Raw genomic sequence first — 117731 nt, forward strand, 5'->3', positions numbered from 1 at the left:
CTCTGACCTTGATTAGGCAAACCCCAAGCCCCTCCAGTACCTTCATTCTCCCCTCTCCCTCTCCAGGCCCCTTAATCCAACAAAGCTGTCCTTTTGTGCATTCTTAGCTGGCTGACTATCTGTGTTTGTGCCTCATCACTCAAAGAACTTCTAGTAACATCCAGATAGTATGTAAAGGAAACTTTACCAAAATGGATTTTTATAAAAGAAAGCAGAATGTACAGGAGGTATTCAGGAGACTTAGTGGTTTGGGGGTAAGGTTAGAATATAGGTTCAGTTTAGCCCCAGACAGAGGCCGTACAAAGATGTAGTGTAAGGCCTAAAACTAAGAGTTGTTGATGTACATGTAGCAGGCCATACCAGTCATAAATCAGACTCCTCTCTCTTTAGCCAGCAGATAACCCAATGCTAGTTTATTGTCAAAGACCATTTGAGCTAGAGAGCTATGCTGTTGCTGCATGAGGCCCAGAGTCTGGTATACCAGTGGCTGAAAACTGTTGATTGGCTTAGAGGATATCTACTTGCTGCTGTAGGGATGTAACTTCCAGGGTAGTTCCATTAACCCTACTGAGGATTCTCAGTACTGATAGTATGGGGGCCAGAATGCCCCATTTGTGCTGGAAGGCTTCCTCCAAAGGTGCTGGCTGTATTATCTTATGAAGAGCCAGGGTCTTGAGTCTGCAAACACTGGGCCAGTCTCCACCTGTCAGAGAGAGCAAAAAGAATAGGAAATATTGACCATCTAGATCTGGACCACAGTAAAAGCCAATCAATGCATCCCTCAGAGTATGGATCTCTTGAAGGGCTATGTGGAAATAGTTTTGGTTGTGTGGCCAGTCAGTGACATGCACGGAAAAATTGTCAGTAGGTAAACAGTCCTAAGAGGTTGTGTCAGGTGTCATGAGGAGAAGGGTGGGAAGGTAGAGATGTCAATATGGAGCTGGGGGTTCCCATGATACCGTATGTGGGGAGCTCCTCAGTTGGGACAATGGGACAAGAAATTCTCCACATTTACACGCACAGGAAGAGGAGGTCAGGGAGGTGGTCTCCAGGTAAACATGAGTCATCATGCCAACATTTACGTGGATATTGCTTAACTAACCAGTTAAGTAGGGGGTTGCTAATCTCAGGAGAGTTGACAATTGTGGAGGGGTGGCTTACACTTTTGCAGGCTTTAAGGTACTACATGCGCTTGCTGGGCAGGCAGTTTGCAATCTCTGTGGGGTATCATTCCAAGTATGAGTCCCAGGACTGCAAACAGAGCTGTAGGTCTTGTACTCCAGCTCCTGTGGTGAATTTGACCTGAGGCAAAGTCCTCTCTGGCAATGAGGTCATGGGCTGGGGCGATGTTATTTAAGGCAAGGTCATCTCGAAAGGCAAACTCTAAGGCTGGGGTGATGCCATCTGAGGCAAAGTGTTTGCCAGGGTCCAACCCAGGGGTGGAGAGGGTATCCCTCTCAAGTAACAATCCATAAAGAATGGGAAATTTTGCCATGGGATTTTTTTTAACTTTTTTAAAATTGTGAAATATGACACATATACAAAAAAGCAATAAAAATCTAAGTACTTTTTTTTTTTTTAATCTTTTTTTACATGGGCAGGCACTAGGAATCGAACCTGGGTCCTCGGGCATGGCAGGCAAGCACTCTTACCTGCTGAGCCACCATGGCCCACCCTTCTAAGTACATTTTAACAAGTACTTATAGAACAGATTTTAAAGTTTGGTATGGTTATAGTTCCACGATTTTTCATTCTTTTTTCTAGCTGCTCCAAGACACTGGAAACCAACAGACATATCAAATATAATAATTCAAGAGTCATATTCATTTGTTAAATCCTAACTTCTCTGTTATACTCCTCCTTCTCTTTAAATAACATATATACATAAAAGCAATAAATTTCAAAGCACATCACAGCAATTAGTTGTAGAACAGATTTCAGAGTTTGGTATGAGTTACAATTCCATAATTTTAGGTTTTTCTTTCTAACCGCTCTAAGGTACTGGAAGCTAAAAGAAATATCACTGTGATTCAGCACTCATAGTTATTTGTTAAACCCGACCTTTTCTGTATAACTCAACCATCACCTTTCATCTTTCTCCCACTCTTTAGGGGTATTTGGCCTATGGCCATTCTAACTTTTTCATGTTGGAAGGGGCTGTCGATAATATGGGATGGGGGATGGAACTAGTTGCTGTTCTGAAGAGGCTGGCCCCTCTGCATTTCAGAATTTATCTGGTCCAGGGACCCATCTGGAGGTTGTAGGTTTTGGAGAGTTACCCAAGTGCATGGAACCCTTGTAGAATCTTATATAATGCCCTATGTATTCTTTAGGATTGGCAGGAATGGTTTTGGTTGGGGGTTGGCAAGTTATGATAGGTAGCAAGGTCTAACTGAAGCATAGGTAAGAGTGACCTCTAAAGAGTCGTGGGATTTTAAAAATCATTGGCCATCTCTAGTTTGTGATGTCTCTACAGGCTTTTGTAAAATGATTGTTATCACAGAGCTCCATGACTTTTAGGGGGTCAGTTGGCAAAGGCTTTGGCTGCATGTTCCCACACAGCCCCCTGAACTTCCCTTCACAGGGAGAATATGTTTTGTACACACCTGTATTCCAGTTGGGTGTTAATTGTTTGTAGGTCCTCTTTGTAATCTAAACTCTTATTTTAGACTAGTATGTCCTGCAGGCTGGGGTAGAGGACAATTAGCCACACAGGTTTTATATTATTATACTTGTGAGGCCATTGATGCTGTATGAAAATCTTATTTAGGTTAAGTCTAGATCAAGAATCATTTATGCATTGGCACCAGTGGACCCATTTGATATATAGGTTGGACAGCTTTGAATCCCCACCCAGCAGTCTCCTCTGTCCCATCCCTGGACATAATTTTTGGATTAACCAAATATTGTTTGAAAATTCCTAGGCCTGTATGGTGAAGCCTTGTGAGTCAATAAGTAAGCCTATGACCCTTGCAGCCAGCAAAGATACTAAAACCCAGAGCCAGGGTGAACATTGATTGACATTTTAACAGTTGGTGAGGATTGGCTTCTGGGGCTGCTATTTTTAGCATGAGAGCCAGACTGGTGTTGTTTCTCCCTTGCTGAGAGATTGCATGATGCTTTCTCTCAGAGCTTCCTCTATGTCTGGTGTTAGCTAGCCTGGGTGTTGTGCCTCGTATCAGTAATAGGCACTTATGGTAGGATAAAAGGAGGTTATTTTTTTATGTGACTGGCATTCACCAGACATAGCTTTCCTTCACCTCTAAAGGTAACCCAGACAGTTTTACTGTTTAGTTCAGGAGTGATAATCTCTGCTTCCTGGTGGCTTTGAAAGTGATGGGAAGTGGTCCTATGTTATTGATATGTCAATGGGAGAAAAATTTAACCCTGCTCTGTGGAATGCAACCCCATCTATAGGAGACCAACATTTGATTGGGACAGAAATCACAACCGTTAGTAACTGTTTTAGCCAGTGATGGGCCTAGAAGCAACCCCTTTCTAAGTGTCCACTCCACCAGAGCAGAGGAGCCCCTGTAGCCTGAGGTGCTATGGGCACAGACCGCCAATTGGTAGGGGAAGTTTGGAGGGCTTGAGTTGGCAGTCTCCAAGGGACCTGCCAAATATACAGTGTAGGAATGCATTTAGGTAGTTTCCTTGAACAATGGTTCCAATGTGGTGAGTTGAGCATGTGTGGAAAAGAGTGGGGCTGCAAGCTATTTCCAAATGCAGATCCCCCTACAAAGGCCTTCCTTACATGAGAAAATTAGTTTGTTTCCATTGGCCTGGCCTTCCTGCCAACATTTTGGCCATGGCAACTGGTGGCTCAAGTATCCTAGAAAGCTAACTAGATTGCTTTCAGCTCTGTAAGGACCCCAAACAGCCATCCTGGGTAAGTGGGGTATTTGAGGCCAGATGATATGCCAGGGCCCTCCAGAGATCTGCATTATGTACAACAATAGTATTTGCCATCTGAAATATACCAACTCCCTTTCCATGTCAGACAGTTGGCCTCAAGGCCTACTCCAGAGGAGGGGCCAGTGGGGGCACCATTGCCAGTGTCTCAAGATTCGTGGGCAAGGAGCTGAGCAAGGTGGAAGCCACATCTTCCTGTAATTTGGAAAGGCCCTGTTTGACAGGTTTACCCCTCTCCTGTGGGTACCATTTCCATTTAACCAGCAAAACTTCAGTGGCTGTGCTGTGCTCCTGCTGGAATTATCTCTTACCCACGGCATTATGGAAATCTGTGTGCACTAGGGTCACCATTTGTGACCTTTTAAACACTTTTGTTTTTTAGAAGAGCCCAATAAGCAGTCGGGACTTGCCATTGCTTAGTCTAAGGAATCCCAGAAGCATGTTAGCAGGTAGCCAAGGCCTCTAATCTAAAATCTGTTCTTGGTAGAACAAGGATATGGTGTGAGAAATGACTCATTTTGCCAATTCTAAGGCACATTGTTGGGGCTCTCCCCCAGTGGAAAGCAGCAGGTGTCCATGTGATTTTGTTTATGGGCTGTAATGAGAAAAATGTGGGATGTATTACTTCCAGGACATGAATAAGCATCAAAGTGTTGTGAGATGTCTTAGTGGCCTAGGTGGTCTTGTGTTTGCAGATGGTGGTGAGAAGCTATCTGTCCTTAGGGAACCAAATGATGCCCAGCAATGTGATAGAGTTTGATGGCCCTTGTATTTAATGGGGTGCTATTGCCCAGTCTCATTTCTGTAAATAATATGTGAATATGGGTAGGTCTTCTCAGAGGCGCTCTTTAGAGTCACCCCTTAATCAGATGTCAGCTATATAGTGCCAGTATCAAGCAGTTAAAAAAAAAAATTGTTAAGGTCCTGGCAGCAGCAGTTAGAATTTTTTTTTTTTTTTAAGATATTGGCACTGAGTAAAACTGGACAGGTCAGTCACAACAGAGCACTTTCTCATGCTCCTGTGTTATATCTTTTATTAATTATATTATGTGAGTAATAGGAGCTTCTGATGAGCAGAACTTGGCAATAAAGTTGGTGTAGTTCATGGTTAATCACCCTTCATTAGTGGAGGCTTTAGGAACAAGCTCAATAGAGTATTTGTACGGAAAGATGGTAGGTACAATGAATGACTCCCTCTTTGAGGAGATTTTGGATTACAGACCAGAGTCCCACAGTCCCTTGTTTCAGGTAATACTGACGCTTTTATCACCTTGACTGGCAAGGGTCCCATTTGGCAAGGCCCACCAAGGGAGCCAAAGACTTGATCTGATTCCCCGCCACATGTTTAAGGCATCAATACCTAGAGCAGGGAAAGTAAAAGCCAAAAGGTGCGACCACTAGGGGTAGCTGTTTAATAAGAATTGTTCCAATAGTCACAACTCCTAGGGGGATGGGGACTGGGCCTTTGATATAAAGGAGGAGGAGGCCAGGATCTGTGACTCCGATTTGAATCTCCCTCCAGTCCGGCCAGTAGTTCCACCCTACCCACGGCCTCAGGATATTATGAGCCTTCCCAAAAGGGCTGAGCAAGACTGCCCAGTAATTTGGGGGGGAAGGGCCTCCTTTTAAGGAAATTTTCCATGACTCAATGTCAAAGTGTCGGGGAGGCCGGCCTTAGAGTTAGAGAGGATCACTTTTGTCTGAATGCTCAAAAAAATGCTATGCCCATTGCATCATCTCAATCTTTTTAAATAACTATGGGGTCTCATCAATTCTTTGCAAGTGCGCCTCTGCCTTAGGGTAAATACCTCCTGGGGACCAGTGTCTTTTTTTTTTTTAGTCACTAAGGAAGGGGCTTGGAGTCTGATGTAATTTGGAGTCCTTGGTAATGCCTGTTAATTGTCTCATCTCCTGGGGGTTACTAGTGATTCCAACCTGGTGTTGAATACCCTTAGCAACCAATCAGTCAGCTGTCATTTCTCCCTCCTGCTGAGAAAAATCCTTAAAGATGGTTTGAATTTCTAGTCTGGTAAAATTTCTAGTTTTGGTTTCAATATCCTCCCTCATTCAGGGTTTATTTGACCTTGTGGGCCATTCTTGGAAAAATTGGGGGGTACTTTTGCCCTGTCTCATATTCTGCTGTCTCTCTCTCCAGGGTGTCTCAATTGCCCTCAGAGGGGTTAGGGTCTGCAGCTAGTCAGGGCAGCCAGGTCATTGGGCAAGGCTCCGAGACCCCATGCTCCTAAGGCTAGTGCTTTAGCTGGCTGATATGATGTGGCCCTCAACAAAGCCCAGACATACTGCATGGGTGTCTAAAGTTTCTTCAGTAGAGAGGAATCCTTACTGGGGATTTTAGATGGAGCTGGCACATGGTGCTTGTTTCCTTTTCATTTCTCCATGAGATCCCTGGCTGCCACATACCAAGGATTGGGCCCTCTATAACCCATGGGGTCCAGGAATGAAGAGTGATGGGAGGAAAGGCAGCAGCTACATAAGGGTGGCAGACCCTTGCATCCTTTTGGCCAGCAGGGTGCCATGTTAACCCAGTCAGGAGTACTTCTTCTTCTTATGTGCTCTGGCATAAACGTGGGGACATTATACCATCCTTGGACAAGGTTTACAGCTCAAACAGGACAAAATGGAGGCTCCTATCTCAATATAATGCTATCCTCGGGCCTATGGGTGATTTGGCAGATACAGCGAACAGCAGGCCATGAGTCCTTAGCTCTGGGTCAGCCTAAGACATAGACCTAGGTACGGCCCTCCTGTATTTGATGTGGGCCTCTTATGTCTTCACAGTACAACAGTTGATTAATTTATACCAAATTTGCATTGGTTTTACCTATTCCTATGTTCCTTTTGGGGGGGGGGGAGTGATAGGGATCCTTATTCCTCTCTTGCCAAATTAAGCGGTCTCCAGGAAGCTAGCTGTATTTCTCTGCCTTTAATAGATCCGTAATTTGGTGTGGGTGACCTAAGCAACACCCAACAGGCACAAAAGATAGCCATGCAAAGCAGCACCAATGTTAAAAGGCCATGGATTCTTTTGCCCCACGAGCTCAATAAACAATTCCTGAGACACCAGGGTTTAAATGAGAGAAGGAGTTTATTATTATGTAGCAGAGAAATTAGAGTTTAAGGGATGATTTTGATTACTGAATCATATTCTTTTTTTGCTTTCTGGGATATTGGAGTAGACAGGGGAATACCTGAAATCCCTAAACTGTAATTCAGCTGCCCTGATATCTGAAATGAGTGTAAAAGCTCTTATCTTATGCCTTTGTGACTGTAAGAGCTGTTACTCCATTTATCTGGTCGTTTTTTTGTAGGGCAAAGACCCTAATGCTGATGAAGTCAGCCATTAACTACCCTTAGCCATTGACATTTGTAAATCACATCAGCTAGATTCTGCTATTGAAAGATAACCTGTCTCCCTTCCTTAGGACTTACACCGTTAGTACTGAAATCATAGCTCTTCCTCCCCTCCTTTCACCTTATGTTCTCCTATTAAAATGATAATGATAACACTGTCTCCTTTTCTGCTTTGAACTTGCTATTCCAAATGACCTCATCTTCCCTTGCTAAAATCCTTAAAAACCTTGAGCCCCCTAAACTCAGGGAGACAGATTTTGGGCTGCTAGGCCATCTGCTGTCCTACTATGTGTGTCGTAATAAACTCTTTCTCTCTTTGAAACTCCGGTATCTCAGGAATTGGTTATTGAGCATGTTGGGCAGAAGAATCCATGGCCTTTGTCTGGTAACAATTAGGTGCTGTATGGGTTTGAATCTGTTGTGTACCTCAGAAAAGCTATGTCCTTTAATCCTCACTCAATATTGCTGGGTGGGAGCAATATTCATTATCCTTGGGGATATGGCCCACCCAATTGTGGGTGGTAGCTTTTGATTGGATGGTTTCCGTGGGGATGTGTCTCTGCCCATTTTTGGGGGGGGGGGGGTTGCTTGCTAGAGTCCTTTGGGGAGGTTGCCATTTTGGAAAAGCTTGGGAGCCCACACAGCCAGAGACCTTTAGAGATGAAGAAGGAAAATGTCCCTGGGGAAGCTTATGAAACAAGAAGCCTGAAAAGAAAGCTAGCAGATATCGCCAAGTTCACCATGTGCCTTTCTAGTTGAGGAGAAACCCTGAACATCATCAGCCTTCTTGAACCAAAGTATCTTTCCCTGGATGCCTTAGATTGGACATTTTCATAGCCTTGCCTTAATTTGGACATTTTCATAGCCTTAGAACATGTAGACTTGCAACTTAATAAATTCTTCTTGTTAAAAGTTGTTTCATTTCTGGTATATTGCATTCCAGCAGCTTGCAAACTAGAACAGGCATGTAGTAGGAGAGCAGATGACCCAGCAGCCCAAAATCTGTCTCCCTGAACTGCAGTAATTCAGATAGTTTTATTAGAGAAAAGATGGGCAGGGTTTAGGATAATGAGCACAGTGGCCCCAGATGATGTAATTAAGGTGATCTGATTATTGAGTATGTGCAGATTGATTACATGCTTAGTCACAGAACATATGTAAGAAAATGGTGGAATGAGGTATAGATGACTTGCAGGTCAAAGTCTAAGCTACTGCACATGTCAGGTGGGCCCACTTTGGTTAGATCCAATCTCGGTCATCAAGATAACTTTGGACCAGGGATGGGTTAGTTCTGGGCGAGCCCAAGATCTTTCATTAATCAACATTAGGGGCTGTCTTTAATGATTACAAGATTCTGAAGTTGAAAAACTGGATAACTGGATACAAATGAAGGTTAGTCACAAGGGTTTTACAATCACAGGGACAAAAGACAAGGGCTATACAATCATTATCAGAGATCGAGGTGGCTGGGTTACAATTTAGAGATTTCAGGAATTTCCCTGTCTACTCCAATATACCAGAAAGCAAAAAGGAATATTTATATAATGATTCAGTAATCAAAATCATCCCTTAAATCCTGATTTCTTGGTTACAAGGCCATTTTGAATAGCAAGTTCAAAGCAGAAAAGAAGACAGTGTTATCATTATCATTTTAATAGGAGAGCATAAGCTAAAAAGAGGGAGGCAGAGCTATCACTTCCATACTAAAAGTATAAAATGAAAGGAAGGGAGACAAGTTATCTTTCAATAGCAAAATCTAGCTGATTTACAAATGTCTGGGACTAAAACTAGTTAATGGCTGACTTCAAATTCTTCATTAGCTTAGGGCCTTTGCCCTACAAGAAAATGACCAGATAAAGGGCGTATCAGTCACAAAGGCACAAGATAAGGGCTTTTACAATCATTTTGGATATCAGAGCAGCTGAATTATAGTTTAGGGGTTTCAGGAATTCCCCTCTGTCTATTCCAATATCTCAGGAAGCAAAAAAGAATGTGATTCAGTAATCAAAATCATTCCTTAAATCCTAATTTGGTTACACCAGTGAGTGCCAGCAAGCAGTGGAGCCTTCCCAAATAGTTCCAACTTTAGAAGGGGCACCTCCAAAGCTAGGTTCACAGCAGCTTTATTAGCAGTGGCCAGTAAAAGCCACACCAAATGGGTCTGAGGAGGAAAAAGAGGTTTATTTACACCAGCGGGAGAACAGGTGAATTTTCCCAAATTGTTTCTCGGACGTGACTTTCAATTGGCTTTACGTGACTTTCAATTGGCTTTTATACTGGGAGACAGAGAGATAATCATCTTTTAACAGGTAACAGAGTTCTGGAGAAATTTCAATTACTTCTGATTTCTGTTAGGATTTATATCCTTTGTGCTGGAAAAAGTGCCTCCCAGTCTAGGGAAGTAGATGAAAGACTTAGTCATATCTGGGAGGCCTGGGTGCAGACTTTACATTTACATATTGCTGCAGACTTTGTATTTACATTTTGCTCCTTTGGGAGACTAAGCTCCCATTAACAGCCTGCTTCCAGCTTTGAAGGGTACATTTAAAGGCCACTATTACAATTTTCAACTTGGGTACAGTTTTAAGATTACTTTTTTTTGTATGCTCTATGGCAGGGGTCACATTTCATTCCATGTGAGTATCCCATTATTGCAACACCATTTTTAAAATTTTTCTTTGTTTGGCTTTTTGTTTGCTTGCTTGCTTGTTTGGTTGGTTTTTTGGAAAGTGCATGGGCCAGGAATCGAACCCAGGTCTCCCACATGGCAGGTGAGAATTCTACTACTGAACAACCCTAGCGCCCCCTTAAGATTACATTTTAAATGTTACCATTACACAGTCACTTGGGACAGCACTTTAGTAAGCCAAGAGCAGCCAAAAGGCATTCCCACTTGTTACCAGTAATCAGAATCAAATCACCCTGCCTTCTGCCCTAATTGTTCACTCAGAACAGTTGGAGCTATAGCAGACAGGGGGAGCTGAGCACAAGAATTGTAAACCCCAAGCATCTACTCTGCTCCCTGGCACCAATTGTTCAGCATGTAACTTGGAAATACTTTGGGTGATGAGGCACAAACACAGATAAACAGCCATCTATGAATGCATGAAAGGACAGCTTTGTTGGATTAGAGGGCCTGAAGGGGAAGAGGGGAGAATGAGGGTGATGGAGGGGCTTGGGGCTTACCTAATCTAGGTTCCCATGCAGGTCAGTAAGGATCAGGGGTGAAGTATGTGTCCCTGGCTCTTGTCTTTATTGTGACCCAGAGGTTTTCCCACAGATGCTGGGGATTAACAGCTTTAAACTATGTGGCATGAAGGACAGAAATCAAGGACCAAACCACATGAAGAAACATTTCTTGCAGGTTGCAGTTATACCCAGGGTCAGGCTGACAGGGTGGTCACTCAAAAGGGGAATTTATGACTAGGTCAAGCAAGAGGCCAAGGTGCCCAGTGTATTTTATTTTATGCCATTACACATACAATCAAATGAACCTATTTTAAGTATACATTTTGGTGAGTTTTGACAAATATATACACATATGTAACCACTATCACAAGCAAGGTATAGAATATTTCTAGTACACCAAAAAGTTCCCTTGTGCCTCTTCTCAATCCCTTCCTACCCTCATCCCTAGGCAACCACTACTCTGTTTTCTGTCACTATAGATTAGATATGTTTTTTCTACAGTTGCATATAAATGGAATCATACAATATGTACACTTTTGTGTCTTTTTTTTTTTGCTAAGCATGTATTTTGAGATTCATCCCTATTGTTGCCTGTGTCAACAGTTCACTCCTTTTTATTGATGAGTAATATTCCACTGTATAGATATACTACAATTTGTTTATCTGTTCACCTGTTGATGGATATTTGTGCTGTTTTCATTTTTGGTTATTATGAATAAAGCTGCTATGAACATTTGCATACAAGCCTTTGAAAGAGTATGTTTCCATTTCCCCTGGTTAAATATCTAAGAGTAAAATGGCTGGGTCATATGATAATTTTATATTTAAATTTATAAAGAAATGCCAACCTGTTTTTCCAGAGTTGCTCTACCATTTATATTCCCACCTGCAATGTATGAGTATTTCAGTTGCTTTGTACTATATCCTTGCCAATAATTGGCATTCTCAATATTTTTAGTTTTAGCAGTTCTCGTTGGTGTGTAATGGCATTGTTTTCTTTTAAATATTTTAACTTTTTTATTATTAAATATTTTAAGTATTCAAAATATTATACAAAATAATACAACAAATACCCATGCAGCCAGAATCTAGCCTTATCAGATGTTAACATTTTGCCAAAATTGCTTCAGATGTCTTTTGTTTTGTTTTGTTTTCCTAAGAATACATTGAAAGTTCCAGGTGCTGCACAATTGCATTTCTACATCTTACATTGAGGAGAAAATTTGATTTTGACTTAGAAATAATTTTAAGTCAAATAATGCCAATTTGATAAATTTTAGTAAACATTTAATATTTTAAAGAACTGTTATGATATCTTGATTAACATTTTCCAAATGAGCACATTTTTTTCCAAATGTAATTTTATTGAGATATATTCATATACCGTACCATCCATCCAAAGTATAAATCAACGGTTCACAGTATCATCACATGGCTGGGCATTCAACACCATGATCAATCTTAGAATATTTGCATTACTCCAGAAAATGAAATAAAAAGGAAAAAGAAAACCCCAAACATCCGACACCCTTATTCCCCACCCCCACCCCCTTATTGACCACTAGTATTGCATTCAACACAATTTAAAGCCCTACAATAAAGGTACATTAAAGACAGTGTAGAATTGTCAGCAATAGAGGTACAAACATGGGCAACCAACTTTTTTTCTTTTATTTATTTATTTATTTATTTATTGCTATATAGCTATACAATTATTATCAAAGATCCAGAGATCCAAGATACTGGATTATAGCTCAATGATTTCTGGTATTTTCTTTCAGCTATTCTAATATAGAGAAACTGAAAAGAAATATCTGTATAATGAGTTAGTCATCATAATAATTTGTTAAATCCAAATTCTCTGTTACACATCCTCCCTCTCATTTAATCATTCTAGCACTCCTCAGAGGTAACTGGGCAGTGACCATTTTAACTTCTTCATGCTGGATAGGAGTGTTGACCTTATGGGATAGAAGTATGACACTGATTGATGTTCTTTGGAGAGACTGGTACCTCTGGGTTTCAGGGCTTGTCTGACGTAGAAACAACCTGGAGGCCTTAAGTTTCTGAAAAAATAAACTTACTAGGTAAAACATTTATAAAGACTTCAAGTCCAGGGTATTCTTTAGGGTCTCCAATAATGTTGTTGTTGGGGACTTGGCATACTATGGTAATTTATAATATCTGGCTGAAGCTTGCATAAGAGCAACCTTCAGAATGACCTCTCAATGCTATTTGAAATCTCTTAGCCACTGAAATTTTATTTTGTTCTATTTCTTTTCACCTTTTAGGTCAAGAAACCATTCTCAATACCATGAATCCAGGGCCAGGCCCATCCCTAGGAGTCATGTCCCACAATGCCAGGGAGACTTCCATTCTTGGGAGTCATGCCCCATGTAGGGGGCAGGGTAATGATTTTATTTGCAGAATTGGCTTAGAGAGAGAGAGACCACATCTGAGCAACAAAAGAGGTTATCTGAGGGTGACTCTTAGTCATAGTCATAAGTAGATATAGCTTCATCATTGCTGAGATAAGTATGAGAGCAAGCCTCAAGATTGAGGTCATAGCTTATTAAATTGGGAATCCCTAATGCTTGTGAGAATATCAGAAATTCCTCAGGTGGAGAAGATGAATAGTTCCACATTTTTCCCCAGTCCCTCAAGTGTTCTTTGCAAATACTTTAATTTTTGCCCAAAAATACTCTGGAATGCATCAGGGTGTTCCTTTTTTTTTTTTCATTTAATTCACAAAATATTTATTGTGTCTTCCTCTCCACTCCCCCATTTTCAGGGTATTATCTAACCTGTACAAAATAACAAGATCTCATTCCCTATTCTAGGTTCCATGTAATTAGGTTTCTTAGGTAAACTGAACTGACAAGTGAAATTAGATAGTGTGCCACAGAATAATTAGGTTTCAAACAAAATAAATTTTACTTCCTTTGGTCTCACACAGAAATCAAAGTTTTGAAATACAGACAATATCATCCTTTAGCCTGTATTCTGATATACCTTAGTCCTAACCAGATCCATTTCATTCATATCTCTAATTGAAGTCTGATCTCTTTTTCAGCTTCTTTAGCAGTTGCTGTATGGAGTAAGGCTGACTTTCAGAGCTGCAAAACTCTAACACTGAGCCTCAGGTGCCATACAGATACTCAAAGTTCCAGGAAACTACCAGGTTATACACAAAAAGCACAAGCATCTCAGATTTTAGAAATAACAGTTAAAACTCAGTAATAGATGTGACTGCGGTAAGAGTTTACAATCCAGGAACCTTTACAATGAGCCTTATTGAACATTCCATATGCCTTAATCATTGATTTCCCAGTCTCTGCCCACTTTCTATCCCCTGCTAATCTATGATCTTGAATACAATTGTCAGAGTTTGCTCATTATAGTGAGCTTATATCAGTGAAACCATATATTTGCCCCTTTGTTTCTAGCTTATTTTACTCAACATAATGTCCTCAAGGATTATTCACCTAGTTGCATGCCACACAACTTTATTCCTTCCTGCAGCCACTGAATATTCCAAATATGTATACACCACCGTCCACCCTGCTATCCATCAGTCAGTGTACCATTAAGCCTTCTCTATCCATTGCAAGTCGTGAATAATGCCTCCATAAACACCAATGACAAATGAGCATGTTTTAAAAATTAGACAATTCAGTATAAAGTATGAAGTACTTTTTTTAACAGATTCATAGAGCAATAATTAACTTCTCATACAGTTCACTCATTTAAAGTGTACATTTCAATGGTTTTTAGTATATTCACAAATAAGCGCAGTCATCACCTCAATTTTATAATGTTTCCATCACCCATACCCTTTAGCTATCATATCCCTTTCCTCCATCCCTAGCCCTTAGCAAACACTAATCCACTTTCTGTCCTTATAGATTTGCCTATTATAGACATTTCATATAATAGGAATAATATAATATATGGTCTTTTGTGATTGTCTTCACTTAGCAAAATGTTTTCAAGATTCATCTATATTGTAGCTTTTATCAGTACTTCATTCCCTTTTATGGCTGAATAATATTCCACTGTATGCATATAATAAGTTGTGTTTATCCATTTACCAATTAATGGACATTTTGGTGATTTCCTCCTTTTGGCTATTAGCTACTAATGCATTGCTTTTAGCTATGAAGCGTGTCATCAGTTAAGGGGACAGCCGGACAAAAGAAAAATAGAAGCATGTTCTATAAACACTCATATACAAGTTTTTGCTTGGACATATTTTTTGTTTCTCTTGAGTATATGCCCAGAAGTGGAATTGCTGAGTCATACAGTAACTATATGAGAAACTGTCAGAATGTTTTCCAAAGTAGCTGCATCATTTTACGCCAGCAGTGGATGAGGGTTCTGACTTCTCCACCTCCTCATCAGTGCTTGTTATCTGACATTTTTATTTTGTTCATTATAGTGGTTGTAAAGTGGTTTCTCATTGTGGTTTTGAATTGAATTTCCCTGATTATTAATGATGTTGAACATCTTTTCATGTGTTCATTGGTCATTTGTATTTCTTCTTTTGAGAAATATCTATTCAGCTCCTTTGCCCATTTTTAACTAGATTATTTGACTTTTTATATTGAGTTGTAGGAGCTCTTTATATGTTCTATATAAATATCCCCATCAGATATAATATTTGTAAATATTTTCTCCCATTTTGTGAGTTGTCATTTCACTTCTTTGATAGTGTCCTTTGAAGTACAAGCTTCCAATTTTGATGAAGTTCAATTTATCTATTGTTCCTTTTGTTGCTTATGCTTTCTTTGTTGTTGTTATATCAAAGAATTCATTGCCAAATATGAGGTCATGAAGATATACTCATATATTTCCTTCTAAGAGTTTTACAGTTTTAACTCTTACTTTTAGGTCTTTGATCCATTTTGAGTTAAGTTTTGTACATGTTGTTAGATAAAGATCCAAATTCATTCTTTTGCATGTGGCTATCCAGTTTCCTCAGCACCTTTTGTTGAAGAGACTGTTCTTTCCCCAATTGAATTGTCTTGGCACCTTGTTGACAATCAATGAACTATAAACATACTGATTTCTTTATGGACTTTTATTTCTATTCCATTGATCTACATGTCTGCCCTTATATCAGTATCACATAAGTCTTAATTAATGTAGCTTTGTTATAAGTTTTGAAACTAGGAAGTGTGAGTCCTCCAACTTTTTTCTTTTTTTCAAGATTGTATTGGTTATGCCAGATCCCTTTCATTTCCATATGAATTTTGGGATCTGCTTGTCAATTTCTGGGAAAATAAAGGGCAGCTGGGATTTTGATAGGGATTGCATTGAATCTGTAGATCAACTTGGGGAGTATTGCCATCTCCCACCAAAGATTATATTAAGTCTTTCATTTGTGGAAAGTTTTTTTGTGTGATTAATTTTAACTTGCAAACACATTATATGCACCAAACCAAAAAAAAAACAAAAACTCCCCTTCCTCCCTCTATTTCTATTTCCTGGTAACCTTTAGTTTACTTTCTGCCTCTGCAAATTTTACTAATTCTAGAGATCTCATATAAGTGACATCATACAATATTTGTCCTTTTGTGCCTTGCGTATCACTGGGCATAATGTTTTCAAGGTTCATCCATGTTACAGCATGTCTTAGAAGTTCATTCCTTATTATAGCCAAATAATATTCCATTGTGTTTATGTGCCACATTTTCTTTATCCATTCATTTGTTGGTGACAGTTGGGTAATTTCCACCTTTTGTCTATTGTGAATAATGCTGCTATGAATATCTGTTTGAGATACTGTTTTTACTTTCTTTGAGTATATACCTAGGAGTAGAATTGCCAAGTCATATGGCAAATTTTAAATTTAATATTTTGAGGAACTTCCATATTGCTTTCCACAGTGGCTGCATTATTTTATATTTCTACCAACAATGTATTAGAGTTTCAATTCCTCTGCATCTTCTCCAAGATTTTTTACTTCTTAAAATAATAGACATCCTTGTGGATGTGAAGTGTTATCTCGTTGTGAGTGGGAAGTTTTTCTTATTAGTAATTCAATCAGTTTACATCTTATAGGTCAATTCAGATTTTCAATTTCATATATATATATTGAATACTCAATGTTTATTGAGTACCTGCTATCCACCAGGTAGAAGGAACAAAAACAAGTTGTTCCTCCAGAGTTACTTTAAACTGTTTCAAGCAATGTCCAAGTCTCATCATAAAAAATACATTCTGGCAGGGTCCGGGTCAAGATGGCAGCTTAACAACGTGCGCGTTTTAGTTCGTCCTCCAGAACAACTGCTAAATAACCAGAAACAGTACAGAACAGCTCCTGGGGCCACGTCAGTGACCAGACACACAGCGTACCCCAGTCTGGACCAGCTGGACTGGCTGCGAGCACCCCCCAAAACCATGAGTTCCCAAAGCTGCGGCGGCCAGCGCCCCTCCCCCACAGGCCCCTTCCCAGAGGAGAAAGGAAAGGACTTTACCAGCAGCAGTGACTGGGCACAATCAAATGCCAATTGTGGAACTAATTAACAAATTCTGACTACTAAAAATAGGCCCCCATAAAGGACAAATACTGTATGGTCCCACGGATGTGAACGGACATTCGAGAATAAATTTGGAATATGTCATTGGTAACAGAGTCCAGCAGGAGGTAGAAACAGGGTAAGATGATGGGCAATTGGAGCTGAAGGGATACAGACTATGCAACAGGACTAGATACAAAAACTCAAAAATGGACAGCACGATAATACCTAATTGTAAAGTAATCATGTTAAAACACTGAATGAAGCTGCATCTGAGCTATAGGTTTTTGTTTTGTTTTGTTTTGTTTTGTTTTTACTATTATTACTTTTATTTTTTTCTCTATATTAACATTCTATATCTTTTTCAGTTGTGTTGCTAGTTCTTCTAAACTGATGCAAATGTACTAAGAAACGATGATCATGCATCTATGTGATGATGTTAAGAATTACTGATTGCATATGTAGAATGGTATGATTTCTAAATGTTGGGTTAATTTCTTTTTTTCCATTAATTAAAAAAAAAAAGAGAAGGGGTAATTGGAGCTGAAGGGATACAGACTGTGCAACAGGACTGGATATAAAAACTCAGAAATGGACAGCACAATACTACCTAATTGTAATGCAATTATGTTAAAACATTGAATGAAGCTGCATGTGAGGTATAGGTTTTTTTTCTCTCTATTATCATTTTAATTCTTATTCTGTTGTCTTTTTATTTCTTTTTCTAAATCGATGCAAATGTACTAAGAAATGATGAATATGCAACTATATGATGATATTAAGAATTACTGATTGTACATGTAGAACGGAATGATTTCTAAATGTTTTGTTAATTTTTTTTAATTAATTAAAAAAAAAGAAGATAAAAAAAAATAGGCCCCCAACTTAGGTGAACCTGATCAAAGCGGAGGTTGCTCATTTTTGCCCCGGCACCAAGGGGGCAGGACTGACAGAAAAAGGGGGGAAAAAAAAGAAGGAAACAGGTTTTTGTGGCTGTGTATCTATAAAGGCTTGACTGCCTCTGGATACAGCGGCAGGACTTTTCAGGCTGCAACTGCCCCAGGCATAGGCAGAAGTGAGCTCTTTTGGGGGCTTATCTGGAGTCTGTGCCTTCCCCAGGGGAGGGGTGAAGGCCCACCCAGGTGGAATCCCTCTATCAAGGAATTCAGACACCAGGGCTTGGTAATTTGAAGCCATTAAAACCAGCCTACAACCTCTCCTCTGTCTCCAACAAACCCCCAGCCAAAGTTAAAGGTACTGCATCATCTTATGCTGGTGGGACCTGCAGTCAGACAAGCGCCACATACTGGGCAGGATAAGAAAAACAGAGTCCAGAGACTTCACAGGAAAGTCTTTCAACCTGCTGGGTCTCATGCTCAGGGAAAACCGACGCAGGTGACTCTTTCCTCCTGATAGGAGGCCAGTTTGGTCTGGGAAAATCTGGCTGGGGTCTATAATATCTAAGCAGACCCTCCTAAGTGAGTGTGGGGGAAAGGTACCACACAAGCAGGGCAAGAAACAAGAAAACAAGAACTGAAAAATTCTCCTCTGTTAAACAAAACTTAAGCTAAAGGTTCAGATAAAGCTGAACAGAATGTCAAAGAACAGATAGACAACAAATTCATCCAGCAAGAAAACCCTAGATAAAAGAAGTGAAAGCAATCTCCAGAATAAACTAATTAAGGTAATTAAATGCCTAGACGCCAGCAAAAAATAATAAATCACACTAAGGAAATTGAAGATATGGCCCAGTCAAAGGAACAAACCAACAATTCAAATGACATGCAGGAGCTGAAACAACTAATTCAGAATATATGAACAGACATGGAAAACCTCATCAAAAACCAAATCAATGAATTGGGGGAGGATATAAAAAAGGCAAGGAAGGAACAAAAAGAAGAAACTGAAAGTCTGAAAAATCAAATCACAGAACTTATGGGAATGAAAGACACAGTAGAAGAGATGAAAAAAACAATGGGAACCTACAATGGTAGATTTCGAGAGGCAGAACATAGGATTAATGAACCAGAGGACAGAACATCTGAAATCCAACAAGAAATGGAAACTATAGGAAAAAAAATGGAAAAATATGAGCAGGGACTCAGGGAATTGAAAGACAATATGAAGCGCATGAATATACGTGTTGTGGGTGTCCCAGAAGGAGAAGAGAATGGAAAAGGAGGAGAAAAACTAATGGAGGAAATTATCACTGAAAATTTCCCAACTCTTATGAAAGACTTAAAATTACAGATCCAAGAAGTGCAGCGTACCCCAAAGAGAACAGATCCAAATAGACATACTCCAAGACATTTAATAATCAGAATGTCCAAGGTCAAAGAGAAAGAGAGGATCTTGAAAGCAGCAAGAGAAAAGAAATCCATCACATACAAGGGAAGCCCAATAAGACTATGTGCAGATCTCTCAGCAGAAACCATGGAGGTGAGAAGACAGTGGGATAATATATTTAAATTATTAAAAGAGAAAAACTGCCAACCAAGAATTCTATATCCAGCAAAATTGTCCTTCAAAAATGAGGGAGAAATGAAAACATTTTCAGACAAAAAATCACTGAGAGAATTTGTGACCAAGAGACCAGCTCTGCAAGAAATACTAAAGGGAACACTAGAGACAGATACGAAGACAGAAGAGAGAGGTGTGGAGAAGAGTGTAGAAAGGAAGACTATGAGTAAAGGTAAAAGGAAGGAAAATTAGATATGACATATAAAATCCAGAAGGCAAAATAGTAGAAGAAAGTACTACCCATACAGTAATAACACTGAATGTTAATGGATTAAACTCTCCAATCAAAAGACATAGTCTGGTAGAATGGTTTAAAAAACAGGACCCATGTATATGCTGTCTCTACTCAAAGGTCATGAGGCCAAGGACACAAATAGACATTTACATGTTTATAGCAGCATTATTAACAATTACCAAGTGATGGAAACAGTCAAAATGTCCATCAACAGACAGTTGACTAAACAAACTGTGACATTTACATAAGATGGAATATTATGCATCTGTAAGACAGAATAAAGTTATGAAGTATGTAACAACATGAATGGACCTTAAGGACATTATGCTGAGTGTGATTAGCCAGAAACAAAAGGACAAATACTGTATGGTCTCACTGACATGAACTGACATTAGTGAATAAACTTAGAATATTTCCTTGGTAACAGAGACCATCAGGAGATAGAAATAGGGTGAGATATTGGGTGATTGGAGCTGAAGGGATACAGACTGTGCAACAGGACTGAATATAAAATCTCAGATATGGACAGCACAATACTACCTAACAGTAATGCAATTATGTTAAAACACTGAATGAACCTGCATGTGAGAATGATAGAGGGAGGAGGACTGGGGACATAAATGAAATCAGAAAGAAAGATAGATGGTAAAGATCAAGATGGTATAATCTAGGAATGCCTAGGGTGTATAATAATAGTGAAATGTACCATGTACAAATTTAAGAAATGTTTTTGCCTGAGGAAGAACAAAGGAATGTCATTATTATAGGGTGTTGAAAATAGATGATAATTAATACTTTAAAATGTCACCTTATGTGTGAGACTAAAGCAAAAAATGTTTATTTGTTACAAAATTTATATTTTGACTAGAGCATTTCCTAATATAACTCATGTAGATAGTTTGATTGAATGTCATAAGTACTTGGAATCTCAGGTAGCACATGAGATTTTGTTGGTTTGTCCAGAGTGATGCCCCGATGAATCCCAGAGTGATTTGATCAGTGACTGGAAAAGTATTTGCAAGCCCCCTTTGGGGAATGGTGAGAGTGGGGAGAAATTCAACTTCCCCAAGTTGAATTCTTGATATTCTCACAAGCAGTGTGGACAACCAAAGCTATAGGCTGAGCCCCTAGTCTTGGGGTTTGTTCATATGAAACTTAACCCCACAAAGGATAGGTCAAGTCTACTTAAAATTTAGGCCTAAGAGTCACCCCCAGGAGAGCCTCTTTTGTTGCTCAGATGTGGCCGCTCTCTCCAGCCAATACAACGAGCAGTCTCACCACCCTCCCCCTCTCTGCGTGGGACATGACTCCCAGGGGTGTGGACCTTCCTGGCAACGTGGGACAGAGATCCTGGAATGAGCTGAGACTCAGCATCAAGGGATTGAGAAAAACCCTAGAATGAGCTGAGAATTAACATCAGGGGATTGAGAGAACCTTTTCGACCAAAGGGGGAAGAGTGAAATGAGACTAAGTGTCAATGGCTGAGAGATTCCAAACAGAGTTGAGAAGTCATCCTGGAGGTTATTCTTATGCATTAAGTAGATATCACCTTGTTGTTCAAGATGTAGTGGAGAGGCTGGAGGGAACTGCCTGAAAATGTAGAGCTGTGTTCCAGTAGCCATGTTTCTTGATGATGATTGAACAATGATATAGCTTTCACAATGAGACTCTGTGAAAACCTTATGTCTGATGCTCCTTTTAGCTACTATATCAGCAGAAGAGTAGAACATATGGAATAAAAATAAATAATAGGGGGAACAAATGTTAAAATAAATTTAGTTTGAAATGCTAGTGGTAAATGAAAGCGAGGGGTAAGGGGTATGGTATGTATAATCTTTTTTTTCTCTGTTATCGTTTTATTTCTTTTTCTGTTGTCTTTTTATTTCTTTTTCTAAATTGATGCAAATGTTCTAAGAAATGATGAATATGCAACTATGTGATGATATTAAGAATTACCGATTGTATATGTAGAATGGAATGATCTCTTAATGTTTTGTTGTTAATTTTTTTAATTAATAAAAAAAGTTTTAAAAAAATACATTCTGCTGATTTAGTCTCCATTCATTGTTTGGTTAATCTTGATGTATAGTTTTCTCAAGTGTACTTTCAAACAGTGCATAATGTTGCAAACCATTAAGTATTCCAATGATGGTCTGAAAGACTGGAGAAATCACCATTGCTGTCATGTCTGTTTGACAAAACAGTAGCCAATGGAGCAAAATACTCCCTTTTTGTGGCAGTGGAACAGAATGAATTTGTGAGAGCAACTCCATTTTTCCCTGAAGAACTTGTTGCTCTTCTCTGTAAGTCAGATGGTGCTGTGGGAACTGCTGCCACTGAATTTGGATTATTAAACACAATGGAGATGATCAGATCCCAGGTGGTCAGGAGCCAAGTGGCCACATTTTATAACCAAAGACAAGGTAGGTGTGGCTACCATAATGGATGGCAGATTCAAAGCAGTAATCAGAATACTTTGACTTGAAGAGAACTATGGCATTGGCTGGTTGATCATGGGATACTTAGAAGTGAAATAGTTGGGCATTCTACTAAATTCTTACTTGATCTGTGTTTTAGTTTGCTAAAGTCACTGACCTGCAATATGCCAGAAATGGGTTAACTTTTACAATGGAATTTATTAACTTACAAGTTTACAGTTCTGAAGCCATGAAAATATCCAAATCAAACCAGCTACTGGTGATCTGGGACTCCTGTCACAGGACAAGTCACATGGCCTGTGTTCTAATTTCTTAGCTGCTAAAATGCAATGTGCCAGAAACAGATTGGCTTTTTAAAAGGGAAAGTTAATAACTTGTAAGGTTTACAGTTCTAAGGCTGAGAAAATGTCCCAATTAGAGCAAGTCTATAGAAATGTCCACACTAAGGCATCCAGGGAAAGATACCTTGATTCAAGAAGGCTGATGAAGTTCAGGGTATCTCTCTCATCTGGAAGGGCATGTGGCAAACACAGCATCATCTGCTAGCTTTCTCTCCTGACTTCCCATTTAATGAAGCTCCCTGGGAGGCATTTTCCTTCTTCATCTCCAAAGGTCGCTGGCTGGTGGACTCTGTGCTTCTTGTGGCTATGTCATTCTGCAAGGTTCTGTCATCCTTCTCTGCTCTCTCCAAATCTCTATCTTTCTCCAAAATATTTCCTCTTTTATGGGATTCCAGTAAAGTAATTAAGACCTACCTGGAATGGGTGGAGACACATCTCCACCTAATAGGTTTAATAGCCACACTGATTGAGTCACATCTCCATGGAGATAAGCTAATTAAAGTTTCCAACATACAGTACTGAATAGGGATTAGAAGAAATGGCTGCCTTTATAAAATGGGATTAGGATTGTTCTAGTTTGCTAACTGCCAGAATGCAATATACCAGAAAACAGAATGGCTTTTAAAAAGGGGAATTTAATAACTTGCTAGTTTGCAGTTCTAAGGCCAAGAAAATGTCCCAATTAAAACAAGTCTATAGAAATGTCCAATCAAAGGCATCCAGGGAAAAATACCTTCGTTCAAGAAGGCCGATGAAGTTCAGGGTTTCTCTCTCAAGTGAGAAAGCACATGCTGAACAGAGTCACAGTTTTTCTCTTGGCTGGAAGGGAACATGGCAAGCACGTCATCATCTGCTAGCTTTCTCTCCTGGCTTTTTATTTCATGAAGCTCCCCAGGAGGTGTTTTCCTTTTTCATCTCCAAAGCGCTGACTGGTGGACACTGCTTCGTGGTGCTGCAGCATTCTCTGCTCCCTCTGAATCTCCCTTTCTCCAAAATGTTTCCTCTTTTATAGGATTTCAGTAAAGTAATCAAGACCCACTCAAATGGGTGGAGACATGTCATCACCTAATCCATTTTAACAGCCACTCTTGGTTATATCACATCTCCAGGGAGATGATCTAATTACAATTTCAAACATACAATACTGAATAGTGATTAGAAGAAATGGCTGCCTTTACAAAATGGGATTCAGATTAAAACATGACTTTTCTAGGGTACATAAATCCTTTCAAACCAGCACAGCCTGCATCTGCTGGTTCTTCTCTCCCAGGTTTTGTTGTTTTCAGCTTCTGGCTGCTTCTCTCTGTTTCTCTTAGTTATCTATGTGTACTTCTCTCTCAGTTTCTCTGTGTCTCTCTGAATTTGTGTATCTCTCTTATAAAGAACTCCAATAAGAGGATTAAGACCTATATGGAGCATGCCTCAACTGAAATAGCCTAACCAAAAGTCTGACCTACAATAGATCTACACCTATAGGAATGGATTATCTTTAAGAACATTATCTGTTCTGAGGTACATACAGCTACAAATCATCACAATCTGTATAAACAAAAGAGTTTCAGGTCAAGTGTACAAAAGTCTAAGTTGAATCACAAAAGCAGAATCATGGCCCCTCAATCAATTCCCAGACTTGAGATAGTTTACAAACCCAAGCCCCTTGAATGAAAGGAAAGCTTGGGGAAGGGCCCTATTACAATGACAAAAATTTATGCTGTTAATATTCCTCCCAGCCTTTCCCAAAGGGTTCTCAGCCTTTTACCAGGGTGACTGTGCATTGAAGAAAAGGAAATGATCAAACATTTCAGGGATTATTAGATGTTGACTTGGAACTGACATTAAATACAGGAGACACAAAATATCACTGTGGTCCACCAGACAGAATAGGGGCTAGGGAGGTTATATAATGAGTGGAGATTTAGCTCCGGTCCATCTCATGGTGGGTCCAGTGTGTTCCCCAACCCATTGTGTGATTATTTCTCCAGTTGTGTAATGCATAATTTGAATAGACATACTCAAAAACTGGCAGACTCTCCACATCATATTCCTTCTAAATTGAATCATAAACTGTTACATCTGACCTATCCTACAACCAAAAAAGAGGCCTCTTTGGATTTTGGATGCGTATTCCTCATTTGAGTATGCTACTCTGGACAATTTACCAAGTGACCAAAAAGCTGCTAATTTTGTCTGGGGACCAGGACAAGATGACGTTCTGCAGCACATTCAGGATGTTGTACAAGCTGCTCTGCCACTTGGGCCATATGATCCAGCAGATCTAATTGTGCTGGAAGTGTCAGTGGCAAATGGAGATGCTGCCTGGAGCCTTTGGCAGGCCCCTATGGGAGAATCACAATGCAGATCCTTAGGATTTTTGAGCAAAGCCCTGCCATCCTCTGCAGGTAACTACTCTCCTTTTGAGAAACAGCTTTTGGACTGCTTCTGGGTCTTAGGTAGAAGACCAAATTCTTAACAGTGGGCCATCAAGTTACCATGAGACCCAAGTTTCCATCATGAATTGGAAATTGCCTGAACCACCAAGACATAAAGTTGGACATGCACAGCAGCACTCCATCATCAAATGGAAGTGATATATATGAGATGGGCTTGAGAAGGCCCAGAAGGCACAAGTAAGTTAAATGAAGAATTGACTCAAATGCCTATTGTCCCCTTTCTGCCACATTACCTTTTCTTTCCCAGCTCACAGCTATGGCCTCTTGGGGAGTCTTATATGATCAGTTGACTAATGAAGAGAAAGCTCAGGCTGGGTTTACCAATGATTCTGAACTATATAAAGGTACCACCAAAAGGTGGGCAGCTGCAGCACTATAGCCCCTTTCTGGGACATCCCTGAAGGATAGTGGTGAAGGGGAGTCCTCCCAATCGGACGAACCGCAATTAGTGCACCTGGTTATTAATTTTACTTGGAAGGCGATATGCCAGAAGTGCATTCATATACTGATTCTTGGACTGTGGCCAACTATTTAGCTAGATGGTCAGAAACTTGGAAGGAACATGAGTGAAAAATTGGTGACAAGGAGGTCTGAGGGAGAGGTATGTGGGCAGACCTTTCTAACTGGGTGGAACACATGAAGATATTTGTTTACCATATGAGTGTTCACTAGAGGATGACTTCAGTAGAAGAGGATTTTAGTAATCATGGTTAGAATATCTGTTCTGCAGTTACCTGTCAGAATCTTTCCCTAGCTTCTTCTGTCATTGCCCAATGAGCTCAAGAACAAAGTGTCCATGATAGCAGAAATGAAGGTTATGCACAGACTCAGCAACATGTACTTACACTCACCATGGCTGACATGGCTACAGCCACTGAGGAGCGCCCAATCTGCCTCAAGCAGAGACCAAACACTCAGTCCTGGATATAGCACCATTCCCCAAGGTGATCAACCTGCTGTTTGGTGGTTCCATCATAAAAGGGGCAGTGGTTTGTTTGAACTGGAATAGACACATACTCCAGATATGGGTTTGCCTTCCTTGAATGCAATGCTTCCATGAAAACTACCATCCATGGACTTAGAAAATTTCTTATCCATCATCATAATATTCCATACAGCATTGTTTCTTTTTTAAAAACATTTTTATTGTGATATCTTCACACACCATACAGTTCATCCAAAGTATACAATCAGTGGCTCACAATATCATCAAATATTGTGTATTCATCACCATGATCATCTTTAGAACATTTGTATCACCCCAGAAAAAGAAATAAAGAGAAAAAAGGAAAAAAAAGCATACATCTCATACCCCTTACCTCTCCCTCTCATTGACCAAAAGTATTGTAATCTATCCAATATTTTTTACCCCTTATCTCACACCCATTATACTTTTTATCCTTATTTTTTTACTCATATGTCCATAGCCTGGATAAAAGGAGCATCAGAAACAAGGTTTTCATAATCACATGGCCACATTGTAAAAGCTATATAGCTATACAATTGTCTTCAAGAATCAAGACTACTGGAATATAGTTCAACAGTTTCAGGTACTTCCCTCTAACCACTCCAGTACACTATAAACTAAAAAGAGATATCTATATAATGCATAAGAATAACCTCCAGGATAAACTCTTGACTCTGTTTGAAATCTCTCAGCCACTGAAATCTTATTTTGTCTCATTTCTCTCTTCTCCTTTTTGGTTAAGAAGGCTTTCTCAATCCCATGATGCCAGTTCCTGGCTCATCCCTGGGAGTCAGGTCCCACATTGCCAGGGAGATTTACATCCCTGGGAGTCATTTCTCATGTAGGGGAGAGGACAGTAAGTTCACCTGCTGAGTTGGCTTGGAGAGAGAGGCCACATTGAGAAACAAAAGTGGTTCTCTGGGGGTGACTCTTCAGCATAGTTATAAGTAGGTTTAGCTTCTCCTTTGCAGGAATAATTTTCACAGGAGCAAGCCCCAAGATTGAGGGCTCAGCTTATTAAATTGGCTGTCCCTAATGTTTGTGAGAATATCAGGAATTCCCCACATGAGGAAGTTTAATATTTCCTTCTTTCTCTTCATTCCCTCCATGGAGCTTTGCAAATACTTTTTTATTCTTTGCCCAAATTACTATGGGATGTATCAGGGCATCACACTGACCACAGCATTGCTTCTGATCAAGGAACCCACCTCAGAGTTAACGAAGTGCAGGAATGGGCTCATGGAATTCACTGGTCTTACCATGTTCCTCATCATCTTGCAGAAGCTGGATTGATAGAATCATGGAATGGACTCATTTAGGATGCCAAGTAGGTGGCAATACTTTACAGCACTGGGGAAAGGTTCTCCAGGAGGTTATATATGCTCTAAATCAGCATCCCCTGTATGCTGATATTTCTGCCATAGCCGGGATTCAGAGGTCCAGGAATCAAGGGGTGGAAATAGCAGGTTGGTCACCTTGGGGAATTGTGCTATTACCCCTAGTGATCCACTAGGAAGATGTCCCCATAACGTTAGGCTCTCCTGGTCTACAGGTTTTAGTTCTAAAAGAAGGCAAGGAATCATCATACTGACTAGGGTGATTTGTCCTAACTATCAGGAAGAAATAGGACTGCAATTACATAATGGAGGTAAAGAAGAGTTTGCATTGAATACAGGAGATCCCTTAGGGTATCTCAGTACTCCCATGCTCTATGATTAAAGTCAATGGAAAACTGCAACAACCCAGTCCAGGAAGGACTACTAATGGTCCAGGCCCTTCAGGAATAAAAGTTTGGGTCACCCTGTGTTCTAGTTTGCTAGCTGCCAGAATGCAATATACCGGAAATAGAATGGCTTTTAAAAGGGGAATTTAAAGAGTTGCTAGTTTACAGTTCTAAGGCTGAGAAAATGTCCCAGTTAAAACAAGTCTATAGAAATGTCCAATCAAAGGCACCCAGGGAAAGATACCTAGGTTCAAGAAGGCCGATGAAGTTCAGGGTTTCGCTCTCAAGTGAGAAGGCACATGGCGAACAAAGTCAGGGCTTCTCTCAGCTGGAAGGGCACATGGTGAACACAGCGTCATCTGCTAGCTTTCTCTCCTGGCTTCTGGTTTCATGAAGCTCCGCAGTAGGTGTTTTCCTTTTTCATCTCAAAAGGTCACTGGTTCCTGGACTCTCTGCTTTGAGGTGCTGCAGCATTCTCTGCTCTCTACAAATCTCTTATTTCCAAAATGTTTCCTCTTTTATAGGACTTCAGAAACTAATCGAGACCCACCTGAATGGGTGTGGAGACACGCCTCCACCCAATCCAGCTTAACAACCACTCCTGATTAAATTACATCTCCAGGGAGATGATCTGATTACAGTTTCAAACATATGATGCTGAATAGGGATTAGAAGAAGTGGTTGCCTTTACAAAATGGGATTAGGATTAAAACTTGGCTTTTCTAGGGGGCACACATCCTTTCAAACCAGCACACCCCATCAGGCAAAAAACCAAGAGCAGGGAATATGAAATGGGTAGTGGAAGGAAGTTGTTATAAATACAAGTTACAGCCATAAGACCACTTGCAGAAATAAAGACTGCAATGGTTTGTTCATTTGTTTATTTATTTGGGTGAATGGACTAGGAATCAAACCCATGTCTCACACATGGCAAGTGAGCATTCTACCACTGAACTACCTGTGCACCCCTACTATAATGGTTTTTGAGTATTTCTTCCTAATTTTGTTATGAACATGTTTATATTTATACATAAAGCAAACATCTTCATTTTTCTTCCCTATCTTATCCCCTTATCGTATAACATAAGTTGTGTTAACATTATGTCATGGTATTTAAGTTACAAGATATCAAATTTAAGAGTGAATATTACCCAAAGACTTGAATCCTTTTCTGGGGGAAGAATTAGTGCATTTCCTGTTCTATACAGGACAGTTAAATTTTGTTAAAAGAAATTATGTTATTGTTTTAGATTAAGTATGTTTTCAAAAATATTTACTTGGAAACAAACCAAATGCCCATCAATAGAAAAGTGGATCAACAAAATCTATTATATACATATGATGGAATATTATGCAGCAGTAAGACAAAATGACGTCCTTAAAGCACATGACAAGATGGATGAGCCTTGAGGACATAATGCTGAGTGAAATTTGCCAGACACAAAAAGATAGATACTCTATGATTCCACTTTTATGACCATAAAATATATAATCAGAGGGTTATAAAATAAGAATATGGGGGACTTAGAGATACACAGAAGCTAGAGATGGGTGAACCATTAGCTAATGAGGTGGAATTAAAATATAAGGGAATAGATAGGAATGAAGGTGATTTCTCTAGTGAGTCATAAGTAATATTACCATACTGAAGAGGAACAAGATTGAAAGCGGTTGTATAGACCTACATGTCCCACTGATTCACAGTAGAGATATGAATTAGTTCCCACAGGAATTTCTTCAAAGACATGATTCTTGTGTAAAGAGCGTGTTTAATTCCAGGGTACAGGGGTAAAACTGCTATTGCATGCTATGAGCTATGTTCAAAAAGAAGCCATCAGCACTACCACAGCAACAGCAGAGGTAAATGATGGGGGGAGGGACAAGAGTTAAGAGGAGTGTTCTAGATTGCTAGCTGCCAGAATGCAATATACCAGAATCAGAATGGCTTTTAAAGAGGGGAATTTAATAAGTTGCTAGTTTACAGTTCTAAGGCTGAGAAAATGTCCCAATTAAGTCTATAGAAATGTCCAATCTAAGGTATCCAGGAAAAGATACCTTGGTTCAATAAGGCCAATGAAGTTCAGGGTTTCTCTTTCAAGTGGAAGGGTACATGGCAAACACAGTAAGAGTTTCTCTCTCGTCTGGAAAAGCATATGGTGAACATGGTCAGAGTTCCTCTCTCATCTGGAAGGGCATATGGCGAACATGGCATCATCTGCTAGCTTCTCCTCTTGACTTCCTGTTTCATGAAGCTCCCCAGGAGACATTTTCCTTCTTCATCTCCAAAGGTCGCTGGCTTGTGGGCTTTTGGCTTCTCGTGGCTATGTTGTTCTTCTCTGCTCTCTCTGAATCTCTTTCATTCTCCAAAATGTTTCCTCTTTTATAGGACTCCAGAAACTTATTAAGACCCACCCAAATGGGTGGAGACATGTCATCACCTAATCCAGTTTAACAAACACTCTTGATTAAATCACATCTCCAGGAAGATGATCTGATCACAACTTCAAACATACAGTATTGAATAGGGATATTCTGCCTTTACGAAATGGGACCCTGATCAAAACATGGCTTTTCTAGGGGACATACATCCTTTCAAACCAGCACAAGGAGGTTTAGATTTCCTTTTTTGGTGAGGGTGTGTTTATTGGTTTTCTTTCTCTCGGGAACAATGAAATTATCTACAATTGAGAATGTTGATGGATTGTGGACTTTGGGCCCTATACATGATGCCTGATGAATGCAGGTGGCTGAAGTATGCACTGACAGAGAAGTAGATTGGTGAACAATGGTGTATGCTTATGAATGAAGGTTGTGCTGCTACAAAAAGGAACAAAGTCATGAGGCATGCAATGATGTGAATAAACATGTGGCACATTTGGTGAGACAAAATAAACCAGAAATAAAAGAACAACAATGGTATGGTCACCTTTGGAAAATGCTTATAAGAAAACAGGGGCCTAGATTGTAAGCTTTTAGAGCAGATTAAGTCTGGAGTGGTGATTATTATTTCTGGATTTTGAGAGGCTGTTTTATATATATAACCTGATATTTAGAGATAGAATGAAGCTGAACAGGTTGGGATTAAAGTAATTCAGAATATAGGGGTAAGGAAGACAGTGTCTATATTTTAGAACCACACATACCCTTTGAGACCAATGGAAGAAAGGTTTATTTGATCTGGAACTGAAATTTTCTGTAGTGCATAATCTAATTCAACCTATCTGTATACTCATTTGAACAACTGGAACACAGGAAGCACAGAATAAGAAAGAGGTCCTTTAATCCTGTATACATTATTATAATGCCTGGAAACATCCTAGAGTACATTAAGCAGATAATCAAAAAGTATTGACAAGGTCCCCTGAGGGAGGGGAGAAAGAATATGGAACTATTAAACCTTACCATCAGGGAATCCCCTGATACTATGTCAAACTTTAGGCACACCCAAATCAATAGGCCATGCCCTCAATCATAAGGCTTACTCTTGTGAAGCTTATGTAGGTAGCGGAGAAGCTTAGACTACCTATAGGCATGCCTAAGAGTTACTTCTGGAGGACCTCTTTTGTTGCTCAGATGTGGCCTCAGTCTGCTCATGAGACTATCAGAAATTCTTCAAATGGGAAAGTTGAATATTTCCCCCTTTCGCCGCATCCCCCAAGGAGATTTTGCAATTACTTCTTTATTCATTATCCAAATTACTCTGGGATTTATTGGGGCATCACACTAACCTGTACAAACTAACAAAATATCATGTCCTATTCAAGATTCCATGTGTTAGTCAGTGTTCAGTTAAACTGACCATACAAGTTAAATTAGGAAATGCACAACCTAAAAAATAAATTTTGCACCAAATAAACATCTCTCCCTTTAGTCTCACATGGAAGTTGAAGTTTTAAAAGATGGATGATATCACCAGTCTTCTGATATACCTTGGTCCTATCCAAATCAGCTTCATTCATGTCTCTACTCAATGTCTGATCACTTTTTCAACTTTTTAAACAGTTCCTGTATGGGGTACTGATGACTTTTATAACTTCAGAGCTCTAACTCTGAGTCTCGGGTGTCATATAAATACCCGAAGTTTCTGGGGAAAGACCATGTTGTATACAAACAGCTCAGTGTCTGAGAATTTAGAATTAACTGTTACACATCCAGAATATATATGACTGCTGTTAGAGCTTACAATGCAGGACCTCTACAATATGCCCCTACCTAATATCCCATGCTCTCAACTTTAGTTTACCAAATTTTTGTATTATAATTAGTCCATATGATTGAAGCATGATAATGTTTTTCTTTTTCCTTCTGACATTTCATTCAACATACAGCTCTTATGGTTCATTCATCTAGTTGCATACCTCATAACTTTATTCCTTCTGGTTGCTGCTCAGCATTCCATTGTATGTACACACCATAGTTCCACCTTCCATTCCTCAGTCGTTGTACCCTTAGACCACCTCCATTCATTTGCCACTACTTTTAATTATCTGCCCTACATACTCTGGAATGTATCCAGGTACTATATTAAGCTATACAGAATTGCAAGAACTTGTTACCAATTTTAGGTCCCACGTATTCAGGTTATTTAACTGAACTGGCAAGACAGGTTAAGTTAGATTGTGTGCTACAGAATTTTTAGGTGTTGGGCAATATAAACCTCTCCTCCTCTGGTCTCATACAGTAGGTCAAGTTCTAAAATACAAAAAAATATCATCCTTTACCCTGTATCCTGATTTACCTTAGCCCCAACCATATCGGCTTTGTTCTTATCTCCAATCAAAGCCTGATCTCTTTTTTGGCTTCTCTAACAGTTACTGTGTGTAGGAATGCTGACTTTCAGAGCTGCAGAACTCCTACTCTGGGTCTTAGGTGTCACACAGGTACCCAAAGTTCCAGGAAAATACCAGGTTATACAGATATAGCACAGCATCTCAGAATTTAGAAATAACACTTAAAGCTCAAGAATAAATGTGATCAATGTAAAAGTTTACAATCTAGGCTCCAATTTTCTTATAATTATTTTCTAAAAGAGACCATGCAATATTTTCCTTTTGTTTCTCACTTATTTTGCTCAACAAAATGTCATCATGGTTCATTCACCTCATTGCATGCTTCATGGCTTTGTTTCTTTCTCTAGCCACACAATATTCCATCATATGTATACACCACACTTCACTCTTCTGTTTCTCAATCAACGTACCCTTTTGCCACCTCCATCCATTGGGTATCATGAATATTGTCGCCATAAACACCACTGTGCAAATATCTATTGGAGTCCTGCTTTCAGTTTTTTCATGTATATTCCCAGTAATGGGATTGCCTAATCATATGGTGACCCTATATTTAGCCTCCTGGGTCCACTACATTATCCTCTGGAGGGGTTACCCTATTCTGCTTCCTTACCAACTTTGAATATACCTCTCTCTCCAAATTTTCTCTAGCACTCGAATCTTTCTGTTTATTTTTAAATTTTGAATCTGCTGATTTTGTTGAGATATATTCATATAGCCTATATTCTATGCAAAATAAACAATCAATGTTTCACAGTTGCCTCACTTAGTTGTACAAGCATCATCACTCTCAAGTTTAGACAATTTTCATTTCTCCAAAGAGAAAAAACACAAACACCTACACCAAAGAGAAAATCCAAATCTCCACTTAACTCTTGTCGTCCCCACCCTAATTATTTACCTCCAGTATTGTTGTGGTAGTAGTGATGTATTCGTGTTAAGTATAAACCAAAGTATGTAACAATTACTTTTTCCATATACCTCTCTATTATTAACTCTTTTCACAAGTATTATACTTTTGAAATAGTTCATGCAGAACTTATTTATATTTGCAGTGCTAATTGATGAGGTACATGGCTCTAAACAACCCCTTTCAATCTTATTCACCTTGAATATGGCATTATTATTTATAAAAACACTAATGAACTACCATCACCTCTATCCAGTCCCATACTTTAAAGTTCAATTTCATTAATAGTCTGGGCATATTAGGTAACCATTCCCCCTTCTCTAGCTTCTGTGTATTTCTAGGTCCCCTATATTCTACATTTCAAGACTCTGAATTTATCTTTTCCAGGGGGTTCATATCAATGAAATCATACCACATCTATCCTTTTGTGTCTTGCTCATTTTGCTCAGCATTATGTCCTCAAGGCTCATCTATCTTATCATGTGTTTCAGGACCTTATTTCTTCTTACTGCTGCATAATAATCCATCATATGTGTATACCACATTTTGTTTATCCACTCATCTGTTGATGGGCACATGGGTTGTTTCCATATTTTGGCAAGTATGAATAATGCCACTGTGAACATTGGTGTGCAAATGTCTGTCTGTGACACTGATATCAGCTCTTCCGGGTACATAGTGAGTATTGGTATTGCCAGGCCATACAGGACTAGATATTTAGTTTTCTGGGGAACCACCAAACTGTCATCCACAGCCGCTGCACCATTATATATTCCCACCAGCAATAAATAAGTGTTCCAAATTTTCCTCATCCTCTCCAACATTTTTAGTTTCCTTTTTTAAATTTTTATTAATAAAACCGATCAACATTCAATATGAACATTCTTTTTTATCATAGTTGTATATTCATCTTCATGATCATTTCGTAGAATATTTACATCAGTTCAGAAAACAGAAAACAGAAAAAAAATCATACATACCATACCCTTTACCCTCCTTTTCATTGATCACTAGCATTTCAATCTACTAAATTTAACATTTGTTCCCCCATTATTTATTTATTTTTCACGTATTATTTTATTAATTGACAAACTAAAACAACATGCAAACATGAACATTCTCAACATAAAAACATTCCATTCATTATATACAATCAGTGGCTCACAATATCATTACATAGTAGTATATACATCACCATGGTCATTTAATTTAGAACATTTGCATCACTCCAGAAAAAGTAATAAAAAGGAAAAAGAAAAAACTCATACATACAATACCCCTTACCCCTCCCTCTCATTGACCACTAGTATTTCAATCTACTCAATTTGATTTAACATTTGTTCCCCCATTATTTATTTTTTATTTATAAATTATTTATTAATAAAAGCAATCAATATACAATAGGAACATTCTTTTTCATTCAACACATAGTTGTGTATTCATCATCATGATCATTTCTTAGAACATTTGCATCAATTCAGAAAAAGAAATAAAAAGAAAACAGAAAAAAAATTCATACATACCATACCCCTTACCCCGCCCATTTATTGATCACTAGCATTTCAATCTACTAAATTTATTTTGACATTTGGTCCCCCTATTATTTATTTATTTAAAATCCATATGTTTTACTCATTGGTCCATAAGGTAGATAAAAGAAGCATCAGACACAAGATTTTCACAATCAAACAAACACATTGTGAAAGCTACATCATACAATCATCTTCAAGAAACATGCCTGCTGGTACACAGCTCTGCATTTTCAGGCAGTTCCCTCCAGCCTCTCTGTTATGCCTTAACTAAAAAGGTGATATCTATTTATGTGTAAGAATAACCTCCAGGATAACCTCTTGACTTTATTTGGAATCTCTCAGCCATTGACACTTTATTTTGTCTCATTTCTCTCTTCCCCCTTTCAGTTGAGAAGGTTTTATCAATCCCTTGATGCTGAGTCCCAGATCATTATAGGATTTCTGTCCCACATTACCAGAAAGGTCCACACCCCTGGGAGTCATGTCCCACATAGAGAGGGGAAGGGCAGCAAGCGTGGTTGTCATGTTGGCTGAGAGAGAGAGGCCACATCTGAGCAACAAAAGAGGTTCTCTTGGGGGTGACTCTTAGGCCTAATTTTAAGTAGGCTTAGCCTATCCATTGTGGGGTTAAGTTTCATATGAACAAACCCCAAGATTGGGAGCTCACCCTATTGCTTTGGTTGTCCCCACTGCTTGTGAGCATATCAAGAATCTTCCACATGGGGAAGTTGAATTTTCCCTCTTTCTCACCATTCCCTCAAGGGGACTTTGTAAATACTTTTTTATTCACTGTTCAAATCCTTCTAGTTTTATCAAGACATCACTCTGGACAAACCTACAAAATCTCATGACATACTCAAGGTTTCACGTACTTATGGTGTTCAATTAAGCTGTCCACATAAGTTATTTTAGGAAATGCACTAGTCAAAATATAAATTTTGTAGCAGATAAATATTTTTTGCTTTAGTCTCACACATAAGTTAAAGTTTTTAAAATATTAATAACCATCTATTTTCAACACCCTACATTATTGACATTCCTTTGTTCTTCCTCATGCAAAACATTTTTAAATTTGTACATTTAGTCATTATCATTATACACTCTAGGTATTCCTAGATTATACTATTTCAGCCTTTATCATATATCTTTCCTTCTGATTTCATTTGTGCCCCCAGGCCTCCTCCCTTTATCATTCTCACATTCAGCTTCATTCAGTGTTCTAACATAATTGTATTACAGTTAGGTAGTATTATGTTATCCATTTCTGAATTTTTACAATCAGTCCCATTGTACAATCTGTATCCCTTCAGTTCCAATTACCCAATATCTACTCTATTTCTATCTCCTGAAGACCTCTGTTCTTAACTGCAATGATCCAAGTTCATTCCTTAACGTTAGTTGATATCAGTGAGACCATACTGTATTTGTCCTTTTGTTTCTGGCTAATCTCACTCAGCATAAGGTCCTTAAGGTCCATCCATGTTGTTACATACTTCGTAACTTTATTCTGTCTTACAGCTGCATAATATTCCATCATATGTATATACCACAGCTTGTTTATCCACTCTTCTGCTGACAGACATTTGGGCTGTTTCCATCTTTGGCAATTGTAAATAATGCTGCTATATTTCTCTTTTCAGTGTTTTCAGTATTTGCCACATGTATTTTTGAGTATTATGGCTCAGTGCATAAATATTTATGATTGTTATGTCTTCTTGTTGAATTGTTCCTTTTATTAATATAGTGTCCTTCTTTGTCTCTTTTAACTGTTTTACATCTGAAGTCTAATTTGTTGGATATCAGTATAGCTACTCCTGCTCTTTTATGATTGTTATTTGCATGAAATATCTTTTCCCAACCTTTCACTTTCAACCTATGTTTATCCTTGGGTCTAAGATGTGTTTCCTGTAGACAGCATGTGGATGGGTCCTGTTTTTTAATCCATTCTGCCAGTCTACATCTTTTGATGAGGAAGTTTAATCCATTAACATTTAGTGTTATTACTGTACTTTCTTCTACCATTTCGCCTTTTGGATTTTATATGTTGTGGTAGTTAGATTCACTTGTCAACTTGGCCAGGTGAATGTGCCTAGTTCTGTTGCTGTGGACATGAGCCAGTGGTGCGTGAACTTCCTCTGTTGCTCATTACATCTGCAGTCAGCTAAGGGACATGCCTGCTGCAATGAATGATGTTTGACTTAATCAGCTGGTGCTTAAATGAGAGAGCTCAGCGTAGCACAGCCCAAGAAGCTCAGCATACCTCATCTCAGCACTCACAGCTCAGCCCAGGCCTTTGAAGATGCAGAAAGAAACCACCCCGGGGAAAGTTCTTGGAACTCAGAGGCCTGGAGAGAAGGCCAGCAGAGACCATCCTGTGCTGTGGAAAGTTAGCTGCCTTTCCTCTGAAGAACTAACAAAATAAATCCCTTTTATTAAAAGCCAATCCATCTCTGGTGTATTGCATCCCAACGGCTAGCAAACTAGAACATATGTCATATCTAATTTTCTTTCTTTTTACCTTTACTCATAGTCTTCATTTCTACACTCTTCTCCACACCTCTCTCTCCTGTCTTTTCATATCTGTCTCTAGTGGTCCCTTTAGTATTTCTTGTAGAACTGGTCTCTCGGTGGCAAATTCTTTCAGTGATTTTTTTGTCTAAAAATGTTTTAATTTCTCCCTCATTTTTGCTGGATATAGAATTCTTGGTTGGCAGTTTTTCTCTTTTAGTAATTTAAATATATCATCCCACTGTCTTCTCGCCTCCATGGTTTCTGCTGAGAAATCTATGCATAGTCTTATTGGGCTTCCCTTGTATGTGATGGATTGTTTTTCTCTTGCCGCTTTCAAGATTCTCTCTTTCCTTTTGACTTCTGACATTCTGATTAGTAAGTGTCTTAGAGTACATCTATTTGAATCTATTCTCTTTGGGGTGTGCTGTACTTCTTGGATCTGTAATTATAAGTCTTTCATAAGAGTTGGGAAATTTTCAGTGATAATTCCCTCCATTAGTTTTTCTCCCCCTTTTCCCTTCTCTTCTCTTTCTGGGATACCCACAGCACATATATTCATGTGCTTCATATTGTCATTCAATTCCCTGAGTCCCTGCTCATATTTTTTCATTTTTTTCCCTATATTTTCTTTTGCTTGTTGGATTTCAGATGTTCCATCGTCCAGTTCACTAATCCTATCTTCTGTCTCTTGAAATCTGACATTGTAGGTTTCCATTGTTTTTTTCTTTTCCTCTCTTCTACTGTGCCTTTTGTTCCCATAAGTTCTGTGATTTGTTTTTTCAGACTTTCGATTTCTTCTTTTTGTTCATTCCTTGCCTTCTTTATATCCTCCCTCAATTCATTGATTTGATTTTTTATGAGGTTTTCCATGTCTATTCATATATTCTGAATTAATTGTTTCAACTCCTGTATCTCATTTGAATTGTTGGTTTGTTCCTTTGACTGAGCTATACCTTCAATTTTCCTAGTGTGATTTGTTATTTTTTGCTGGCGTCTAGGCATTTAATTACCTTAATTAGTTTATTCTGGAGATTGTTTTCACTTCTTTTACCTAGGATTTTCTTGCTAGATGACTTTGCTATGTATCTTTTCTTTGACACTCAGTTCAGCTTATTCTGGACCTCTAGCTTAAGTTTTGTTTAACAGATCAGAAGTTCTCAGTTCTTGTCTTCTTGTTTCTTGCCCTGCCTGTATGGTGCCTTTTTCTCCCCCACTTAGAATGGTCTACTTAGGTGTTATAGTTCCCGGCCAGATTTTCCCAGACCAAACTGGCTTCCTGTCAGGAGGAAAGAGTCACCTGCATCAATTTTCCCTGAGGATGAGACCCAGCAGATTGAAAAGTTTTCCCATGAAGCCTCAGGGCTCTCTGTTTTTCCTATCCTGCCCAGGATGTCACACTTATCTGCCTACAGGTCCCACCAGCCTAAGGTGATGCGGTACCTTTAACTTCAGCAGATTCTTCCACCTGGGCACATGGTGGAGACGGAGGAGAGGTTGTAGACTGTTTTTAGTCACTTCACTTTTCCAGACACCAGGGTCTGAACCCCTTGAGGGAGGGATTGTACATTAGCTGGGCCCCACCCCTCTTCTGGGGAAGGCACAGGCTCCAGACAAACACTCAAACAAGCTTAATTCTGCCTATGCCTGGGGCAGTGGAACCAGAGAAGCTTTGCAGTTATATCCAAAGAGCAGTCAAGCCATGGAAACACAGCCACCAAAACAAAAGATAAAAATCCTTTTCAGAGCACGACCTCCATTCCTTGGGTTTGCCAATGAAGAGCTTAAGTTGGTATGTTGCTCTGTGTATCTCCAGGTCCTATGTGCCCCCTCCTTTCCTTCAGAGCCCAGATTTTTTCAAATCCCCCCAAAAAAACTGTTTTTTTTCCTTTTTCCAACAGCCCTACCCACTCTGTGTGGGGGCAAAACCCAGCAACCGCCACTTTTACTCAAGGTTCAGCTGAGCTGGGGGCCTATTTTTAGTACTCAGAATTTATTAATTAATTCCACAATTGGATTTTGGTTTCACTCAGCCCCTGCAGCTGGTAAAGTGCCTTTCCTTTCCCCTCTGGGCCACGGCAGATTGGGAAATCATGGTTCTGGGTGGGCTTGCAGCTGGCCCAGCTGATCCAGACTGTGGTGTGCTGTGTGTCCCTTCACTGCCGTGGCCCCAGCAGTTGTTCTGTACTGTTCCTGGCTATTTATTAGCTCTTCTGGAGGATGAACTAAATCCCACACCTTGCTAAGCTACCATCTTGGCCCACCAGTCCCCTAATCTCCTTTTTGTTTAATGGCAGCCATTCTTGTAGGTGTAAGATAAATATCTCATTGAGATTTTGATTTGTATTTCCCTTAAAGCTAATGAAAATGAACATCTTTTCAAGTACCTTTTAGTCATTTGTATTTCCTCTTCAGAAAAATGTCTATTCATATTTTTGCCCATTTTGTAATTTGATTGCTTATTCTTTTGTTGTTGAGTTGTATGATTTCTTTATATGTACTGGATATCAACCCCCTCTCAGATATATAGTTTCCAAATAATTTCTCCCATCTTCATCTTTTTGACAGTCATTTGAGGCACAGAAGCATTTGATTTTGAGGAGTTCCTATTTGTCTATTTTTTTCTTTCGCTGTGTTTTGGGTGTAAGGTCTAAGAAGCTATGTCCCATTACTTAGCCTTGAAGATGTTTTCCTATATTTTTTTCTATAAGTTTCATGTTACTGGCTCTTATATTTGGGTCTTTGGTACACTTTGTGTTAATTTTTGTATAGGGAATGAGGTAGGGGTCATCTGTCTTTCCTTCAACTATAGAAATCCAGTTCTCCCAGCCCTATTTATTGAAAAGACAGTTCAGTGAATTTGGGGGCTTTGTTGAAGGTCAATTGGCCATAGATCTGGGAGCCTATTTCTGAACTTTCAATTCAATTCCATTTATCAAAATGTCTATCTTTGTGCCAATACCATGCAATTTTGACACTGTGGCTTTATAATAAACTTTAAAATCAGAAAGTTATTATAAGTCTTCCCACTTCATTCTTTTTTAGTATGGTAATGGCTATTCTTGTCCTCTTTTCCATCCAAATTTTGATTGGTACTGCATTGAATCTGTGGATCAATTTGGGTAGAGCTGATGTCTTAACTGCATTTAACTTTCTTATCCATGAGCAGGGAATGTCTTTCCACCTATTTTACTCTTCATTAATTTTTTTTAGCAATGTTTTGTAGTTTTCTGTGTACAGGTCCTTCATATCCCTGTTTAAGTTTATTTATAGATACTTGATTCTTTTAGTTACTATTGTGAATGAAATTTTTTCTTAACTTTCTCCTCAGTTAGGTCATTACTTGTGTATAGAAACATTATTGATTTTGATGCATTAATCTTGCATCCTGTCATTTTGCTGAACTTCTTTCTTAGCTCAAGTAGTTTTGTTGTAGATTTCTCAGTATTTCCAAGTTACTATCATGTCATCTTCAAATAGTGAAAGTTTTGTTACTTCCTTTCTGTGCTGGTTTGAAACTGTTGTGTACCCCAGAATGGCCATTTTCTTTAATATTGCTGGGTGGGAACTTGTTGATTAAGTTGTTTCCATTGAGATGCAAAACAATTGGATGGGAATTTTTTGATTATGTGGTTTCCACAGAGATGTGGCTCCACCCATTCAAGTTGGAGCTAGAGGAAACAATTTTGGAAAAAGCTTCAGAGCTGGCACAGAGAGAGACTTTGGAGATGCAGAAAGAAAATGTCCCTGGGGGAGCCATTTTGAAATGAGAAGCCAGGAAAAAAGTTAGGAGACTTTGTAATGTGTCTTACCAGCTGAGAGAGAAACCATGAACATCATTGGCCCTTTGTTGAGTCTAGCTATCTTTCCCTGGATGCCTTAGTTTGGACATTTTCATAGTCTTAGAACTCTAAATTTGCAACTTAATAAATTCCCTTTTTAAAAATCATTCCATTTCTGGTATATTGCATATCAGCAACTTTAGCAAAATAAACACTTTCCAATTTGGATACTTTCTATTCCTTTTTCTTGCCTGATTGCTCTAGCTAGAAATTCTACCACAATGTTGAATAATGGTGTTGACAATGGGCATCTTTGTCTCATTCCTAATCATAGGGGGAATGCTTTCAGTCTCTCATTGTTAATTATGATGCTGGCTGCGGGTTTTTCATATATGCCTTTTCCATATTGAGGAAGTTTCCTTCAATTCCTACCTTTTGAAGTGTTTTTATCAGAAAAGAATGCTGTATTTTGTCAAATGTTTTTGTTCTCAAGATATTTTTAGCATGTCATAGTAATCTCCTGTATTTTATGTTGGTGTTATCGTGTCCCTGATTGTTTAAAAGAATCAAGTCTTCTCACCTTTAAAATAAGTACATTTTATTTAGGCCTAAGAGTCACCCCCAAGAAAGCTTCTTTTGTTGCTCAGATGTGGCCTCTCTCTCCAGCCAACACAACAAGCAACCTCACCACCCTCCCCCTGTCTACGTGGGACATGACTCCCAGGGATGGGGACCTCCCTGGCAACATGGGGCAGAAATCCTAGAATGGGCTGAGACTCAGCATCAAGGGATTGAGAAAAACCCTAGAATGAGCTGAGACTTAGCATCAAGGGATTGAGAAAACCTTCTCAACCAAAAGGGGGAAGAGTGAAATGAGACAAAGTGTCAATGGCTGAGAGATTCCAAACAGAGTTGAGAGGTTGTCCTGGAGGTTATTCTTATACATTAAGTAGATATCATCTTGTTATTCAAGATGTAATGGCGAGGCTGGAGGGAACTGCCTGAAAATGTAGAGCTATGTTCCAGTAGCCATGTTTCTCGAGGATGATTAAATAATGATATAGCTGTCACAATGTGACTGTGTGATTGTGAAAACCTTGTCTCTGATGCTCCTTTTATCTACCTTGTCAAGAAATGAGTAGAACATATGGAATAAAAATAAATAATAAGGGGAACAAATGTTAAAATAAATTTAGTTTGAAATGCTAGTGATAAGTGAAAGTGAGGGGTAAGGGGTATGGTATGTGTAATCTGTTTTTTTCTGTTATTGTTTTATTTCTTTTTCTGTTGTCTTTTTATTTCTTTTTCTGAATTGATGCAAATGTTCTAAGAAATGATGAATATGCAACTATGTGATGATATTGAGAATTACTGAATATATATGTAGAACAGAATTATATGTTAGTTTTTGCTTGTTCTTAATTTTTTAATTAATAAATAAATTTAAATAAAATAAAATGAGTATGTTTTAAAAAGAATCTTATTACCTCCTAGAACTACTTTTTAAATCTTTTATTGTCACTTTGCTTAAATGAGCAGTGAATGTTTTGTCACAATGAAACTTTGACCATGTTGAAACCCTCCTGACAACTCTTACATTCTGCCATATCCCTATTCGAAATAATGTTTTATTGATCTCAAATTGTCTTTGTGACTTTCCAGGTGACTGTTAGAGAATGTCAAGTGGTTTGTTCTTTCACCTCAAAAAAGAGAAATGTTAAAAATACTAGGTTTATTTGATATGTTGTCATTTGCATAGGGAATGGAAAATTAAAAGAGATTTTTTTAACGTTAAAATTATATATATATATATTTTTTAGCAATTCAGAGCACCCTGCCCTTCCAAATAAATTTGGTTATTGGTTTTCTATTTCTGCAAAGTAAGTTGTTGGGATTTTAATTGGTATTGCATTGAATCTATAAATCAATGTGGGTAGAATTGACATCTTAACTATTTTTAGTTTTCCAATCCATAAACACAGTATGCCCTTTCACTTGTTTACGGCTTACATGAAATCTTTTAGCAATTTCCTGTAGTTTTCAGTGCATAGGTCTTTTATGCCTTTAATTAAATTTATTCCTAGATATTTGATTCTTTAGGTTGCTATTGTAAATAGAATACTTTTCTTGATTTCCTCCTCAGATTGTTCATTGCTAGTGTATAGAAACACTACAGATTTGGGGGTGTTAATTTGTACCCTGCCACTTTGCTGTACTCATCTATTAGCTCTGGTAGCATTGCTATAGATTTTGGGAAATTTTTTTTGAGGATTTTTAAAATTAATTTTTAAATTTTTAATACCAAAAAACACCAAACAAATGCAAACATTCTTAATTTATGATCATTCCATTCCACATATATAATCAGTAATTCATAATATCATCACATAGTTGCATATTCATCATCATGATCATTTCTTAGAACATTTGCATCTATTCAGAAAAAGAAATAAAAAGAAAACAGAAAAAATTCATACATACCATACACCCCACCCCTCCCCCTCACCAATCACCAGCATTTCAATCTAAATTTATTTTAACATTTGTTCCCCCTATTATTCATCTTTATTCCATATGTTTTACTCATATATTGATAAGGTAGATAAAAGGAGCATCAGACACAAGGTTTTCACAATCATACAGTCACATTGTGAAAGCTATATCATTATACAATCATATTCAAGAAACATGACCTCATGCTGCCTGACCTTAAGGCATATTATGAAGCTACAGTGGTCAAAACAGCATGGTACCGGCATAAAGATAGATATATTGACGAATGGAATCGAATAGAGTGTTCAGATACAGACCCTCTCATCTATGGACATTTGGTCTTTGATAAGGCAGTCAAGCCAACTCACCTGGGACAGAACAGTCTCTTCAATAAATGGTGCCTAGAGAACTGGATATCCATATGCAAAAGAATGAAAGAGGACCCATATCTCACACCTATACAAAAGTTAACTCAAAATGAATCAAAGATCTAAACATTAGGTCTAAGACCATAAAACAGTTAGAGGAAAATGTAGGGAAATATCTTATAAATCTTATAATTGGAGGTGGTTTTATAGACCTTACACCCAAAGCAAGAGCACTGAAGAAAGAATAAATGGGAACTCCTCAAAATTAAACACTTTTGTGCATCAAAGAACGTCATCAAGAAAGTAAAAGACATCCTACACAATGGGAGACAATGTTTGGAAATGACATATCAGATAAAGGTCGTGTATCTAGAATTTATAAAGAGATTGTTCAACTCAATAACAAAAAGACAGCCAATCCAATTACAAAATGAGAAAAAGACTTGAACAGACACTTCTCTGAAGAGGAAATACAAATGGCCAAAATGCACATGAAGAGATACTCAACGTCCTTGGCCATTAGAGAAATGCAAATCAAAACTACAATGAGATAGCATCTCACACCCACCAGAATGGCCATTATGAACAAAACAGAAAATGACAAGTGATGGAGAGGATATGGAGAAAGAGGCACACTTATTCACTGTTGGTGGGAATTTCAAATGGTGCAACCGCTGTGGAAGGCAGTTTGGTGGTTCCTCAAAAAGCTGAATATAAAATTGCCATATGACCCAACAATACCATTGCTAGACCGATGTTTATAGCAGCATTATGTACAATTGCAAAGAGATGGAAACAGCCAAAATGTCCATCAACAGACGAGTGGCTAAACAAACTGTGGTATATACATACAATGGAATATTATGCAGCTTTAAGACAAAATAAACTGATGAAGTATGTAACAACATGGATGGACCTTGAGAACATTATGCTGAGTGAGATTAGCCAAAAACAAAAGGACAAATACTGTATGGTCTCACTGATATGAACTGACATTAGTGAATAAACTTGGAATATTTCATTGGTAACAGAGACCATCAGGAGATAGAAATAGGGTAAGATATTGGGTAATTGGAGCTGAAGGGATACAGACTGTGCAGCAGGACTGAACACAAAAACTCAGAAGTGGACAGCACAATACTACCTAACTGTAATGTAATTATGTTAAAACACTGAATGAAGCTGAATGTGAGAATGATAGAAGGAGAAGGGATGGGGACATAAATGAAATCAGAAAGAAAGATAGATGTTAAAGATTGAGATGGTATAATCTATGAATGCCTAGAATATATAATGATAGTGACTAAATGTACAAATTTTAAAATGTTTTTGCATGAGGAAGAACAAAGGAATGTCATTATTGCAGGGTGCTGAAAATAGATGGTAATTAATATTTTAAAATGTCACCTTATATGTGAGACTAAAGCAAAAAATGTTTATTTGGTACAAAATTTATATTTTCACTCATGCATTTCCTAATATAACTTATGTAGATAGTTTGATTGAACACCATAAGTACTTGGAAACTCAGGTAGGACATGAGATTTTGTTGGTTTGTCCAGAGTGATGCCCCGATGAATCCCAGAGTGATTTGATCAGTGAGTGGAAAAATATTTGCAAAGCCCCCTTAGAGAAATGGTGAGAAAGGGGGAAAATTCAACTTCCCCAAGTTGAATTCTTGATATTCTCACAAGCAGTGTGGACAACCAAAGCTATAGGCTGAGCCCCCAGTCTTGGGGTTTGTTCATATGAAACTTAACCCCACAGAGGATAGGTCAAGTCTACTTAAAATTTAGGCCTAAGGGTCACCCCCAAAAGAGCCTCTTTTGTTGCTCAGATGTGGCCTCTCTCCAGCCAATGGATGAGCAGTCTCACCACCCTCCCCCTGTCTACATGGGACATGACTCCCAGGGGTGTGGACCTCCCTGGCAACATGGGGCAGAAATCCTAGAATGAGCTGATACTCAGCATCCAGGGATTGAGAAAAACCCTAGAATGAGCTCAGACTTAGCATCAAGGGATTGAGAAAACCTTCTTGACCAAAAGGGTGAAGAATGAAATGAGACAAAGTGTCAATGGCTAAGAGATTCCAAATAGACTCGATAGGTTATCCTGGAGGTTATTCTTATACATTAAGTAGATATCACCTTGTTATTCAAGATGTAAGGGAGAGACTGGAGGGAACTGCCTGAAAATGTAGAGCTGTGTTCCAGTAACTTTGTTTCTTGAGAATGATTGAATAATGATATAGCTGACACAATGTGACTGTGTGATTGTGAAAACCTTGTGTCTGATGCTCCTTTTATCTATGTTGTCAACAAACGAGTAGAACATATGGAATAAAAATAAATAATACAGGGAACAAATGCTAAAATAAATTTAGTTTGAAATGCTAGTGATCAATGCAAGCGAGGGGTAAGGAGTATGGTAGGTATAATCTTTTTTTTTCTCTTTCCTGTGTTTGTTTTATTTCTTTTTCTATTGTCTTTTTATTTCTTTTTCTGAATTAATGCAAATGTTCTAAGAAATGATGACTATGCAACTAAGTGATGATATTGTGAATTACTAATTATATATGTTGATGTTTTATTTTGTTTCTTAATTTTTTAAATTAATAAATTTAAAAAAAAGAAACATGGCTACTGGAACACAGCTCTACATTTTCAGGCAGTTCCCTCCAGCCTCTCCACTACATCTTGACTAACAAGGTGATATCTATTTAATACATGAGAATAACCTCCAGGATATCCTCTCGACTCTGTTTGGAATCTCTCAGCCATTGACACTTTATTTTGTCTCATTTCACTCTTTCCCCTTTTGGTCAAGAAGGTTTTCTCAATCCCCTGATGCTGAGTCTCAGCTCATTCTGGGGGTTTTCTCAATCCCTTGATGCTGAGTCTCACCTCATTCCAGAATTTCTGTCCCACATTGCCAGGAAGGGCCACACCCCTGAGAATCATGTCCCATGTAGACAGGGGGTGGGTGGTGAGTTTGCTTGTTGTGTTGGCTGGAGAGAGAGGCCACATCTGAGCCACAAAAGAGGTTCTCCTGGGGGTGACAATTAGGCCTAATTGTAAGTAGGCTTGACCTATCTTTTGTGAGGTTAAGTTTCATATGTACAACCCCCAGGACTGGGAGCTCAGCCTATAGCTTTGATTGTTTACACTGCTTGTGAGAATATCAAGAATTCAACTTGGGGAAGTGAATTTTCCTCTTTCTCACCATTCCCCAAAGGGGACTTTGCAAATACTATTTTATTCACTGTTCAAATCACTCTGAGATTTATCAGGGCATCACTCTGGACAAACCAACAAAATCTCATGTCCTACTCAAGGTTCCATGTACTTATGGTGTTCAATTAAGCTGTTTACATAAGTTATATTAGGAAATGCAATAGTTGAAATAAATTTTGTAGATTTTGGGAAAATTTTGATGTATAGTGTCATGTTATCTGCAAACAATGAGAGTTCTATTTGTTCCTTTCCAATTCGGATGCCTTTTATTTCTTTCTCTTGTTTAATTGCTCTGGCAAGAGCTTCCAGAACAATGTTGAATAACAATGGTGACAATGGGCATACTTGTTTTATTCCTGATCTTAGAGGAAAATGTATCAGTTTTTCCTCATTAAAGATGATGCTAGCTGTGGGTTTTTCATATATTCCCTTTATCATGTTGAGGAAGTTCCCTTCTATTCCTATCTTTTTAAAAATATATATTTTTATTGACAAATCTTAACATACAAACATTCTTAACATATGAACATTCCATACATGATATACAATGAATGACTCACAATATCATCACATAGCTGTGTATTCATCTCTGTGATCATTTTTTAGAACATTTGCATCCCTCCAGAAAAATAAAGAAGAAAGAACTCATATATACCATACCCCTTACCCTTCCCTCTCATTACTCCACTAGTATTTCCATCTACCCATTTTATTTTAACCTTTACTCATCTAGCCATACCCTAGATAAAAAGAGCATCAAACACAAAGATTTTGCAGTCACAAGTCACATTGTAAAAGCTATATTATACAATCATCTTCAAGAAACAAGGCTACTGGAACACAGTTCTACAGTTTCAGGCACTCCCCTCTAGACACTCCAATACACCATAAACCAAAAAGGGATACCTATATAAAGTGTAAGAATAACCTCCAGGATAACTTCTCAACTCTGTTTGAAATCTCTCAGCCACTGAGAATTTACTTTGTCTCATTTCTCACTTCCCTTTTTTGGTCAAGAAGGTTTTTCCAATCCCATGATGCTGGGTACTTGCTCATCCAGGGATTTCTGTACCACATTTCCAGGGAGATTTACACCCCTGGGAATTATGTTCTATGGGGGGAGGGGGGCAGGGCAGTGATTTCACTTGCTGCATTGGCTTAGAAAGAGAGGCCACATCTTAGCAACAAAAGAGGTTCTCGGGGTAACTCTTAGGCCTAGTTTAAAATAGGCTTATCCTATCTTTTTCAGGGATAAGTTTCACAGGGTTAAACCCCAAGATCAAGGTCTTAGCCTATCGATTTTTTTGTCTCCACTGCTTGTGAGAATATCAGGAATTCTCCAAATGGGAAGTTGAATATTTCCTCCTTTTTCCCTAGTCCCCCAAGGAGGACTGCCAAAATTACTCTAGGATGTATTGGGGCATCACAAGAACCTGGACAAACCAACAGGATCTCATGCACTATTCAAGATTCCTTGTACTTATGGTGTTCAAATAAACTGATCACACAAGTGAAATTAGGAAATGCACTACCCAAAATTAGGGTGATGTTGACATCATAGAATGAGTTAGGTAGACTTCCCTCTTCCTCAATTTTTTCAAAGAGTTTGAGCAGGATTGGTATTAATTCTTTCTTGAATGCTTGGTCGAATTCACATGTGAAGCCATCTGGTCCTGTACTTTTCTTTTTGGGAAACTTCTTAATGATTGATTCAATCTCTTTTCCTGTGATTGTTTTGCTGAGGTCACCTATTTCTTCTCAAGTCATAGTTGGTTGTTCATGCTTTTCTAGGAAGTTGTCCATTTTACTTACATTGTCTAGTTTATTAGCATATAGTTGTTTCTAGTGTCTTCTCATTACCTCCTTTATTTCTGTGGGGTCAGTGGTTATGTCCACTCTTCCATTTCTGATTTTATTTATTTACATTCTCTCTCCCGCTTTCTCTTTTTTGGTCAGCCTAGCTAAGGGTCTGTCAATAAAATTGATCCTTCAAAGAACAAATTTCTGGGGTTTTTTTGTTGGTTTTCTTTATTGTTTTCATATTCTCAATTTTATTTATTTATGCTCTAATCTTCATGGTTTCTTTCCTAGTGTTTGCCTTGGGGTTAGTTGGCTGTTTTTTTCTCTAGTTCTTCCAGATGAGCGTTAATTCCTTGATTTTTGTCTTTCTGAAAGGCAAATTCACCAGGAACAAGGCAAGATGAGGAATTGGGCAAAGGCTTTATATTAGGGAGAAACAAAGCTACCCAGGCAGCATATCAAGGAAGAAACAGCTGCCCCAAGGTGGCAGGGGATAAGGTTTTTATGGCTTAAGGTTGGGGGTTGGGGGCAAGTGTTAGTTAAGTTTCTACTGCCTAGCATCAGAATTAGGGGGTTAAGTTAGGAGTTGTCAGTGCTTCACTGGTAAGTTAAAATGTAAGCACTACCTGAAACATCCAGCATTGTAATTATCTTCTGCCAGGGGGTGGAGGTTGAGTAATGGGGGTTATTATAAGAGGGCATTTGCTAGAGCATGAAAAGGTGCAGGCTACGGTGGGAGAGCTGTTTGAAATGTTTGCCAGAGGTAGGTCACATCCTGGGGGAAAGGGGTCCTTTTCTCTGGGCCTAACACTTTCTTCTTTTTAAATATAAGTATTTAGGGCAATAAATTTCCCTCTCAGCACCACCTCTGCTGCATCTCATACTTTTTTTATACTACAAATATTTGGTTCTTTTTAATCAGCTATTGATGGTATAATAAAATAAATTTAAGGTAAGGGCCATGACAATCTTTGTGCTGGGAATGAGTTGCAGGCATACCACAAGATACTGATGATTGTAAATTTTATAGTAATTTTATTTGAAGTTTTATAGAAATTCAGTGTATCATCACCAATACTTTTTCATTACCATAATTAAATACCATAAAGAAAAAATATATATTTTTTACCAAACCTCTTATGAACACTCCCATATGAATAATACATTATAATTGTCTGCATGTGAAAAGGTTAAAAAGTTCTGGTCTAGACTTCTTACTAGTCAACACCCTTCTGTAATACATTCTTCCTTCAAGTGGAATGATGATATAATTACTGAGGGAGCTCTGCCTTGTGACAAGCACACTCATTTCCCTGAGACAACTACTGTAAGTGAACAAAGATAAGGCCCAAATTTATCAGCAGAAAGGTCCAACCATCACCTCTTGTGCAGGTAAAGAAGGTAGGGCTGATTTCAGAAGTTGGGTGTTGATCTCTCTAAGTTTCACAATCCAAAGGTTACATCTCTGCCCTTTGAAAACCTTCCTCATTTTCTGTGGGGGTTAGTTCCACTTCCCAGCCCATATCACCAACTCAGGTGGCATCAAAGGCTGAGGTTTGTCCTGGAACATTGGGGAAGTCCTGGAAAAGGAGAACTTCTAATCATAAATGGACAGTAACTGTACTTCTTTTCCTTTTAGCATCAGTGGTTCCCAAGTTTAGCTCCTGGGACCAGCAAGCATGGACATCACTTGGGAACTCATTAGAAATGCTAATTCATGGGACCACCTTAGGCCAACGGAATCAGACACTCTGGGGGTGGGGCCCAGAAATCTGGGCTTTAACAAGCCACCAAGAGATTCTGATACAGCTTAAAGGTGAGATCTTTCAAAGATTGTTAAAGTCTGTTTAGAGGTGTTTCCCCTGATTGATTAGAGGGCATCTTTCTTCATCATGATGTCGGTCAACCAGGGGTAGTTGAAAGGTCCTCTGTGATCTCAGGCACTTCCAGGTAATCCCTAGGGGCCTCTTCCCAAACCAAGGACAGTGTATGAGTGCAGGTCATTAGTCTTTTAGAGACTGGCCTGATGATGACAGACTCTAAAACAACACAAAGAAATGTTCTTCATTGAGTCCCTCTGAATAGTGGGTCCACAAGGAGAGCATTTCCATATTTTCCTATTTTTTTAACCTCAAGTTGCAAAGGGTCAAATTAATAACATTCCTCTATTTGTGACATATTAACAACATTAGTTCACACAAGGCCCATATTGTGTGTGGGTGTGTGTATATACCTGTTTATTTCATTTTATCTCCATTCTCCACTCTCCTCTCCCCCATAAGTAATCATTTTAATTTATATCTTTTTTGTTCTATATGCACTTCCAAAATGTGCATTGTTGTTTTACATGAATGTAATTTTATTTTAATGTAAATATTATAGCCACTTGGCATATATAAGTACACAGCTCAGTGTATTTCCATAAAGTTAATATCCAGCTCAAGAAACAGCACATGACCAGCACTCCAAAGGCCATCTTGTGCCTTCTAGCTAGTACCTTCACAAGGATAATTTGCGACTAGACATCTAACAGCACAGATTAGATTTCCCAAACACATGAATTTTTTGTATACATATATTTTAAATTTACATGAATGTCATTGGATTATATATCTCATTATATATTTCAACCTTTTATTATTTTTTCTCTGAGGACTATGTTTTTCTGATCCATACCTGTTATTGTGTGAACATACAATCCATTGCTTCTAATTGCTGCATATTTCCACAGTGTGCACCCACCACACCAAACCTGTCTACAGTCCCCAATCTGTGATGGACATCCAGTTGGCCTGGGAATCCCTGCCACCACAAACAGGATCACAATGGGCATCTTATGCATACACCTCATGGGCCCATGCAAGTTGTTCTGTGTGATACATACTGTGTAGAAAAGAATTCACAATGCAGGCCTCAGACTTATTCCTAGAAAAGTCTGCTTGTGGGGGTGGACCTTGGATAGCCTCTGGGAACTTGGATTTTGGAAGGGTTCCCACCGTTCCTTAGCAGGCTGGAAGGAGTGGCCAACATTTCTTAAATTGCTTGTGTTAACAATGTGGTTTATGCTAAACATCTGCTTTCCTTCTGGGAGACTGGAATTTGCATACATGCTAGGCAGAATGTACCTACATGACTGCACACCACCACCACCACCACAAACACATATGAAAACCTCAAACTCTTAGGTTCACATGAGTTTCCCTGGTCAATAACTTTTCATACATGTTATCCCAACCCATTGCTTGGAGAGGACCCTTGGAATTTGTGCCTGGTTTCTTGATCTTTGCCCCATGTGCTTTTTCTTTTTGCTGATGATACTGACATAAATCATAGCTCTGAGTATGACAATCTCCTGAGTTGTGTAAGTCCTCCTAGTGAATTACCCAACCAGGGGTGGTCTTAGGAACCCTTGACACAAATGTCCAGGAAGGGAATTGCTGAGCCAGACAGAATGCATATACTAAAGATCATTAAGTCCTGTAGTGCCCCCTCCTTCTATCCCTTTTCCCACTCTCCTCTTCTTGTTCCTCTCTAACCTCTTTTCCATGATCTTCCATGCTCCCTGTTCATACATCAACTTGGTTAATTATTTGTAATTACCTGATTTGTGTTATGATGCCTCTACCCACACACTGCCTAGAATATTATACCCCCCTTCTAACTTTTTTAAAATTTGGTTAACCATTCACTTACAGAAATTCTCAGTACTTGAGGATGTTTCTAGGAGTCCACCAGGATGTCTCTTTCAAAGTAAAAGACAAGTTGCAATACCTTTACCACCTACCAACAAAAAATAATCACAACCTTCCAGTCAACAAAGATGGTGGCATAAGATGCTCCAGGGAACCATTTTGCCACAGAATCTATGAAGTAGCAAAACTCCAGAAAACAATTAATGCATTACAGGCATTGGGTGAGCACCAAATCAAAAAACAGAAGCTTTAAAAATGGTTAGACTTCCAGAGAAGATGGCGGCTTAGTAAGACGCGCGGGTCTTAGTTCCTCCTCCAGAAAAGCAACTAAAGAAACAGAAACAATACGAAACAGCTCCAGAGTCACGACAGAGACCAAAAAAGACAGCGTACCCCATTCTGGAACGGCTGAACGGGTAGGGAGAATCCACTGCGGTGAGATACCCGAGGGGTGCACGTTTTCCCGGCTGGGGTGGCTGGCGTCTGGGGTCCCCTCCACGCACGTGGCTCCCCGGTCTGACTGGGAACATTGGATAGCGGGGCCCTCCCGTCACGCTTGGCGTCTCGGGCCAGTTGGGCAATTTGGACCGGCACTCCCCCAAGCCGTGGTGGCCGGCGACCCCCCCTCCATGCGCGGTTTCCCGGGCCGACTGCCGTGCAGACAGACGACCGCCACGAGCGCCACCTACTGGGCAGGAAAAGAAAAACAGAGCCCAGAGATTCCACAGAAAAACCTTTCAACCAGCTGGGTCCCACATCCAGGGAGATCTGATCAAATGCCCAGACACCAGCAGAAAATAATGGATGACGCTCGGAAAATTGAAGATATGGCCCAATCAAAGGAACAAACCAATAGTTCAAATGAGATACAGGAGCTGAGACAACTAATGCTGAATATACGAACAGAAATGGAAAAACTCTTCAAAAACCAAATCAATAAATTGAGGGAGGACATGAAGAAGATATGGGCTGAACAAAAAGAAGAAATAGAATATCTGAAAAAACAAATCACAGAACTTGTGGGAGTGAAGGACAAAGAAGAAAAAATGGAAAAAACAATGGATACCTACAATGGTAGATCTAAAGAGACAGAAGCTACAATTAGTGAACTGGAGGATGGAACAACTGAATTCCAAAAAGAAACAGAAACTATAGGGAAAAGAATGGAAAAACTCGAGCAGGGAATCAGGGAACTGAATGACAATATGAAGCGCACAAATATACGTGTTGTGGGTGTCCCAGAAGGAGAAGAGAAGGGAAAAGGAGGAGAAAAACTAATGGAAGAAATTATCACTGAAAATTTCCCAACTCTTATGAAAGACCTAAATATACAGATCCAAGAAGTGCAGCGCACCCCAAAGAGAATAGACCCAAATAGGCGTTCTCCAAGACATTTACTAGTTAGAATGTCAGAGGTCAAAGAGAAAGAGAGGATCTTGAAAGCAGCAAGAGAAAAACAATCTGTCACATACAAGGGAAACCCAATAAGACTATGTGTAGATTTCTCAGCAGAAACCATGGAAGCTAGAAGACAGTGGGATGATATATTTAAATCACTAAAAGAGAAAAACTGCCAACCAAGACTCCTATATCCAGCAAAATTGTCCTTCAAAAATGAAGGAGAAATTAAAACATTTATAGACAAAAAGTCACTGAGAGAATTTGTGACCAAGAGACCAGCTCTGCAAGAAATACTAAAGGGAGCACTAGAGTCAGATACGAAAAGACAGAAGAGAGAGGTATGGAGTAAAGTGTAGAAAGAAGGAAAATCAGATATGATATATATAATACAAAAGCCAAAATGGTAGAGGAAAATATTATCCAAACAGTTATAACACTAAAACTTAATGGACTGAATTTCCCAATCAAAAGACATAGAATGGCAGAATGGATTACGACCCAGCAATACCACTGCTAGGTATCTACTCAAAGGACTTAAGGGCAAAGACACAGACGGACATTTGCACACCAGTGTTTATAGCAGCATTATCTACAATTTCAAAGAGATGGAAACAGCCAAAATGCCCATCAACAGACGAGTGGCTAAACAAACTGTGGCGTATACCTACGATGGAATATTATGCAGCTTTAAGACAGACTAAACTTATGAAGCATGTAATAACATAGATGGACCTAGAGAACATTATGCTGAGTGAGCCTAGCCAAAAACTAAAGGACAAATACTGTATGGTCCCACTGATGTGAACCGACATTCGAGAATCAGCTTGGAATATATTGTTGGTAACAGAGACCAGCAGGAGTTAGAAACAGGGTAAAATAATGGGTAATTGGAGCTGAAGGGATACAGACTGTGCAACAGGACTAGATACAAAAACTCAAAAATGGACAGCACAATAATACCTAAGTGTAATGTAACTATGTTGGAACACTGAATGAAGCTGCACCTGAAATATGGTTTTTTGTTTGTTTGTTTGTGTGTTTGTATCTTTTGTTTTTGTTTTTTTCTCTTTCCTTTTTATATATATATATATTATTAGTATTATTATTTTAATTCTCTTCTCTATATTAACATTCTATATCTTTTTCTGCTGTTTTGCTAGTTCTTTTCCTAAATCGATGCAAATGTACTAAGAAATGATGATCATACATCTATGTGATGATACTAAGAATTACTGAGTGCATTTGTAGAATGGAATGATTTCTAAATGTTGTGTTAATTTCTTTTCTTTTTTTTGATTAATAAAAAAATTTAAAAAAAAAAAGAATTAATAGTAGGGTAGTAGGGGGAACAAATGTTAAAATAAATTTAGTTTGAAATGCTAGTGATCAATGGGGGGGAGGGGTAAAGGGTATGGTATGTATATTTTTTGTTTTTCTGTTTTTGTTTTATTTCTTTTTCTGTTGTCTTTTTATTTCTCTTTCTGAATAGATGCAAATGTTCTAAGAAATGATCATGATGATGAATATGCAACAATGTGATGATATTGTGAATTACTGATTATATATGTAGAACGGAATGATCAAAAAAAAAAAAATGGTTAAAGAAGCTTGTGGCCCTTCCCCAACCCCCTAGTGCAGTGTGGAGCCAGACTGCACTCCCATTGCAGGTCTTTGACCCTGTTCCAGAGGAAACAAAGACACCCCTATGTGCACACTATGGTGCCTATATGTCACTGCCAATCAATCAGATGGCAACCCAAAAAGCAGAAACGGAAAACTCATCACCCCAGACTTTGTTTTGTATGCAAAAAAGCAGGTTGCACACAGCTAAAGCAGAGTAAGAAACAATTAAAAATTAGCTTAAGCACCTTGATGCAAAGAATCTAAGGCATAAAAAAAAGCACCCAAGGTGGGGGGGCAGAATGTACTTCATAGGAATTAGAGGGGATATAATGTTTCCTGTAAACAAGGGAATTCCCCATGACTGAGCAGAAGACCAAGAAAAGAGACCCAGAAAAGATAGAGAGGACCCTGCACTTCAGTTTAACCTTGGAGTGATCTTTTTATTTTCATTTTTTTAAATATTTTTATTACAAAAACTTAAATTTAAGGTGAGAAAGGGGGAAAATTCAACTTCCCCAAGTGGAGAATTCTTGATATTCTCAAAAGCAGTGGGGAAAACCAAAGCAATAGGCTGAGTCCCGAATCTTGGAGCTTGTTCATATGAAACTTAACCTCACAAAGGATAGGCTAAGCCTACTTAAAATTAGGCCTAACAGTCACCCCCAAGAGAACCTCTTTTGTTGCTCAGATGTGGCCTCTCTCTCTCAGCCAACATGATAAGCAAACTCACTGCCCTCCCCCGTCTATGTGGGACATGACTCTCCCTTCCTGGCAATGTGGGACAGAAATCCTTGAATGAGCAGGGACTCAGCACCAAGGAATTGAGAAAACCTTCTTGATCCAAAGGGGGAAGAGTGAAATGAGACAAAATAAAGTGTAAATGGCTGAGAGATTCCAAACAGAGTAGAGAGGTTATCATGGAGGTTATTCTTATACATTAAATAGATATCACCTTGTTAGTCAAGATGTAGTGGAGAGGCTGGAGGGAACTGCCTGAAACTGTAGAGCTGTGTTCCAGTAGCCATGTTTCTTGAAGATGATTGTATAATGATATAACTTTTGCAATGTGACTCTATGATTGTGAAAACCTTGTGTCTGATGCTTCTTTTATCTACCTTATGGACAGATGAGTAAAACATAAGAATTAAAAATAAATAAATAAGGGATGGGGCAAGATGGCGGCTTAGCAATGTGTGTGCTTTAGTTCATCCTCCAGAACAACTACTAAATAACCAGAAACACAACAGAACAGCTCCTGGGGCTACATCAGTGACCGGACATACAACATACCCCAGTCTGGACCAGGTGGACAGGCTGCGAGCCTCCCCAGAACCGTGAGTTCCCCAAGCTGCGGCAGCTGGTGCTCCTCCCCCACAGGCTGCTTCCCTGAGGGGAAAGGAAAGAGACTTTAACAGCAGCAGAGGCTGAGCCCAACAAAACACCAATTGTGGCATTAATCAACAAATTCTGACTACTAAAAATAGGCCCCCAGATCAGGTGAAGTTGGTCAAAGTGGAGATTGCTCATTTTTGCCCCAGCAGCAATGGGGCAGGGCTAATGGAAAAAGAAAAAAAAAATAGAGAAACAGAGGTTTTTGTGGCTGTGTTTCTACAAAGGCTTGACTGCCTCTGGATTCAGCAGCAGGACTTCTCAGGCTGCAATTGCCCCAGGCATAGGCAGAAACAAGCTCCTTTCAGGGCTTTTCTAGAGGCTGTGCCTTCCCCAGGGGAGGGGTGAAGCCCAACTCAGGTGGAATCCCTCCCTCAAGGAACTCAGACACCAGGGCTTGGTAATTTGAAGCCATTAAAACCAGCCTACAACCTCTCCTCTGTCTCCACCATGTCCCCAGCAGGGAGAATCTGCCAAAGTTAAAGGTACCACATCATCTTATGCTGGTGGGACCTGCAGGCAAACAAAAGCCACATACTGGGCAGGATAAGAAAAACAGAGCCCAGAGACTTCAAGGAAAGTCTTTCAACCTGCTGGGTCTCACCCTCAGGTAAAACCAATGCAGGTGACTCTTTCCTCCTGATAGGAGGCCAGTTTGGCTTGGGAAAATCCGTCTGGGGTCTATAATACATAAGTAGACCCTCCTAAGTGTGTGTGTGTGGGGGGGGGGGAAGGCACCATACAAACAGGGCAAGAAATAAGAAAACAAGAACTGAAAAATTCTCCTCTGTTAAACATAACCTAAGCTAGAGGTCCAGAAAAAGCTGAACTGAATGTGAAAGAAAAGACAGACAACAAATTCATCCAGCAAGCAAACCCCAGGTAAAAGAAGTTAAAGCAATCTGCAGAATAAACTAGTTTAAGATAATTACATGCCTAGACACCAGCAAAAAATAACAAATCACACTAGGAAAATTGAAGGTATGACCCAGTCAAAGGAACAAACCAACAATTCAAATTAGATACAGGAACAGAAACAATTAATTCAGAATATACTAACAGACATGGAAAACCTCATCAAAAACCAAATCAATGAATTGAGGGAGGATATGAAGAAAGCAAGGAATGAACAAAAAGAAGAAATGGAAAATCTGAAAAAACAAATCACAGAACTTACCAGAATGAAAGGCACAGTAGAAGAGATGAAAAAATAAAAAACAATGGAAACCTACAATGGTATATTTCAAGAGACAGAGGATAGGATTAGTGAACTGGAGGATGGAACATCTGAAATCCGACAAGAAACAGAAACTATAGGGGAAAAAAATGGGAAAATATGAACAGGGACTCAAGGAATTGAAGGACAATATGAAGCGTGCAAATATACATGTTGCGGGTGTCCCAGAAGGAGAAGAGAAGGGAAAAGGAGGAAAAAAACTAATGGAGGAAATCATCACTGAAAATTTCCCAACTCTTATGGAAGACTTAAAATTACAGATCCAAGAAGTGCAGCATACCCCAAAGAGAATAGATCCAAATAGACATACTCAAAGATACTTACTAATCAGAATGTCAGAGGTCAAAGAGAAAGAGAGGATCTTGAAAGCAGCAAGAGAAAAGCAATCCATCATATACAAGGGAAACCCAGTAAGACTATGCATAGATTTCTCAGCAGAAACCATGGAGGCAAGAAGACAGTGGGATGATATATTTAAATTACTAAAAAAGAAAAACTGCCAACCAAGAATTCTATATCCAGAAAAATTGTCCTTCAAAAATGAGGGGAAAATTAAAACATTTTCAGGCAAAAAAAATCACTGAAAGAATTTGTGACCGAGAGACCAGCTCTGCAAGAAATACTAAAGGGAGCACTAGAGACAGATACAAAAAAAACAAAAGAGAGAGGTGTGGAGAAGAGTGTAGAAAGGAAGACTATGAGTAAAGGTAAAAAGAAGGAAAATTAAATATGACATATAAAATCCAAAAAGCAAAATGGTAGAAGAAAGTACTACCTGTACAGTAATAACACTAAATGCTGATGGATTGAACTCCCCAATCAAAAGACATAGACTGGCAGAATGGATTAAAAAACAGGACCCATCTATATACTGCCTACAGGAAACACATCTTAGACCCAAAGGTAAACATAGGTTGAAAGTGAAAGGTTGGGAAACGATATTTCATGCAAACAACAACCAGAAAAGAGCAGGAGTAGCTATACTAATATCCAACAAATTAGACTTCAAATGTAAAACAGTTAAAAGAGACAAAGAAGGATACCATATACTAATAAAAGGAACAATTCAGCATGAAGACATAACAATCATAAATATTTATACACTGAACCAGAATGCTCCAAAATACATGTGGCAAACACTGAAAAGAGAAATAGACACATATACCATAATAGTTGGAGATTTCAATTCCCCATTATCATCAATGGACAGAACATCTAGACAGAAGATAAATAAGGAAACAGAGAATTTGAATATTACAATAAATGAGCTAGACTTAACAAACATTTATAGAACATTACACCCCACAACAGCAGGATACACCTTTTTCTCAAGTGCTTATGGATCATTCTCAAAGATAGACCATATGCTGGGTCACGAAACAAGTCTCAATAAATTTAAAAAGACTGAAATCATACAAAACACTTTCTCAGGTCATAAAGAAATGAAGTTGGAAATCAATAATAGGCAGAGTGCCAGAAAATTCACAAATATGTGGAGGCTCAACAACACACTCTTAAACAACCAGTGGGTCAAGGAAGAGAGTACCAGAGAAATCAGTAACTATCTCGAGGCAAATGAAAATGAAAACACAACATATCAAAACTCATGGGACACAGCAAAGGCAGTGCTAAGAGGGAAATTTATTGCCCTAAATGCCTATATCAAAAAAGAAGAAAGGGCAAAAATTGAGGAATTAACTGTCCACTTCGAAGAACTAGAGAAAGAATAGGAAACTAACCACAAAGCAAGCAAAAGGAAAGAAATAATGAAGATTAGAGCAGAAATAAATGAAATATCCAACAAATTAGACTCCAAATGTAAAACAGTTAAAAGAGACAAAGAAGGATACTATGTACTAATAAAAGGAACAATTCAGCATGAAGACATAACAATCGTAAATATTTATGCACTGAAACAGAATGCTCTGATAGACCACACAATTGAGAAAATCAATAAAACCAGAAGCTGGTTCTATGGGAAAATCAATAAGATTGATGGACCCTTAGCAAAATTCACAAAAAGAAGAGAAAGGTTGCAAATAAATAAGATAAGAAATGGAAGAGGAAACATAACCACTGACCCCGCAGAAATAAAGGAAGTAATAACAAGATACTATGAACAACTTTATGCTAATAAATACAACAATGTACATGAAATGGACAACTTCCTAGAAAGGCATGAACAACCAACTTTGACTCGAGAAGAAATAGACAACCTCAACAAACCAAACATAAGTAAAGAAATTGAATCAGTCATTAAAAAGCTTCCCAAAAAGAAAAGCCCAAGACCAGGTAGCTTCACATGAGAATTCTACCAAACATTCCAGAAAGAATTAGTACCAAATCTGCTCAAACACTTAAAAAAAATTGAAGAGGAGGGAAAGCTACCTAATTCATTCTATGAAGCCAGCATCACCCTCATACCAAAGCCAGACAAAGATATTACAAAAAAAGAAAATTAGAGACCAATATCTCTAATGAATATAGATGCAAAAATTCTCAACAAAATTTTAGCAAATCAAATCCAGCAACACATTAAAAGAATTATACATCATGACCAAGTAGGATTCATCCCAGATTGCAAGGATGGTTCAACATAAGAAAATCAATTAATGTAATACACCATATCAACAAATCAAAGCAGAAAAATCACATGATAATCTCAATTGATGCAGAGAAGGGATTTGACAAAATTCAACATCCTTTCCTGTTGAAAACACTTCAAAGGATAGGATAGAAGGGAACTTCCTTAAAATGATAAAGGGAGTATATGAAAAACCCACAGCTAATATCATCCTCAATGGGGAAAAACTGAAAACTTTCCCCCTAAGATCAGGAACAAGACAAGGATGTCCACTATCACCATTGTTAGTCAACATTGTGTTGGAAGTTCTAGCCAGAGCAATTAGACAAGAAAAAGAAATACAAGGCATCAAAATTGGATTTGCAGATGATATATACTATATGTCGAAAATTCTGAAAAATCCACAGCAAAACTACTAGAGCTAATAAATTAGTACAGCAAAGTGGCAGGTTACAAGATCAACATTCAAAAATCTGTAGTGTTTCTATACATTAGTAATGAACGATCTGAGGGGGAAATCAAGAAACAAATTCCATTTACAATTGCAACTAAAGAATAAAATACTTACAAATAAGTTTAACTAAAGAGACAAAAGACTGATACAAAGAAAACTACAAGAAACTGTTAAAAGAAATCACAGAAGACCTAAATGGATGGAAGGGCATACCATGTTCATGGGTTGGAAGACTAAATATACTTAAGATGTCAATTCTACCTAAATTGATTTACAGATTCAACGCAATACGAATCAAAATCCCAACAACTTACTTTTCAGAAATAGAAAAACCAATAAGCAAATTTATCTGGAAAGGCAGCGTGCCCCAAATTGCTAAAAGTATCCTGAGGAAAAAAAAAAGAAGCTGGAGGTCTCACACTGCCTGACTTTAAGGCATATTATGAGGCTACAGAGGTCAAAACAGCATGGTACTGGCATAAAGATAGATATATTGACCAATGGAATCGAATAGAGTGTTCAGACGGAGAACCTCTCATCTATGGACATTTGATCTTTGATAAGGCAGTCAAGCCAACTCACCTGGGACGGAACAGTCTCTTCAATAAATAGTGCCTAGAGAACTGGATATCCATATGCAAAAGAATGAAAGAAGACCCATATCTCACACCCTATACAAAAGTTAACTCAAAATGAATCAAAGATCTAAACATTAGGTCTAAGACCATAAAACAGTTAGAGGAAAATGTAGGGAGATATCTTATAAATCTTATAATTGGAGGTGGTTTTATAGACCTTACACCTAAAGCAAGAGCACTGAAGAAAGAAAAAAATAAATGGGAACTCCTCAAAATTAAACACTTTTGTGCATCAAAGAACTTCATCAAGAAAGTAAAAAGACAGCCTACACAATGGGAGACAATATTTGGAAATGACATATCAGATAAAGGTCTAGTATCCAGAATTTATAAAGAGATTGTTCAACTCAAAACAAAAAGACAGCCAATCCAATTACAAAATGGGAAAAAGACTTGAACAGACACTTCTCAGAAGAGGAAATACAAATGGCCAAAACGCACATGAAGAGATGCTCAACTTCCCTGACCATTAGAGAAATGCAAATCAAAACCACAATGAGATATCATCTTACACCCACCAGAATGGCCATTATGAACAAAACAAAAAACGACAAGTGCTGGAGAGGATGTGGAGAAAGAGGCACACTTATTCACTGTTGGTGGGAATGTCAAATGTGCAACTGCTGTGGAAGGCAGTTTGGCAGTTCCTCAAAAAGCTGAATATAGAATTGCCATATGATCCAGCAATACCATTGCTAGGTGTCTACTCAGAGGACATAAGGGCAAAGACACAAATGGACATTTGCACAGCAATGTTTATAGCAGCATTATTTACAATTGCAAGGCGATGGAAACAGCCAAAATGTCCATCAATAGAAGAGTGGCTAAACAAACTGTGGTGTATACATATGATGGAATATTATGCAGCTTTAAGACAGGATGAACTTATGAAGTATGTAGCAACATGGATGGACCTGGAGAACATTATGCTGAGTGAGATTAGCCAAAAACAAAAGGACAAATACTGTATGGTCTCACTGATATGAACGGACATTAGTGAATAAACTTGGAACATTTTGTTGGTAACAGAGACCATCAGGAGATAGAAATAGGGTAAGATATTGGGTAATTGGAGGTGAAGGGATACAGACTGTGTAACAGGACTGAATATAAAAACTCAGAAATGGACAGCACAATATTACTTAAGTGTAATACAATTATGTTAAAACACTGAATGAAGCTGAATGTAAGAATGATAAAGGGAGGAGGGCTGGGGGCATAGATGAAATCAGAAAGATAGTTAGACGATAAAGATTGAGACGGTATAATCTAGGAATGCCTAGAGTGTATAATGATAGTGACTAAATGTACAAATTTAAAAAATGTTTTTGCCTGAGGAAGAACAAAGGAATGTCATTACTCAAGGTGCTGAAAATAGATGGTAGTTAATATTTTAAAATGTCATCTTATGTGTGAGACTAAAGCAAAAAATGTTTATTTGTTGCAAAATTTATATTTTGACTAGTGCATCTCCTATTGTAACTTATGTTGATAGCTTGATTGAACTACATAAGTACTTGGAATCTTGGGTAGGACATGAGATTTTGTTGGTTTGTCCACAGTGATGCCCCAATGAATCCCAGAGTGATTTGAGCAGTGAGTGGAAAAGTATTTGCAAAGTCCCCTTAGAGAAATGGTGAGAAAGGGGGAAAATTCAACTTTCCCAAATTGAATTCTTGATATTCTCACAAGCAGTGCAGACAGCAAAAGCAATAGGCTGACCCCCCTTTCTTGGGGGTTGTTCATATAAAACTTAACCCCCCCATGTGAGGGGGCCAAGATGGCGGCTTAGTAAGGTATGTGCGTCTTAGTTCCTCCTTCAGAGCAACTGCTAGGTGAACAGAAACAGTGCAGAACAGCTCCCGGGGCCACGGGAGGGAATGGACACACAGCGTACCCCAGTCTGGACTGGCTAGTCTGACTTGCGAGACTCTGCTGCGGTGAGATCCCCGAGCAGCACGCAATTCCCCGAGCAGTGGCAGCTGGCGGCCGGAGCACCTCCCTCCCTCCTTCCCGGGCCGGCTGAGAGTCTCGGAGAGGCAAGTTTCCCAAGCCACGGCGGCTGGCGCCCCTCTTTTGCGGGCGGCTTCCTGGACCGGCTACGAGTCTCGGAGCAGAGGGCTACCCAAGCCGCGGTGGCCGGCGATCGGTGCCCCTCCCCTGCGGGCGGCTTCCTGGTCCGGTGGCAAATTCCCCAGGCCACGGAGGCCGGCGACTGAAACCCCTCCCCCGCGGGAAGCTTCCTGGTTTGGTGGAGAATTCCCCGGGCCGCTGCGTCCGGCGATCGACACCCCTCCAGGGAGAGGAGGGAATTTCCGACAGTGGCAGGGACTGGGTCCAACCAAACACCAATAGGGGAATTAATAAAGGAGCCACAGGGTCCCCTCAAGCCACGGCAGCTGACGCCCCCACCATGCGCAGCCCCCCGGACCAACTGAGAGAATTGGATCGGAAATCCCCAGGCCGCGGAGAACGGTGACTGGGGGGATCCCTTCCAAACACGTGAGACAAACGTGTGCCACGAGCGCCACCTACTGGGCAGGATAAGAAAAACAGAACCCAGAGATTTCACAGAAAAATCTTACAACCTTGTTGGGTCCGACACCCAGGGAAATCTGACTAAATGCCCAGATGCCAGCAGAAGATAACGGTCCACGCTCAGAAGATTGAGAATATGGCCCAGTCAAAGGAACAAACCAATAGTTCAAATGAGATACAAGAGCTGAGACAACTAATGCTGAATATACGAACAGAAATGGAAAAACTCTTCAAAAACAAAATCGATAAATTGAGAGAGGACATGAAGAAGACATGGGCTGAACAAAAAGAAGAAATAGAAAAACTGAAAAAACAAATCACAGAACTTATGGAACTGAAGGATAAAGTAGAAAAGATGGAAAAAATAATGGATACCTACAATGATAGATTTAAAGAGACAGAAGATAGAATTAGTGATTTGGAGGATGGAACATCTGAATTCCAAAAACAAACAGAAACTATCGGGAAAAGAATGGAAAAATTTGAACAGGGTATCAGGGAACTCAAGGACAATATGAACCACACAAATATACGTGTTGTGGGTGTCCCAGAAGGAGAAGAGAAGGGAAAAGGAGGAGAAAAACTAATGGAAGAAATTATCACTGAAAATTTCCCAACTCTTATGAAAGACCTAAAATTACAGATCCAAGAAGTGCAGCGCACCCCAAAGAGATTAGACCCAAATAAGCATTCTCCAAGACACTTACTAGTTAGAATGTCAGAGGTCAAAGAGAAAGAGAGGATCTTGAAAGCAGCAAGAGAAAAACAATCCATCACATACAAGGGAAACCCAATAAGACTATGTGTAGATTTCTCAGCAGAAACCATGGAAGCTAGAAGACAGTGGGATGATATATTTAAATTACTAAAAGAGAAAAACTGCCAACCAAGACTCCTACATCCAGTAAAATTGTCCTTCAAAAATGAGGGAGAAATTAAAATATTCTCAGACAAAAAGTCACTGAGAGAATTTGTGACCAAGAGACCAGCTCTGCAAGAAATACTAAAGGAAGCACTAGAGTCAGATACAAAAAGACAAAAGAGAGAGATATGGAGAAGAGTGTAGAAAGAAGGAAAATCAGATATGATATATATAATACAAAAGGCAAAATGTTAGAGGAAAATATTATCCAAACAGTAATAACACTAAATGTTAATGGACTGAATTCCCCAATCAAAAGACATAGATTGGCAGAATGGATTAGAAAGCAGGATCCTTCTATATGCTGTCTACAGGAAACACATCTTAGACCCAAAGATAAACATAGGTTGAAAGTGAAAGGTTGGGAAAAGATATTTCATGCAAATAACAACCAGAAAAGAGCAGGAGTGGCTATACTAATATCCAACAAATTAGACTTCAAATGTAAAACAGTTAAAAGAGACAAAGAAGGACACTATATACTAATAAAAGGAACAATTAAACAAGAAGACATAACAATCATAAATATTTACGCACCAAACCAGAATGCCCCAAAATACGTGAGGAATACACTGCAAACACTGAAAAGGGAAATAGACTCATATACCATAATAGTTGGAGACTTCAATTCACCACTCTCATCAATGGACAAAACATCTAGACAGAGGATCAATAAAGAAACAGAGAATCTGAATATTACTGTAAATGAGCTAGACTTAACAGACATTTATAGGACATTACATCCCACAACAGCAGGATACACCTTTTTCTCAAGTGCTCATGGATCATTCTCAAAGATAGACCATATGCTGGGTTACAAAGCAAGTCTTAACAAATTTAAAAAGATTGAAATCATACACAACACTTTCTCGGATCATAAAGGAATGAAGTTGGAAATTAATAATAGGCAGAGTGCCAGAAAATTCACAAATACGTTGAGGCTCAACAACACACTCTTAAACAAAGAGTGGGTCAAAGAAGAAATTGCAAGAGAAATTAGCAAATATCTCGAGGCGAATGAAAATGAAAACACAACATATCAAAACTTATGGGACGCAGCAAAGGCAGTGCTAAGAGGGAAATTTATTGCCCTAAATGCCTATATCAGGAAAGAAGAAAAGGCAAAAATTCAGGAATTAACTGTCCACTTGGAAGAACTGGAGAAAGAACGGCAAACTAATCCCAAAGCAAGCAAAAGGAAAGAAATAACAAAGATTAGAGCAGAAATAAATGAAATTGAAAATATGAAAACAATAGAGAAAATCAATAAGACCAGAAGTTGGTTCTATGAGAAAATCAATAAGATTGATGGGCCCTTAGCAAGATTGACAAAAAGAAGAAGAGAGAGGATGCAAATAAATAAGATCAGAAATGGAAGAGGAGACATAACTACTGACCGCACAGAAATAAAGGAGGTAATAACAGGATACTATGAACAACTTTACGCTAATAAATACAACAATTTAGATGAAATGGACGGGTTCCTGGAAAGACATGAACAACCAACTTTGACTCAAGAAGACATAGATGACCTCAACAAACCAATCACAAGTAAAGAAATTGAATTAGTCATTCAAAAGCTTCCTAAAAAGAAAAGTCCAGGACCAGAAGGCTTCACATGTGAATTCTATCAAACATTCCAGAAAGAATTAGTACCAACTCTCCTCAAACTCTTCAAAAAAATTGAAGCGGAGGGAAAACTACCTAATTCATTCTATGAAGCCAACATCACCCTCATACCAAAACCAGGCAAAGATATTACAAAAAAAGAAAACTACAGGCCAATCTCTCTAATGAATATAAATGCAAAAATCCTCAATAAAATTCTAGCAAATCGTATCCAACAACACATTAAAAGAATTATACATCATGACCAAGTAGGATTCATCCCAGGTATGCAAGGATGGTTCAACATAAGAAAATCAATTAATGTAATACACCATATCAACAAATCAAAGCAGAAAAATCACATGATCATCTCAATTGATGCAGAGAAGGCATTTGACAAGATTCAACATCCTTTCCTGTTGAAAACACTTCGAAGGATAGGAATACAAGGGAACTTCCTTAAAATGATAGAGGGAATATATGAAAAACCCACAGCTAATATCATCCTCAATGGGGAAAAATTGAAAACTTTCCCCCTAAGATCAGGAACAAGACAAGGATGTCCACTATCACCACTATTATTCAACATTGTGTTGGAGGTTCTAGCCAGAGCAATTAGACAAGAAAAAGAAATACAAGGCATCAAAATTGGAAAGGAAGAAGTAAAACTATCACTGTTTGCAGATGATATGATACTATACGTCGAAAACCCGGAAAAATCCACAACAAAACTACTAGAGCTAATAAATGAGTACAGCAAAGTAGCAGGTTACAAGATCAACATTCAAAAATCTGTAGCATTTCTATACACTAGTAATGAACAAGCTGAGGGGGAAATCAAGAAACGAATCCCATTTACAATTGCAACTAAAGAATAAAATACTTACGAATAAGTTTAACTAAAGAGACAAAAAACATATATAAAGAAAACTACAAAAAACTGTTAAAAGAAATCACAGAAGACCTAAATAGATGGAAGGGCATACTGTGTTCATGGATTGGAAGACTAAATATAGTTAAGATGTCAATCCTACCTAAATTGATTTACAGATTCAATGCAATACCAATCAAAATCCCAACAACTTATTTTTCAGAAATAGAAAAACCAATAAGCAAATTTATCTGGAAGAGCAGGGTGCCCCGAATTGCTAAAAACATCTTAAGGAAAAAAAACGAAGCTGGAGGTCTTGCGCTGCCTGACTTTAAGGCATATTATGAAGCCACAGTGGTCAAAACAGCGTGGTATTGGCATAAAGATAGATATATCGACCAATGGAATCGAATAGAGTGCTCAGATATAGACCCTCTCATCTATGGACATTTGATCTTTGATAAGGCAGTCAAGCCAACTCACCTGGGACAGAACAGTCTCTTCAATAAATGGTGCTTAGAGAACTGGATATCCATATGTAAAAGAATGAAAGAAGACCCATATCTCACACCCTATACAAAAGTTAACTCAAAATGGATCAAAAATCGAAACATTAGGTCTAAGACCATAAAACAGTTAGAGGAAAATGTAGGGAGATATCTTATGAATCTTACAATTGGAGGTGGTTTTATGGACCTTAAACCTAAAGCAAGAGCACTGAAGAAGGAAATAAATAAATGGGAACTCCTCAAAATTAAACACTTTTGTGCATCAAAGAACTTCATCAAGAAAGTAGAAAGACAGCCTACACAATGGGAGACAATATTTGGAAATGACATATCAGATAAAGGTCTAGTATCCAGAATTTATAAAGAGATTGTTCAACTCAACAACAAAAAGACAGCCAACCCAATTACAAAATGGGAAAAAGACTTGAACAGACACTTCTCAGAAGAGGAAATACAAATGTCCATCAACAGACTAGTGGCTAAACAAACTGTGGTATATACATACGATGGAATATTATGCAGCTTTAAGACAGGATAAACTTATGAAGCATGTAATAACATGGATGGACCTAGAGAATATTATGCTGAGTGAATCCAGCCAAAAACTAAAGGACAAATACTGTATGGTCCCACTGATGTGAACGGACATTCGAGAATAAACTTGAAATATATCATTGGTAACAGAGTTCAGCAGGAGTTAGAAACAGGGTAAGACAATGGGTAATTGAAGCTGAAGGGATACAGACTGTGCAACAGGACTAGATACAAAAACTCAAAAATGGACAGCACAATAATACCTAATTGTAAAGTAATCATGTTAAAACACTGAATGAAGCTGCATCTGAGCTATAGGTTTTTTTTTTGTTTGTCTGTTTGTTTGTTGTGTCTTTTTTTTTACTATTATTATTATTTTTATTTTTTTCTCTGTATTAACATTCTATATCTTTTTCTGTTGTTTTGCTAGTTCTTTTCCTAAATCGATGCAAATGTACTAAGAAATGATGATCATGCATCTATGTGATGATGTTAAGAATTACTGATTGCATATGTAGAATGGAATGATTTCTAAATGTTGTGTTAATTTCTTTTTTCTTTAATTAATAATAAAAAAAAAGATTTAAGATTTAGCAGGATAGTAATGAAATTTATGCCGGTATATGCTCTAGATTTAGAGGATCATTCAATAAGCGACAATACCTAGATTAGCCATAGATTTTATGTGTATTTTGATCACTTTTAGTTTCTCAATATAAGGTGATTTATGTTACTTCAGTGACTAATTCTTCACAGATATATATATTATATATTGTATGTTGTATATAAATAAAAGTATAAATTTTAATAGAAAGCGATTCTCTTTAAGGTACTTCAAATATGTAAGACGGTTCCATAGCTTTTTTCGCATGAACGAGGCTAGGCAGATGGTGTTAGAATGGTACTGTAATTCACTTCTTATTGAAAGATTAACATTACTATATACCAAAAAGGAATTAAGGCGGGAGGGCACATACATTTGCATTGCTGATGTTAGAGACTTCCTTTTAAGACAAACCACATGGTTATTTCTAAGTTGTTGATTTGAGGGAACTAAAACACATAATGCAGGTTCTGACCAAATAACACTGTGTCTGTTTCTTAGATATCATTTCTCCAGGAATCTTTGTGTTCTGTGACCCAAGAATGCCATTATCTTTCCCCTTAATTCTTAAAATTCTATAGTCGGGGGGTCTCAGGGAACAAACTATAACAGGAGAATTAAAAATATATGGTTGGCCTCATTTTCATTTAGTTATTTTGAACAAATAAAAAACAGCTAAAATATTTCTAGGCCCCTGTTTTCTCACTTAACTTGGTCTTTATATCTAACTGCCTCTTTTTTATCACCTAGCAATAAAGGGTTCTGATGTCAACCTTTTTTTTTCCCAACCTGACTCTTGATCCTTGAGACAGAGTCCTTTTTCTATTTGAACTTGAGTTTTATCCTTGAATCCAGACTGGATGCTTCTTGCACTCTTTTTCTCAAACATTCTCTTGGCTTTTATTTCTTAGTCCACTGATCAATTTTATCACTTCTACCCCTATTCCTCATGGTCTCCCATTCAAACTACAGGGATTTAGAGGAAGGTGTTTGATCAGTCCACATAGGTGTGTCTTGTGGATTATAACTTATTAGATTCTGTTTTTACCAACATATTGGGCACGCTTTCATGGCAACCAAAACACGTCATGATTTGGATAGGGATGCGTGCCTTGCCAAAAGGATATGGTACTTGTCTTTTAGGAAGAGACAGCTAAAACCTTGATGTAGATTATCCTAAAGAAAAATAATCAGACATAAATCAAGAATACGAAGGAAGCCTTTTCCTCCTCCAGAGATCATACTTACAGGCATTGAAAATGGTCCAATATTTGACGTATCATAGTAGGTTATTCTACAATACTGTTTCCAATAAAACTAGGCTATTCTGGACCCTTAGTAATAGAATTGTTTACCTTTATACCAAGAAGGTTGGGAAAGCACCACAATCTGCATGTGGCGTGTACCCACGCCAATTTCAGGGGATTTGTGCTGTGAGACCTAAAGTTCTTATGACATTATCTAAAACAAATTAAAAAAAAAAACATGCTAGCAGAGCCTATGGTGGTTCCAGGTGTGCTAAATGTGCCTGGGACAGGATCAAGCATGCTTTCCTGATTGAGGAGCAGAAAATCACTGTGAAAGTGTTGAAGGCACAAGCACAGAATCAAAAAGGTAAGTAAAAGTTTATGAAGCTTTTTTTAATAATAAAAATCAAAGGCTTGTTTAATAAAAAAAAAATAAGAGGAAAGATTAACATTTGTTCCAGATCCCAGAGCACAAACCATATATAAAATGTATTATTGAAATACTATTTGGATTAAACGGGCTTACTTGGCTAGCCTGGGAAATGCTACTTCTACTATTTTCTAAAGAGCAAATATTTTCCAGTTTTCCTATCAAACTATTCAATGGACTTTTAAATACAATCTATTTTAAGTTAGAGGCTATCTGTATAGTGGTTTCTCTTAAAATGTTTTTACTGCAAAATTGAGTTAATGTATAAAATCTGTTTTATGCCGCAATAAAAACATTAATACTAAGTTAAATTTTTTTTAAAATATCCTAAGTATGCTAAAAGAGCTAAAGGAAAAACACTGGCGAGGAACTAAGGGAAATTAGGAAAACAGTAGATAAGCACAAAGAGAATATCAATAGAAGGATAGAACGTATGAAAAATAACCAAATAGAGCTGAAACCTAATTTTTAGGATATTAAAAATGTCCTAAAGGGGTTTGTTTTAGTTTTGCTAAAGCTGCCTGTGCTGGTTTGAAGATATTATGTACCCCAGAAAAGCCATGTTTTAATCCTGATCCAGTCTTATTGAAGCAACCATTTCTTTTAATCCCTATTCAGCACTGTAGGTTGGAACCATGATTAGATTATCTCCACAAAGATGTGGCACACCTAATTATGGGTATGACCTTTAATTAGATGGAGATGTAACTCCACCCATTCCAGGTAGGCCTTGATTAGATTACTGGAATCCTTTAAAAGAGGAAACACTTTGGAGAGGTTCAAAAATGACAGAAATGACAGACCCTAGAGAAATGACGAAAGCCTCAAAACCAACAGAAACTTTATAGCAGTGCTAACACAGATGCAGACACATGGAGAACAGAGACATGGATGTTAAGTGATGCTTGGAGCCCAGCAGACCTTGCTGTGAAGTGTTAACCAAGCCAGAACCTGGAGAGAGCCAAGGAAAGCCAAAAGATGAAGACCAACCCTGGAGAAGTAAAGTGAGGAACTCCTACAGGAACAGAGGCTGAAAGCAATGGAGCCCAGGAGCAATGGACCAGTGTGCTTTCCCAGCTGACAGAGGTATTGCAGATGCATCAGCCTTACTTGAATTAAGGTATCCGTACCTGAATGCCTTGGTTTGGGCATTTTTATGGCCTTAGAACTGTGAACTTGTAACTTATTAAATTCCCTTTTGTAAAAGCCATTCCAGTTCTGGTATATCACATTCTGGCAGCTTGCAAACTTACACACTGCCAGAATGCAATATACCAGAAATGGTATATTGGGGATTTTATAAAGGGGATTTACTAAGTTATAAGTTTGTAGTTCTAAAACCATAAAAACACCCAAACTGAGGCATCCATAAAAAGATCCCTTGACTCTGAAAAAAAAGGCCCATGATGTTCAGGGTATCTCTGTCAAATGGGAAGGTACATGACAATGTCTGCAGGCTTTCTTTCCTGGTTTCTGGTCTTCAAATGGCTTCCCCAGGGGCATTCTCTTTCTGCATCCCAAAACATCTCTGTAATGGCTCTGAGCTTTTTCCAAAATGTTTCCCTCTTAAAAGACTCCAGTAAGTGAATTAAGACCCACCTTGAATGGGCAGAGACACCTCTTCATGAAAACCATCTAATCAAAAGGTCCCACCCACAACTGGGTAGTCAAATGTCCAAGGAAGCAAACAAAAAGATCATACCCAAACAATAAGTCTTCCTCACAAGATTGGACTACGGGAAAAAACGTGCTTTTCTGGGACACAACAGCCTTAAGCTAGCACAGGGTTCAACAGCAGACTGGAGCTGGCAGAAGAAATAATTAATGAACTTGTTGGCATGACAAGTGAAGTCATCCAGTCTGAGAAGCAGAGAGAGGAAAGAATGAATAAAAGTGAACAGAGCCCGAGGAACCCGGGAACTATCATGCATTGTGGGAGTCCCAGAAGGAGTAGAAAAAGGGGGAGAGAGACTACTCTAAGAAATAATGACTGAAAACTCCCCAAATTTAATGGAAGACATTAATAGAAATATCAAAGATGCTTAACAAACTCCAAAAAGAGTAAATTCAAATGCACCTGCATTATGCCATATTATAATCAAACTGTTGAATGCCAAAGACATAGAATTCTAAAAGCCACATGAGAGAAGCAATGTGACACATACAAGGGACCTTCAATAAATTTAAGTGCTGACTTCTTATCAGAAACCATGGAAGCAAGGTGGCTGTGGGAAGACATATTTAAAGAACTGAAAGCCAAAAATTGCCAACCAAGAGCTCTGTGTTTAGCAAAATTGTCTTTCAGAAGTGGGGGAGAGCATAGCCCAAATACTCCTAAAGAGTGGGAGAATGATCAAAGGTGATGGTGGAATTATACAGAGAAGGTAAGGTTTAACAAATGAGTATAATTGCTGAATCATTATATTGATATTTCTTTTAGTCTCCAGTATCTTAGAACAGCTAGGAGTAAAAACCTGAAATTGTGGAATTGTAACTCATACCAAACTCTGAAATCCGTCCTACAACTAATTGTTGCAATGTGCTTTTAAATTTATTGTTTCTTTGTATATATGTTATTTTACACAGAAAAGAAAAAAAGTCAATTGTGATGATAAAAGGAAAAAAAAAAAAAAAAGACACCTAGGGCTTTACCTGAGATTCTACAAAGGTTCCATGCACCATGATTATTTTCCAGAAAACTACGACCACCACATGGGTTCCTAAACCAGATAAGTCCTGAAACCAAGGGGCCGGCCTCTCCAAAACTGAGCTAGTTTCATCTCCTTATCCCATATTATTGACAGTCCCTTCCAACATGAAAAAGTTAGAATAGGCATAGCCCAAATAACCCTAAAGATTGGGAGAAAGATCAAAGGAGAAGGTGGAGTTATAAAAGAGAAGATAGGATTAAACAAATGAATATGACTGTTGAATCATTATATTGATATTTCTTTTGGTCTCCAGTGTCTTGGAGCACCTAGAAGTAAAAACCTAAAATTGTGGAATTGTAACCCATACCAAAGTCTGAAATCTGTTCTACAACTAATTGTTACGGTGTGCTTTGAAATTTATTGCTTTCTTTGTGTATATGTTATTTTTCACAATTAAAAAAAAAAATGGAGGCGAGATTAAAACATACCCAGGCTGAGAGACTTTTTTCTCTAGTAGACTGACCCTACAAGAAATGATAAAGGGAGTTCTGTATGTTGAAAGGAAAAGACACCACCATGACCGAAATCATAGGAAGAAATACAGATTTCTGGTAAATATAATGGCACTGGTACATAGAAACATCAGTATTATTTATTTTACTTATAACTCCAATTTTTGCTTCCTGCATGATTGTTTCAGTTTCCTAAAGCTGCCGGAATGCAGTAAACAAGAACTGGGTTGTCTTTTACAATGGGGATTTATTAGTTTACAAATTTACAGTCTTAAAGCCGTGAAAATGTCCCATTAAGGTATCAACAGGATAATACCTTCCTTGAAAAAAAGCCCCTGGCATCCGGGGTTCCTCTGTCAGATAACAAGGCATGTGGCCAGCATCTGCTGGTCCTTTGCTCCCGGGTTTCATTGCTTTAAGTTCCTGTTCTCTCTAAGCTCTCTCTGGGTATTTCTCTCTCTGAGATCTCCCTGGGTATTTCTAAGAATCTCATCTCTGGGTTTTTTCTGTCTATTATCCTCTCATAAAAAACTCCAGTAAAAGGATTTAAAACCCACCTTGACTAAGGAAATAGGGCTGGGAGCACCAGAAGGAAAGACAGAGGACAAAAACTGGATGGGATAACTTAGGAATGCCTAGAGTGGACAAAGATGATGATTAAATGTAAAAATAAAAAAAAATTTTTTGCATGAGGAAGAACGAATAAATGTCAACATTAGAAAGCGCAGGGATGGTACACAGGAAAAAGTACAATCAATGCAAGTTAAGGTCTATAGTCAACAGTAACATTGCAATATGCTTCCACTGAATGTAACAAAGACACTATGCCAAAACTAAATGTCAACAAGTGGGGAGGGGGTATGCAGGAGGGTGTGAATTCTTTGCAGAAGAAAAGGAAATGTCTTCATATAGATTATGCTGGCAAAGGCATGTCTATTTACTTAGGTTGGATTGTATGATGTGTGAATAAAACTGTTTAAAACGAACAGGGAAAAACAAATGCTAGAGAAAATGGAGAAAGAGATGTATCTATTCACAGTAGGGAAGCTGAGAAGAAGCACTATTTCCTAGGGAAGAGTAGACATTCAGATCTATGTAAATGGGGCAAATCCTAAGGACACACATGCCCAGGACAAGAAGCATGTGCAGAAAAGACCAGGAAGTATCTTATATTTTGCCTTGTGCTATTCTCTAAATGTATTATTGGACAGCTAAGCTTTGAAGAGAGCACTCACATGGGCCAATCTGCAAAGCCTGAGAAAGGTGGGGTTTTTTTTTCCTTCTATTTGTTTATTTATTTATTTATTTTTGGCCCACTCCTGGCACTCAAGGAAATTTTTGTTATAACACTACCTGGATACAAGCTTAGGGAACAGACACCTCAGAGTCTAAATTCTAATGATAACCCATTAAAATATCAAAATGCTCAGCCTTCAAAAAAGTTTACGAAACATACAAAGAAACAGGAAGCGATGACCCAGGCAAAGCAGAAGATTACAGCATTAGAAACCATCACAAGGGAGACCAGACCTGGGATATACAGATAAAGATAATAAAATGTTCCCAAATATGCTCAAGGAGTGAAAGGAAAGCATGGACAAAGAACTAAAGAAATCAGGAAAATGATAGATAAACACAAAGGGAATGTCAATAAATAGATCATAAAAAGGAACCCAACAGCCCTGAAGATTACATAACAGAAATAAAAAATTCCCTAGTGGGACTCAACAGCAGATTGAACCTGGCAGAAGAAATAATCAGTGTACATGATGATAAGACAATTGAAATTATTCAGTCTGAGGAGCAGAAAGAAAAAAGAATGAAGAAAAGTGAACAGGCCCTGAAAGACTTGTAGGACACCATCAAGCACATGGATATATGCATTTTGGGAGAGCCAGAAGGAGAAAGAGAGAAGGGGAAGAAAGGATATTTGAAGAAATAATGGTTGAAAACTTTCCAAATTTAATGAAAGGCATGAATATACACATACAATGAGCTCCAAACAGATAGACCAAATAGACTCACATCAATACCTCTGATAATCAAACGGTCAAATGCCAAAGACAAAGAGAAAACTCTAAAAGCCCCAAGAGAGAAGCAATGTGTCATGTACAAGGGACTCTCCAAAGTCTAAGTTCCAGTTTCTCACAGGAAACCACGGAGACAAGAGAGTAATGGGATGACATATTTAAAGTACAGGAAGCAAAAAAGTGCCAACCAAGAATTCTGTATGTGTCAAAACTGCCTTTCAAAAAGATAAGGAAAAAAAGATAGAAATGAAGTCATTCCAGATAAACAAAAGTTGAGGGAATTCGTCACCACTAGACTAGCCCTAGAAGAGATGCTAAAGAGAATTCTGCAGGTTGACAAGAAAGCACACTAGACAATAGATCAAAGGTGCGTGAAGAAATAAGGATCCTTGGTAAAAGTAATGATATGGATAAATATATAAATTCCAGTACTTCTGTATTTTTTGATTTATAATACTAGCTTCTATTTCCTACAGGGCCTAAAAGGTAAATGCATAAAAAGTAATGATAAATCAATAGTTCTGGACTTATAATGTAAAAATATGTAATTTGCAACAAGAACTATAAAAAGTTCAGGGGCACAGATCCTATATAAAGTATTGTATCATAGTACATGCATACTATTGAATTTAAGTTGGTATTAAACCAAACCAGATTGGTAGAGATTTGGGATGCTAAAGGAAGGGCAATGGAGAGGTAATACATAATGAGTACAGGGTTTCTGTTTGGGGTGATGGGAAAGTTCCAGTAATGGATGATGGTGAAGGTAGCATAACATTTTAAGTGTGATTATTTCTATTGAATGGTATGCCTGGAAGTGGTTGAGATGGGAAAATTCATATTGCATGTATTTCCACAGTAAAAAGAGAGAGACTAAAGAGACAATAACAATCAAATGCAGTGCATGATCCTAGACTGGATTTAATAATGGAAGAGTAAATACTCAAAAGGACATTATTGGGACATATGAGAAAATTGGAGTTTAGTCTGTAGCTTCATATCAGTGTAAATTTCTTGATCTTGATAACCGTGGTTACAATTTATGTGTAATTTACGTGGTTATATAAGTGAATATCCTTGTTTTTAGGAAATGTACATGGAGGTATTATGTGTTCAGGGAGCACGATGTATATAACCCACTCTCAAATGTCTAGAAAATAGATAAATAGAAAGATAGATGAATGGATAGATAGAATGATATGGCAAATGTGGCAAAACATTAAAAGTTAGTGGATCTGGGTACTTGGGTGGTAGGTATGCTGAAGTTCTCTATATAGGGTTGGTATTATATTTGCAACTGTCCTGTAAGTTTCACATTATTTCAAAATTGACAGAAAACCTTGGTTCAGCACTTGCTTTTAGGATCATTTCCTTACAATAACTACGTCCTTCACTCTATGACTGTTCTTGGGCTGCTATAAGAAACTGGACCTATAGCAATTTCCTTTCTAAGTGATCCATTCACATTGATTTTGTCTCCCAACTACCTCTGTGCTATTGAGCAAGTTAGTTTATGTCTTGAAAAATGATAATAATAATGCTTAATTTACAATCTTGTTTTGAGATAAAGCATGCAAAGGGTTTAGTATCTTCAACTTCTTTAGCGTCAGCCAGTTAATTAAAAATATTCACAGAGATTTGATAACCATATGAAATAGAAGTGGAATTTGTCTTCACAGAGTTTTATGTTCTAGATGAGTCTTCTACCTCTCTCCATAGGATCTGGTAAAACGTGTCAGACACAAGGTAAGGGCTTTTCAGTGGCTTTTTACAATCAACCTCTAGGAGCATATTTTAGGTTTTCTGAAGGACCAAGTTCTATTGTGTTTAGCTTCTCTTCATACCCATTACAGGCAGCCTCTCAGACGGCCCCCAATGATTCCTGCTTCCTGGTATTCAAGCCTTCGTGTAATTTCCCCTTGTTGCATGTGATCTGGACTTAATGAATAGAAAGCAGCAGAAGTGACGGCATATGATCTGGAGAGTAGGTCATAAAAGACAGAGTGACACATTACTGTATCTCTCTCTCTTGGATTGCATGCTCTGGTAAAAGCCTTGTCCTGCACAGCCCTATAGAAAACACAAGCCTGGAAGCAGATCCTCAGGCCCCAGTCAAGTCTTCAGAGACTGCAGACCTGGTCAACAACTTGCCTACGATCTTCCCCATTAGAGACCCCGAGCCAGAACCCCACAGCTAAGCTGCTGCCAGATTCCTACCCCTCAGAAACTGCATGTCCATAAGAAATGTTTTCTGTTTTCAGCTGCTACATATTGGGGCAACTTGTCACATGGCAAGTGATAACTACTATCTTTCCCATCACAGCATAGTGGGTAACAATTGAACTCTGGAACTAGCCTACCTGACTTCAAATTCTAGTTAGGCCACTTCCAAGCTGTGTGACCTTGAGCGTGAAACTTAATTTTTTTGTGTCTCAGCTTCCTCAATTATTAAGTGGGAGGTGTAATAATATTACCTACCGACAAGGTTGTTGTAGGGATTAAATAAATGAATACATAGAAAATGCTTAGGAAGGTGTCTGGCATATAACAAGCAGTCCATAACTTTAAGCTATTATTATCATTATGTTGTGGTTATTATTATTGATGATGGGAGAATGCTGCAGACAGTGGGAATTAAGTGAGGGAAATACCTGCCAGGAGCATAGTCTGGAGAACTAAGGGTACAAGTTCCTGAAACAGGACCCCATGATTTTGCCTCAACAGGACCCCAGGTTTTTGTTGCTGTTTGTTTGTTTGTTTGTTTAAAAAGCAGTTTTATTCATACACCATACAATCCATTCAAAGTGTACAATCCATGGCTCTCAGTATAATCACAGAGTTGTGCATTTATCACCACAGTCAACTTCAGAATACTTTCATTACTCCAAAAAGAAGAACCCCATACCCCTTATACCTCCCTATCATTGACCCTATGAATTGGTGTGGTACCTTTGTTCCAATTGATGAAAAAAATATTAAAATGTTGCTGTCAAGTACAGCCTACAGTTTGCATTTAGGTGTACTTTTCCCCATATACCACCCTATTATTAACACCTCATAATAGTGATGTATATTTAGGACCCATGATTTTGCCTCAGTGCCAAGCACTTCCTGGCTCTACTTCTTGCAGATGGCACCCCACTGTCAGGATGACCACAGGCAACCCTTGGAACGGCTCTACGGAAGCCAGTCCTCAGGGTCGTGTTCATCCAGGGATACAGTAGCCACTCTTCTGAACATGCTTCCCCAGGTTTTTTCTTGTGAAAAAATTTTTTTCAAAATCTTTATGTTTGCATAACATATATAAAACTTTCTCATTTTAACCACTTTCATATTATAATTCAGAGGTATTAATTACATTCACAATATTGTGCTACCATCACCACCATCCATGACCAAAACTTTCCATCACCTCAAACAGAAACTCTGGACCCATCAAGCATTAGCTGCCCCATTCCCTTCACTGCCTTGGCCCTTGGTAACCTATATTCTAGATTCTGATTCTATGAGTTTGCTTATTTGAATTATTTCACATCAGTGAGATCATGTGACATTTATCCTTTTGGGTCTGGCTTATTTCACTTACATGATGTCTTTAAGGTTCACTGATGTTGTTACATGTATCAGAATTTCCTTTTTATAGCAGTCTAATATTCCATTGTATGTATAGGCCACGTTTTGTTTATCCACTCATCTGTCAATGGACACATGGTTTGCTTCCATCTTTTGTCAATTGTGAATAATGCCACTATGAACATCGGTGTGTGAATATCTTTTCAAGTACGGCTTTTGATTCTTTTGGGTCTATACCTAGAAGTGGCCCAGGTTTCTAAAACCCTTCCTCGAGAAGATGAAGACAGAGAAAGGCTTTGGACAGTGTTCTAGTTTGTAAGCTGTCAGAATGCGATATACCAAAAACAGAACAACTTTTAAAAGGGGAATTTATTAAGTTGCCTGTTCACAGTTCTAAGGCTGTGAAAATGTCAAAATTAAAGCAAATCTATAAAAAATGTCCTATCTAAGGCATCCAGAGAAAGATACCTTTGTTCAAGAAGGCCGGTGATGTTCAGGGTTTCTCTCTCAGCTGGAAAGACACATGGCGAAATCTGCTAGCTTCCTCTCCAGGAATCTTCAACCGCTTCCCTGTTCTGTTGGTTCTGTGGGTTTCTCCCTTGGCTGGAAGGGCACATGGCAAATATGGCAATGTCTGCTAGCTTTCTCTCCTGGCTTCTTGTTTCATGAAGCTCCCCAAGGGGCATTTTCCTTCTTCATCTCCAAAAGTCTCTGGCTGCATGGACTCTAAAGCTTTTTCCAAAATGGTTCCCTCTTAAAGGGCTCCAGTAAGCAACCCCACCTTGAATGGGTGGAGATACATCCCCACGGAATCCAGCTAATCAAAAGTTACCACCCAGACAGCAAAAAAGAAAATTAAAAAAAAAAAGTTACCACCCACAATTGGGTGAGTCACATCTCCATGGGAACAATCAAAAAGCTCCCAGCCAGGAATACTGAATGAGGATAAAAGGACATGGTTTTTCTGGGGTCCACAACAGCTTCAAAACAGCACAGACAGATTGAACTGTGGCTGAAACTAGAGATGCTGTGGAAAAACTCCCATGTTTCCAGGACTCAGTAGACGTTAACTTCCCCTTTTCCAAAGAAAAAACATTCAATTTTGATTTATCTGTAGGCCTGAAATAAGCTGCTTTCCTCAACTGGAAGGTATTATGTCCTGCATATACTAAATGGGAGAAGGGTTGGAAAGAGTTTTAACACAGCACTTTATCGTCAAGTAAAATGAGAAAGAAAATTTTGATTTGAGAACATACTATTTAGGATTCCTCTGGTTGCAAGTCACAGAACTTTTGAGCTCACTGAACCACAGGGGGAGATTATATTATAAGGGCACAGGTGTATTCTGAAATGGAATATAGGAATTCTTAGTATGGATGATGGGAAGATGGTATGCTCTCTCTCTGCCCTACCCCCCTCCTTTCCACCCTTAGACTGCTCCCTCTGCCTCCTCAGGCCTATGGCTTCCCGGCAACTCCCTTTCTACACAGAATGCTTCCAGCTTTTTATAGTCACTATTTTCTCTTTCTCCATTCCAATCCTAAATTCCTGGGCAAGGGGACTCTGTTGGTCTGCTCCTGCCCAGCAACTCTGGCTATGGGGAGTGGGGAGAGGGACATGGTACAAAAGAAGCTGCCAGGAACCTATCCCTGCAATTAAGTGAACTGTCCTGTGTGTGTGTGTGTGTGTGTGTGTGTGTGTGTGTGTGCGCGCGCACAATATTGGCCTAGTGAGAGACTGGTGGCTTTCAGGGGGGTCTCTTTTTCTGACAATCATCCCCCGGGAGCAAAATTAGTACGTTAGCTGCTCCCAGAACTCTTTCCCCACTTACTGTTCTGGGGGCAGGAGCTTGCTGCTTTCCGCTTTCCCTTCTGATTTAAGGTAGTTGCAGGCCTCTCTGATTTAAACCGTGACTTCGGAAGACTCTTTCACCGCCAACTAGCCTTAATGCATCCCTCTTAGTTAACTGAAGGTCACAACCCAAGGGATGTTTGGATTTTATTTTATTTCTTTTTCGTCTTATTCTTCTTGCCGCAGTAGTCTGTGTATTAATAGCATGCAAAAAAGAAAAGTGAAGTAATGAAATAACCTTGTTTATGCTCTAGTCTGCGTTTTCTGTGTGCTCACTTTTTTTTTTCTGCAGCTTCGCATTTGTAACCAGAACATTCAGCCCCAGGGGACAGGGCAAGGATGGAGGCTTTTAAGGACTGACGCTGCGGGTGCGCCCGGCCAATGAGATTCCGTCCTTTTCTTCCTTCCCTTCCACCCCCTTACTCCCTCCCTCTTCCTTTCCTCCTTCCTTTCTTCTCTCCCTCCCTTCCTTCATCCCACCCCCACCCCTTCACTACCCCTGCGCCGCAAGCGGCGTCCAGGCGTCCTTGGAAATAAAAAAAAGGTTTCCTGCGAGTGTGGTTTCGAGGCCGGAGAGAATCCGCCTCAGTCATTACCGGGTCTTTAGGAAGCCGGAGCAGGCGATTGAAACTCGGGTTCTGGACGGCCTCGGTTGGCGCTCACATGAGGTCCGGCCCCCTCCCAGCCTGCAGCCGGGATCCGCCAGGCTTCTCCCCAGCTTCCCTGGCGACCCGCCGGGGGCTGCTCTGGCCGCCTCTCCACCCGGTTCTTTTGTTGTGCTAGCCTTCACTTCGGCGTGAGGGGATTAAACCTGGGCACCTCGAACGAGAAAGTTTTAGTGTTGACGATCACTGATGATAGAAACCCAGGGGAGTCGGGCTCCTGAGCAATGTGAATAAGAATGCTAGAGGTTTTCCGCTACCCCAAGCCTGGCATCGACCTTCAGCCCCAGGGAGGCATGTCTGGCAGCGGTCCACTAGGAAGGGTGGATCGATGGCTGGACAATCTATCAGTGGGCTTCTGGCCTCTCCCCGGAAGGTTTCAGCTGGTTTGTAATTCGGGCTGATCCGCCTCTTCCGTGGTGGAAGTAGGGTTGGCGGGGTCCTTTGTCGTCGCTCTCAGCTCCCCCACACAGACCCTGAGGTGGTGCAGATCGTCAGTCTCGCTACCCCTAGGAACCTCTGCACCGCCCAGCAGGCGGGCGTGGTCCCGGGTTTGTTGGCACAATTAGCGACGTGAGCAGACGCTCGGCACGGCGTCTGTTCGGGTGGGAGGGGGGCGTAGAGGGCTGGCTCCGGGGACGCCTGGTATCCTGCCCCATAGGAATTCTACCTGAAGCTGCGTTTGAAGGGGTTTTAGGATGTGGAGTCAGGTCAGGCTGCCATCCTTAGTCACCTCTTGGCACACCTAGAAAATTGATATTTCTGTGGCAATCTGGGGTGAACCAGAGGGATTTGGGGAAGTCTAAATGGGACCTTGAGGGCAAAAATGTATTTCCTTTGTTGGACGTTATATAATCATGAAAAGAAACAAAATATATACAATTAGAAAAGGTTAAATATCAAGTATGTATATAAAATTTTCAAATGAAATCTTTCCAGTTCCCTCTCTCCCCTCCCCCAATGCCTTTTAACTTTTTATTATGGAAATTTTCAAACACATACTGAGGGAGATGAGTAGTAAAATGAATTCCCAGCTTCACTGATTACCAACACAAGGCCAACTTTGTTTCATCTCTGACCTCACCCGCTTCCTCCCGGTATTATACCCTTTCAAGTTTTTAGTGATAAGTTGAGCTTATGTTTCAGTTATCCTTTGCTGTGTAACAAACCACCCCAAAATTGAGTGGCTTAAAACAGCAGCAGTTTATTATTTCTCACAATTCTGGTGGTTGGTGGGGTAGTTTCTCTGCTATTCCTTGACTGGATTCGCTTTAGAAAAAGACTCAGCAGGACCAAAACATCCAAGATGGCCTCACTCCCATGTCTGGCTATTGGCTAGGACCCCTGAGTTCTCTTCTCCCCCATGGACTCTTATTTTCTAGTAGGTTCCACAGGTTTCCTTTTATTTCAACCAGAGCTTTCCAAGAAAAGGAAGGCAGAGCCTCCAGCTTCCTAACTTAATTGTGGGAGTCTCAGGTCACTTCTTTCTCCTTCTATTGGCTAAAGCAAGTGACAAGGCCAGACCAGACTCTTGGGGTGTGTAGAAATAGACCCCACCTCTGGAGGAGAGGAAGGGCAGAGTCACATTGCCAAGTGGTTTGCACACAATAACAGGAGAAATCTGTGGCCTTTACACATTCTACTCCAGTTTACTTCTATGAATGTAATTTTTTTATATGAAGTTTTGTGCTTGCAATAGTCATGCACGATTCCCAATCTAGACATTTTAATTATGATAAATTTGAATTCTTGATGATCACCATGTCAAGAAGAAACTTTGCTAACACGGGTAAGTCCTTAATGTTTTTTATCATCCATTAAGAAACTTGCAGTGGTTGAAATTATATTTAAAAAATCTAGTAGCTCTTCCTTTCATGGACCAATGAAATGTTGAAATTTCTTGTGATATGGATGGAGTTTTTAAAAGTTTTTCTTTATTAGAGAAGTTGGGAGGTTACAGAATAATCATGCATAAAATACAGGATTTGCATATACCACTGTATTATTAGCACTGTGCTTTGATGTGGGACATTTGTTGCAATTGAACATGGATTTTTTTAAATCCAAATATATCTTCCTGCAAGCATATCAAGATAAAAATGAAGGTCAAATTTGTAGAAAGCACATGCTATATATGTGCACAACCTCCCTGCAGTTGGCTCAGACCCTATAAAATTGTACATGAGCCACAAAGGGATAGAAATAATCTGATATATGTGAAGACAGCAATTCAAGGCAGGGAGGGTGCAGCCCCACCTTACCAGGCCACCCCACCTGATCACTCTCTATTGGCCACATGTTGGTCTGCCTTGAGCTTTTGGGCACCTAGAAAAACTCCCACCCTAGGCAGGTCCATGGACCCTTGTCCGTGGATGCCACTGAAATAGTGCCTAGTGGCAGAGCCCTCCTTGACCACCACCACCTGTCAGTTGCCACTCATCATACAGGCCACCTGTGGAGACTGTGAGGCAAACAACCAGAAGACTCCACCACACAGAGGTGCCCTCTGGGGCCAAAGGGAATCTCTATCTCATGGCTTCCCTAAAGTAATTCTCTTACTATTACAGCTATCATTGGAATTACAGATGATCTGGCAGTACACAGCTCTGCCAATCAGTCTTACATTTGCTATTAACGTGTGAGGGTTTGAAGCTGTATGTACCCCAGAAAAGATCATGTCCTTAAGCAAATCCATTCCTGTGGGTATAGACCTATTGTGGGTGGGACTTTTTCATTAGGTTATTTCAGTTGAGGCATGCCCCAGGTGGGTCTTAATACTCTTAATGGAGTCCTTTATAAGAGATGAAATTCAGAGAAACACACAGAAGCTGAGAGACAAAAAAGCAAAGAGACTAAAGCAAAAATGTTTATTTGGTACAAAATTTATATTTTGACTAGTGCATTACCTAATATAACTTATGTAGACAGCTTGATTGAGCACCATAAGTACATGGAACCTTGAGCAGGGCATAAGATTTTGTAGGTTTGTCCAGAGCGATGCCCTGATAAATCCCAGAGTGATCTGGACAGCAAGTAAAAAAGTATTTGCAAATTCACCTTGGGGGAATAGTAGAGAAAGGGAGAAAATTCAACTTCCCCAAGTGGAGAATTCTTGATATTCTCACAAGCAATGCGGACAACCAAAGCTGTAGGCTGAGCTCCCAATCCTGGGGTCTGTTCATATGAAACTTAATCCCGCAAAGAATAGACTAAGCCTACATAAAGTTAGACCTAAAAGTCACCTCCAAGAGAACCTCTTTTGTTGCTCAGATGTGGACTCTCTCTCTCAGCCAACACAACACGCAGACTCACTGCCCTCCCCGTCTCTATGTGGGACATGACTCCCAGGGGTGTGGCCCTTGGCAACATGGGACAGAAATCCTAGAATGAACTAGGACTCAGCACCAAGGGATTAAGAAAACCTTCTCCACCGAAAGGAGTAAAAGTGAAATGAGACAAAATAAAGTGTCAATGGCTGAGAGATTCTAAACAGAGTCGAGAGGTTATCCTGGAGGTTATTCTTATGCATTGGATAGAAGTCACCGTTTTAGTTAAGGTATAATGGAGAGGCTGGAGGGAACTGCTTGAAAATGTAGAGCTGTACCAGTAGCCATGTTTCTTGAAGATGATTGTATAATGATACAGCTTTAGCAATGCGACTGTGTGATTGTGAAAAACTTGTGTCTGATGCTCTTTTTATCTGCCTCATGGACAGATGACTAAAACATATGGAATAAAAATAAATAATAGGAGAAAAAATGTTAAATTTAGTAGATTGAAATGCTAGTGATCAATGAAAGGGACGGGTAAGGGGTATGGTATGTATGAATTTTTTTCTGTTGTCTTTTAATTTCTTTTTCTGAATTGATGCAAATGTTCTAAGAAATCATCATGATGATGAATATATAACTATGTGATGATATTGTGAATTACTGATTATATATGTAGAATGGAATGATCATATGTTAAGAATGCATTTGTTGTTATATTCTTAAAAAATTAAAAAATTAATTAAAAAGTTAAAAAGGAAAAAAAGCAAAGAGAAACACAGAGAAGCTGAGAGAGAAAATCCTGAGAAGCTGAGAGAGGACACACAAAAACAGAGAGAAACTACAGAAACAGAGAGGAAACCACTGAAGCCAGAAGCTGGAAATAATGAAACCGGGGAGAGAAGGGAGACACCAGCAGATGTCACCATGTGGTTGGCCATGCGACAGAGGAGCTGAGAATTGCTGGTAGCCTGTTTTCGGGTAGAATGTATCATCTTGTAGATGCCTTGATTTGGACATTTTAACAGCCTCAGAATGGTAAACTTGTAAGTTAATGAATCTTCATTGTAAAAACCACCCCATTTCTGGTGTATTGCATTTCATCAGCTTTAGCAAACTAAAAGAGCATGACAGCATTCCCATCTGGGTAGCTCCTTATAAAGTTAGGGAACAGTCCACAGGACCACCCATACTTCTGACACCAACTACAGGGTTTAGGGAGTCCCCAACTCTCAGGTTTGATCATTCACTCAAAGGACTCACAGAACTCACTGAAAGCTGTTATACCCAACAGTTATGGTTCATGACAGCAAGAAGATACAACGGTGGCTCAGTGGCAGAATTCTTGCCTGTCATGCTGGAGACCCAGAGTAAGTTCCTGGAGCCTGCCCATGCAAAATAAATTTAAAAATAAATAAAAATCGGTCAAGGTGTGCTGGTTTGAAAGGATGTATGCCCCCTAGAAAAGCCATGTTTTAATCTAAATCCCATTTTGTAAAGGCAAAATAATCCCTATTCAATACTATATGTTTGAATCTGTAATTAGATTATCTTCCTGGAGATATAATCCAATCAAGAGTGGTTGTTAAACTGGATTGGGGGAAATGTGTCTCAACCCATTTGGGTAGGTCTTGATTAGTTTCTGAAGTCCTATAAAAGAGGAAACATTTTGGAGAATGAAGGAGATTCAGAGAAAGCAGAACAGAATGACATAGCCACGAGAAGCAAAGTCCACCAGCCAGCAACCTTTGGAGATAAAGAAGGAAATGCCGCCTGGGGAGCTTCATGAAACAGGAAGCCAGAAGAAGAAGCTACCAGATGACACTGTTCACCATGTGCCTTTCCAGATGAGAGAGGAACCCTGAGTATGTTCGCCATGTGCCCTTCCACTTGAGAGGGAAACCATGAACTTCATCAGCCTTCTTGAACCAAGGTATCTTTCCCTGGATGACTTTGATTGGACATTTCTATAGACTTGTTGTAATTGGGACATTTTCTTGGCCTTAGAACTGTAGACTAGCAACTTATTACATTCCCCTTTTTAAAAGCCATTCTGTTTCTGGTATATTGCATTCTGGTAGCTAGCAAACTAGAACACCCTGTTTCAATAACCTGTTGTTATTTCTATTAGACATTTCTATAGACTTGTTTTAATGGGGATATTTTCTTGGCCTTAGAACTGTAAACTAGCAACTTATTAAATTCCCCTTTTTAAAAGCCATTCTGTTTCTGGTATATTGCATTCCTGCAGCTAGCAAACTAGAACACAAGGGAAGAGTCACTAGAGGCAGAGCTTCGGAGAGTTCCATGCATGGAGCTTCCAGTTGTTCCCTACCCCTGGAGTCCAGTTGTGGAGAGGGTTAATGTCACCCAGAAATAGTATGCGACAATACACATAGAATATTGCCAACCAAGGAAGCTTACCTGAGTCTTGGTGTCCAGAGATTTTATTAGAGCTCAGCTACATAGACATGACTGATTGCCTACATGGCTGACCTCAGTCTCCAGCCCCTCTGGGGGTCAAGTTTATACCATATGATCCAGAGCCCTCATCATATATGACATAGTTAGACTATCTGGACTGGGCCAAGGTCCCCAGGTAAGCAGAGATCCTTTTATTGGGCTGGAAACCCCAAGGGCTTAGAGATTACCTCTCAGGAGCCAGGGTCAAAGGCCTGACCTCTCTTTGGGAAAGGTTAAATTCTTTACTACACATCCTTCATTCTGCTTTTCCTTTCTCTCCCTTTCTCCATCTCCCTTTCCCTCCCACCTGTCCTCCATCCTTGACTGGGAAGGGTGTTGGGGGGACTGTTATACTGTTATCATAGGGTGGAGCTATATGTACCCCAGAAAAACATGATCTTAAATCTAATCCCTTCCTATGGTATGAGCCCACTGTCAGTAGGACCTTTTGATGAGGCTACTTCAGTTAAGGTGTGGCTCACCTCAATCAGGATGGTCTTAATCCTCTTACTGGAGTCTTTTATAAGTGGAATGAAATTCAGACAAAGAGAGAGAGAAAAAAGCACAGAGGAAACAGGAAGCTGAACATCAATGAAACTCAGAAGAGAAGGCAGAGGCCAGGAGAGGCTGCCATGTGCCTTGCCATGTGACAAGCTAACGACCAAGGATTGTCTGCAGAGAGCTCCAGAACACCACCATCTTCAGGGTAGAAAATAGTGCTTTGATGATGCCTTGATTTTTACTTTCTTTTAGCCTCAAAACTGAGCAAATAAATTGCCCTTGTTTAAGTTGACCCATTGCATGGCTTTTCTTGAGCAGCCTAGGAAACTAAAACAGAGAGGTTTGAAGGACAATGAAAGGGAGGGAGCACCTCAGTAACCCCTTTTGCAGGGTCACCACAGCTTTGTGCCAAAGGCTCATCCACATTACTATCCACTGGCTGAGCCCTGAGAGAACAGCCCAGACATGTGTAATTTACAGGAAGTCTGAGCAGCTAGTGGGACTCTTGAGTTCCCTTTGCAACTTGGTCAGCTGGGGCATGTTCGAGGCATCATCTTGGCTCCCTGGAATGCAAGGGAACTGATAATGAAGAGACAGAGAGAGTGACCTGAGCAAGTTCTGCTAAGTTGGTTGTTGCACAGACCATCACCACCAAGTCTTAACTGAACCCTGAGCTTTAGGCAAAATAAGACCTTCCACCATCAAAGCCCTGGAGACCAGGCATCTTGGAGACTATGTGTGACTCTAGGAAGGGTGACTACATCCACGATGTTGAAGAGAGGTCAATGATGAAGGGTTTGCTTGCAAAATGGCCTTTCTTGTTCGATGCAGGGTAGCTTCTCCCATCAAGAGATGTAAATGTTGAGTCTGGGCCTATTTTTCACCATCTGGCATAGCCTTATGCCTATTACGTTTCTTCTTCTAGGAGAGCCTGAGGGGAAAAACTGTTGTGGGGCTGTCATCTCCCCATCAACAAGTATATTGCTGTACATTACAATGGACAAGGCCCATCTCTTCAGGTTGCATCAGATTAACTTTCAGCAACAGCCTTATTAAAAAAACAACAACAACAAAAAACCCTCTTTGTACAAATGTCAATAGAGTAAAATAAAAGAAGTTTAGCACATGAAATATTAAGATTAAAATTAAAGTTTGATTTTTTTTTTTTTTTAGTATAACAGATGATGACAATCTTAAAATACCCAAGAGACTAAAATGGAAACAAGCAAGAGACTAAAGTGGAAGAAAAATCACCCCTTCTGTCTGAGTGAATGTGAAATGGCCCAAGGCTCTCCTCTGCAATTTCTTTGGGGATGAAAGAAGGTAAGGCACTGGGGAAGAACTAATAGGAAAATTAGCTTAATTAGTAAAAAATTCTCTTTGGGTCAAGCTTTTAATAAATCTGTGGTAATTTTGTGACCCTATTCCCTATCCAGAGAATTCTGGAGTAGGTCTGACGTAGGGCTTGCAATAAAAGGAGCTACTCCAAAGCATATGAATGTCTATAGGGAAGGGGTCACATGCCTCCATTTATTCAATCAACCTGTATTTTTTCTTACTGCTTGTGCATGTGAAATGAATGTATGTGTGGCTGCATGTATGCCTGTAGGGGTGCAAGGGCAGATTTAGGTTTTGTGGTGTGTGAAGATTATACAACTGGGGGGTGCCTTTACAAAAAGAACATAAAATTATGAATATAAAATTAGGTAGGAAAGGAATGTTTATTTAGAATCAGAGAGAAAACACAATACGTAAACATTTATAAAACTGAAAAATACTTACATAAGGTATAGCTAACTGCCCAACACACCTCCATGATACTTTTCCCCCTGAAACTATGTCCCCCTATAGCTTTATCTGTACATTTTTGGCTGTATATTCTTTGATCACCTGTTTGTATGACAATAATTTTGTAATATCTTTTTTTAAAAAAAAACAAGAGGAAGTTATTTGCTCATACTTTGAAAGACTAGAAGGCTTGCTTCCTCCTGGGGTTGACAGCGTACTGACTGGCCAGCAATTCTTGTGTTCCTCGGCTTTCCCATCATGTGGCAAAGCCCACCTGTGCTGGTTTGAAACTATTATGTGCCCCAGAAAAGCCATGTTTTAATCCTGATCCAATCTTGTGGGGCCAGACCTATTGCTTAGGGTGGGAAGCTTTGATTGGACTGTTTCCTTTCCATGGAGATGTGACCAACCCAGTTGTGGGTGTGACCTTTTGATTAGCTAGAGATGTGGCTCCACCCATTCAAGGTGGGTCTTGATTTGTTTACTACAGTCCTTTAAAAGGGTAAACATTTTGGAGAAACTGCAGGTGCAGATGCTTGGAGAATAGTTGCTTCAGAGCCTGCAGAGACACGGGTGTTTGGAGATGTTTGGAGTGTTGACAGAGAGAGCAGATGCCTAGACACTGGCACAGCCCTGCAGATGTCACCATGTGTCTTCCCATGAGATGCTAGGGAAGCCAGAACCCAGAGTTGTGCCCCAGAGGAGCGAAGTGAAGGCCCAGAGACACTTAAAGAGGAAACCACTGGCATCAGAAGTGAAAGCAATGAACCAGCAACAGAGACCAGCAGATGCCAGCCACATGCCTTCCCCAGATTGGCCTTCCTTGATCCAAGATAGCATTACCTGGATGCCTTAGTTTGGACATTTTCATACTTTAGAACTGTAAACTTGAAACTTAATAAATTCCCTTTTTAAAAGCCATTCCATTTCTGGTATATTGCATTCTGGCAGCTTTAACAAACCAAAACACCACTCCTTTCTCTTCTGGGTTCCCCCTGACTTCTGGCTCCCCATCTAACATCATTTCCTAGAGAGAGGTAATTCAATCTTTCCTCTAGCATGGTTGATAGAAATTTGGTTTTCATTATTGATAATTTAGAAAACTTTTCAGTGTCACAGCTTGTTGATGGTAACACCATAAACATTTTTAAGATTGCTGTCAAATTTAGGACAATCTCTATCATGTTTCATTTCATAGGTAAGAGATAAATTGCAGAGGACAAGGTCATAATTTAGATCAACTCAGCAAGAAACAAATCTTTTCCCAGTGTGATGATATACCTCACTTCTTTTCATTAACTGGATTATTAGATGGCCCAAGAGCCCATACATCACCTCTGATTAAAAATTCATCTCTCCCTCTTTTGGTCTGATCTGAAAAGAAATTTCGTTACAATTTGCTTCTCAATGTTCTAAATGTTTCTATTGGTTTCATATAGAAATATTGGAAAACTAATCTCATTTTATGGTGAGTTTGCAAGTGTATCCACTGCATTATTGAGTATATTCTCTTTTTAAAATTTTTATTGATGTATATTATATATTCACATATCATGAAATCATCCAGAGTGTACAATCAGTGGTTCACAATATCATCATATAGCTGTGCATTTAACATCACAATTGACTTTCTTCTTTTTTGTGAAAAATAGCATATATACAAAAAAGTAATAAATTTCAAAGCACATTGCAACAATTAAATGTACAACAGATTTCAGAGTTTGGAATGGGTTATGATTCCACAAGTTTGGGTTTTAACTTCTAGCTGCTTTAAGATACTGGAGACTAAAAGAAATATCAATATAATGATTCAACAATCATACTTGTTAAACCCTACCTGTTCTAGTTAAAGCAAGTCTATAGAAATGTTCAATCTAAGGCATCCAGGGTACGATATCTTGGTTCAAGAAGGACGATGAAGTTCAGGGATTCTGTCTCAAGTGAGAAGGCACATGGCAAATACAGTCACAGTTTCTCTCTCAGCTGGAAGGGCACATGGCGAGCAAGGCTGTCATCTGCTAGCTTTCTCTCCTGGCTTCCTGTTTCATGAAGCTCCCTGGGAGGCGTTTTCCTTCATCTCCAAGGTCGCTGGCTTGTGAGATCTCTGCTTCGTGGTGCTGCAGCATTCTCTGCTCTCTCCAAATCTCTCTGAATCTCTCATTCTCCAAAATGTTTCCTCTTTTATAGGACTTCAGAAACTAATCAAGACCCACCCAAATGGGTGGAGACATACTTCTACTTAATCCAGTTTAACAACCACTCTTGATTGTGTTACATCTCCAGGGAGATGATCTAATTACATACAGTATTGAATAGGGATTATTCTGCCTTTACAAAATGGGATCTTGATTAAAACATGGCTCTTCTAGGGGACATATATCCTTTCAAACCAGCACACTACCCTCTCTGTATAATTCCACCATCATCTTTGATCTTTCTCCCATTCTCTAGGGGTACTTGGGGTATGCCCAGTCTAACTTTTTCATGTTGGATGAGTGTGTCAATAATATGGAATAGGGGGATGGAACTAGTTGATGTTCTGGAGAGGCTGGCCCCTCTGCATTTCAGGACTTATCTGGTCCAGGGACCCATCTGGAGGTTGTAGGTTTCTGGAAAGTTACCCTGGTGCATGAAACCTTTGTAAAATCTTATATAATGTCTTAGGTGTTCTTTAGGATTGGCTGGAATGGTTTTGGTTGGGGTTTGGCAAGTCATGATAGGCAGCAATGTCTAACTGAAGCTTGCATAAGAGTAACCTCCAGAGTAGCCTCTCCACTCTATTTGAACTCTCTCAGCCACTGATATCTTATTTGTTACACTTCATTTCCTCCTTTTGGTCAGGTTGGCATTGTTGATTCCACGGATCCAGGGCCAGGGTCATCCCTGAGAGTCATTTTCCACTATTGAGTATATTTTTGAAAGGAATAATTTCTGTTCTGACCTTCTTTACAAGTTTACCCGCTAGATGACTGAACGAATTTCCCACAGATTAGCTTCTAGCTCTGTACTTTGCAAACCTTGTTTCTTCCCCACCACCCACATCCCAGATGCTGTAAGACACGTATATGTTGCAATGCTTACTGTCATGATGCCAGGCAAGTTGGCACAGCAGGCAGTAGGGTTATTCCTGGAAGTCATTCCTACCCCAGGATGGCCAGTAATAACTACATATATAAACATATCCCATAAACTCACACTAAATATATCCCCAGGGCCTGCAAGGACCTTGGCCTCTCCACGCTCCAGGACACTAAGGACAGCATGACAGAGGGAAAGCCAGAGTGGAAAGAGACCCTGGTCTTAACCAATTACAGTTAAAATAGTTCACTTGCAATTTCTTAAAAAAAAGATTCTACAGTTTTCTTTTATCTGTTCAGTTTTATTGTGGTAACATATATAGAACATAAGATTTCCCATTTTAGCCACTACACTTTGCAAATTTTACAGACACATATGACCACATGAGTATATTTCTAGAGTCCCTCCAAGGGCCTGGGAAGGGGGTCCTGAAAATGAGGGGCCCTGAATCCTAAGTTTCATGAACTCTGTGGATGTATGAGTGTGGAAGATTTGGGAGTTTTTGTTTTTTAATAAACAAGGGGCAGGTAGTGCTGGTACAGAGGGCTGAGATCTGTGTCTGTCCTTGAGCCCGACTCCCAGTGACCTTGAACACATCAGCTCTCAGTACAACTTGAACTTGAGGGAAGGGCTGGGGTGGGGAGGTGGAGGGGGTGGGGAAGAGGCCTTCCCATCATCACATGACCCTAGTAACCGGCCAGTCCGCCTCAAGGCCTATAATGGGCGTCACATGCTAATTCACCCACTCGCCCCCGCTTCGGGGCGCAGGCACGGAGCTGAGGGCAGCGATTTGGGAAATTCACCTAAGACTCACTCCCTGGATTTTCGGTGGTTTACATAATCCCCCCCCCCCCCACCCGGGAAAAGTCTCCGCCAGTGGAAAATATGTCCCAACCACACGTGTCTCAAACGCAGATCTCGCTTTGTTTCGGCAATCGCTGGGCACTGGGCCGGGAGTCTAAGAGAGCGCAGGGCTTCTCCAGTGAGCAATTGGTGGAGCTCTTTGAGATTCACGGAAGAGTTTTCTTTGCCTACAAACCCCGATCCCCTCACCCCCCACCCCACCTTCCCCTTCCATCCCCTTTCCGTCAGCATCACCATAGGCAAAGGGCCTCTTGACCCCGGGTTGGGCTCCTGAGGGACATAGGAAAGAGCTCGCAGGCCTTCAGGGCACAGAGAGACTAACCCTATGGTGCCCTGACCCTGAGGGCCCTCGGCCCCTCTGAGTCATCCTCTGCTGAAGTCTGCGAGGGGCCCTCCCTGCCAACAGGCCTCTCCTGGGGGCTTTGCTATCCCTCACACTCCTGTAGCTCTTTATTTGGGTTGGCTGGGTCAGAAGGCTCTGGAGGTGATCCTGTGGGGCTTGTCATGAGGGTAGGCTCACGAGCCAGGGTGGGTACAGCAGCTGAAGAACGGGGCGCGGGGCCTCAGTCCGCAGCGGCACTCCCTGCTCCAATCCTGGAGGGTCTGCATTGGGGTTTACTCCTTGGGCTTGGAAGCAGGATCCAATGAGGTTGGGAGAGCATCTGTTTGGGTGTCAGGCCAGGCACAGGGACAAGGGCTCCCTCCGAGGTGGATGGCTACTGTCAGGGAGGGGCAGGAATGGTTAATGTTTTCAAGTGAGATTTTGTCTTTGATCCCTCAACCTGAGCAGGGTGGGGAGAGGAGGGGAGGCCAGGCGGGTAGACCTGACCCCATGCCTTTATAAGCCCCAAAAGGCAGTGTTCCTTATAAATAACTATTGCTTGGCAGAGGAATACTGAAGGGTTGGCAAAATGGAGAAGGTACGTGTGTGTGTGAGATCCTTTTAGCAGGCACATTGGGGAAAGTCACATGTTGACACGTGTGTGTGTGTGTGTGTGTGTGTGTGTGTGTGTAGGGGGGGTAAAACTCACATAACATAAAATTTACCATTTAAACCATTTTAAGGTGTATAATTAAGTGGCATTTAGTCCATTTACAATATTGGGTAACCATCACTACTATCTAGTTCCAAACCTTTTTCATCATCTGATAAAGAAATCCTGTAACTCCCAATATCTCCCTTCAGCCTCTGACAACCACTCATCTGCATTCTTTCTCTATAGATCTGCTTTTGGTGGACATTTTATATAAACGGAATCATACAATACATGGACTTCTGTGACTGCCTTCTGTGATGGTTAGGTTCTGGTGTCAACTTGACCAAGTGATGATGTCTAGTTGTCTGGTCAGGCAAGCACTGGCCTGACTGTTGCTGCAAGGATATTTCATGGCTGGATGATAAACAGGAAGGCTGGTGTATTAAGTCATCAGTCAGCTGATTGTATCTGTGGCTGATTACATCTGCGATCAACTAAGGCGAGTCTCTCACAATGAATAATCCAATCAGATGAAAGCTTTTAAGGAAGAAGAGAAACTCTTTCACTGCTTCTTCAGCCAGCAAGCCTCTCCTATGAAGTTCATCTAGACCCTTTATCAGAGCTGCCAGCTTCACTGCCTGCCCTACAGATTATGGACTTTTCCATTCCCACGGTTCCATGAGACACCTTTATAAATTTCATATTTACAAATCTCTCCTGTTAGTTCTGTTTCTCTAGAGAACTCTGACTAACAAACCTTCTTTCACTCAGCATGATGTTTCCAAGTTTCATCCACCGCATAGCATGCATCAGTGCTTTGTTCCTTTGTATGGCTGCACAATTTTCCTTAGTGTGGCTTTCTCATGTTTGGTTTACTCATTTATCCGGTGATGGGAATTTGGGTTATTTTCACCTTTTGGCAATTATAAATAGAGGTAGGTGAATTTTCTGTCTGGATCTTGCCCTCACCTGCAGCTCTCCTGGGCCCAGTACTTTCTGCTAAAGACAGGCTGCAAGCAGCTGTTCAGCACTTACACAAATCCAACCTACACCATTACCCCAGCCCAGGGAACCTTCATCTGGTCCAGGGTGCTCTGACTCACCAGGTATTGGCTCAGTCAGAAAGTGTCCATCCGGAGTTATTTTATTTCCTCTCGGGTGCTTGGCTTTTGTTTTAGTTTGCTAATGCTGCTGGAAAACATTATACCAGAAATGGAATGGCTTTTAAAAAGGGAATTTAATAAGTTACAAGTTTACAGTTCTAGTGCCAAGAAAATGTTCAAACTAAGGCACCAACAACAGATTATCTTCACTCAAGAAAGGCTGATGCCATTGTGCTGGTTTGAAAGGATGTATGCCCCCTAGAAAAGCCATGTTTTAATCGAAATCCCATTTCGTAAAGGCAGAATAATCCCTATTCAATACTGTACCATTTGGGTGGGTCTTGAGAAGTTTCTGGAGTCCTATAAAAGAAGAAACATTTTGGAGAAGGAGAGATTTGGAGAGGGCAGAGAATGCTGCAGCACCACGAAGCAGAGTCTACCAGCCAGTGACCTTTGGAAATGGAGAAGGAAAACGCCTCCAGTGTAGCTTCATGAAGCCGGAAGCCAGGAGAGAAAGCTAGCAGATGATGCCATGTTTGCCATGTGCCCTTCTAGCTGAGAGAGAAGCCCTGACTGTTTTCGCCATGTGCCTTCTCACTTGAGAGAGAAACCCTGAACTTCATCAGCCTTCCTGAACCAAGGTATCTTTCCCTGGATGCCTTAGATTGGATATTGCTATAGTTTTGCTTTAATTTGGACATTTTCACATCCTTAGAACTGTAAACTTGCACTTTAATAAATTCCTCTTTTTAAAAGCCATTCTGTTTCTGGTATATCACACTCCAGCAGCTAGCAAACTAGAACAAGGACTAAAGTTGGTTTGCCAGCTTTTTATTTTGCCAAGTTGGGGAATTAAAAAAAGCAAACAAACACTATCATCATCATTTCACATAAGTATGGAGTTTGAATTTCCAAACATGGAAAAGTACATGTTTCAGTTTGCTAAAGCTGTCAGAATGCTATATACCAGAAGTGGAATGGCTTTTATAAAGGGGATTTATTAACTTATAAATCTACAATTCTAAGGCCATGAAAATGTCCAAATTAAGGCATCAACAAGAGGATACCTTCACTGAAGAAAGGCCAATCACTTTTGGGATTCCTTTGTCACATGAAAAGGCACATGGTGATATCTGCTGGCCCTTTGCTCCCAGGTTTAGTTGCTTTCAGTTTCTGGTTCTGGTGACCTCCTCTCTGAGCTTCTCTCTGTTTCCAAGCATCTGAACTCTCTGCCCACTGTATTGGCTCTTTCAGCATCTCCAAGTGTCTATGTCTGAGCTTTTTTCAAAATGTTCTCCTTTTAAAGGACTCCAGTAAGCTAGTTAAGACCCACCTTGAATGGGCAGGGCCACATCTCCATAGAAACAATATAATCAAAAGATTCCACCCAACACTAGATCTGTCCCAACAAGACTGGATTAAAAGAACATGGCTTTTCTGGGATATATAACAGCTTCAAACCAGCACAGTACATATTCTCACAAGGCAGTCTTTTAAAATGCAGTAAATTCAGCTTTATGAAAATCTTACTACATTGTCCCAATTTCTTTCATTTTGCCTCATTCTTTTGCATAGTAAGTGTTTTATTATTTTTGTCAAAAGTTGCAGACTTTTTCATATTTGCGAAGTCCCCTTCGGGGAATGGTGAGAATGGGGAGAAATTCAGCTTCCCCAAGTTGAATTCTTGATATTCTCACAAGCAGTGTGGACAACCAAAGCTAGGCTGAGCCCCCAGTCTTGGGGTTTGTTCATATGAAACTTAACTCCACAAAGGATAGGTCAAGTCTACTTAAAATTTAGGCCTAAGAGTCACCCCCAAGAGAGCCTCTTTTGTTGCTCAGATGTGGCCTCTCTCTCCAGCCAACACAACAAGCAATCTCACCACCCTCCCCCTGTCTATATGGGACATGACTCTCAGGAGTGTGGACCTTCCTGGCAACATGGGACAGAAATCCTAGAATGAGCTGAGACTCAGCATCAAGGGACTGAGAATACCTTCTTGACCAAAAGGGGGAAGAGTGAAATGAGACAAAATGTCAATGGCTGAGAGATTCCAGAGTCAAGAGGTTATCCTGGAGTTTATTCTTACACATTAAGTAGATATCACCTTGTTATTCAAGATGTAATGGAGAGGCTGGAGGGAACTGCCTGAAAATGTAGAGCTGTGTTCCAGTAGCCATGTTTCTTGAGGATGATTGAATAATGATATAGCTTTCACAATGTGACTGTGTGATTGTGAAAACCTTGTGTCTGATGCTCCTTTTACCTACCTTGTCAAAAGACGAGTAGAACATATGGAATAAAAAGAAATAATAGGGGGAACAAATGTTAAAATAAATTTAGTTTGAAATGCTAGTGATCAACGAAAGTGAGGGGTAAGGGGTGTGGTATGTATAATCGTTTTTTTTTTCTCTGTTATCATTTTATTTCTTTTTCTGTTGTTTTTTTATTTCTTTTTCTGAATTGATGCAAATGTTCTAAGAAATGATGAATATGCAACGATGTGATGATATTGAGAATTACTGATTATATATGTAGAATGGAATGATATGTTAATGTTTTTGTTTGTTTGTTCTTAATTTTTTTAATTAATAAATAAATAAAATTTTTTTTAAAAGTTGCAGACTTTTTCTAAAGAAAAAAAACAATCAGTTATCAAAGACAGTGTGAAAATTACCTGGCCCTAAAAGCCACATTTATTTTAAACTAGAAATATTAAATGACATTATTTTGGAATAATAAACAACAGATAGAACACAACTCCTTATATATATATATATGGATATACATTTTGCTTAAGAGATTTGTTCTTCTTTTACTGTAACTCAATAATATAACTATCATATAACCTGTAACTCAGGATTTTTTTCAATCTACTAAATATATTTTAACATTTGTTCCCCCATTATTTATTTTTAATCCGTATGTTTTACTCGTATGTCAAAAAGGTAGATAAAAGGAGCATCAGACACAAGGTTTTCACAATCACACAGTCACATTGCAAAAGCTATCATCGTCAAGACACATGGCTACTGGTACACAGCTCTACATTTTCAGGCAATTCCCTCCAGCCTCTCAATTACATCTTGACTAACAAGGTGATATCTATTTAATGCATAAGAATAAGCTCCAGGATAACCTCTCGACTCTGGAATCTCTCAGCCATTAACACTTTATTTTGTCTTATTTTCCTCTTCCCCCTTTCGGTCAAGAAGGTTTTTCTCAATCCCTTGGTGCTGAGTCCCAGCTCATTCTAGGATTTCTATCCCACATTGCCAGGAAGGGCCACCCCCCCTGGGAGTCATGTCCCACATAGAGAGGGGGAGGGTGGTGAGTTTGCTTGTTGTGTTGGCTGAGAGAGAGAAGCCACATTTGAGCAACAAAAGAGGTTCTCCTGGGGGTGACTCTTAGGCCTAATTTTAAGTAGGCTTAGCCTATCCTTTGTGGGGTTAAGTTTCATATGAACAAACATCAGGATTGGGGGCTCAGCCTATTGCTTTGGTTGTCCCCACTGCTTGTGAGAATATGAAGAACTCCACTTGGGGAAGTTGAATTTTCCCCCTTTCTCTATCATTCCCCCAAGGTGACTTTGCAAATACTTTTTTTATTCATTGTTCAAGTCACTCTGGGATTTATCGGGGCATCACTCTGGACAAACCTACAAAATCTCATGCCCTACCCAAGGTTCCATGTACTTATGGAGAGTCATTCAGTTTTAAGAGCACAAGTTTTAATATTAGGCAAATCTGTAGTCCTTCATATACTTATTTGAAAAACCATTGTTTTCAAGTTTTTGCAATCTTTAGGTAAAAAATAATAATAATATTTTTGTTTTTCTTTTCTTTCAATTCCCATAGTTCACATGGGAATTAGAGACCTCTAGAAACAGTTTCTGAAAGAAAAGGAAGAGTTGGGAAATAAGATTAGGAAATATGTGAATTGTAAATCAGTCTCCATTTCTAAAATATAAAATTTTCTTAGTGTTAAACAGGACAAACTTTACAATAACAACAACAAAAAAGGAATTTTTTTAGAAGAATGTTCAAATTTTATTAGCATTCTTTGAAAGGAAATACCTTTTATGATTTTTAATTTTGAGAAGCACTTCAATTTTTTTGTCTAAAGGGAGGTTTTGTCCTTCATTTAAAGTGTTTTTTAAAAAAGTATCTTAAGTAAAGCGTTTAAGTTACTGTCAGTCTGCTCCAAGTTGCTTCCTGAACCACCCAGCTGAAGTTTCTGCAGCAATAATGCCAATTTTACCTAAAGAATCTTCAACTTATCTTCAGTAATTTTTCTTTTTCTTCACATTGCCCCAGATGGGGTTTGCTAACTGTGCCTCTTCTCTTTATATCAGAGGTAATGGACTGCATTTTTCTTTTTAGTCTTTTTTCATATTGGACCGTGTAAACATTTTGAATCTGGTGGAAACCCACTTTCTCAGCTTTTGTTTATCTGCTCTGGGCACTGTTCAAACTCAGAACTTGGCACAGAAGTGTGTAGTCAAATTCTGATGGTAGCTGATACACAGGAAAAAAATACAAAACAACTCTCCTTTAAATTAGATGCCAGTTTTCTACTGTGTCCTTGATAGATGTGCTTCTAGAAGACTTTCAGAGAAGTAGGAACTTTACAATCACCATTTACAGGAACATTGGCTTTGTGTCCAGAACTAAGACTGAAATCTTCTATTGGCGCACTCTCCCAGTTAGGTAATGAAGAGTTTCTCTTTATTTCTGGAGCAACATTGCATAGCTCCTGTTTTAATTTGTTCATAACAGGAACTTCCTTTTTCTCTTGTTTCAATGCAGTGTCAGTGCTGCTTTTATCTAAAACCAGGATCATATCTGGATCATCATTGTTGGATTCAACTTCAATCATTACTTGCACATGCCTGTGCAACATTTTAACTCTCCTCCCTTTTCATTTCCCAAGAAGTTCAGCAGGTGATAGTGAACTTAGAGATCCTACTTGGTGATCTAAATTGAAGCTGCTTTTCTTCTAGTTTATTTTGATACCTCTGGACAGCCTCTCTAAGTTGCTTCTCATTCTCATGTTTTGATAGTGACACTGCTCCTGGTGCCCAGGGGAATGGAAGATAGACATTCCATCCGATGACAACTGGATCCTGGATTAGAACAATTGTCTCCTTGGAGGTCTGACCCAGTCCTTTGCTCTAAGCTTTCTTCCAAATCATCCTTCACTGAGCTGCCAGATCATTTGGCCTCAGTTTGACCAGCCAGATCCTCAAGGATAATGAAGTGTGGGGACCCGCCCAGCGTTTAGAAACCACCTTCTCGGTTCTCTTCCCCTGGTCCCTGGGAGCTTCACATCCAGTTATCTTATTTCCTTCTTCAATTATTCTTCCCAGTTTCCTTATTCATGCCTTCATGGGGTTTTTTTTGTTTTTTTTTGTTTTTGACTAGTTAGAAATCATACTGCTCAAGTCAGAGCCTCTTGAAGCTTCTAGAAATCTCTATTTTAGTGGAGAGCAGCCTTAATTCCCCACCCCCACCCACAGCTTCCATACCACCAAGAGCCAATTTAGGGAAAAATCATGTTTATGGGCTGCATTTATTTTCATTCCAAATGAAAATACTTTTGAGTTCTGCATGTGTGTGTGAGTGTGTGTGTGTATTTTCTCTCAGGGTAGAATGCCTATGCAATCTAGTAGATCGATGCTAATGAGAAAATGGTGCTGCTTTCCAGTTACTAAAATGTTAATATCTGGTAGAGTTGAGAAGTAGTAACATAAGGGCAGGTTTTCTATTTTTTCACCCTAAAGTTATTTGACAGACTGGAGATGTGGATAAATAAAACAGTACAAAACCTTCTAATACCAGCAGTATGCTTCATTTCTCCCACCTCAGATCCACTAATTAGACTTGCTTTGATTCAATACAGGAAACCAATTTATTAAGCATGCCACCTCTCAAGCATTTCTGCTTGTCATTAATACATTGCCAACTGTACAATTAAGTCAGAACTCAGATGATTTCTAAGGTGGAAGCTGTAACTGTCAGTGCCCCAAACAACTGCTGTCCCCAGGTAGTAAGGGCTTCCTAAGAAGTTTTTAAGGAAGCCCAGAGTAAACTTAGTAGAATTGCTCTTTTTGGAGGCTTCCAAAAGAGAAATGACACAAAAAACTAGAAGAAAAAAAAAAAAGAAATTCCAGAAACCAAATTCTTAAGCGTTATCAGGCTGAATTTGACATACAGATCATAACTCAAGTTATCACATGTTTGAAACATCTATTTATTAAATCATTCAAGTCTGCTTTAGGTGGCCAGAGCTATGATTGGCAAATCTGAGTCCTGATTGACCAGAGTTTGCATGCTGGAGTCCAACTGTCTGGGTTGAAATCCCTGAGAAAGTCCTGCTAAGTCATTTAGAAAGTGTTCTTATTCCAGTACCACTGGAGGTAAAGGGAGTTAGCAAGATGTCAAATATAGGAAACGTTATCAATGATATGTATGGCAGAGGAGGAACAGACATGGGGCATGGAGTACTTGAAGAAATCACACGAGCTAGGGATGGCTTGAAAAACCATCTCCTTATATTGCTATTTCGGGCAAGAATGTTTCCTACCTTAGCAAGCGTAACTAGTAGAGCTGTCTGCCAGGCCTCAATTCTAAAACTGGATATTTTTTTCTTTTCTTTTCTTTTTTGTCTTTAAATCTATGGTTTTGAAGTTGCAGCTTTCTCTGGAACTTGCAGCATTGCAGATCCCAAGAGTTATTAGAGGCCATGTAAGCTACTGAAGTTAGCTTATTTTCTGCCTTTCCAGGTTTTTATGGATGTTCATTTGATTTTCTGCTTGGGTATTAAATTTAGAAAGCAGAAGAAAAAAAAAACGACATATTTGGAAATACAACATCTGTTGAAATTCATTCATCAATATCATCTATCAGTGAGAACAGTTTTAATCCTTACAGCTTAATTCTTGCTTCGTTTTCTTTGAAAGATAGTATAACCTGTTTGTGGACCAAAACATTTTCAGTATTCTCTCCTCTGGGTAGGTAGCAGACATTTTGGTGGGGAGTAGAGTTGATTAAAACATAGTCTCCACACAGCTATGAAATGCCAATGCCCTCTCCAGAGAAGTAAAAACACAAATTTGTGACTGCAGTGCCGCAAGTAAAACATTTCATTATTAAACACCGACAAGATGGGAGGTAAAAGCCCCAGCAGGCAGCCCCGTTCATAAACCATGGAGTGAATTTGAAAGAACTCTCCCCTCCCCCAACCTCTCTTGTGTTTTATTTGACTGACAGTTTAATACCAAGAAAATAACTTCCCAGTTTTCTCTCAAAACTTCTCATCCTATCAGTGGAAAGACGCAGGATCTGAACTGACTTGAGTTTGAATTCAGATCTACTTTTTCCTGCTGAGCTACCTCAGACAAGTCATTTAAGCTCTTTAAACTGGAATTTCTTCAAGTATAAGATGAGGATATTTTGCCTTTCTTACAGGGTTTTGGTGGTTAGGACCATCCTACTGCCTTGCTAAGAACTAAATAATTCAATCTTTTTGTGTAGTCTTATCCCATGGAAACGACAAAATAAAAATATACTATCTTGAGACAGCATTTATCAAATCCATAGGAAAAAAAAATTCCCACTGAAATTTCCCAAACCAAATGAAAAGCAAAACTAACCACTACCGGTTCTCCATGAAAATCATCTCCCAAGCATTATCCAGATTCAGTTCACAGGACTATATAACTCAATAAACCCTGTGGTGGATGATTAGTAACATTACTGATTTTTGCACATTAATTTCATACTTCACCACCTTGCTGAATTTGTTTATTAGCTCAAGTAACTTTGTTGTAGATTTCTCAGGACTTTCAAAGTATAGTATCATGCCGTCTGCAGATAATGAAAATTGTACTCCTTCCTTTCCGATTTGAGTGCCTTTTATTTCTCTTTCCCGCCTGATTGCTCTATCTAGAACTTCTAGCACACTGTTGAATAATAGTGAATAACAGGGGCATCCTTGTCTTGTACCTGATCTTAGGGGGAAAGCTTTCAGCTCTCTCCATTGAGTATGGTGCTGGCTATCGGTTTTTCATATATGCCCTTTATCATACTGAGGAACTTACCTTTGATTCCTATCTTTTGAATTGTTTTTATCAGAAAAGGATGTTGAATTTTGTTGAATGCTTTTTCAGCATCAATCGAGATGATCATGTGATTTTTCCCTTTCAATTTGTTAATGTGCTGTATTACATTAATTGATTTTCTTGGATGATGACTGTGATTAATAGTACAAATATAAAAACGTTCTTTTATGAACTAGAACAAATGTACATCACTATTACAAGAGTTAAAAATGTAGTGAACTATGGGCTCTAGTTAACAGTAATAGTTTTTCATCAACAGTAACAGATGTACCACACCAATACTAAGGATCAATAATAGGGGGGATAAGGGGTATAGGATGTTTTTTTTTTGAAAATGTAATGAAAATGTCCTAAAATTGATTGTGGTGATGAATGCACAACTATGTGATGCTACTGTGAAACACTGATGGTATACTTTGGATGGATAACATGGTGTGTGACTATATCTCAATAAAACTGCTTTTTAAAAGAAAGGAATGATGGGGGGAAAGGAAAAGAATCACCTGGTGAACTAATTGGTTAGCTAGATGTCACAAAAGACTCTTATTGCTAATTTTGGCAATAAAGCCAAACTTAGACATCAAAATAAAACCTCACATTACTCTGTTTTTCTTCAAAAAGGAGGAGTACCTTAACAATATGAGAGTGTACCATATTTGTTCCACTAAAGCAAACCACACGTTACCAAAAATCTTGGATATAAATAAATTCTTCTTTCAGAAATGGAAATTGCCTTTGGCTGCTCATACAACCATGCCTTTTGCTAAACTTCTAGGCTTTGTTTTTATTTTTATTGAAGCAGATTTATAAACACTGGAGGCAAAATGCACCAATTGGTACAGATGGCTTAAAGTGCTATTTCATTTGTCATTATTTGCTTGGGGGAATATTGCAAAGTTGGGTTGCTGGGATTGTAGGCGTAAGGTAGAGGAATTGTCTTGGACAGACTCAAAGTCCCCTAGTTGCAAGGCTTTGAGCTCCACAAAGCTGGAAGTCAGTACTTTCATTTGCTAAAAGGAAATTTGACTGACAGATACAAAAACCATCCTCTTTTCATGTTGAAACTCAAACCACAGGTGAGAAAAAAATAAGATTTGTAGACCATCCAACATCCATGGAGGAGAATATCATTTCTCACCCACAAGTCTTAATTGCTGCTTCTCAAGAAACACCATCCATTTCTTTGGACGTTAATACCTTTGTCTAGAAAATTCTATGCTGTGGCTGTTCTGCTGACATAACAAATTATCAGTGTTCCTGAGTTTGCCAAATCTTTTTTTCTTCTTCTTAGGATTCTTTAAGCAAGATTGTAATTGGTTTACTAAAGCTGCTGGAATGCAATATACTAGAAATGGAATAGCTTTTAAAAAGGGAATTTATTATGTTGCAAGTTTGCAATTCTGAGTTCATAAAAATGTCCAAACTAAGGCATCCAGGAAAAGATACCTTGACTCAAGAAAGCCCAATGGGTCCAGAACACCTCTGTCAGCTGGGAAGACACGTGAGCTGGCATGTGGGCTGGTGTCTGTTGGGGTCTTTGGCTTCTAGTTTCAAACAATTTCCCTGGGGACATTTTCTTTTTGCATCTCCAAATGTCTGGGTCTCATGTGGGCTCTGTCTGCTCTGTTGGCTCTGAAGCTTTTTCCAAAATGGTTTCCTCTTAAAGGGCTCCAATAAGCAACCCTACCTTGAATGGGTGGAGTTATATCTCCATGGAAACCACCTAATCAAAATGTCCCACCCATAATTGGGTGGGTCACATCTCCATGGAAACAACTTAATCAAAAATATCCCACCCAGCAATATCGAATCAGGATTAAAGAACATGGCTTTTCAGTGGTATACAACACTTTCAAATTGGCGCACAGATCCTCTGGAGAAACATTATTTCCATTTTTCTCCAAGAAATTCCCAGCTTAAGAGTTGTTGGAACATCCTGAATTGGTCATCTGTCTGCAAGATTGGACAGATTCAAAACTATGATTGAAGGATACGCATTAAATCATGACCGAGATTGCTTCTGATGTAAAGAAGAGGAATGAGCCTGAGGATGGAGACCAAGGGAGACTTTATTGTAATGCCTGATTTCTTTAAATGAAAATAATATTTGCAGCAAAAATGGGTAAATGGTTGTTATATTTTTCTGTATAATTCTCATTATTTTAAAAATTTAGCCAAAACTTTTTTTTGTAATAGAAAGACAAGCATGCACTATAGAAATGGTTCTCAAACCTGACTGCAGTTCCAGGTAGAGCTTTTAAAATGTTACAGATTCCTAGGCATGCCAGAAGGGGGGCCCCGAAATTGGGTCTCTTTAAAAGATCCCCAGATGTTCCTCATGTAGCCAGTCCAGTGCCAGCCCTTGGAGAAGCTTTGAAGCAACCACTGCCTTACAAAACATTTGATCTGTGCATCTTTATAATCAACCTTATACGACTCCAAACCCTGTGTTAACTCACATACTTAGAAGCAAAACAAAACAAACCAGCAGTGTATCTGCTCATATGGGATTTGACCCTTTTAATCTAGCATAAATCATTACTATAACAACAAAGGTCCCTATTTTTAATTCTTTGTACGTGAATACAATACTCATTTGACAACATATGGACTGCGATCCTTGTTCACTAATTTTTTTAAAGCAAAACTTTGAAAATTTTAATAAGCTTATGTTATCAAATGTAAGATGACATTTCAATATGAATTGAATATCCTTCTTAATCTAGATCTTTAATTCTGCTAGCCTTAGGGCAATGCAATTTGACAATTGCATCTTTTTCATGGTAGGATTAAATATAGAATTGTACAAAATATTTTCCTCAATTGTCTTTATTTTTAGCTTTAATTTTAAATACTTAAGTATCTTCTATCATGTCTAATCGCAATGATTTTTACATTTTAAAGGAATGAATTTTTTGATGGGTTTATGGAAGTCACTTCAGAAATCTACCATATGCAGACTTACATTTACACACACAGGGAAACTCCTTGGGGCTTATGATGCAGTTGCACAGTTTGTCCCTCACCCAGCGCTTGCTTCTTATCCTTATCCTTATTCTTATTCTTGTTATTTTTGCCATTCTTCCTATCCTCCATTAGATGGTGAGCAGGGATATGAGGAAGTGAAGTTAAAGAGTCCTGTTTCTTACTTGACAGCAGCTTCATATCAGGAAGGTAAAACTCATAAATAAAACCAGGACAATTTTATGACCACCTATGGCTCTCTTTCAGGCATAGTTTATTGCTTGCAGAAAAGAATGGGCTACATTTTTCTTCTTTGGTAAAATTGAAGATAAATCCCTGTTCATAGGTCAGAAGTACTGTCCAACTTGAAAGGGACCAAACTATAACGTACCCTTCAGGGCGAGCTTACAGAACGATATTCTGAATGAGTGTGCCAGTAAAATTGGCCCTCTTGGGCATGTCCTTTACCTAACTGGGCAATAATCATCAGGTATTCCTGGGACACCTTCTATGTCCCAATGACATATGTACATATTCCTGGAATGCTGGTCATGTGCCCAACAGTGTCATACGTACATTTTGGTAAACAAATCGCCAAAATTGAAAAGATTCTCCTCGTCTCAATTTTCTATGACTTGTTTAGAACCTCTTTGATCATGAAAGGCAGATTATAATGACAGAGGCTGAGACCTAGTGACCTGCTGGTCCTCCCATGAAAGTCTCTGCTCTTCTCATTTGTTGCCAGTCTTTTCTTGTGGTTTGTTAGAACTTCCTACCACTGTAGCCCTTGATGGACCTTTGACTTTATAACTTTAGAAAATAGAATGTAAGCTCAAGGCTACAGAAGCATTGCATTGTTTCCAACAGCAAAGAGTTCAATCATTTTCAACGAAAACTAATTCCAACACATACAAAGAAAAGTGACCAAAGTTAAGCATGATAACATTCCTTTAATGTGCATAGGCATATCTTGTTTTATTGTGCTTTGAGATACTTCATGTTTTTTAGAAACTGACCAGCTGTTCCCTTGACTCTCTCCCTCTTCTTGGGCCTCCCTATTCTCTGAGACACAACGATATTAAAATTAGGCCAATTAATAACCCGACAGTGACCTCTTCAGTGTTCAACTGAGAAGATTTGCTTGTCTCCCACTTTAAGTCAAAAACTAGAAATGATTCAGTTTAGTGAGGAAATCGTGTTGAGAGCCAAGAAAAACTAAAAGCTAGGTCTCTTATACCAGTTAGCCAAGTTGTGGATGCAAAGGATAAGTTCTTCAAGGAAATTGAAAGTGTTACTCCAGTGAACACATGATAAAAAAGCAAAACAGCCTTATTGCTGATATAGAGAATGTTTGAGTGGTCTGGAGAGAAGATCAAACCAGTCACAACATTTCCTTAAGCCCAAACCTAATCCAGAGCAAGACCCTACCTCTCTTCAATTCTATGAAGACTAAGAGAAGGAAAGAAGCTGCAGAAGAAGTTTGAAACTAGGTGAGGTTGGTTCATGAGGTTTAAGGAAAGAAGCCAACTCCCTAACATAAAAGTGCAAGGTGAAGGAGTAAGTTGTTCATGTAGAAGCTGCAAGTTACCCAGAAGATCCAGCTATGATACTTGATGAATGTGCTGCACTAAATAACAGATTTTCAACGTAGATGAAACAGCCTTCTATTGGAAAAACATACTATCTAGGACTTTCCTAGCTAGAGAGAAGTCAAGGCCTGGATTCAAAACCTCAAAGGACAGGAAGACCTTCTTGTTAGGAGCTAATGCAGTGCTCATTTACCATTCCAAAAATCCTAGGGCCCTTAAGAATTATGCAAAATCTACTCTGCCTGTGCTCTATAAATGGAACAAAGCCTGGATGACAGCACATCTATTTATAGCATAGTTTACGGAATATTTTAAGCCCACTGTTCAGACCTACTGCTCAGAAAGAAAGAGATTCCTTTCAAAATATGATGGCTTATTGACAATGCACCTGGTTGCCCAAGAGCTCTGATGAAGATGCACTATGAGATGAATGTTGTTTTCATGCCTGCTAACACAACATCCTTTCTGCAGCCTATGAATCAAGGAGTCATTTTGACTTTCAAGACTTGTTGAGAAATACATTTTGTAAGGCTATTGCTGCCATAGGTAGTGATTCCTCTGATGGATCTTGGCAACGTCAATTGAAAATCTGGAAAGGATTCACCATTTCAGATGCCATTAAGAGCATTCATGATTCACGGGAGGAGGCCAAAATATTAATATTAACAGGAGTTGGGAAGTTGTTGATTCCAGCTGTCATGGATGTCTTTGAGGGGTTCAAGACTTCAGTGGAGGAAGGAACTGCACTTGTGGTGGAAATAGCAAGAGAACTAGGATTCCAAGTGGAGCCTGAAGACATGAATGAATTGCTGCCATCTCATGATAAAATTTTAATGGATGTGGAGTTGCACCTTATAGATGAGCAAAGAAAACGGTTTCTTGAGATAGAAACTACTCCTGGTAAAGATGCTGGTGAACATTGTTGAAATGGCAACAAAGGATTTCAAATACTACATAAACTTAGTTGATAAAGCAGTGGGAGGATTTGAGAGGATTGACTCCAATTTTGAAAAATTTTCCTGTAGATGAAGGAAAGAGTCAATTAATGTGGCAAACTTCATTGTTTCATTTAAAAAATTCCACCATCACCCCAACCTTCAGCAACCACCACCCTGATCAATCAGCAGCCATCAACATCAAGATAAGACCTTCCACCAGCAAAAAGATTATGACTCGTTGAAAGCCCAGATATGGTTAGCAATTTTTAGTGATATTTTCAAATTAAGGTATGCACATTGTTGTTTTAGACAATGATATTACACACCTAATAGACTACAGTTTAGTGTGAATATAACTTTTATACATAGTTGTTCACGTGACTTGCTTTATCGTGATAGTTGCTTTATTGCAGTGGTCTGGAACTGAACCCACAGTATCTCTGAGGTATGCCTGTATATGTTCAACATCTGGATGAATAAAATGTTAAAGAAAAAAGTATAAACAATTAACTATAAAGCCAATAATACAAACAAACTGCATTGGGTTGTGTCAACCTAGCCAGGGAAACATGCTCAATTTAAGATTTTATTTATAGGCAATGTTAAACATGTCAAGTTTTCAATTTTAATTCTAAGCTAAGAATGTTTGTTACTTTTCTTTAAAAATGATAGTTGCATCAACTATCTGTTAAGAAAGCTGGCTTTTCTTACAAAAAGACTGCATATATCTGAAAAATCTAAGCAGGAGCTTGCCTGACACTACTGTTTCTTTATACCAAATACAAATTACTTTACACACAATTAGTTGCTGTGCACCTAGTGATATTGCCAGAAGACCAAGATGGGACCCAACTCTCCATTCAAGTCAAGAAAGCAAGTGAGACAGAATGCAATTCAAGGCACTGACAAAAATTTTTTGAGTTTGAGAGAAGTACACTTCACTTTCATAGAACCTGTGTGACATCAAAATTTACTTCCAATACTGACAAGAAAACTCATTTTAACAAAGCCCAGAGCTAACTGTATACGTGAAAAGTCCCTGCCATGAATATTTGATAAATGGATATCAATATGCACAGTCTTAAATTCAGCCCATTTCAGTAAACTAGAAAGGAGGTGCATCTTTAACCAAAATTATCATGGTAAGGTTTAATGTGACTAGATAAGCTTTTTATTTTTTAAATGGGAAAAATATTAATAATTGAGATCAGACTTGAGAATAATCATTCACAAAGAAAGCTGGCTTTATTAGTTACAGTTGCTGCTGCTTTGGACAACAGAAACTTCATAGGCCAACCTCCTCTGTTGGGTCTTGTGATGAAGTAATTCATCACTTGGGGTCTATGACATCCACACTTTAAAGCTACTGTGGATATTGACTGGTTTCATAGTGGGTCAGGGTGCACGTAAAAAAAAAAAAAGCGCTGCCATTATGTACCTGTGCTTTTCGAAGAGCATTATCAGCACTTTCTTCTCATTTCAAGCAGTAACCACAAGGAGTCCATCGTCTAAACTACTGGAAATGTGTCAGTATAACTTTTCAATGTACATATTTTCAAAGAAGGTTCAAAACCAGAGCTAAAAAAGGTAAAAGGCCTATGTCAGTTTTCAAAGTCATAACCGACATATCAAATTCAAAACAAAAGTTGCCCCTTAATGGGAACTCATACTAAATGCATTGCCAAGTACTGAAATTAATGAACAGCATAACTTAAAATATGGGAAGATGTTATTTTAGGTAGCTGCAATTCCTCTTTTAATCTAGACACAAAATGTAACACTATATTTCTGATTTAATGTATACATCCATAAACAATTTCAGTACATAAAAACAAGCCTTACTTTTCTCATTCACTAGCAAATCTAGAAGAACCAAGTTTTGACAACTGTTTTTACACCTAATGCCAAGCTTCAGTATGTAGTAGGAGATTCAGGCATGAAATTATACATGTCTTCCTTTGGTACTAGTCTTACATTTTCAATTCATTCTTGAAGTTAAAAAAAGTATTTAAATGTAAAAATTCTAGAGTTAAGCCAGCTTTCTGCAATATAAACCACTACTCATTTCTTTTCAGCTTCAAACTGATTTTATAATACATTACTATTGCCCATCACTTTGGTCTAGCAGAATAGCAATTAAAAGTTTAAATGTGAAATGTATATCGATAAATTATTACTGCCCCACACCACCTGAAAATGTGTTGCACTTGGTTAATTGGTACTGTGCTTTTCTAGAGACATAACTCCAAAATGAGGGATGTCCTGCAGCCATTTCTACATTCTCACATGTGGTAAGGTTTTTCTGCAATCATTACTTTCTCCAGCCTTCACTCCTTTCAAACCAGGTTGAATTATTTTCCCTCTGAAATAGAAATAGAATGGTATGTCTGCTACAATCCTCAGTGGAAGAATTCTGTTTTAAGTGTCTGGTGCTGTGTTAGTCAGTACTAGACAATAACCCAACATTCAGTTTATCCAGCACTTGTACTACCAGCAACAGTTTCTAAAACAAACTTCGGAGGCTGTTAGAAAGGCAGGCCTATTATTATTTTATTGCAAGTCTGAGTTTTTGGATTTTGTTTTTTTATTAAAAATTCCAACCTTGGAGCAATGGAGAAGGCTAACTAAAACCTAAGAGTTTGACATTGAAAACCGATATAATAGCTTTAGGTTTCAAATCTCTTTAGTACATTCATAGCCTCAGCCATTGATTAAGTCAGACCTCTTAAGGAAGGTATGTTAACACTTCCTTTTAGGAATCCGGGTAAGGCCCATTGTGCTAGAAAAGATTCATACTAAACGCTTAACAAATTCTGAAGGGACATGGCTGGGAGAACTGATGAATATTTTCAATGAGAAGGTACCAAATCACCAAATTTAGGCATTGTCACCATCTATCTTTCTGATTTTAAACACCCTCAAAAAGGTTTCCTATTTGTCCAACAGAACATACTGACATCAAAAAATGTCAGGGGGATGCCCTAAGCCTATAGAGAGCTTACGAAAATGGATTGTGAATGGCTTTCTCTCAATAAACTGTTAAGTGCCCTAAGTGATGACCCAGTTTCTTGGCCCCCTGCAAATGCTTCCTCTTTGTTAACAGCTACCGTGTAGGCAGTACTTAGGTGGGTCAGAAGGGGAGACTGATTCTGAACCCAAAACAACCACTTTCTTCTCTAGTCCCACCTAAAGCACAGTATTTAAAGACCCAGACAAAATGATCTTTACTTCTGAATTCCAAGGGTGTACTCAATGCTCCAGTGGGTGGAGAATTAGAGGACATGACAGAATGGCAGGCGATTTAAGATGATTTAAGAGACAGGGCAACGCCCCATTCCTATTCCTCATGGAAGTGAACGGCTCCTAAGGACCTCAAGGAAAAACTCTCCATGTCAAAAGCATCCATTTTGAATACTTATAAAACCCCCAAACATCTATAGTTGAAAAGAAACCAAAAAATAGTTCTTACTATCTTGCAGGGTGGCACTCCCCACCAGGTTACCTTTGAAGAGATAGTAGTGAAATACTTAAGGAAACCAATTGCTTTACCTTTATTCTTTTTTGGGGGGCGGGGGGGGGGGGCGAGGAGGTGCATGGTCCAAGAATTGAACCCAGGTCTCCCACATGGAAGGCGAGCATTCTGCTTGACTTTTATTCTTTTAACATAAATGTTTTCACAGGCGGAGATGAATGCCAGTGCAGCTGAACAATACTGGTAGACCCATAAAGTCTGCTTGGTGTCTTAACTGCATACGTGAAAAAACACAAAGCAAAACTGGAGGCCATGACAAGATTATCTCAAGAGGATCACATGTAATAGAGCCCTTATTAATAGTTTGACGATTCCTTGAAGGTTCAGTTCCACCAAGTTTTTTCTTCATAAACTGGCCAGCTTTAACAACTTCTCATAAACTATAAGGTTTCCATATCTGCTAGGCTAATGGAAAAATAAGCAATGTGAGAATGGCATACCACAGCGAAAACTTTCAGATGTAAAAAGAAGCCGTTTACCAATGTTTCATTTTACACTGTCCCAATTATACACTGAATTTAAAATTCATTTCCCACATTCAAATATCCCTGAGAGTCAGGTTTTATGATTGATGGTATGTCAGTTTGGTTGGCAGCTCTTTTGCGTAGTAGTGCACCTTTTAAGCAACGGCATCTTTGGTTTTATGAAATGTAGTATATTCTCTAGTTAATGGAGCAGAATCAGACCTGTTTTATTTTGGAAAGCTATAACCATGCTCTATTTCACTCTTCTTTAATTCCACTTAAGTGGAATACCTTTAAAATCATCAACTGATTTTTATATGGGTCTGAAATGTGTCCCAGAGGGAAGATTTTAGAGGGGGTTTAAGAACATTTCCCTTGAGATTTTACAACCTTAAAAAAAACGTGTTAAGGGCGGGCCACGGTGGCTCAGCGGCAAGAATGCTTGTCTGCCATGCCAGAGGACCTGGGTTCGATTTCTGGTGCCTGTCCATGTATTAAAAAAAAAGTGTTAAAACATTTTCTATACCTTTAACTTTCAATAGTTTTAAATTAAACTTTGAGGTATAGATAAAAATTCAACTTTTTGTCTACCTGTTAATCAGACTACAATGAAATGTTGGTGTTTTGTAGACTTTCAGTTAGGCTTATTCATTTAGCCAAAAATACATAAATTAGCAAAAGGAATTTGCTAGAAAATTAACTGAATTTTCACTTATGAAACGCCTCTGAAAACATGTGACCTAGTATGTTACCAGAATAAAAATTTTCAAAAAACCCAGAACAGAACTGTACAACAAAGAGTGAACCCTAATGTAAACTATGGACTATAATTAAGAGTGTATTGCTTCAATTGTAACAAAAGTGCCACACTAATGCAAACTATCATTAGGAAAACTGTGTATGTGGTGGTGGTACATTGGAAATCTTATTTTCTGCAAACCTGTAACTGCTCTGATAAAAAAATGAGAAAAAAAATCCCACGATTTGCTTTATGTAAATGAGCCTTGAAACACCAAAATGTCTGCCAAATCTTGGTTTGTTCTAGAACTGTTACACTGGCAGTTAGATCACAACTCAGAATTTTTGAACTGTTTAGGCATAATACACTTTGGATATTTACAAAATGAAGGTTGAATTCCTCTATTTGTAAACATTTCCCTTCTTAAGTTTGCTTCAAGTTGATTACACTTCTACTCTTGATTTACCTTTTGCTTAGAAATCTTATTTTAATAAATAAAAAGGGAAAACTGAAATTGAATTTATAAAGTTTTATTTTTGCATATGTGCTAAATCTTAAGAACTATGGACAATCTTCATGTCAGTCTGTTGGCTTGTAAAAGGCTAAGAAGTGTGTGATGATTTCCTTTTGGGCATCTGTGGTGAAATGTCCTTTTGGGCATCTGGATTGCAAAATAAAAATAATTTCACTTATTAAAGTTTAAAATATGGGGCACCTTTCCCCCCTTTTCCCCTCACACCTATAAATTTGAAGGAAAAGTGCTACATTTATGCAAATTAAAATAATTGTTATAAATACAATCAGCAGGAAGTTAATACATTTAGCACTTCTGTAGCAATTTACACCTTAATGTCTAACACTAAATACTAACAGAAGTGTAGGACAAATTTTAGTCAAGACCTATTATGAAATCAATACTGTTTTTTCCCTTGGTAACACAAAAACCCAGGGGCAGAGGGGTGTTATTTTAGTTTCCCCAGGCAGTATGTAGTGCCTTCAAACTAGACAATGACAAGACCATTTCCTTTTGCCATTATAAATGTAAATAAGGCAGGATATAGCCACCAAATTAACCATGAAACTCAGCAAGTAAAACAGTTCCTGGAAGAATGTGAAGTGAAGAAATGCTAATAAAAAGCTAAAAGGAACTATTTTGGAGCAGTCATCTGAATATTCACCAAAGGTTGCTTTCATTTACAAATGCAATTCAAATAAAAAAAGGTTCATGATCTCTTTCACCACTATTAAGATTAAATTTAGGTTGTTATTCACTAATAAAAAGTAATCGTAAAAAAATATAACATTTTAATAATTCTAAATTTGAATACATAACAGCTAAAACACACAAGTTTGGAAAATTACCACTGAAGAGTAAAATCAACAAGACAAAAACCCCAAATATGACTGCTCTTGTTTCTGCCTCTACAATGCTGAATGTGAAGGTTTGGACAGTGGAGGGCTTAGAAACAGCAGCAATATGTTTTTTACCAAGTTGTGCACCAAAATACTTAGATCCAACAGGGCAAAGCCCTTGTTCCCAGTTTTACTACTAAAATATCTTCAATCGTTACATTAATGAATTTTGCCTTCTGTAATCATGCCTTTAAGAGATTCTGTGGGTTTTTTTTTCTTCAAAGTAATACTTGGTGAATGATTCCTCAATCAACATCTAAAGTAGGAAGTATATGGCTCAAGAAATCAGTTGAGGGAGAATTAAATAATCTTTAAGCACTCTGAAGACTTGAAATTTAAAATGTGCCATTTATGTTCAGAAAGACTTCAAAATCACCACTGTGTTGCTCTTACAATAACATGCATCTTAAAGTTTCCGGTTATACGGTAATGCTTGCTTAAGAGTTAAATATAGAAAATTTGCACAAACAAAAAAATAACTGTCTTTCTGCTCTCTTTCCCTTGCTCCCGGTCACGACACAGACTAATTTTTCTCAAATGGAGGGAAAAATGATTCGCAAGCTGACACAAAGAGGTTTGTAAACTCAAAGCAACCAAGGTTGGGATTTCCCTCCAAAGAGAAACATTCACAGCCTTTTAAAATGTAAAGTTTTTTTCATGTCTGGGGAGTAATTAAACTTTAAGAGCAGGGGAAATGCAAAAATCACCTCATGGTGAGATGGTGTATTTAACAGTAACTTGTCCAAATAAAGTTACGATTTTTTTGCTCATTGTTGAGGAAGCTTGTAATTTAGTTTTAAATTAAAATTACCAATTTGGAATCACAAACAGTTTACAGTTTTCACTCAAATTCAAATTCAGATATAGTATAATTAAAATAAAACAGAATCTGGGCATCAAACTTTCCTACTATTAGAGAAAACCTAGAAGCACAGACTGTGTATATGGAGTACTGCAAATAAGATACCCAAAGCTTTTGCTTAAATACCTGCCCCTTTTAATCACAAAATAATGCAATCTCAATTTTGTTTCTGCTTTGTTCAGTTCCAACTATAGTTTTTTTTTGACAAAACATTTTCCTATTAACTGAACTGTAAAAAATACAACCAAGCTTGTGCTCATTAAATATACACGTATATAAAAAACATACAAAAAGTACAAGATTGATTATGCTAGGAAACTTTTACAGAAGATCCTGTTTTGTCTGAAATTTTTAGCAAAGGGCTGAAGGTCAACTCTTTCTGCGCACAAAAACTAAATGTGACTGAAATCCTGAATTCAGT

The 117731-nt window shown here is 38.9% G+C and overlaps 1 protein-coding gene, 1 long non-coding RNA gene and 1 pseudogene across 6 annotated transcripts in view; 1 reads left to right on the plus strand and 2 right to left on the minus strand.

The window, feature by feature from the left end:
* Positions 1 to 406: 406 nt before the first annotated feature.
* On the minus strand, positions 407 to 83158 carry LOC143671011 (uncharacterized). The gene is made up of 3 exons (XR_013169480.1): positions 82579 to 83158; positions 81963 to 82172; positions 407 to 703 (listed from the first exon to the last, which is right to left on the minus strand). It is a non-coding gene; the product is annotated as an uncharacterized LOC143671011 (long non-coding RNA).
* LOC143670774 (large ribosomal subunit protein eL34 pseudogene) lies at positions 70948 to 71310 on the plus strand (annotated as a pseudogene).
* Positions 83159 to 116317: 33159 nt separating the features above from the next.
* USP9X (ubiquitin specific peptidase 9 X-linked) overlaps positions 116318 to 117731 on the minus strand; it is a 180188-nt gene continuing 178774 nt past the window's right edge. For all 5 annotated transcript variants that reach the window (XM_077145755.1, XM_077145756.1, XM_077145759.1 and 2 more), the window contains one exon: positions 116318 to 117731. This exon is cut by the window's right edge and continues 1742 nt beyond it. The gene's annotated coding sequence lies outside the window, so the exon portion shown is untranslated.

The sequence above is a fragment of the Tamandua tetradactyla genome, chromosome X (genome assembly GCF_023851605.1).
Source record: "Tamandua tetradactyla isolate mTamTet1 chromosome X, mTamTet1.pri, whole genome shotgun sequence".
NCBI lineage: Eukaryota > Metazoa > Chordata > Mammalia > Pilosa > Myrmecophagidae > Tamandua > Tamandua tetradactyla.